At 40.8% G+C, this 144,179-nt stretch overlaps 7 protein-coding genes across 15 annotated transcripts; 5 read left to right on the top strand and 2 right to left on the bottom strand.

Moving 5' to 3' along the window:
• Positions 1 to 1,900: 1,900 nt before the first annotated feature.
• On the bottom strand, positions 1,901 to 11,437 carry cdca4 (cell division cycle associated 4). 3 transcript variants are annotated; one of them, XM_061744509.1, is made up of 3 exons: positions 11,308 to 11,437; positions 5,194 to 5,331; positions 1,901 to 4,508 (listed from the first exon to the last, which is right to left on the bottom strand). In XM_061744509.1, the coding sequence occupies exon 3, from the start codon at positions 4,494 to 4,496 to the stop codon at positions 3,540 to 3,542; it is 957 nt and encodes a 318-aa protein (XP_061600493.1). In that variant the 5' UTR covers positions 4,497 to 4,508; positions 5,194 to 5,331; positions 11,308 to 11,437; the 3' UTR covers positions 1,901 to 3,539. The 3 variants fall into 3 exon arrangements, with proteins under 3 accessions (XP_061600493.1, XP_061600491.1, XP_061600492.1); XM_061744507.1 differs by lacking the exon at positions 5,194 to 5,331; XM_061744508.1 differs by lacking the exon at positions 5,194 to 5,331 and having other exon boundaries at positions 1,901 to 4,505; positions 11,308 to 11,436.
• Positions 11,438 to 20,411: 8,974 nt separating this feature from the next.
• ahsa1a (AHA1, activator of heat shock protein ATPase homolog 1a) lies at positions 20,412 to 27,172 on the top strand. Its single transcript, XM_061743798.1, has 9 exons — positions 20,412 to 20,626; positions 22,248 to 22,438; positions 22,609 to 22,691; positions 22,774 to 22,891; positions 24,283 to 24,374; positions 24,837 to 24,965; positions 25,115 to 25,216; positions 25,322 to 25,373; positions 26,325 to 27,172. Exons 1-9 carry the CDS (start codon positions 20,547 to 20,549, stop codon positions 26,495 to 26,497), a joined length of 1,020 nt encoding a protein of 339 aa, XP_061599782.1. The 5' UTR covers positions 20,412 to 20,546; the 3' UTR covers positions 26,498 to 27,172.
• Positions 27,173 to 27,895: 723 nt separating this feature from the next.
• LOC133462829 (dr1-associated corepressor) lies at positions 27,896 to 31,847 on the bottom strand. Its single transcript, XM_061744279.1, has 6 exons — positions 31,730 to 31,847; positions 31,310 to 31,382; positions 30,082 to 30,175; positions 29,216 to 29,332; positions 28,282 to 28,381; positions 27,896 to 27,925 (listed from the first exon to the last, which is right to left on the bottom strand). Exons 1-6 carry the CDS (start codon positions 31,769 to 31,771, stop codon positions 27,896 to 27,898), a joined length of 456 nt encoding a protein of 151 aa, XP_061600263.1. The 5' UTR covers positions 31,772 to 31,847.
• Positions 31,848 to 34,173: 2,326 nt separating this feature from the next.
• On the top strand, positions 34,174 to 39,699 carry LOC133462830 (uncharacterized). The gene is made up of 13 exons (XM_061744280.1): positions 34,174 to 34,185; positions 34,285 to 34,554; positions 34,993 to 35,245; positions 35,367 to 35,698; positions 35,835 to 35,919; positions 36,011 to 36,145; positions 36,242 to 36,399; positions 36,523 to 36,631; positions 36,908 to 37,151; positions 37,267 to 37,423; positions 39,215 to 39,351; positions 39,485 to 39,569; positions 39,682 to 39,699. Exons 1-13 carry the CDS (start codon positions 34,174 to 34,176, stop codon positions 39,697 to 39,699), a joined length of 1,995 nt encoding a protein of 664 aa, XP_061600264.1.
• Positions 39,700 to 54,212: 14,513 nt separating this feature from the next.
• Positions 54,213 to 100,071, top strand: larp1b (La ribonucleoprotein 1B). 6 transcript variants are annotated; one of them, XM_061744316.1, is made up of 20 exons: positions 54,213 to 55,078; positions 61,194 to 61,255; positions 64,913 to 64,969; positions 67,934 to 68,165; positions 70,387 to 70,563; positions 72,023 to 72,139; positions 72,912 to 73,080; positions 75,648 to 75,792; positions 75,867 to 76,044; positions 78,499 to 78,680; positions 78,927 to 79,004; positions 80,588 to 80,947; positions 85,660 to 85,774; positions 87,194 to 87,363; positions 90,171 to 90,277; positions 91,461 to 91,621; positions 91,743 to 91,887; positions 94,530 to 94,639; positions 96,269 to 96,396; positions 98,649 to 100,071. In XM_061744316.1, the coding sequence occupies exons 1-20, from the start codon at positions 54,727 to 54,729 to the stop codon at positions 98,919 to 98,921; spliced, it is 3,318 nt and encodes a 1,105-aa protein (XP_061600300.1). In that variant the 5' UTR covers positions 54,213 to 54,726; the 3' UTR covers positions 98,922 to 100,071. The 6 variants fall into 6 exon arrangements, with proteins under 6 accessions (XP_061600300.1, XP_061600301.1, XP_061600302.1 ...); XM_061744317.1 differs by having other exon boundaries at positions 85,663 to 85,774; XM_061744318.1 differs by having other exon boundaries at positions 67,934 to 68,159.
• A 3,833-nt stretch (positions 100,072 to 103,904) lies between these two features.
• Positions 103,905 to 115,866, top strand: pgrmc2 (progesterone receptor membrane component 2). Of its 2 annotated transcripts, none has more exons than XM_061743379.1 (3): positions 103,905 to 104,275; positions 109,938 to 110,093; positions 114,172 to 115,866. In XM_061743379.1, the coding sequence occupies exons 1-3, from the start codon at positions 103,939 to 103,941 to the stop codon at positions 114,267 to 114,269; spliced, it is 591 nt and encodes a 196-aa protein (XP_061599363.1). In that variant the 5' UTR covers positions 103,905 to 103,938; the 3' UTR covers positions 114,270 to 115,866. The 2 variants fall into 2 exon arrangements, with proteins under 2 accessions (XP_061599363.1, XP_061599361.1); XM_061743377.1 differs by having other exon boundaries at positions 103,906 to 104,281.
• A 6,341-nt stretch (positions 115,867 to 122,207) lies between these two features.
• asmt2 (acetylserotonin O-methyltransferase 2) lies at positions 122,208 to 133,673 on the top strand. Its single transcript, XM_061743380.1, has 9 exons — positions 122,208 to 122,330; positions 123,301 to 123,475; positions 124,468 to 124,592; positions 127,159 to 127,162; positions 129,685 to 129,754; positions 129,827 to 129,945; positions 130,015 to 130,152; positions 131,790 to 131,912; positions 132,860 to 133,673. Exons 1-9 carry the CDS (start codon positions 122,250 to 122,252, stop codon positions 133,069 to 133,071), a joined length of 1,047 nt encoding a protein of 348 aa, XP_061599364.1. The 5' UTR covers positions 122,208 to 122,249; the 3' UTR covers positions 133,072 to 133,673.
• Positions 133,674 to 144,179: the final 10,506 nt, after the last annotated feature.

Below are 144,179 nucleotides of genomic sequence, written 5' to 3' on the forward strand. Positions count from 1 at the left end.
AATGTTTTCATTGCCATCTGAACAACTCAGTGATCTATGTTTGGGATGAAAGGGTCAAAGTAAAAATGGCAATGCCGGGAAAGAAGGGGGAAACCGCAACATAAAGAGGAACAAGTCTAACTTTACTTTTCTTTTTTTATTAAATGAGACTCATTGGAAAATGGAGAAACACGTTGAATTTTAAATCAACTTGGGTTCTTGTAAAACATTAAATTGTGAACAAAGTCAGCTTTATCAAACTTGAAAGAAGCGATACCTGCTGACACTGACTAACTTATAAGAGATACTTGTTTTTAGAGGAAATGAAACTCTCTGACAGCAGACGGCACTCTTACGAGTAGAATATAGTCGGGTACATTAAAAGCCAGGTTACTTCCAGATATATCTTCTCAACAACACATGCTGCAAGATGTTATAATCCACTGCATGAATTTCCGCCTCACGTTTGTTTTCTCATCTTGTGCGGCGTTTTAGACACCGGCTTCTCTGCGATGAGTTGGTTTTTCCTGAGGCTCCCATTTCTGCTGACTCACTGGGAGGCCATTAATCTTTAACTACAATCTAACCAGCTCTAGGCAGCAGGCCAGTCTGCAAAGTAAGCTATAATTTTATGAACAAATACCTGTTGTCAGTGTCAAACAAGCGGTTGATTGAAACTTCCTTTGAGACATGCAGCTTTATTTAACATGAAAAGTTGCACTGAAACCCGCTGGAACAGATCAGCTGTCCGTTAGATGCATCCATTTAATCGTGCTTATCTGAGGTAGAATCTCTCAGTCCAGTGTGATGATGATGAGCACGCGAGGGCAAAGGTCCATCTGGAGGCAAAGTGCAGGTTTGAAATGATTCAATCTTACAACTCTTAACAAAGCCCTTTCAAAAAGCCCAGGTGGAATCCGTTCCTCTACGACGGAGTATTAGGGCCAAACTAAGGCAAAAGAAAATTGGAAATTAAGAGAATAAAGTCGTAAAATTACGAGAATAAAGTCGTAACATTACGCGAAAAGTCATAACATTACAAGAATAAGGTCGTAACATTACGAATATAAAGTCGTAACATTACGCGAATAAAGTGGTAACATTACGAGAATAAATTCGTAACATTACGCGAATAAAGTGGTAACATTACGAGAATAAATTCGTAACATTACGCGAATAAAGTGGTAACATTACGAGAAAAAAGTCGTAACTTTACGAGAATAAAGTGGTAATATTAGGTGAATAAAGTGGTAACATTACGAGAAAAAAGTCGTAACTTTACGAGAATAAAGTCGTAATATTATGAGAATAAAGTGGTAATTTATGAGAACTCTAACAGGAAGAGCTTCTTCTCCTTGTGTTAAAATGAGGAATATTGTACCTTGTGAGGTTATATTTTGGTATCGGTTTCACAAATAAGGAAATACTTAATCTTTTGGCACATCAGCATCGAATTATTATCAGTATAAGGACTTTAAAACGATTGTGAAAACGACTGCGTCTATTTCGAAGAAGGAACCACAGACTTGGAAGAAATTGCGTCTTTTGTGGAAGAAGAAAATCTTTATGATCGTCCTCATTGTTTCCTGAGAAACAACAAAACCTCTTTGAATGGAAGCAGATGGAACCACCGCTAGCCTCGCAGTCACCACTACTATACTATACCAGACAGCTCCTCTTACACAAAAGACTGATGTGCTCTTCCTGTTAGTTCTCATAAATTACGCCTTTACTCTCATAATTTTACGACTTTATTCTCGCAATTTCCAATTTTTTTTGGTCTTAGTTTGGCCCTAATACTCCATCATAGTTCCTCTGCAGAGATTCTGGACTTCATAAACATTTGACTCCAGTTTAATGTTTCTAAAAGAAAAAGATGACACCTGCATAAAAATAAGTGAAACATTCACATCAAAAAATGAATAGTTACACCTTTTATTATAAAAAATATTTACAAAGATGCTACAATGTTTTTAATATAAAAAATGCATACATTTTACAACGATAATTAGTCTTTGAAGTTCTAGCTCCCATTCAGACTAGAGTGACATCCTTCAGGAGTGTTGTGGTAAGGTATTAAGCATGTCGTAATACTGTATTTAAGTCAATACATTTTGTTTGCCTGAGTAAATCTCTTCATTCTGATACCTAACAATTTTGAAAAATGCATTTGATTTTCCCACATATTTAGAACAAAGGCAACTGTTTGCATAAAGAAATTTAAGGACATTTGAGCTGTATACAGTCATTTTGAAAGATGTATGATAGAGCTGCATAGTAATTTGAATATTAACCCGGATATTATTGTAATTTTTACTTTTAAAATAAAGAAAGAAAGAGAAAGGGGAAAAAAAAGGAATAAATAGGTACTGCATTGAAAACTCAGGGCAAAATTTGGATAAATATATTTTTTTACCGGGCCGTATGTTTGAATTTTTAAGTCAATATGGCATGTCTGTACCTAGATAAAATAAATACAATAAATAAAAACAATAAATTAGATGGGTTAACACAGAATTCTATTTGTAGTAACAAATGAGAGAAAGAAATATGGCTTCTTGATGCAGTTATCACCCTGGGATTTCTCCCGATGCTATACTGTCTTATTGGATCTGTATTTGAAGTAGAGCAGGAAAATTGAGTAATTTCTCAAGTCCATACTGCAGAATTACCAGAAGCTGACGAATCTTTACCCACATTTGGTTGCTCGGAAGTAATTTCCCTGCTCTGCGTAAAGCTTTTTCAGAGAAAGAAGAACAGCGCCTTTGAACACGACGATGCCAGTCCTGACATCGCTTACAGCCGACTTGTTATACCAAACCATGGGAAGACACTGTCTCGAGTCTGGCTACATTAAAAATTTAAAAACCGCGTAGGAGGGAAAAATAATATCAAATGATGCTTTCAAAATCCCCCGACCGTATAATGCAAAAAATATATTTCTATATACACATACATACATATACATATATTCCATTCATAGTTGCTCAAATCTCTAGGAAAATATGCATTGATTCATAGATTTGGATTTACAATTTGTTCTGATTTCTGATGCATGTAGTGTGGTGAATTGTTCCTCGGTCCATGTAACAATAAATAGAACTGGACATAAAGACAGAGTATAACCAGAAGGAGCACGTATGACAGAATAAATGACGGACAAAAACATGGAAAGTAGGTGAATAAAAATTGCATCATGGTATAGGCAATTATCGTTGCCTTCTCACAGATATTGAGTTTAAGATTTCACCAACAAGGTAGGAAACTAACTGCTTTGTTCTTAGGCCAGGAAAGCTCGTGAAAGCCCCAAATTCATTATTTTGACCATCTTAACTTTTACAACCGATAAAAGGGGTGACGGATCCTGAAAAGGCCGTTAAAAAGACCAACTACATTTGTAACAGCCAATCGGAATATCTGTTCATTTTATCCCAAAGTTTCCCACGTTGTCCCAAAATCCTCCCAACAATCTCTGCGTAACACCACCACAAACAGCGCACATTTACTGTGCATAGTCGGAAAAGAGTCAGTGGGATCGGTACGAGCTCTCTGAGCGTCTTTCAAGATCCCACGATGATCTCCATGATGTGGTCCAGTTCGTTCAGGTCTGACCTGCAGCTGGAGCTGGAGGTGAGCGCCGTGGGCCCGTGGGAGCTCAGGCTCTCCAGCAGATCATAAGGCCCCATTTTTGGAGAGCTCTGCATTCCCGTCAGCACCGTATCAAGGTCATAGTAGGAAGGGTCGACGTCGGAAAACAGCTCTTCCAGTGCCGGGTCGGGGGGCGGCGCCGGGTGTTTGATCTCAAAAGTCCCAAAAACCTGCTCCCCTGTCCTGGAGTCTGCACTTAGGTGGTCCCGGTCCCCCTCCTCTCCCTCCGACGCACACTCCTCGCTGTCCTCCTCTTCGTCTTCTTCACAGTCGCCGTCCTCCTCCTCTTCCTCCTCCTCCTCGTCTTCCTCCTCCTCCTCTTCCCAGCAGGGCCCGATGCCGAAGGGGCCGGCGAGATACGAGGCCGAGGACAGCTGAGGGGAGACGGGTGCCAAACTGGACATTCTGACGTCCGTCTCCACGTCTCCCTCCATCACCACCTCCTCGGCGTGGTAGCCCTCCTCCAGCCCGGCCACCGAGAAGGGCTTGGGGCTCTGGCCGGCCTGGGCCGCCGGGTCGGTCTGCCGGCACAGCACCTCGGTGGCCACTAGCCGGTCGGCGGGGCACTGGGACGCCGCCAGGGCCTGGGTCATGATCTGCCAGGTGCCGTCCTGGGTCATCTCCTCCTGGATCTGCCGCACCGTGTTGGCGATGAGCACCGAGCGGCACAGGTTGGGCTCCACCAGCATGTGGCAGAGCTGCAGCTTGATCAGCGACATGTCGAGCAGCGACTGCCGCTGCAGGCTGTACGAGGACGAGAGTGTCCGAACGGCTGCAGACGTCGACGACGTCGCCGGGACCTGGTCACCGCTGGGGACGGCCTCCTCTCCGGAGTCGGAGAACTTGCGCTTGGTGCCCTTTGGGAACATGTTGTCTCTCTGCTATGGTGATGAGAAGAAAGAAAGAAAAAAAAGAAAGTAAGACTCACATTCGAAAAAGTGATCAACAAATTCATTACACACACAAAATGTTCTGAGTTTCACTAGGTAATATCTTGAAAACAGTAAATGTTGTGTAATTATTTATGTGAATGTGTGATAATGAAGCTATGTGGTGCATTATTTGTGTGGACATGAGGGAGCTAGGGCTACAATCTGCTCAACAGCAGCTATGAGTTTACAAGTAACAGGGTTAATCTCTGAACTACAGGACTGTCTCAGAAAATTAGAATATTGTGATAAAGTTCTTTATTTTCTGTTATGCAATTAAAAAAAACAAAAATTTCACACATTCTGGATTCATTACAAATCAACTGAAATATTGCAAGCCTTTTATTATTTTAATATTGCTAATTATGGCTTACATTTTAAGATTAAGATTCCCAGAATATTCTAATTTTTTGAGATAGGATATTTGAGTTTTCTTAAGCTGTAAGCCATGATCAGCAATATTAAAATAAAAGGCTTGCAATATTTCAGTTGATTTGTAATGAATCCAGAATGTATGACATTTTTGTTTTTGTAATTGCATTACAGAAAATCACAATATTCTAATTTTCTGAGACAGTCCTGTATAGTAAACAGTAAATGGTTTGTTGTAGTTGCTTTTTCTTAAAGTTTGCTATACCTTTCCTGTTGAGAGGCACAGGCAATAGCAATGCAGCTTGGTCCCGGCTGCAACGCTTCAAGTACTTTTGTACGAGCGACAAGCAGCTTTTGTTCAGCACCAGTTCTGCCCATTTTAGGCCAGTCTGAAGCAAGACTCCTGCTGGGCGGAACAACCACACTTTTAACAGACCACTGTGCCACCAAAAATAGCATGGTTACCAGCTAAATGCAGAAGCTGCATCAAAAAAAAATAAATCAAAATTAAGAGAGGGGAAAAAAAGCACAGACTAGAGACCTTTGTCAGAAAACAAAAACAGCACTCAGGTTACATAATCTGTGCACTTATATTTTTACCCACAGCCACCTGTGATAAAAGAAAAACAAATGACCAAAAGGATATTCTAATTAATAAGGTGCCTTTAAGGGTGAAAGTAATATGAGAAGTGATGACATTTTGTAAGTCACAGTAAAACATACAACCATGAACCACTAATATTGACAAGAGGGTGTCAGGTTTCCACGTCTACACACGCGACACTTCAGAAACTAGTAGTACAAGATTTTTTACTTTCTCTTCACTGAAGGGAGGGGGAAAAAGCAGTGTCAACTTCCTTCTTATACACCACTTCAACAAACATGTCTTACATGAACAAAACAGCACTCGTGCCGACATTAAAAGCCATCGGAGTCACCTACATAATGAATGAATGAATCACACGAGACTGAGCTCTGAACGGCAGCATGTGGCGTTTCATTTTCCTCCAGACAGAAAAAGCATGTGCTGTGTCCAGCTGTGTCTCCTCTGTCAAACCTGTAGGCAGGGGGTTTGGGTCAAGGGTTGCACTTGCTTCAAACCTCAATTTGGGAGTCTTTTTATGATATAAAAAAAAAATGAAAAATACAAAAAGTGTTACAATAATATATAATTGACGGGAAAGCACAGCACTGGGCATTGCAAAACAGAAATCAGACAAAAATTCAGCGGTCATTTTTACAGAAACTGCTATGAAGAAGCCGAGATGAAACTGCTCGAGACACTGCGGTACCTGTCACACTTGTTAAAACTCTTCTCTGCACCAACAAAGAACTTCTTTTTCCTTTTAAACTTTGTTAGGAAAACCCATATCCAAAAAATGTAATAAAAAAATAATACCTTATGATCATATACAAAAATCAATCTAACCTCCGCACCCCGATGAGACTGTGAAACATGTTTTACCTTTCCCTGATCCAGCGGATTGGAAAGCTAAATCAACACAACTTTCAATAAAACAATAATCCACCAACAGCAATGGCTCTAAAGTACATCAAGAGTGTGGAGTCCTTCAGTCGCATACAATAAACATTTCCTGACAGTGGACAGAATAGAAGTGGGGGGAAAAAAGTCATTTAAGAAGGTGTCCAGAGATCTAAAATACAAAGAATGAGAAAACAATTATAGACATGAATTGTCTTCTTGTGTTGTGCGTTTGTGCTGGCTCCTGTTAAACAAGAAACACTACAGAGCGCTTACTCCACCGAAGGAAAACAACTGCAATAAGTAGAAATGTAATCAGAGGGGAAGGACAACCAGGAAGGCCTACAAACTGAGAAAAGTTCACACAGGGAAAGAAATAGTTTTGGACATTACAGATTTTCTTCTTTTAAACATTGAGCACCCCCCCACCCCCCCTCCAAAAAAAATAAAAAAAACACCATAACACCATTTCAGAATTAAATGTCAACAAGAGGATAAAACTGATTTTACAATCAGTCATCGGTAGCAGAAAAACTGACACATTCACACGATAAACTCCGATTTGGTAGATATGTGATTGGGTGGTTCACATTCATAACTACAAATGGCACGCGTGTGCCCCAGATACCTGTTAGCATGTGCCAGCTGTATCAACAAAAGAAAATGTCATGTTTGTGAGACCGGACCAGAGTGGGAGACTTGATCGAGACAGGACACAAAAAGTGCAGAAAGGAAGGGATCACATGTGTTGATTGTGATATTTACATATCCAGAGGACTGGAAGGAGCTGCCAGGCTAAATGTGAAGAGATCATGTAGGTGAAGACTGAGTTTTGCAACAGAATTTTACACGCTGCAGCAAAACACTGCTAAAACAAAAGCCTTGGGACAATGAAAGGTCAGTAAAACACTTGCCCGCCTGCCTGAAATGCTCTCAAAGAACATCAGACAGTTAACCCGTGGCTTTGAAGCATTAAACATGATTTATGGTTCTACTCACGCAGCCCACATGAGACCTACGTTGTTGTTAGCGTTTATATTCGTCTATAGTCGTTTGTGACGCCCTGTAATTACACCACTGAACGTTAGATGGCACTGTGGCTTCTCTTCTGCAGTGATGAGCTTCCGTTTGCTTACTTCCTTTAGGCACCTCGGACATAGCGACAGAGAAGATAAAAAGCATATCTTATGTGAGTTGGAGATGATAAATGTTGAGATAGAACAATGTCTACCGCATTTACCTTTCTTATCTTTCCTTCCACACAGAAAATGGCAAAAATCCAACAACGTAGTAACAGGAAATACATAGAAGGTGGAGCGCACCGATTACATCTGTAGTGGTCGGCAGCAACACGAAGAGTCAGAAACATAGACTGCATTAATCCGTGGACAAATTCGGTCACGTGGCCCATTGGTTTCTGAAGACCCGTTTTGAAGTCAGTTTTTTTTTGTACCGAGCGCGGCCATGTTTCTCTGGACGCTGGCGGGATACACCGTTTAACACGTTGACTCGACGGTGAAATAAAAGAAAATGACATCACATTTACCTGAGGCTGGGTTACTAAAAACGGCTGGGGACTTCGTTAAGTGATTACGGATGCGGAAGTGATACCGGCTAGCCATCGGCTGAACGGACTGTCAATAAATCAGAGTAGAAATAAAAGTAATGCAACCCCCCCCACCCCACAGAGTTGTCATGGATGTGAAAAGGACTGAGACCAAAACGTACCAAGCTGTAAATATGTTTATTTTTGCTCTTTAAAGTTGGACATTTTAACATGGGAGTCAACAGAGATAGACCCATTTTTTGAGCCAGCCTCTAGTGGCCAGTCGAGGAACTGCAGAAAAACACATTTCCACATGAGCCTCAGCTCGGAAGTAAGACGGTTGACGCTTGGTTGTAACATTTATTCTGAGAAGCACATCAGGTGACGGTGGAGGTTCAGTCATCAGTTCAACGTAGAAACATAAATGATGCTGTATTACGCCCTGTTCATTTTGTTTTAGATTCAGACAATCCGGGGGGTGCAATTTTCTGAAGGCATGCAGAACTCAACATGACACCCGTTAGCTCAATGACAACAAAGCACAGCACATGCATGTGAGGAAAAAAAGCAGCATGAAATGTAATGTCAACTTTTTAGTCATGTGTGGCCCATGTGTTGGATATACAGCCGATCTAGCAACACAAAAGGTAATAAAACAGTTCTTGACATTGGGATCTCTCTGCACACTCAGAGGAGGAATATCAATGGGGAATTTTTATATATATATATATATATATGATAAAGAGGACTTTTTATGAAAAAACATTAAAAAGTAGTGATTTTAGTAAACGTTGTTTACAAGGTGATTAGATGTTGACATGGCTATCACTCATGGATGATCAGGTGTTTCAGCTTCTGACAGCGATGGGAAGAAAGGAAGTACAAATACTTTTTATACTCTACTTAAATAGACTTCAGGTATCTGTACTTTACTTGAGTATTTACTTCTCTGAAGACTTTTAAAAAACACAAAAATCTGTACTTTCTACTCCTTACATTCTCAAAAACAGACCACTAGAGATGAAGACATGACATGAAAGACTACTAACTAGAGAGGGAAGTCAAGTGGGTGAACAGGTTGTGATAAGAGAGAATATTTCCCAGGTAACATGGAGGAAGTAAAGGGTACAGGGATGTTGTTGAGTAAGACACCTTACAGCAGATTTGAAAAAGGAAGACATTCCCCATCAATGCCCATATTATAAAAAACTGATTGATGTTGGCTCCACGAATGATTCACGGCGAATGCCGTGTGTCTTTTGCAAACCTAAAACCCACAAACTTCTGGTGTACAAGAATTTGCCATCCCATCTGAAAAAAACACAATGTTAAGTGTATTTTCAGTTGTTCTTATTAGCTTATTTATCGTTTTGTGTTAGTTGTTTTACAACCTTATCAATGTTATGGGACGTCTGGTCAGCTCAGTCTTGATATTTCTAACTTGCAGGAAACTGACTGTCTAGTGATCTTGTTCCTCGTAAAAGCACCGTACATGTTAATAAAATAATTTCCTGCTTTTTGTTTCAGATTTTTTTCCCCTCCCAAGTTATCAAAGGATGTGTTTGACGACACATGTTTTGTTTTTCACTGAAGCACATTTAAGATGCTGTACTTCCTTAATTTCACTTGAGTAAAGAAGGTGAATCAGTACTTCCACATTCACCAGTCTTTTTTCCACACAAGTATCTGCACTTCTTGCGAAAGAATATGAGTGCTTTTGCCACCTCTGGCCTCTGAAGACACAACCTGCATGTCACAAAATATTTACAATGTGCTAAGACACAAATTAAATGTCCAGGAAGATTGTTTGTCCATTTCTTTTTTCTTTTTCATGGTTAAAGACCACAGCTACTATTTCTTACCAGAAGTACTGCATAAAGAGATGGTCAATCCTTGTGGTTTCGGAAGAGATGTTTTGAGGCTTTATTTTTTAAATTTCAGTTTGTAATATTCATTTTGAATTTAAATTCACCCAACGTGATGACTGGAATGTAAATGAACCTCTGAAAATGTGAAATAGGCCACTTTAGAATACACGTAAATCCAAAAATTAGCAAATATATTTAAACCAGGGTTCCTACACATTTTTCAAGGTCAAATTCAAGCACTTTCAAGGGTCATTTTCTTCAAGCACCTTATGGCCGGGTTAAAATATCTACAGGAATATACTCATTTTTTCCGCTTTTTATCACAATTATGTACATTGTATCGTGCTGTAAACATCTAGTTATGTTTCATCTTACTGATTTTATTTCTCCTTGTAATAACTAAACTATACAGTCTGATCCCAATTTTGTTAAAGGCAGAGTTATAATTTCAAGCACTTTAACTAAAATTCAAGCACTTTTCAGGCCTTGAAATTCAAGCACTTTCAAGGTTTTCAAGCACCCGTAGGAACCCTGTTAAATTTTGTAATATTTAACTTTGTTGGATGTGTGTTATTTTTTAATCTTGGTGGTAGTTTATCCTCATGATGTCTGCTACAGAGGCTTCATTGTTAATTAAATCTAGATAATTGAATAAAATACCTGAGGGCTAAATTAATAATAGCAGTTCCATTAATTTTTACGAATTTTTTGACACATATTGTGCCAAAAAAACAACAACAAAACAGCAGCAGCTGTGTATGAGCTCCCAGGAAATGGGCAGAAAGTCCCCAACTCTCAGCCCCGGTCCTAACGGGGCTGTGACCGGGGCCAGGGCCCGGTGAAGCCCCGGTGCTGGCCGGCTGGACGTCAACAATGACCCGGTTGTTGCAGGCTGGCTGCCCGCCCTCCGTCCGTCCGTCCCCGGCTCCAGCGGCCCATCCCCCACCCCGGAGACACCGAGCTGGGCCTGGTTCATAAATACAAATTACGGCTCGGTAAACTCGGTCCCTGTTGTTTCCCCCCGGACTCCAGCGGAGCACCGGCAGCCCCTGGGCCGCGGGCTGGGAGACCCCGGGCCAACCCCGGGCCGCCGCGGGGTCTACCTGCCCGCGGCCCAGGGGCTCGCTGGCCGCCGCGTGCTTTGTCTCTCCGCGGCGGAGCCTCCATTTTGGAGCTAGCGGCTAAGCTAACGGAGCTAACCGAGCCCCAACACGACTTCTCCCCCGCCGCAGTGCTGCGGGGAGCGGGCTGACCAGCACGGCCCCCTCGGTGGAGACGCGGGGCCGGTCCTACTTTAGCGAGGTGCTTTCCACCGGGAGAAGGGAGAATCGGTGGAGCGGGGGAGCTGGCGGCTAAAACCACCACCCACCACCGTCCTCCCCGCAAGTTTCTCCAGCTAAGTTGGGTAAAACAAACGCGGTTTGGCGGGCGTGAGACGGCCCCGTCGCGGCGGGAGCGGGGGCTGCTGCCCTTCGAGCTCACCTCGTATTTGTCTGCTTTTCTTCCCGTCTGGGTCATAGGATCGACGGCGGAGAGCGCGGAGATCAGGTCGAGATGAGATCATTCATGCCACGGCTTCAAAACTGAAGCGGCTCGGCGGCGCTGCTGCTGCGGAGGGAGGGTGGGGGAGGGACGGGGGGGCAGCCATATGCTGGGACTCCAGAGGCTGGTTTATGCTTCCGCGTTAAAGCGACGCAGAGCCTACGGCGTAGGGTACGCGGCGACGCGCACAGTACCGCGTAACGTACGCCGTCGACTTAACGCGGATCCATAAATCAGCTTTAATGGTTTCTCCCTGCTGCTCTCCCCCACCAACGCTCTGTTCAAGGAAAGAAATAACACATCGCAGGCTGTTTTTATCTTTAACAATATTAATAATAATATTAATTTTTCACTTTTACAAAAATACACTTAAATCCCAAAAATAGCAAAAATATTTAAATCAGGGTTCTAATATATATACTCATTATTTGTTCTGCTTTTTATCACAATTATGTACATTGTATCATGCTGTAAACATCTAGTTATGTTTCATCTTACTGATTTTATTTCTCCTTGTAATAACTAAACTATACAGTCTGATCCCAATTTTGTGAAAGACACAATATTTATAATTTCAAGCACTTAAACTAAAATTCAAGCACTTCAGACCTTCAAAACACAACAGAGAATAATATTAATTTTTCACTTTTACAAGTAAAGAATGTATACGTAATATGATCCACAGAAATCACAAGCAAAACAGGCAAACAAATAAACAGAACAAAAAAACAGCTAAAAAAAAACAAAACACCAGCTCAGATCCATATAAATAATACCATGGGTTACAATACACATGTACAGTATGACCAGTCAAGAAAATCCCTGCAACATGATATTAGAGACACCCGGCTCTACATAGTTTTTCACTTTTACAAGTAAAAAATGTATACGTAATATGATCCATAGAAATCACAAGTAAAACAGGCAAATAAATAAACAGAATAAAACAAAAAACACAAAAAAAACCTCCATCTCCCAATTCTCCTTTTTATATTTAGAGAAAATTAAATATGGTATTAGGGGTTGCTCTGATAAGTTTTATAATATTTGGGAACCTATTTTTTCTCTTGTTAATTCTTTGGCATCCTCCATCTATCCATTATCTATACCCGCTTTATCCTTTGCAGGGTCACGGGGGTCTGCTGGAGTCTATCCCAGCTCATTACAGGTGAGAGGCAGGGGTTCACCCTGGACAGGTCACCAGTCCATCACAGGGCCACATATAAACACACAAACCATGTACACTCACGCTCACACCTACAGGCAATTTAGAATCACCAATATGCATGTTTTTGGACTGTGGGAGGAAGCCGGAGTACCCGGAGAAAACCCACGCAAGCACGGGGAGAACATGCAAACTCCACACAGAAAGGCCCCTGCCGGGCCTGGGAGTCGAACCGGGGACCTTCTTGCTGTGAGGCAACAGTGCTAACCACTAAGTGCTGTCTTTGGAATCCTTGGAAGATGAATTTAATTTGATTTAATTTAATTATAGGGAAGTATGATATTGCTAACCATTTCTATTTTATTTTTATTTAGGGTTCCTCTTATGTCTGTTTATTTTATTTTGTATTATTTTATTTCATTTTATTTTATTATTATTTTGGTTGTTGTTTTGTGTGTCCTTTATTTTATTTTATAACTTTATTTTTCCTATTATTGTCTTCAGTCAGAGTTTGATTGGTAATTGGTACTTACTTTGGGACTTGTTTATAATTATGTATTTTATAGTGTGTGTGTTTTGGGGGGTTTGTTATGTTAAGTTTTGTGTCTTTATTTATTTACTTTTTTTGTGTGTGTGTGTGGTAAAATATAAAACGGGGTAATTTGTCGAATCCTTTTAAAAATGTTTATTGTGTAATATGCATTACATCGACTACCCAATAAAAAAACACCAGCTCAGATCCATATAAATAATACCGTGGGTTACAATAAAAATGTACAGTATGACCAGTCAAGAAAATCTCTGCAACATGATATTAGAGACACCCGGCTCTACATAGTTCTAGTAGAACTCCCAAACAGCACTCTTTGCCAGCCTTTACCAGTTGGTACTTTTTCATTGATCCACTGCAATAAAATATTCTTCCTCGCTGCATAAGTAAGAATACAATACAGCCTCCGATTATATTTTGATATTCAGTGTTGCCTTGGGAGGCCCAATACAAGAGATACGGGTCCATCTCCAGTTTTAAACCCAATATATTTTCTATTTCAGATGCACATTAGACCAATACACCTGCAGTTTACGACATGACCAAAAACAATGAGTTAGGGTACCAATTTCTATCTTGCATTTAAGGCACATGGGTGAGAGAGTAGGATTGAAGTGATGTCTACGGTTGGGGGATATGTGCATTCTGTGCATAATTTTGAACTGTATTGCTTGGGCGCGATTGCAAACTGAAATTGATTTAGCCTGTCTTCATACATCCTTCCATTCTTCATCATCAATTATGATGTTTAATCGCAGGCTGTTAATTGTGCACTTTATATCTATACCTCATTTGCAACTACTTTTTCCTTAATAATAATAATAATAATAATAATAATGAATTTAATTTATAATGCACTTTCCATTCAGTGAATCTCAAAGTGCTACAGCATTCACCTTCTTCACCAACTAAGAACAATTTAACGTGTTCACTCCAAAGTATTGTGTTATTACTGCTACATAAGGCCAGTTCAACCTTGACAAATATTTTACTTCTGACATTTATCTTTTCTGATAATTTCTAGTTCTTTTGCAATCTTGAAGACTGTACTAATGGATATGACCTTGTTTGTGGCCTCTTACTACACAGATTTATTAATAGCTCTACGAGAAGAGAAGTTGCCCTTAAATAGTTTTATTCAAATAATATGACTAACATTTTCATTTTTTCTATTTTTTTTCTATTTTCTAACATTTTACACTAATATATACGGTACTTCAACTTCTTTTCTTCTTTATTATTCATTCCACAATCCATCAATTATTTAAACCAACGTATTCCTTGTTAGGGTGACAGAGGTCTCTTCAGGTGAAATTCAGGGGTACACGGTGGATCTCAGCTCATCACAGCCACATAAACAAAAACAACCATTTACACCAATGTTCCTATGGGCAACTTATGGCGTTTTCCACCAGTACCTACTCAGCCCGACTCTACTCGCCTCGGTTTTGCGCTTTTCCACTAGGGGTCTAACGTGCCGAGTAGATACTTTTCTGTAACTACTCTGCTGAGGTTCTAATGGCCCTTTTCCACTAGTACCTACTCATCTCGCTTCTACGCCCCCGTCTTGCGCATTTCCACTACGGGTCGAGGCGGGTGGAGCCGTCTCAAGCAGATACTTTTTCTGTACCGAGGCTGCCGAGGTTCTAAGCGTGCTGAATCGGCCCTGGATCTGACGTCACCACCCTCCACGCCACCGATTGGTCGGGGGGCTGTCAGACATTTGAATCAGGAAGCGGGGAGTCAGCGGGAGAGCGACTCGCGGCGATTTTATTATACAGCGCAAAAGTCTGTTTGGTGATCCAACTCTGAGGGTCAGATGTTCATAAACCTGGTGGCTGAGGAGAGAATTAAAAAAGGGATGTAGACGGGCAATAAGGAACGACCAGATCTACCAGGAGCTCTGTCACTTCATAGCTGCTCACGGCTCTAGCTGATTTCTGATCAGCGCCGACACGAACAAAGGGGTTGTGCAATCGAGTACGTCACAGCAGCTTCACCTCAACCCGCCCACTTCTCACCTGGGTGTGGAAAAACAAACGAGGACAAAGCGGGTGGAGCCGGGACGATGCATGACGAGCCGTCCCGAGCCAGGGTGCGCTGAGTAGGTACTAGTGGAAAAGCGCCATAAGCTGCTGAGTCGGCTGTATCTGACATCATCACACTACAGGCCACCGATTGGTCGGGGGGTTGGAGTCAGACGTCTGAGTCATGATGTGGAAATCAGAGAAAGCAGCACAAAAGTCTGTTTCATGATCCAACTCTGAGGTGCAGATGTTCATAAACCTGGTGCTGAGGAGAGAATTAAAAAGGGATCTAGACGGACGATAAGAATGACCAGATCTACCAGGAGCTCTGTCTCTTCATAGCTGCTCACGGCTCCAGCTGACTTTTCAGCAGCGCCGAGACAAACAAAATTAAATTAAAAAAGCGTCACCGCTTGAAGCTTCTCTCACTCATTTTTTAACTTGATATGGAACACAAGCCACAGTCCCAGCAGCACATCTGTCATCTCCTCCAGGTTCTACATCTTTAGTGTTGTCTTCTTCGTTTAGATCACACAATCAAATACGTCACAGCAGCTTCACTCCAACCTCCTACTTCTGATCTGGGTATTGAAACGAAATGAGGGAAAGGCGAGTCGGGCTGAGTAGGTACTAGTGTAACAGCTCCATAACAGACTGGTGCAGACCTGGACGACACCCTGATGATGACCGTTACATTTAAATCATTTTTATTCATTTATTCATTTTGAATATTTGAATAGGAGTCTACAGACTTACAAGAGTACCACTTCCTTTCCATTTTACGTAGCTTTTGTTTCAGCATGCGGATATGTGAATTAAAAGAGTAAAGGAAAACCCTCCTTCTCAAAGGAGCGACTGCATCTAAAGCTGAATGCAACAAATCAGCAGTGTTACTAGCAAGGAAATCAACATCTGCAGAGGTAGAACCCAGGTCACCGGCCTCGACTACATCACATTTTCCACTGTCGTAAGATGAGCAATGGCCTCCCTAAATTTAACAATAGCTTCCTTGATCAAAAATTTGCTAAAATAATACCTCCTATTATGCAGTTTAACGTTGACAATGCTAAATTCAAACATTATGAATAGTGGTTGGATAAGAGGGAGTTTACAGGCGACACCAACAGATTATCGGGTTCGACACCGTAGGCGAGAACGAGATCGATGGTATGATTAATAAAAGCTAAATTAAGATTATCGCTGTCAACATCCATATGAATGTTAAAGTCACCCACTATGATGAATTTAACTTTACAGATCAATAAACCAGATAGGAAATCTGAACATTCACGCAGAAACTCTAGATAAGCACCAGCAGGGGGCCGGTACACTACCACTAACAAAACTGGCTTCTCTGATTTCCAGCTCAGGAGTTTAAGCGTGAGGCTTTCGAATGTATTATAATCGCATTTAGGTACATTTTATTTGGACTGGAGTTATAGATCGTGCTACTCCTCCGCCTCTGCTTCGGGGAATATGATGATTAAAGTAGCCGAGCGGAGTCGATTCATTTAAACTAACATACTCTTCCTCCTGTAGCCACGTTTCTGTTAAACAGAAAATATCATTCCTAGTCTCTGTAGTTAGATCGTTTACTAATAGAGACTTGGAACTTAAAGATTATATATTTACTAGTCCGCTTCTAACTTTTCAGTCTTTAATTGGCACTAAATCATGTCTCTATCACGCCGTGCTTGGTGAACTTTTGGAGGGCGGGGAATCGACACCAACTATATTTTGCTTGGCACCTTGTTAGAATCACTAATTACATAATGCATTCCTATATTTACCCAATTTCAAGATGTGATAGGGACCAGATTATTTATATACTATGAACTAGGGGAGTGGTAGTCTAGTGGTTACAGAGGGGGCTTGGGTCTGGAGAATGGCAACCACGATGAACCACCTTGGACCCCTGAGCAAGGCTCTTAACTCTAATTGCTTCCTGGGCGAATTGGTGTGTTTGTTCTCTCAGATCTGAATCACGACTTACTACTACTCCTAAATGACAGTAGTAATACTAATACATAAAGAGGCCATGGTACACTTTATTTTCACTGCTTTATATGTACTTGTTATGTTTTCTATCTAGCTCTCATACTAAATAGGTTTTTTAATTCAAAGAATGTGAAAAAAATGTCTGTATTTACCACTTCCTCACTGCTAACTTGTCTGAGCTCACACTGCTTGTTTAATTGTCCCCTTCACTACTACAGCATGGCCTCATACTGCTGTTTTGAAGTTAAGTTAAGTTAGTTTTTTTCACTGGAACTACATATTACATTTGTAGTGTGTACCACTATGCAGTTCAAAGCGTATACTGCATTGTAGGTACGCTACATAGTGTACAGTTTTGAAAGTGGTCACATATCCCTCATCTTGTTTTCTGAATTTGTACATCTTGGATTCTTCTGCAGGCTGCAGAAAAATGCAGGGTCTATGGTTTCTCTCAACCAATAACAGATGGGACAGATTCCAGCCCTACAGGATGAAAGGGGTAAAAAATGAAGAAAAAACATTTGATAATAGAAAAAAATGGATGGATTCCTCTTTTCAGAACTTACCATCTTAGTCCTGCTAACTAGAGACGTAAGTGGGGGAGGGGTAACATGCATTTCAAGAGAATAAGACGTTGTTTGTCAGTTGTCATTTTAAATCAATTAAACAGCATATGACAGCTCTTATTATCTAACCATTGTTTTTCAGCCTAGAAATGTATTATCACTGTTATATCTGTTTCTATTACAGTATAAATGTTTACTTTGATTTCAATTTACCGCAAGACATTATCATGTCCTGCTCCCTTTAGGCATCTTGGATGCATAGAAGATTTATTCCACCACAAAAAGAATTAAAAATGACTGTGTTAGCTTTATTAATGTTTTTAGAGGAGATATATAGAGAGTGACAGGGATAAATCAGTTTGGAAATACCTTCATCTTTAGATAGGATGGTTCTGTCAAAAATATTAAGGTCTCTGGTTAACCAGTGGCTAAGTGATTTCTTCATATCCATGATGCGGTTAGAGATATTAGTGTCTTCTCTTCTAATTAAGTTTTAATATGTCGACAGCCCTAGATATTTAACTTCAGATTCAGCAATAAAGGAGTCAGGGCTTGGATGAATCGGGAGTCCTTCACATTTTTGGATATTAAGAGATAAACCAGATGCTTTATAGAAGATTGAGATAATACGTGTTTTTCTACCATTGATTTCTTTTTCAAAAAGATAGCATTATCATCAGCAAACTGACTTATTTTAAAGTCTTTATTGAACATTGATATCCTTGTATGTCATTGGAATTATTGTTTAGTATGTTTAGTAAAGCTTTGGGGAAACCCTGCGTAGCACTTTGAATCCAGGAGTCCTTCCTGGGTTCATAGAGACCGTGCTACTGATGTCAGTGTAAAGCATTACAACCATGGTGCAGAATTTACTTCCGAAGCCTAAGAATTGTAACGATTTTAACTAAAAAGGATGTTCAATTGTGTCAAACGCCTTGAAGAAGTCTAAAAACAACACATAACTGTCAGTTGTGATATATTCTCTGTAATCTAATAGTTCAAAAATCAGTCTAGTATGGTTTCACAAAGGCTGAGTGGCACTCGTCCACTGGTGACCCCGTATCCAGGCTATGAGAGTATATATGAGCTAGCAACATGTAGTCATTACATAATAATGTAATTGTCCTCCAATTATCCAACAACAGTTTGTCCTTATTGGGTTTAGGATTAGTGTGATAACACCCCTTTCCATGGTGGAGGACAGATGACCAGATGAATTGCATCCCCACTGTTGATCCATCCGGTCCTGGTGACTTTCCCTTTGACATACGCCGAGTTGCTATGTCTTAGCTCTTCAATTCTAAGGTTATCTTCCATGTGTTGCCTAAAAGAGTCATCCATTTGGTTTAGAAATCTTGCCTCCCTTCCTGCGGTGAGTCCGAAATGCCATACTAAACAGTATATACTCAAAAAGTATACTTAAGTTCGGCACACTTTTGAGTAAATATCAGTAGTGTGCTAGTTAATTTGGACGTACTCAGAGCCACACGGCACTTCCTACTGTTGGGAGGGGGAGCTCCTGTCACAGCGGCAGTAGCAGCACCGCTCCACTCTTTCCTGTTTATCCTGGCCCAAACAAGATGACATTATATAATATTATTATATACCAATATTATAATATTAATATTATATAATAATATTATTATACTTAATATTATTATATAATATTAGTTTCTGCTTAGCTAGTGTCCATCAATCCATACTAATACATTTCTCTAGAATGAGTATGGATAGCGCATACTATTGAGTACATACTGTTTCGGACGCACTAAAAAATCTCACTTACTGTTTTTGTTACTCATTAGGGTGGAAGTGTGGGATTTCTTCTTCTTCTTCTCTGTTTTATTGTCGGATCGCAAACAACTTTATACCGCCACCTACTGTACAAGAGTGTGTAAAATCATTTCATTTAGCCTGTTTTTAAATTCTATTTATCAGCCTAGTGTATTTTAAGAAATGAATTAGTGCCTTTCTGGTGATTTCAACCCCCTCTCCCTCTGTTCCCACTCATATTCCACTCACGTCCTGCCTCTCTGACTTTTTCCTGTAGCCTTTCTCTTTCTATTTCATATCTGTTGCAAGACATCGGAATATGTTCACTTTTCTTTTATTCCACAGTTCTCACACTTATCACTGTCCCTTTAAGTATGTGATTTCGGACGCAGCCATCCTTTTTTTTTATAAACTTTATTTAAAAGAATTATCACAGAATAGTATACATTACATGTGCCAGGGGTGATGTTCGTTATTCAAGAAGATTATAAATATTACACAAGTCTACGGTTTTAATAGCCTTTTGTTGATGTAGTGATTAGTTTTAAGTAAAGTTCCATTTCTTTCTGGAAAACATAAAAGCAAGGGGGTTTCTTTGAAAATGTACTCTTATGAATATGAAATTTGGCAAGAAATAAGAACAGATTTATCAAAAAGTAACATTTTCCTTCTTTCTTAGGGAAACAATGGAAACCAAAAACAACATTTTCCCAATGTAAATTAAAATCTATAGTGAAAGAGTCAATAATACATTTGCTAATATCTGCCCATAGTTTTTTCGAATGAGAGCAAAGCCAGAATAAATGAACAACTGTTTCTGGATGTAAATTACAGAAGCGGACGCAGCCATCCTTTTGTTTCACAAAATCTCGCCTCTCTTCCTGGTTTGCGGGTTGACGGTGCGCGTCGGAGAATCCCTTCCGGGCAGGGGGGGGGAACTATTGAGTCCGTGTGGAGGGTTCCGGCCCCGCAGGTTGAGGCCGGCGGAGTGAGCGCGGGCACCGCGGAGGTTTCTAGAAGCAGCATCGTGCCGCGCGGCTCCCTGCTCCCCCGGTTCCCAGCACTGCTCTGCACGACCTGTCCGCCTGCCCTCCGCACACATGGCCAAGTGGGGAGAAGGAGACCCTCGCTGGATCGTGGAGGAGAGGGCGGATGCGACGAACGTCAACAACTGGCACTGGTGAGGCTGCGGGGACAGCGCTAGCCGCGCAGGCTAGGCGCATGGGCGCTCCGCTCCATTCACACCAAGCTGTTGCTGTTTTGGTATTGTTTTCAACACTAGTGCAAGTGTCAAATATTACTGTGAAAAGTCACCTTAGCAGATCAGAATAAGGCTATTTCGGATGTAGTGTAACCGCGTGCCCGCTGCTGGTAACCCCTAACAACGCCGAGGCATCACTAAAGCCTGATTTATGGTTCCGCGTTACATCAACGCCTTAGCCGACGGCGTAGGGTCTGCGTCGGTGTGACGCGGAACCATAAATCAGCCTTAATATGTCTGTAATGACTGACTACTAGTCTCTAAACAAGGACCCCGCTGCAGGACACGTGACATCACCTCTGTCACACTGTATTTCATAACTGAGTTGCAGAAGATACATGTATTAGAAATGAATTAATTATGAATAATCAGGCTTCCTACGGGGGCTTGAAATCCATGAAAGTGCTTGAATTTCAATGTTGTGTTTTCAAGGTCTGAAAAGTGCTTGAATTTTAGTTTAGGTGCTTGAAATTATAACTCTTGTCTTTCACAAAATTGGGATCAGACTGTACAGGACTGTCTCAGAAAATTTGAATATTGTGATAAAATCCTTTATTTTCTGTAATGCAAAAATGTCATACATTCTGGATTCATTACAAATCAACTGAAATATTGCAAGGCTTTTATTATTTTAATATTGCTGATCATGGTTTACAGCTTAAGAAAACTCAAATATCCTATCTCAAAAAATTAGAATATTCTGGGAATCTTGAACTGTAAGCCATAATCAGCAATAGTAAAATAATAAAAGGCTTGCAACATTTCAGTTGATTTGTAATGAATCCAGAATGTATGACATTTTTGTTTTTTTAATTGCATTACAGAAAATAAAGAACTTTATCACAATATTCTAATTTTCTGAGACAGTCCTGTAGTTTAGTTATTACAAGGAGAAATAAAATCAGTAAGATGAAACATAACTAGATGTTTACAGCTTGATAGAATGTATATAATTGTGATAAAAAGCGGAAAAAAAGAATTATGTGTATACTCCTGTAAATATTTTACCGCAGCGATAAGGTGTTTGAGGATTTTGAAAATGACCCTTGAAACTGCTTGAAAAGTGCTTGAATTTGACCTTGAAAAATGTGTAGGAACCCTGGTAATGTTATTTTCATAGTTAATCTCATCTCGTAATGAGTAATTGATAGTGCTTTTCTTAGGTTACCAATGTCACCCCCTTGGTGTCACGCACATAATTCATTTTCCTGCCTAATTTAACGGGCTGTCCAGATTTAAATGAGGTCGTGTTATCTGTAAATCTGGTGAAATGTTCCTCCTACTTTACGTGCAGAGATCTGGAAATGCCCTGAGTGTTGCCCCATGCCATCCTGGGCCACCTCAAAAACAAATGACACACACAATTAAATAAATAACTCCCACAAAAGAAGTAATTGCTGCTTTTGAGCTGACCATTGTCATCCAGATATTTGCTTTTGATGATAATTGATGATTGACAGGGTAAAGAAAGGATTACAGTACACCATGCTTCATGTTCATTGGATGCCCATTAAGCTGTGGTCTCTCCTGGATTGCACAGGACTGAAAGAGATGCAACAAACTGGTCGTCAGAGAAACTCAAGGCCCTTCTTCTCGGCCTGAGCGTGGAGAACGAAGACGGCAAGTGTGAGGTGACAGAAGTCAGCAAGCTGGAAGGAGAGGCTTCGATTAACAACCGCAAAGGGAAACTCATCTTCTTTTATGAATGGAACCTGAAAGCCACTTGGACCGGTATGTAAGGTGTTGGAACAGAGCCACTTGTGCCTTTTCGGGAGCTGTTTCACTTGTCCGGCCAAACTTTAAAATTAAAAAGCAAACTGAGCTATTAAAGAAAATAGGAGCTGATGAAAAGAAGATGGGCAGAACGTTTTGCTGACGTTATTCTCCTTTTTGTTAACCAGGAAAGTCGAAAACAGGAATCGAATTCAAAGGAACGGTCGAAGTCCCAAACTTGTCGGATGAAAACGACATGGAGGATCTTGCTGTGAGTTTGATAACAAGCTTGTATATCGTTATTCTGACTGCAGCAGCCTTGTACTGATGTTTGCGCTGTCACCGGTTTCTAGATTTCTGTAATGCTGAACAAAGACGAGCCTGAGACACCACTGATGAAACTGATGAAAACAGAAGGAGCAGAGAAAGTCCGCCAAGTGCTGGGAAGTTATGTCGACTACTTGAAAACTGGTAAGTTATATGTAGAGCTATTATTATTGTTGCTGCTATATGGCTTAAAAGCTTTTAGATTCAGAAATGTGGCTAATAGGAAGTGATAGTGTGGGTAAGGTCCCTACAGATGGTCCCAGATCATTCTAACCTATGTAAATGGATCTGACCGCTGCTGTATTGTTAAGTCTTTCTATGCTGAATAGCGCTAACATGCAAACGACTGTCAGCAGATGCAAATGGGGATCCAAATACTGATAACCAGATATCGGTTAGTTTTCAGTCTGGAGGGTTCTCCCTTCCTGGGAGCCACATGGCCTACAGTGATGCTTCGCTCCTGCTTTCATGCTGCTGTCCAGACTGTGTGTGTGTGTGTGTTTGTGAGAGAGACAAACACTCATTTGGCCACATGTGTTGTTGACCTGCCTGTTTGGGTGTCGCACTCTTTCAGCGAGGGTCTGCGTCACACAAGCTTCAGACATTAGTTGTAATCTTCTGCCGAAGCTCCAGAGCTCATAAAACGGCTTCGGGGACACCCCTAGATACACAAGGATATAGAGAATAGAAAAGGATAGAATTAGAACAGTATTTATATATCCTAAGGTTTCTTTTTTCCAGACAAAGTTCTGACTTCTTACCTTCCGTTCTGACAGTTTCGGCGGGAGTACTGCCGAAACTGTCAGAATGGAAGGTAAGAAGTCGGAACTTTGTCTGGAAAAAAGAAACCTTAGATCTGAAGACATAATGAACACAATACAACTATTATTTATATAGTTATGAGAAAATAACAGGATTATTAGCAGTAAAGGTCATAAACTATTACACTTGTGTCTATTGGCAGTATTGTGTGCGGCATCTGTTGTCGACCTGCACAGACTTATAACAAGATAGGTACCGGGCGGAGAACCGCTCGTACAAGCAGTTCTTTCTATAAGAGTTAAGATGACCCAAGCTGCACTCATCAAGTATAATAACATTTCTGAGTCTGAGGCCTAAAATGGCATTTTATGTTGAAATGGATCGACGGTCCCCAGGACTGGCTTTGATCTCCACTTTTCTCCCTCAGTTTACATTGTTTTGGTCTCTCGTGAATGTTTACACTCGCGACCGTGTAACAACAGCGCTGCGGTTGTTTTAACACCGTAATGTTCCTGCAGTTGTAGCCACCAGAGGTAAAGGTGCAGCACAGATTCAAGATAAGGGACTCACATACCAGAGACATTTTATTAATGTGCTGTTTTGATTCTTCTATGATCTTCAACATTGCTGAAAATGAATTAGATTATTTATGTCGTAACAGTTCTCAGCCATGAGAGTGATGGAGATGGATTTGTGCTCAAGTATTTACCATATTTACATAACGTATAACCTGGCCTCATCCAGCCATTTTTTTTTATTTAATTTTATTGCAGAATTCACACAGGGGATGATTCTGCCGACGGCCAACGGCGTGTCCAAGACCTCGTCTAATTCTCAGTCCAAAGCCAAGTGTGATAAAACCCAGGTTGGTGCTGACGCTCCCAAGATGGTTTCCATGTGGAAAGTACAGGACTGTCTTAGAAAATTAGAATATTGTGATTTTGTGTAATGCAATTACAAAAACAAAAATGTCATACATTCTTGATTCATTACAAATCAACTGAAATATTTCAAGCCTTTTATTATTTTAATATTGCTGATCATGGTTTACAGCTTAAGAAAACTCAAATATCCTATCTCAAAAAATTAGAATATTCTGGGAATCTTAATCAGCAATATTAAATATTAAAATAATATAAGGCGTGCAATATTTCAGTTGATTTGTAATGAATCCAGAATGTATGACATTTTTTGTTTTTTTAATTGCATTACAGAAAATAAAGAACTTTATCACAATATTCTAATTTTCTGAGACAGTCCTGTAAGTCTTTGTGGTGGTCTTCCCCCGAGTCTTTGCTAATGAGACGTCTGTGGCTTTGTGGAACAGATCTCGTCTTCAAGCAGCTCAGCTCCACCGGCCAACACCGGAGTGAAGATCCCCACCTGTAAATTCACCCTGAGGGACACGTTCCTCACCTCCCCGCCGGAGCTCTACAGAGTCTTCGTTAACCAGGACGTGAGTTTTCCACAAAACTAAAGTTCACGACGCAGGTTCCCGTACGCACACGACCAGGTTTAAAACATGTCGTTGGGCTTCATCCGTCCAGTTGCAGTGTTTTTGAACGTTAGCCGTCCGATGAAAGCTGCTGTTTTGTCGCCGTGCAGATGGTCCAGGCGTTCATGCACAGCCCCGCCGTCGTGGAAGGAGAGCGGGGAGGAAAGTTTCGCATGCTAGACGGGAAGGTTTCTGGAGAATTCACGGAGCTGGTGAGACGGCCGTTTTTATCCTTCAGTCACACAATAACAGCTCTGAATTCTTCTTTACATTTAAGAGAGGTGAATTTTAATGATAAATCCTCTTTCTGCTTTCAGGTACCTGATGAGAAGATCGTTATGAAGTGGAGGTGTAACAACTGGCCCTGTGGTGGGTGTTGTTTAAACGTGGCTCTGTGGTTACAGCTTAGTTTGATCTAAATGTGAATTTGAAGTTAATTTGGTGATTCAAATGAAAGGAAACGGACTGATTTACATTTAAATGCTGAATGAATGAACCCCACATTTCCCATTGGTTACGTTCAGTACTCGAGTTCACCGGGGATGAGGGGGGATGAGGGGGGATGGCATCCCCCCCCTGAAATAAAAACGGTCCAAATCACCCCCCTGTAAAACTGCCATCCCCCCTTTCCATCCCTTATGTCATTTCATCAATGAATGTGGTTTTACTGCTATTTCAACATTTAGAGTCATCACCAGAAACATAACTTATTTGACAATTTTCACCTGTTTCAAGTAAATTTTCACTCGAAATAAGTAGGAAAATCTGCCAGTGGGACAAGATTTATCTTCTCATTACAAGCAAAAAAATCTTGTTTTTTCTACTTATTTCAAGTGAAAATCTACTTGAAACAGGTGAAAATTGTTGTTTTTTCCAGTGATGAGTCTTGTTTTAAGTGTAATGAGATTTTTACACTAAAATTAGACATTTTAACTAGAAATAAGACAAATATTCTTATTAAGATTTTGAGTTTTTGCAGTGATCCATTTTACTTATTCAGTTCAACAAGATAAAGTTCATAAAACTGTTTTTTATTGTTGTGTTTTGATGTATTTGATGTAAGCCCAGTGGATATTTAAAGCTTACAGAAGGCTGCATTTAACTGCTGCTATGTCATTCCTGCAGTATTTCTGCAGGTGTTTTGGTCAGTGCTATTATTTGTAATATATTATATTATTTGTAATCAGCACAAATTATCTGTCCCCATATGATAAAATCCACCACCCCCCCTGATTTTTATTTTTTTTTTACAACTCGAGTACTGGTTACATTGTGGGGTCGTCACAGGAAAGTTAAACCGTTTTTTTTTCTGCATCACAGAGCATTACGCAACGATAACACTGACCCTAATGGACCGGAGCAACGAGACGGAGCTGAAGGTGGAGTGCCGGGGCGTCCCCGACAGCGAGGAGGAGCAGACTAAAGAAGGCTGGAAGCGATACTACTTTGAAGCCATCAAACAGACTTTTGGCTACGGAGCACGACTATTCTGAAGATGCTGAACTGTAATCTTGTTTTGTCCTGCAGTCTCAGCCACGAAGCGTCCAGTCGTACATAAATTCATAGGACAAGTTGATGAAAGAGGAACTAAGAGAAGCAAAGCGGTCACTGTTTTTGTGTTTTAAGTTTCAATTCCTAAACGTATTTAAATCAGTTTTCTCCAACATTTGGGTCGGTTGATGCGAGCGACGGTGCCTTTGGGCTTTGCTTTAACATGGGTTAAATAAAGTAAAGAGTGCTGAACCACTGATGAAAACTGGCCTCCACCTCTATAAATATGTAATTATTGCAGGAGTTTGAACTTTTTTCTTTTTTTGGGGGGGAAAAAAAAAATCTTGCTTTGAGAATAATTGTTTATTTTCTACTTGTTTTACCGAGTAACTGTAGTGAAGAAGCTTTCAGCTGGGATGCATGTGTCATTAAACCTGCCGGGGGGTCTGCTGCTGGTCCGAGCTCGCAGGGCTCCGGGGTTCTGCGTCCCGGGCCCGGCACTCGTCAGGGCCGCGACTCGGCTCCCACTTCAAACCGGAGCTCTGCTCCAAACGTCGGCGTCGGAACCGTGTCGGCTCCGCTCGCAGGTGATCCGCGTCGCAACTGAAAAGAGACATTTTGCTGTATTTGGCTTTGAAATGTAAATATCAAGTAAAAAGCTTTCACAACAGACTAAATCTATTTATTCTTCACCTTGTCACCATGTAAAAATATTAGTTTCTTGGAATAAACAGATTCCTCCGAGTGCTTGATAGTTTTTATTTGATTTAACTTCACGCATCTGACGAGGTTTTAACAGATGTATCTGCACGGTGTGGTTTGCAGTGGTGTCTTTGGAAAATTAATTTACAAGCACTAAGAAACGAGCCACAAAGGCTGTTTTTAAAATAAGCACTCGGTTTTTAAGAACGCTGCAAGTCATGATTGGTGCTTTACCAGACAAAAACGTCACAAAGATGGCAAAAACAACAGAGGGAGGTTTCCAGGCTTCATTCATTTCACAAAGTAAAGAGAGCAGAAATAAAAATCTAAAAGTTGCCCAACAAATCTAAACTTGCTGTTTAATGTGCAATACATGTAAAAGTAAAGAAAAACTTCCTACGTAGCTACAGTTCTCTGCTGTGAACAAATAGGTTCAGAGCCTGGTTAAATGATGACATTTTTACCTAAAAGAAAGAAAAAAAAAACCTTAATTAGCTACGTGTTTTAGCTGAAAAAGCTCTGACATTGTACAAAACTTCCTCCACATTTCCCAAAACAGTATGATTTTGATGTCGGTCGTCATTTCTCAACAGCAAACATCACTCATTTCCTCAGCCGGGCGGCAACGCGGCTCAAAGACACGAGCAGAAGAGAAGTGAGGAAATGATATCCTCCTGCAGGTTGGCAGCCGTTTCCGCTCACAAGCAGATGTAGAGCTGCTCCGACTCCTGAAAGAGGGAGAGGAAAGTGAGTCACTGGTCCAAACATGCAGGAATGTCATCTTGCTCCAACCCAACACTTCTGAGTTTACATTCATGAATTTCCAATAACTGAGGCAAAGAAGCAAAGAACAGTTGGTGGTGGTTTGGTTTCGCTCACGTGGCCTGATGCAATTTTCTCTAAACCCTGCAGTGAAAGAGCTACATAATGTTCTGTTCACTTCACTTTCAGGCAAAGCTTTTCTTTCCTGCGATGTAACTGGCATTGCAGCCTCTAGAGGGCGCTGCTACAACTGATCACCTGTATCCTCCCCACAACTGCTGCTGTCATCTGATGAATGGCTTGTTAGTGAAAGGTTACATACGCTGGAGCTTGAGTCGTTCTCACGTGGGTTATGACTCCTCTGTGGCACCGTCTCTTCTGGCTCAGGTGGTTTTCTGACAGGAGCGTCCAGCATTTTGTTCCTTTGAAAGAGAGAGCCATCAACCAGCTGGATTCGATCAGATATTGATTTGGGTTAGTGTTTTTTGAGCTGTTGCATGGATTATATGACTGTGTAGTTATGCAACATATTGATACTAGTATTATATTGAGATTCAACAGCAAGTATTGGCAGCTAATGATGCTGTAAGGACCAATCACATCCCAGAATGCTGATAGAACTTCTTTCAGAAACATCGTGTGGGGCAGAATTACCAAACAGATCCAGGGCAGCAAACAGAGACGGATGAAATTGGTTTTATTTTTTCACACATTCCGTTTTAATTTTTTCCATTTTCGGTCTATTTCGGTTTTTCATTTTTGAGAATTTGGTTTTTAGCATTTTATGCAAATGTAACCCTAAGACAGTATATAAAGTATTGAAATATAGACAATTTATGCAATTATAACTGAAAACTTTAATGTTTTCATACCTTTAAACATATTTAAAGGCAAAAACATGGCACTAGTTATTCTCATGTCCAACAAAACATTCCTTTTTTGGGCGTAAACAAATAAAAAAAGTTGTAATGTAATGATGAAAAAAAAAAATCAATCTTTAGACATATGAATCGATTTTTAGGAATTTATATGAGAATTGATTTAGAATCAGAAAACCAATTTTTTCAACACAGCCCTATGACTGAGCATGCAGTCTGCTCGATCCAAAGAAGAAGAAAAAGCATAGCGGTGACGTCGTCTCGGAGCGAGTCTGGAACGGCACCATTACCCGTGGTGCACAGACGCAACTGCCGCTCTGAAAACAACTGTGTTTGACATCCAACACTCAACGTAACATTTAACATTCCAGTATCTACCTGTATAAAGGCCACATACTCATGCCTTGGTTGTCCTTCTGGGCTGCCGTAGCTGTGGCTCCCTCCACCATGTCTTTGAGGAAGTGGAACAACCTTTCTGACTCTATGCACTGCCTCCTACAGAATAAAGTATACATAGATATATATAAATGATGACATTTATTTATTTAATTATCTATATTACTTCAATCAATATTAAGTATTTATTCCCCAGTATTTTTTAGGTTCTGAAAAGTTGGGGATTGGGTTGGAGCGTCCCATCTCCAATTGTAACTCATTTTCAAAGGCATGTTACAGGAAGCTACGGAAGCGTATAGCATTCAACAGACAAGAGTATCTCCCAATGTTTCAAACCAAAAGCAAAATAAAACTGGATTAACCTGGACAGGAACATGTTTGCTTCCATGAAATCCAGCTCTCAAGTGAATGACAGCTTCTTGCAAGTTGTGAGGTATCTGGTTAATTCAGAAAAACAGAGCAGATTTTTTTTTTTCATTAAAACTTTTCTCGGAATTCTGAGATAATTATCTCGTTAATTTAGAAAAAGAGCAGAATCATTTTTTTAATTAAAACTTTAATTCAGAAAAACAGAGCAGATTTTTCTTTTCTCAAGGGAATGCAATACGCTTCCGTCGGAAGCAGTTGGAAAATATTTGATATGAAGTCAAGTCTTTCCATTATTGAGGGTTTTAAGTTATCCAATAAAGTTTATCAGCCCATTGTGTGTTCGTGTAAACTAAAAATATAAAAATTGCAATGGTTCATTAAATAGCAGCCTCAAAGTTGTAGATTGGTTTGGCAGACAGAAGGTAAATTATCTCATCTCAGAACAGCTGTAACGGTTGTGTGGCGGCGGAACAACTTACATGTGATTCACGGACACCGTGCCGCTGAGCTTTGACTCAGTTATCAGGCAGGTTTTACTGAGAAGAGAAACCAGGAACATCTCCAAAGCCCGAGCTGATCATCTGCAGATGAGGAATTCACAGCACCACTGGATTTTGCTTTAACGAATCTCAAAAACATCCGGGATAAAATTACATGTGTGCCAAACAAAACCGATTGTGCATCCTTTGAAAATCTACTGAAGTGAATAGTTGATTAATGCTTTTTTATTTTAATAAAACCTTCACTGCAAAGTGATCAGGTGACTGTTAAAGTTATTCAGGAACACATATGACCAGGTTGTAAGGACTTTTCCAAGAAGTGTACACCATTTAAAAAAAAAAAAAAAAAAATATATATATATATATATATATATATATATATATAATATACATACATACATACATACATACATACATACATACATACATACATACATACATACATACAGGACTGGATCAGAAAATTTGAATATTGTGATAAAGTCCCTTATTTTCTGTAATGCAAAAAAAAATTATTTAATATTGATGATCATGGTTTACAGCTTAAGAAAACTCAAATATCCTATCTCAAAAGCTGACAATATTCTGGGAATCTTAATCTTAAACTGTAAGCCATAATCAGCAATATTAAAATAATAAAAGGCTTGCAATATTTCAGTTGATTTGTAATGAATCCAGAATGTATGACATTTTTGTTTTTTTAATTGCATTACAGAAAATAAAGAACTTTAACACAATATTCTAATTTTCTGAGACAGTCCTGTGTGTGTGTATATATATATATATATATATATATATATATATATATATATATATATATATATATATATATATATATATATATATAAATAATTTAAACAGAGGAAAATAATTATGTATGCTGTGATTTTATATCTTCTGTCAAAATATACCAGACCTAAATTAATTAATTGAATGTAAATTTAAACCATTTATAAATGCCAATAATCTGGAGAAAGGCCAACAAAAACAAACGCCTTTTACCTTATTAGATAGGTAAGTGTAAAAGAAAAACACATTGGGGGGGAAGAAAAAAAACCGGGGCGGAAAAATGAACTACAACTCCCATGATGCTCATCATGATGCTGGGAAAAAGATGCTGTTCGCGGACAGTCGGAAATTAAAGAGAACCAACACTACCACTATGGCACATTTACTTGTTACACGTATGACAACATGTAAAGGATACAGATGATCACAGGAACAGACATCGCCATCCTTCCCACCTCCGGGTCCTTCTGCATAATCTTTTTGATGCGACTCTGTAAACAATAACATTTTTAGGTGGAGCCTGTAGCCAACGTTTGACTCCCTCTTTCAACTGATTTTATTAAGACTTTATTCAGTTCACCTGAACTAGCAACCAAATAAAGACGTTCATTTTTTTCACCAAAACTAGTTAATACTTTGTTCAAAATAAGAGTAAAATAAATAAATAAATAAATACATCTTTACCGTCGCAACATTTTGTCGGGCGGAGAAGAGGTACCAGATTTTCCGAGCTTCCTGAACGCACCATGAGCTCGTGTGCTAACCGAGTTAGCCGTTTAGCTCGCTTGATATGAGTTTTAAAAGTTTTATTTCTCACTGAACTCAAGTTTATACTCACAGGAGGGAACCGTACGTTATATTTTCTTTTCTTTCCAGGCATTTTCTTTGCTTTATTTGGCTCATATTTTGAATGTTTTTACCGCAAATCACCGTGGGATCCATTTGTTTACTTTCACCTGAAAAAGATGAAAAAAGAAAAAAAAACGGACCCCGTCTGACCCCAACAGTGACGTCACGATACCCATGTATTCGTAATAAAAACCTCTGGAATATCAAAGAGATTGATCAATTGCTTTATAACTTTATTTGGAATTACAAATTCATTATATTAAACAAGTCCCAATGAATAACTATAAGTTAGTGGCCTGAATTTCCTTGACCTTCAATCAATCAATCAATCAATCAATCAAATTTTATTTGTATAGCACTTTTCATCCAGGTACCTGAAATACAAAGTGCTTTGACATTTTGACTCAAAAATAAGCATAATAAAAACAAAAATAAAAACTGTGAGACTAATGAACACTGACATACAATATAGGCCCGGTGGGGCCTTTCTGTGTGGAGTTTGCATGTTCTTCCCGTGCTTGCATGGGTTCCCTCCGGTTACTCCGGCTTCCTCCCACAGTCCAAAAACATGCACAGTGTGCAACGTTGTGTGTTTATATGTGGCCCTGCAATGGACTGGTGACCTGCCTTTCACCTGAAAATGAGCTGGGATAGGCTCCATTACAAGATATAGATAAATAAAGTTACCTCTAATACCTTTAAAAAATGTTAAACACTATAAAATTTGATGCTACATAAAAGCCAGACCAAAGGGATGAGTTTTTAGTCTACGTTTAAAAATTTCACATTTCCACATTTCCAGCTCCTCTCAGATCCTTAGTCTAAACTTCATTCAAGGTTAATTGGATTAAACATTATTTAAAAGAACCTACTTCTGTTTGGAATATATATATATATATATATATATATATATATATATATATATATATATATATATATATATATATATATATATATATATATATATATTTATATATATATATATATATATTTATTTATATATATATATATATATATATATATATATATATATATATATATATATATATATATTTTCTTATTTGGGTGATCTGAACTGAAGTTTCTTCTACTTTGCAACTATAATATTGATCGGCCTGGTCTCTCATTTATAAGCAAAAGAAAAGAAAAGCAAAAGAAACCCCTTATTTTTTGACAGTTGGTTTAGGAATGGCATTGTACAGATCAATCAGCTTTTTATTGAGCAAGGAAATGAATTACCAGGAATTTCCTTTTATATATATATATATATATATATATATATATATATCAAAGCTCTCAAGTCTCACGCATTGAGCGTGAGACACACGCATTTCAACCAGTTCACACGCTCACACGCCACACCTGACATTTCTCACGCTGAGAGGTGATAAAGTCGAGCGCACAGAAATTAATACTGAACGGGCGGGGCGGAGGAGGATTTCTCCGCTGAGTTTACAGCGGTCCCGCGTCAGCGACCTACCAGCCAATCAGAAAATAGTATGTCTTGTTGCTGGGCAGTTTTTTTTTCCCGCTGCGTGCTCGTTCCGTGGATGCGCGTGCACGCACAGGTTGCAGACGAGTTGGAAAAGCAAAGCAAGGTATACGGTAGGTAACTACTTCATTTATTATCATTCACTAAGTTAGTCATTGGCAAACTGTAAGTCTTCACTTATTGGGTCTCCTAATGTTGGTTTTATTAATTCAGCGGCGGTTTTGTAGTCTGGCCTTCACTGATGCTTTGTTTATTGACCAAAAAAAGAATAGGGGAAGCTAGTGCACCTGTTTTGTATGGAAACCTAATGATGCAAATCAAATTAAAATGAGTCACACTACCAAATAAACCACAATTTATGTGTGTTCTATTTGAAATAAATCCAAAAGTTGAGTTCATAAAGTAACTTTCTTTGCATTCATTTGATTCCCAATCAACATACACTGGTAGGAGTTGCTTTACATTGTTAATATGGTCTTAAAAACTGTTGTGAAATGCAAAATAATAGAATTTTATACATGCAAATATGTGATTAATTACTGAAATTCAGCCATTAATCACGATTAAAGAAAAATTCATCGCTTGACAGCCCTAGAAAAAAGTAATCATGTATTCTTCCAATCCTCATATGTGAGTTTGTCTACCCAAATAGCCCACAATTGTGTATAACATTATTTGAGCTTGGAGAGCAGCTCTCCCCTATTCTAAGCCAGTGCTTTCTCCACAAACCATAAGGAAACAGAGCTACATGTCTGTGGATTAAGCTACAGCCACACAGTCAACTAAATGTTAAGTAAATAAGGTGCTTATACTTGTTCTAATGCAAGCCGGCAATATGTATAAACTCAGATAAGTCTAACAATAGGTAAACTAAAGTATTATTAAAGACACCATATTTTTTCATTATTTTGATAATAGTTAGGCCTTCAGAGAAGGTCTAGATGGCCCTGACGGTCCGCCACTGGATTATAGTTTTAGTCTGAAGAGTAAAGAGTAAACGATGAACAGAAAGTGTGCCTATTTTTTACTGTTTGCCTTTGTCTATTTCAAAGATGTCAGGGAAGAAGCAAAAGAGCATTCGGTCATTCTGGGCAGCAAAGATTCAGCCCCCTAAAAAGGTTGCCAGGTCAGAGGAGATGGTGGAAGAGACAATGGAGAAGACGGAAAGGGAGACTGTAGGGGAGATAGTGACAGCGGAGACTACAGAGGAGGAGAGAGTGGAGAAGACAGTTGAGGAGACAGTGGAGGAGATGGTGGAGGAGATGGTGGAGGAGAGAATGAAGGAGACGGCGGAGGAGACAGCAGAGGAGACAGCAGAAACGGTGAAAAAGCGGCCATTAAGTGGAGCTGCCACCTATAGGTGCACTTTTAAAAGTGAATGGTCAGCAAAATGGCCATTCATCACCGTAGGCACCACCAGCTCCTACTACTGGTGCTCTGTCTGCAGACAGGAAAACTCCTGTGCCCATCAAGGTGTAACAGACGTGCACAGACATATTAAAAGCAAAGGACATCAGGCTAAAGAGCAGGCTATCCAGTCCACAAGCGGCATTACTACTTTTTTTGCCCCAGCTTCTGTGTGTGGCATAACAGCACAAGAGGCCAAGGTACATATGAAAAGTAAAAAGCTTGTGATAACGTTCGTTTGCATTTTTCGTAACATTGTAGGTTATATTAATAATAAAAAAGTAACAAAACACTTAATACTGCATGGAATGTTTATATGATTTGGTGCTTAAATTCATCCCTTTCTGTTGCAGACAAGGAGAGCTGAAGTAAAAGTGGCTGTGGCAATGGTGCAGCATAATGTGCCATTTGCTGTCTCTGACCATTTCAGCCCATTATTAAAGGAGTGCTTCAGAGATTCCACCACAGCACAAAATTTCAAATGTGCCAGCACGAAAACAACGTGCATAATAAATGAAGCAGTGGCACCTCATTTTAAGAACAAATTGGTCATGAAGATGAGGGACAATCCATTCACCTTGATCACTGATGGGTCAAATGATACAGGTATTGTTTTGATAGCCATTGTATACATTTGCTTGTTTTCCACACTTTCCAGTACCTATTTCTTCACAGAACATTTTAGTGTGGTGTGTAATCTTGTAAAACATGTAACTCATCATTGCAGGACAAGAGAAGATGAACCCGCTCACTGTGCGAGTTTTTGACAGTGATTCTGGAAAAGTTGTCCATAGATTTTTGGATATGTGCACAACAAGTGGGCGTAGCTGTGGCACAGCGGAAGTAATCTTCCAAAAAATGAACGAGGTCTTACAGAAACACGCCATACCTTGGGGAAATTGTGTTAGCTTATCAATTGACAACGCACCTGTGAATACAGGAGCAAGAAATTCCATTGCATCCAGGATTCTGAATGAAAATGCCAACACATACATCCATGGGTGCCCCTGCCACATTATCCACAATACCGCCAAAGAAGCTGGACTGAGATTTTTGGAAGTAAGTTTGATCATCTATGCTTTCAGTGACCTATCAGTTGAGCCTAATCCCAGGTTAAATAGTTTGTTAAGCTGTGGTGTAATGAATCTGTGATGTGATTGAATCTAATGTCATTATAAAACATCATGTATTGCAGGTGACTGGATTTGATCCAGAGGATCTGGCTGTGGATGTTGGATACTGGTTTAAGGGTAGCACCAACCGTAAGGGTTACCTGTCAGGTTTGTGATTTAAACAGCACCAGTGTAGTACAAATGACATGAAGAAGACTTTAATTAGACTGAAATGTAGGATGTTACATTCTTGTCACAGAATTCTGTGAGTTCCATGGAAGCGAGTACATGGAAATACTTCAACACATTTCCATTCGTTGGCTGAGCCTGGAGAGATGTTTGACTCGCCTTCTGCAGCAGTATGAGCCACTCACCAGCTACTTCAAGTCATTAAGTAAGCTGCATATTTCACTGACATAAATGCAAGATTACTACAAGACTGAAATGAAAACATATTTGGTATGCACAACCTATACTTTTGTATTTACAGATGAGAAACAACCAAGGTTTAGAAGGCTGGTGGATGCATTTTCTAACCCGCTAACAGAGGTGTACCTCCTCTTCTACCAGGCAACATTGCCAGCCTTCTCCACCTTAAACCTCCTACTCCAGAGAGAGAAGTCCTCAATCTTCCTTCTACATGAAGAGGTAAAATGGAAGGGTTGAGCTATGCTTCTGCAAATAATGTGCTGTACTTGGTCATTTTTTCATTTGCTCATACATATTGTTCAAATGTCATTTGAAAATCTTTTCTGAATTACAACTTTGTAGATGACAAAGTTCATCCGCAAGTTGTGTGCAAAGTTTCTGAAGCTTGCAGCACTGCAGAACCAAGATGTTCATGAAATCCAATACAAGGACCCATCAAACCAACTGCCAGGTAATATTCCCAAGTTTCTCATAGGCAGATACACATACAATGTCCACCCACTGACCACAAATAGACTGTTTGTGAGAGGACTGCTCATTCAGTTATATGAGACTGATGTCCTTGATGTCATGGGATATACATTTACGAGGGTTATGCAGATTAGCAGTTGTGGTTGTTCTTTGTTGCTAATGAACTCTGTTAAGGAAACATATAGAAAACAACTATTATTGTGAACTTACCTGTTCCTAAGGGTAAAGTCTCTTGTTTACTCTATCTCTCTGGTAGGAGAAAAGCTGAACATTGGATTCATTACTCGAGCTACGCTCAACAGGCTCCTTGATGCGGGAGACATTACACCACAGCAAGTGGAGAGGTTCCAGCAGGCTGCGCTGGCATTTCTGTTAAGGGCTGTGGAGTACGCCATGAATAAGCTACCCCTGAGAGAGACCCTGCTCAAACATGCTAAGTTTGTTGATGTCCAGCAGAGGACAGAGTGTGGAGTGGAAGATGCTCTGTACTTTGTTGAAAGGTAAGGGTTTCACATTTTGAATAGATTGTGAAGTTTGATGATCACATCTGAAAAACAAACCTTGTTGTTTCTCCTACTGTAGCTTTATCAATTCAGTACACATTGTGTTCTTTAGGTTTCCTGAACTGCTTCCATTCCACGGACCCCAAGAGCATGATCAGCTCAGTGAGGAGTTCCTGGACTATCAACTGATGGACATCCCTATGCCCCAAGACCCAGCCACGTTTGACACTGAGGCTTTCTGGGGGAACATGTCATCACTGAAGAACAGGGTAAGAAATATTCTGCACCATCTGACATACACATTTACTTTATCAACTTTATAAATGCAAATATGAGTGTAATAAGGCCTCCTTGGTACATTTTTTCAAAGGTGACTGGTTTGAGCAGATTTGGACGGCTGTCTGAGATTGCCAAACTGGTGTTAGTGCTTTCACACTCAAATGCAGATGCGGAGAGAGTGTTCTCCATGGTGGGACTGAACAAAACCAAAACAAGAAACAGTTTGGCCCTGGATGGAACGCTCTCATCCATTATGACTGTGAAAATGGCTGGCCTTGAGCCACAGTGCTTTAAATGGGAGCCCCCTAGCTCTGTCATCAAGGCATCAAAATCTGCTGCAAACACTTACAACACACAACACCATTCATAAGCTGAAATACACACACACACACACACACACACACACAAAAAAAATGTTGAGCACTGCTGTTGTGAAAAGTGTCTTACTTATTATCCATTTGTTGTTGGTTTTTTTCTTAAATGTATTAATAAAACAATTTATTTTATTTAGCTGGATTTGTCTTATTGGATTAACCCATTCTTTTAATTTTTATTTATGCTGGTCAATTATAAAACAGTATGTAAACTTGAACTGGTTTTTAAGTAGCAAAAATAATTGGGAGTCTAGATTGGGCCGAGGGGCCGCTGCGGCCAAAACGCACAGAATTTCAAGTCGCACCAGCCCTAATAGATGTAATCTCACTCCAAACTTTTCATGAAACTTGAGAGCCCTGATATATATATATATATATATATATATATATATTATTTTTGACTTCTTTGCACCATACTGTTTTTTTCGGGTTTTTTTTACAATTACGTCTGGTGTATGTTTGTATTCCATGTTTGTCCATTTTATTTGTCCATTCGTCTTGTGTTAAGTATTGTATATTACTTGCTTTAGATAAAGGTTGTTTTTTTAAACTATGCAAATATTTTATTGCATCCCTAAACTCAGAAATGTAAAGAAATGTCAAATTATACTTCTGCAAGTTATGATAAAGGTGCAACAAACTACGATTAATTATATACATTTAAAAAAATATATAATTTGTGTACACATAATATTTTAAAATATTATTTCTTTCTTATTTTCCTAAAGATAAACATTAGAGGTGGAAGTAAATAAATAAGATTATTTCTATCGTTGCAGATTTTTTAAAACATAAATAATGTTTATTTTGACTTTAGTTTAACTTTGAAACTAAAGTGAAACAAAACAACCGGAAACACAGTACAACAACAAATGAGACATACTTCAGTGTTTGTGTTTTAAGGACAAAATAAGACAAAATTTCAGCTGCAAATGTTTGTTGTACTTGCAGTGATCATTTCTGAGGTTTGACCAAACGGGAGGTGATTAAATATTCCAACTGTATATTTGAAAGTAAGTTCTTGTTAAATAATTGTTAACGTTCAGAAACAGGAACACATCTTCTGAGATTTGCATCATTGTAATAAAACTTTGACAAATCGCCAAAACAACTGGAGACACAGTTCTAGAAAGTAAGCACAACATATAAAACAAATGAGACATACTTCAGTGTTTGTGTTTTATTTAAGGACAAAACAAGACAAAATTTCAGCTGCAAATGTTTGTTGTACTTGCAGTGATCATTTCTGAGGTTTGACCAGACGTCTGCTGATGACTGTGAGGAAAATAGATTGTTTTACTTCCCCAAACGGTGAAAAGGTGAGTTTGTAGGAGGGATAGACTTTGTATTTTTGTTTTATTCAAATTAAAATGGTAATAACACAATATCTTTCATGTGTATTGACAGTCTTTAAGAGGTCAGCACACTCTTTTTAACCGGAGCACCCGGAGAAAAGCCAAACGAACCACGATCTTGCTTCTGCACGTGGGAAAGGTGGAGGTTCTGAAGTTAGGGTGGGTGAAGGAAAAAGGAGTAGGGGGAAGGTGTGGAAGGACGATGATGGAGGGAGGGAGGTTTTGTGAGGGAAGGAGGTTATTTAAAGAGCTGGAGGAATCTTGCCCAGAGAGATTTCTTTTTAGTTTTCTCTGTTTTCTCCGTCTCTACCTGCTCTTCCAGATTCTTTATTCTGTCCATCCTCTCCTTGGTGGATGTTTCCCTCTCCTCCTCCTTCTGCCCCAGAGTCTTCTTCATGGTGGATATGGTTTGTAGGTGGAAAGCCTTTTCTACGTACCACAGCAGCTGCTTATTCCCCAGGACCTTCTAATTCTCCACTACCTCTGCATTCATGTCTGTTTCTGTCTTTACTTTCTCAGCCAGGAACCGGGACTTGACACAAGCTTTAGATAATAAGTATTAGTTTTTATTTATTCAATGCATCTAGTAAACCATGGCATTTAAACTGATCAATCAAATTGTTAATAATAGATACATTAGCTTATATATAGCTTATATAATACATATATAATAATAGATCATAAATACATTTATCCCACTGAGGGACTGATAAAGGATTCATTTATCATATTAAGAGACAGGAACAAATAAGAAGAATACAGAATATGATACAGGAGTTAATAACCGTAATAATAACAAAAATCAATAACAAAATCAAAGAGGCTTATTATTCATAAGGGGTGTTGTGGCAGGGTGGAGAGGTTGACGGGACACGCACCTGTGTCCCATCCACCTGAGTGGCTGCCGCTCTCCACCCTGCCTGCCTTTATAAGGCAGAGCTGGACAGCAGCAAAGGGGTTCGGAGGAGCTGCGGGTATGCTTGTGCACATGTTGGCGGTGATGAGTGAGAAATAAAGGGTTCTGCACGAAACAGCCGTGTCTCTCCATCCTTCGGTCGGCCCCGGTAGCACTCGCCCTGCTACAGGTGTTGTTTGGGTTGTTGTTGAAATAGTAAGGGCTGTGGTGGGGTGGGATGGGGTGGCACGCTTGGGTGGGAGGGTGAAAAACCTGGTTGCTGTCCCAATTTAAAATTGTGTTCAACAGTTGTATTTTAAGCTGGCCCTTGTTGCTTCTTACTGCTTTGAACTCTGGCAGTAAACTCAACAAAAACATTTCATCTGGATCATCATGTTGAACAGGTGTCTTCAAAATGTCAACCAGGTGTTCGGCAGAGGGTGTCTGTGGTGGGTTTGATCGCCTCCTTCTTTTTGAGCTGTAGAAGTGGGCCCTCTCTCTCTCATCTCTCTGCTCTCTCACCTGTCTCTCCTCCCTTCCATTTCCTCTCACCTCCCTCTCCCTCTCACGGTCTGCTCTCTCCTCACTTTCCATATCTACCCTCCTCTCATCCTCATCTTCATCTTCCACGTCTCCAGACCGTTCTCCTCCTCCGTCCTCCTCCTCCTCCACCTCTGTCCTCACTACATCTCCCTGGTCAAGGCTGCTTTTAGAACTGAAAATAGACAAATACTGTATTGTTAGACTGTGGTATTGCTACTTTTACTTGAGTAAAAGATTGTAATACTTCTTCCACCGCTGCATACACTGTCACGCAGAGAATTCCACTTGTTCCTGCATTGCTCAGGATCTGTTAAGAAAAGGAAAGAACATTATTATTCAAAAGCAAAGACCATATAACTAAACCCAGGTCTCTCTTTTGCAGATACATGGCATCAGGCGACTCCATGCACTCAATGGCCTATGATTAAAAATCCAGCTCAAAACGGCGCGCCGCGTCGCGCTGCGCCGCTCGCAACCAGTTTGGACAGTGCAATAAAAAATAAAGCAATGGAATTGTTTTTGTCGCTGACGCTCGCTCGCGTCGCATGCAGTTAGGACACGATGTAAGGCTGCTTGTTGCTGCTGAAGCTCGGAGATCTTCTTGTCCTCTTCACCCGAGGGTTCATGCAGCTCGTACTCTGATGTCGGGGTTTCTTGGGTGAGGTTAATGTTCTCGGAGCCAGCAGAGGTGTTTCTTTCAGCAGCCTGGGGATTTGTATCTGTGTCCAGAGCATTTTCTTCAGCAGATTTCATGTCTGGAGCTTCAACAGGAAGTTCAGATACTGTGGCTGGCGTCGGAGGGATCCGCTCAGGTTGTGGCACGGCGCTGCAGGAGGAGTTTTCTTGGTTTCTGCTGTGTGTGTTTTTGTCAGCACGGTGGGCATTTTGGAGGCTGAGACCTTTGGCCGGACAGTCGTGGCCAGCATCGGTGCGTTCTCTGGGGATCGTTTGTCTGATTTGGGAGTGTCTGTGGCTCCGGCTGGTGACTCTGTTTTACAGTAAAATGATCTTCTCCAGGAGGGAAGTTGTTAAAATCATCTTTCTTTTTCAAAGCTATTTTTTCCCTGCTTTGCTGGGGGCCGTTAACAACCACAGATGACCTGACGTTGTCGGTAACACTGAGATTACTGGTCATGGTGGTGACATTTTTGTTTGTTTTTCCTCTTTGTCTACGATTTTTCATGGTGAAACGGTTGGTCTTTTCTTTTAATTTAGTTGTTAGTTTAGTTGTTTTCTGATTACCAGACTAATATGTGTGTTATTTAAGTCTAATGACTAAAATAACAGAGAGAAGTTGGCTAGTACTTACCTAGTCAGTGAAATGAAGAGATGTGAATGGTCTTCAAGGGTGATTGATGTCATAAAGACATGAGTTAGGCTCCGCCCCTAGCGACAAGTTCTGCGTGACATCAACGTTTTGTTGAATGCAACAGAGAATGTTTAGGCTCTGCCCACAATCAGTCAGAGTTCTGTGATATTGACTCAAACGGGAGGTGGTTAAATATTCCAACTGTATATTTGAAAGTAAGTTCTTGTTAAATAATTGTTAACGTTCAGAAACAGGAACACATCTTCTGAGATTTGCATCATTGTAATAAAACTTTGACAAATTGCCAAAACAACCGGAAACACAGTTCTAGAAAGTAAGCACAACATATAAAACAAATGAGATATACTTCAGTGTTTGCGTTCTAAGGACAAAACAAGACAAAATTTCAGCTGCAAATGTTTGTTGTACTTGCAGTGATCATTTCTGAGGTTTGACCAGACGTTTGCTGATGTCTGTGAGGAAAATAGATTGTTTTACTTCCCCAAACGGTGAAAAGATGAGTTTGTAGGAGGGATAGACTTTGTATTTTTGTTTTATTCAAATTAAAATGGTAATAACACAATATATTTCATGTGTATTGACAGTCTTTAAGAGGTCAACACACTCAAACTCAAAGTTTTTTTTAACCGGAGCACCCGGAGAAAACCCAAACAAACCATGATCTTGCTTCTGCACGTGGGAAAGGTGGAGGTTCTGAAGTTAGAGTGGGTGAAGGAAAAAGGAGTAGGGGGAAGGTGTGGAAGGACAATGTTGGAGGGAGGGAGGTTTTGTGAGGGAAGGAGGTTATTTAAAGAGCTGGAGGAATCTTGCCCAGAGAGATTTCTTTTTAGTTTTCTCTCTTTTCTCCGTCTCTACCTGCTCTTCCAGATTCTTTATTCTGTCCATCCTCTCCTTGGTGGATGTTTCCCTCTCCACCTCCTTCTCCACCAGAGTCTTCTTCATGGTGGATATGGTTTGTAGGTGGAAAGCCTTTTCTACGTACCACAGCAGCTGCTTATTCCCCAGGACCTTCTGAATCTCCGCTACCTCTGCATTCAAGTCTGTTTCTGTCTTTACTTTCTCAGCCAGGAACCGGGACTTGTCCTGTTCCCACCGGCGCTCCTGATCCTGCATAAACTCTATTAAAGATGCATATTTTTAATGTTCACAGTATAATGCATCATATAATAATAATGATGATAATAATAAATTATTATTACCATTATTACTTTCTTGTTCCTAGTAATCTTTTGAAGAATAAGATGCTATTTTTCAATAAATCAAGATATTATGACGCACTTGCAGACTTATAACTGAGTGAGTGGGATCTAACTGCTTTTTAGGGGTTTTCTACTAATGGCGTTTTTACACCAGTACCTACTCGGCTCTACTCATCTCAGCTCGGCTCGACTCAACTTTGCCAAGTTTTTTTTCCATAACAATTAAATACAGCACCTGGAGTAGAAGTAGGAGGTTGGAGTGAAGCTGCTGTGACGAATTTGATTGTGTATCTAAACGAATAAGACAACAACACTAAAGATGTAGAACATGGAGGAGATGATAGATGTGCTGCTGGGTCTGTGGCTTGTGTTCCATATCAATTTAAAAAATGAGAGTGAAAGAAGCTTCAAGCGGTGACGCTTTTCAATTTTTTTTAGTTTGTCTCGGTGCTGCTGAAAAGTCAGCTGGAGCCGTGAGCAGCTATGAAGAGACAGAGCTCCTGGTGGATCTGGTCGTTCCTTATCTCCGTCTAGATCCCTTTTTAATTCTCTCCTCAGCCACCAGGTTTATGAACATCTGACCCTCAGCGTTGGATCACCAAACAGACTTTTGCGCTGCCATTGCCTGTCGAATAAAATGAACAAGAAGCCGCCATCAGTCGCTCTTTCGCTGATTTCCTCCTCCTGACTCGGATGTCTGACTCCAACCCCCCGACCAATCGGTGGCCTGCAGTGTGATGATGTCAGAGTAGTTACAGAAAAAGTATTGACTCGCCAAACCGAGGGGAGGCGAGTCAAGTCGGGCTGACAGGGTACTAGTGTAAAAGCGTCATAAATGACCCAAGCCAAGCCATCAACACACCTGATTCTAGTCAATGGTCATCACTACCAGGCCTGCACAACTCTGTTGGTGACACAGTCACGTGTAACAGGGTGTGTTGAAGCAGGGAAACATCTAAAACATGCAGGACAGCGGCTCTCTAGGACCAGGGATGAAGACCGCTGCCTTAGCACCTTTTAGACCGTTTAGAGAAAAATTAGATGTTGTTTTCTTTTCCGATTTAAATTACCTTTTCTGGGGGATGTTTCTTTTCTTTCTAATCTTTAAGCACAATACATCAAACCCACTGATGTTACACAAATCACAGCACTGAGAGTCGCCATGGTGATGAACCACAGAGACAGCTGGGAATGTCTTTAAATCAATGAGAAATAATTTCTAAATCTACTGGTTCATTTTTTATATTAGAACATTTTTTGTCACTTACGTTTTTCAAGTAGTCTTTTTCCACAAATCTTCCACTAGAAGTCAGTTTTGTTATTTATATACTTTACTACAGTAACAATGAGAAGCGGAGCATCACTGAGTAACTTCAAGAAATCAATTAAATGTGATGTTTTAATCTGGGAATAATCGACTTGTATTCAATCACAGCGTTGTATTTGTGATTGCAATAACCATTTCTGTTAATTACGTCAAAATGTGAAACATGTTTCCTCTCATTAAGGAAATTAACTGCGGTTCTACTTTGTGACGAAGCCCCCATGTTGCATTGAAACTGCAGTTCTGATGGACAATCATAAAATAGATTCAAGTATGTTATTTCCCACATATAAAGGGACAAAAACACTCTTTCCCAGGTGTTTTCTTGTGTATTCAGAATAAAAGACTTGGAGATTCTGTTACTTAAGTATTTGCGTGCTTTGTTGCGGAATAATTAAGCCTTCACACATCTGTCAATGTTTATCAGTCAGAAAAATTACCATAAATTATTCCACAAACAGAATAGGAAGCAAACACTACAGGCATAATTAAGGGACCTTTCAAACCCTTGATTATGACGTGTCCTGTAGATGTTTGTGTTTCCATGTGGAGCAGTGAGTCACAGGCTGTTTTAAGTCTGGGTGGTTCTGTTGTCACCGCCTCATGAAGCTGTCCTGCAGTCGTTCCAGCTCGGATCCTCCGGTGTTTCCTCCATCGCTGTTGTATTGATACGTGGAACATTGATGCAGTGATGGCGGCGGCTGTGGCGCCTGACCAGAACTTCCTTGATGTTCAGAGACACAATATAACAGGTTCAATTACAGAGTGGAATATTTTTAGCCAGATTCTTACAGGTAGGATTTTTTCATGGCTTAAAAAGCCCTTCTTCCTTTGTCTCTGAGGTCATTAATGGCCAGATTAAAATTTCCTGTGGAGCTAATTTTGAGTCCCAAATATGTGTAGTTGTGTGTGTGCTGTATGTCTTTAGAGTCCAGGAGAAACCTGTGTTGGTTCTTCTGACACTTTCGGTTCTGGAAGACCATTACTTTGGTCTTTTCCAGGTTAACAGTCAGGGCCCAGGTCTGACAGAACATCTGCAGGTGATCCAGCTGCTTCTGCAGAGCCTCCTTAGATGGAGCAAGCAATATTAGGTCATCTGCAAAAAGTAAGCACTTTACTTCTGTGTCAGACAGGGTGAGACCAGGTATATCCGACTCCTCCAGAGATTTGGCCAAATCATCAATATAAATATTGAACAGGGTGAGACTGCAGCCCTGCTTCACACCTCTACTTTGGGGAAAGAAGTCCGTCTCCATGGTTCCAATTTTTACACAGCATTGATTATTTATGTACATTGTCTTAATAATGTAGTAGATTTTTCCACCAATACCCTTTTCCAGTCATTTCAGAAACAGGCCATGATGCCAAATTGAGTCAAATGTTTTTTTGAAATCTACAAAACAAGAGAAGATTGTGTTTTAGTTGTGGTGGACGTGTTTCTGAATGAATGTGTGGAGGGTGTAGATGTGGTCAGTGGTTCTGTGTTGTGGTGTAAATCCAATCTGACTCTTGCTCAGGACATTATGCTCACTGAGGAAGTCTTGCAGACGGCTGTTTAAGATGCTGCAGAATAACTTTCCCAGGTTGCTGCTGACACATATACCTCTGTAAATGTCAGGCTCATATTTGTTTCCACTTTTATAGATTGGCGTGATAATCCCTTGGCTCCGTGTCAGGAAAATGTCCAATGTTTGAAATTAGATTGAATAATTTCAATATGGCATTCTTGATTTTATGACTGCTAAACTTGAGCATTTCATTTAAGATGCGATCAGGGCCACTGGCCTTCCTTGGCTGCAGGGCCTGGATCTTCAGTAGCAGCCCCCCCCACTGATTTCATAATCTAAAGGATTTTGGTTGTCTTTAACGACTGATTCCAAGATTTCAAGTTTGTTGAGCAGATTATTTTGGGCTGAATCCAGTGTGATTGAATAGTACAGATTTTCAAAGTGTCTCTTCCAAATTTCACCATTTTGAATAGCCAATTCTTCCTTGTTTGGGTTGTTGAATGAACGAGTCGATGGACTTTTCAATTTCTTCAAGTTGGTGTTGTTCATGTTGCTTCTTTTTAGTGCTCAGTGTTTTCCTATATAACTTTAGTGTTTCCCAATACTGGAGGCGGAGCTCATGGTTGTCAGGGTGCCGGTGTTTTTCATTAGAGAGTTTTCAGACTGTTTTTCTCAGACACCTGCAGTCAGAGTCAAACCACTTTTCATTAGCTGATTGGTTTGAATTGTGATGCTGCGATTTGTTCAGATATGATAAAAATACTGTGTTATCGAATATGTCATTAATATCCTCAACAGCCTGATTGATGCCGTCGTTACTGTGGGGATAAGTGGTGGAGAGAAAATGGTCTAACTTAATTTGGATTGTTGGATGCCCAATTGCTTTCTGGTAGTTATCTTTGCTATTACTTGTCCATCTATAGGGTTGTTTAGAGCGGTTGAGTTTATTGGGCTCTGCTACATTGGGGTCTGTTGGGGCCTTACTAATGTACAGGGTGATTTTGCTGTGATCAGATAGAGGTGTTAGGGGGCTGACAGTGAATGCTTTTAGATACAGGGGGTCTAGGTCTGTGATACTATAGTCCACTGTGCTGTTACCAAGAGGAGAGCTGTGTGTGTAGAGACCAAAGGAGTCCCCTCCAAGCCGACCGTTGACTGTACAGACCCAGCCCAGCCCAACTTCTCTCTCTCTCTCTCTTTCTCCCAAGCGTTCTTCTCCTTTAGCCCTGTCCACTGTACCATGGAGTCCTCTGTGAGCTATGAATAAGCCACAGCTCGTATTTTAGCATGAAGAGCTACTAGCTATGGGCCGGCCTTCTCCATTATCGTGCCTGAAGAAGCGTCTGGTTGCCTTGGAATGGCAACCACAGTCTGCAGCGCTGCAACGAGTGACCCGCAATGAGAGGGTGTATTAGCTTAAGTGTGTTTGTTTATTTTGTCGTTTGTCTACTGTTGCATCCACTTTGCTGGATCTTGATGACATGTTCTTCCACAACAGAAAACAAAGCCCTTCCTCATTTCCCGGTTGAATATCCAGAGCGCGTGTGACGTTAGTTTCACATTGGTGTGTCTCAGAAAAGCTTGGTTTTCTGGTGGTGAGAAGTTATTCTAGTGTCTTGGGTTTTACTTTTCTCCTCTCCTACTAACCCCCACACACACGCACATTCTTATCTTGGCCATAAAGCCTCCGAGTTTGTTTTTCACTGGATGAGACGAAATCTCGTTCGCCGTTTTGAATCCACGTGACTTTGTGAGCCATCTTTATTTTCATGTGTATGAACAGCCATCATGGCACACACACACACACACACACACACACACACACACACACACACACACACACACACACACACACACACACACACACACACACACACACACACACACACACACACACAATCAAACACGTATATAATCTGAAGTTTGTGTTATTGTTTAGTTAGTTGTAGTTTATGTGTAGTTTATGCATCAGAATTAATCCCAAGTGTTGTTTCATTATCTTTAAACACAGGTAAATAAATTCAGATTAATTTGAATGAGATAAGTTGTTTGTGTTTATTTTATACATATTTGTCACAGCTGCTGGTTACAAAGGTCTGAGCTCAGACTCCTTCCTTCACCGTTATTCTGTAACGCCACTCCTGGCAACAGGCTGGCAGGTATGGAGTAACAGTTACCTTGAGACTGATTTTGCTGTTTAGTTATTATTTTCCTGATAAAGTCATCCTGATAAGTAATCTTCTTTATTAATCATTAATAATTATCGTAAGACACCCTCTTTGTGGCACAACAGCTGCGTCTCTGGGTTGGAAACATCAGAAGAGCTTGGTTTTCTGGTGGTGAGAAGTCATTCTAGTGTCTTGGGTTCTACTTTATTCTCTATTTCTCTCATCCTCTCCCACTAACCCCTGCACACACACACACACACACACACACACACACACACACACACACACACACACACACACACACACACACACACACACACACACACACTCTCTTATCTTGGCCATAAAGCCACTGAGTTATTTCAGTTACCACTGGATGAGCCGAAATCTCGCGAGACACGAGACTCAGTCACCACGTGACTTTGTGAGCCATCCATCTTTCTTTTCGTGTATGAACAGCCATCGTGACACACACACACACACACACACACACACACACACACACACACACACACACACACACTCTCTTATCTTGGCCATAAAGCCACTGAGTTATTTCAGTTACCACTGGATGAGCCGAAATCTCGCGAGACACGAGACTCAGTCACCACGTGACTTTGTGAGCCATCCATCTTTCTTTTCGTGTATGAACAGCCATCGTGACACACACACACACACACACACACACACACACACACACACACACACACACACACGTAGATGATGAAGTTTGTGGTGGCACGTATAGAATAACAGCTACTTTGAGACTGATTTTGCTGTTTAGTTATTATTTTCCTGATAAAGTCAGGTGATGCCCCGTTTTGATTGATTCATTTTGATCATTAATTTTTATAAGGTAAGGTAAGGTAGACTTTATTCATCCCCGAGGGGAAATTCATTTGTCACAGCAGCACAACACAGAACAGAAATAAACAGGACAGATGAATAATAAATAAATTACATAAAAAACATAGAAAGACTGTACTCTGCTTGCTGGATAAAAAAACATTAAAAAAATGCCCAGTCAAAAAAAAAAAAGGATATAAAAACAGTAAAAGTGCTTTTTTTTTCAGTAATGTCATGCGACTGTCACCCGATAATGACAACGACAACAACACCAGTAAAAACTACATGGAACTGTTAAAAAGTCTGACTGACGTTGGGATAAAAGACTTCCGTAAACGCTCTGTGTTGCACTGGGGTGTTTCAGTCTGCCACTGCGGGAGCTTATCAGGGCTCTCCGTCACATGCAGGGGGTGGGAGGAGTTGTCCATTTAGTCCAGGGGCCAGAGCCCAAAATGTCACTTGTCAGCACCACCCAAGGGGACAAAACTTAATTATGATTTTTGAAAAGATCCGTGTCTATAGATAATATTCTGGTATGATAACCTTCCTGAGTGGCAGCTGGATCATAGTTATCAGCTCATGAAGTTACCCACCCCTTCAGAAAATGACATTTTAGATGCTGCTGCATATCCTGGTTTAGACTCATGTACAGGAAATCTGTCAATGTGTCACTATATTGTCTTTGGTATCATTTTAAAGGGGACCTTTTAAGCATTCATTCAAGCTAAGATGTGAATCTTTCTGACCAACATAAAGTTCACTGCAGCTCTTTAAACTATAAACAACACACTTACACAATTTTCGCCTAAATGATATACTATCTTTTAGCCCTGTGTCAACTAGGAACAACAGAGACACAAAATACAAAAACTGGAATATTCAGGATGCAGGATGGATGGATGGATGGATGGATGGATGGATGGATGGCCATTTCAAATACTTTTGGTTTATGATGAGGAAAAAATTGTCCAAACCATTATACCTTATTATTGCATCTTGGGTGTCAAGTGGACTAAATGTAGAAGTACTGCCGTTGCACGTTGTCCACCTCACTTACCTATTGACCAGTGTGACATATGTGAAGTGAACACCATGTTAATGTATTTGCAGTTGTACCATGTCTATTTCAGATACCTTTAGACCAATAAAAAGTTATTTAATTGGACGTTGTGTTCAAGTATTTGCAGTGTACAATATCCACTTCACGTACATTTTACCAGTGTAAAGATATATGTAAAACAGTGCACCTTATTTTTGTGCCTTGAGTCTGTGCAGTGGACACAATATAACCTTATTGCAATTGTACACTGTTTTAGATGTCTCCTTGCATCAACACACATTGATTCTAATTAATAGTCATCATCAGGACGTCATCACGTGCTGCACAACGCTGTTGATGACAGTCACTGGTATCAGGGTGTGATGAACCAGAGACCCTTCTAAAACCTGCAGGGCCCGGGTCCTGCAGGACCAGGGGGGCCCAGCCCCGGTTTAGAGCACCTACAACTGCAAAGTCCACAGGACAGCCGGCTCCACTCTCAAGGACGCCCGCCCATGTGGGCCGTTCACACGTTTACACTTTTAAACACTTCTACGGTCAGACCTGGGGTGCCGCGGCGTGAAATGGAGAATTTCTAGACCAAAAAAGCTTTGTGTCCCACTGCCACCAAACAGAAGCCAGGAGTTTATAATCATGGACTACCTCACTCAGTTGCTGTTGTTTACTCGCACACCCCTTTGTTGACTATTGCCAGTACTGGAGTTGAGGGGGATGAGGGGGGATGGCATCCCCCTTGAAATAAAAACGGTCCAAATCATCCCCCGTGTAAAACTGTCATCCCCCTTTCCATCCATTATGTCATTTCATCAATGAATGTAGTATTGCTGCCATTTCAACATTTAGAGTCATCACCAGAAAAATAACACCATGAATAACTTATTTGACAATTTTCACCAGTTTTAAGTAAATTTTCACTTGAAATAAGTAGGAAAAGATTTATCTTCTCATTACAAGCAAAAAAATCTTGTTCCACTGGCAGATTTTTCCACTTATTTCAAGTGAAAATCTACTTGAAACAGGTGAAAATTGTTGTTTTTTCCAGTGATGAGTCTTGTTTTAAGTGTAATAAGATTTTTTTTTACTAAAATTAGACATTTTAACTAGAAATAGGACAAATATTCTTGTTAAGATTTTGAGTTTTTGCAGTGATCCATTTTACTTACCCTGTGAAGGACAGAGTCATATTGATAAGTTCAGAAAACTGTTCTTTATTTTTGTGTTCTGATGTATTTGATGTAAGATGCTGCATTTAACTGCTGCTATGTCATTCCTGCAGAATTTCTGCAGGTGTTTTGGTCTGTGCTATTATTTGTAATATATTATATTATTTGTAATCAGCACAAATTATCTGTCCACATATGATAAAATCCACCATCCCCCCTGATTTTTTTTTTTACAACTCGAGTACTGACTATTGCACACTGAACTTATGAGTTAATTAACATTTGGACTGGAGAAGCAGGACTGAGACATAGATACATGCAAGTCAGAGACTATTGTAATAAAACAAATCAAGGTGGAGGAGGAATACAATTTAATTTCTGTGTTTCATGAGGCATGTAAAAAGAAAGAAAATAAAAAGTTGGTCTCAAGAATGTATGGAAGTATACAAGCCTCTAAAAATCCCTCAACGTTATCCATGAAACAAATATGGGAGGAGTCAGACACACAAATATCAGAAGAGACATGGATAGAAATATGTGAGACACAAGCGACGGCCGTAAATTCAAGATCTTTAAGAGAGTTCAGCAGGAAAAATGTGGTTAGATTATTTATAACTCCTAAATTAACATCTCTGCAAACAGGCACACAGAGCCGAGGCTTCTGCTGGAGACCATGTGGATGGCTAACCAACCAGTTATTCTGGAGGGAGGTGTCTCTGAGATAAGTAAAATGACAGGGGTGGATTTAGATTTTTCTCTTGTTACTGTTGAAGATTATTTTGGCTGGTGGTAAGAAAACCATATCTAAAAAGGTGGTTGCAACGAGACCCTCCAACAGTGGATCATTCAAGACATTTGCTGTATGGAGAGACTTATTTTTATTTTAAGACTTCAGTTGGAAATTGAACGCTGGGAAATAGTGTGACATTAGGCTAGGATGTGTGTGTAAAACATTTTTTGCATTTCACCTGTAGCACCCATGATGATTCCATGTTCTTTGTACATGTAAATAAATAAAAAGATAAATAAAAATAAACAAAAAATATTAAGAACTGATATTGCACACCAATTTACCAAACTTGTACAAATTTTAGTTTATTTGCAGTTCCATTTCTGTCTGCATTTTCATAATTCTGCTTAGTTTATATTTCATATTGTTTTACATGTATTTTTTTATTTTTTCACATTAATGAGGATTTACATGTCAACATTCATAGAGAAAAGAAAAGACAAAACCAGGAACTACTGAAAAAATATATAAATGAATAAAGGAAAATTCAATAAAATAAAAAATAAAATAAAATAAATAAATAGAAAGAAAATATATATATAAAACCCTGCGTTTCCTATAGAGCTGATGTGTTGAATATTACATTTTCTTTATACACTTCCTGATTGGTGACTTTCGAGATATTTAATAAAATGTCCCCATAACTTAAAGAAACTCTGTATTTTCCCCTTGGTGGCGTAGGTTAACTTCTCCATGGCTAGAACGTTGGAAAGACTGTTAAACCAATGTTTAATTATGGGAGGTTCAGTGCCATTCCAGGAAGTTGCTATACAGTGTTTAGCCTGAAGTGAGCACAGAATGACAAAAAATAAATACACTTATAAATAAATAAATGCATAAATAAATAAATACAAAAAACAAATACACATAAATGTATAGATAACTAAATGTTTTGCCCATGAAAAAGGCTAATTCTTTTTTTTAACTTGCATTTGTCTATTTTTGTATTTACAGGACTGTCTCAGAAAATTAGAATATTGTGATAAAGTTCTTTATTTTCTGTAATGCAATTAAAAAAAAAACTGTCATACATTCTGGATTCATTACAAATCAACTGAAATATTGCAAGCCTTTTATTATTTTAATATTGCTGATTATGGCTTACAGTTTAATATTAAGATTCCCAGAATATTCTAATTTTTTGAGATAGGATATTTGAGTTTTCTTAAGCTGTAAGCCATGATCAGCAATATTAAAATAATAAAAGGCTTGCAATATTTCAGTTGATTTGTAATGAATCCAGAATGTATGACATTTTTGTTTTTGTAATTGCATTACAGAAAATCACAATATTCTAAATTTCTGAGACAGTCCTGTAGTTTTAAGACTCTACACCGTTTGGTTTTCATAGTGGGAAAATGATCATCCAGTACCTATGTATGAGGGACCAAAAATTACAAAACAGATAAATATAAAATAAATACACTTATAAATAAATGCATAAATAAATAAATAGAAAAACAAATACACATATAAATGTATAGATAAATAAATGAATACATAAATATGTATGTTTTGCCCATGAAAAAGGCTAATTCTTTTTTTAACTTGCATTTGTCTATTTTTGTATTTATTTTTGTATTTATATGTGTATTTCTTTGTTTTTATTTGTTGTTTACAGGACTGTCTCAGAAAATTAGAATATTGTGATTTTCTGTAATGCAATTACAAAAACAAAAATGTCATACATTCTGGATTCATTACAAATCAACTGAAATATTGCAAGCCTTTTATTATTTTAATATTGCTGATCATGGCTTACAGTTTAAGAAAACTCAAATATCCTATCTCAAAAAATTAGAATATTCTGGGAATCTTAATCTTAAACTGTAAACCATAATCAGCAATATTAAAATAATAAAAGGCTTGCAATATTTCAGTTGATTTGTAATGAATCCAGGATATATGACATTTTAGATTTTTTAATTGCATTACAGAAGAACTTTATCACAATATTCTAATTTTCTGAGACAGTCCTGTAGTCATTTTTCGTCCCTCTTCCCTGTCTGGGTGTGTATGTATTTATAGTAGGAGTCGGTGTGGCTGCAGTGCGGTGGGTGTCCGCCGGGGGCAGCAGAGTCGCTGTTTACAGCATGAAGGCTGATTTATGGTTCCGCGTTAAACCAACGCAGGGCCTACGGCGTAGGTTACGCGATGACGCGTACCCTATGCTGTAGGCTCTGCGTCGCTTTAACGCAGAAGCATAAATCAGCCATGAGGCAGCAGGTCGCACACGAGCTGCTGGCAGCGTGGACCTGGAACCGGAGACTCCGACGAGAGGTCGCTACTCCAGCCTTTACTTTACCTTCCTTTTTTACTCACTTGGAACTTACCGGAGAACCAGATAACCGTGTGTCATCTTGGCGTTCACTCTTTTTTTCGGATCGGAGGTAACTATTTGTTGATATGAAGCAGTTAACGAGGGCGGAAAGAAACTTTTAGGTCCGTGCTCCTGCACGCTGCTGGCGAGCTAACCGTTAGCTGCAGGAGCTAACTGTGTGGCTAACTGGTGCTCCAGGAACCTGGTCCCCCCTAGAACTGGTCCCCCCCAGACCCTGGTCCCCCCAGACCCTGGTAGCCCAGACCCTGGTCCCCCCCCAGACCCTGGTAGCCCAGACCCTGGTCCAGAGCCTGGTCAGACCCTGGTCCCCCCAGGTGTGGATGTGCTGAGCCCCGGGCTCTGCCAGCGGGAGCAGCGGAGCCACACTGGACCTGACAGCAGCGAGGAAAGCAGCAGCATGTCCACCGAGGTGGAGCCGGGGCTGACGGCGGCCAGCTCCGCCGGAGAGCCGCAGGGCAGCCCCGGCCAGCCCGGGGGGGGAGCCCTGCACACAGACCCGCAGGACCGGGACAAGGACAGGGGGCAGGACGGGGCAGACAAGGCGGACAAGAAGTGCAAAGACCAGGACAAGGAGAACGAGGGCGGCAGCAGCAACGCGGAGCCGGCGGGGGGAGCGGGTAAGGAGGCGGTGGTGGAGGCTCCTCCACCCAGAGTCAACCCCTGGACCAAGAGGACCACGGGGAGGGTCCCGCTGCCCTCCATCACCCCCATCACCTCCAGCTCCATCACCTCCAGCTCCCAGGAGAAAGGTGAGGAAAACTCTGTTCCAACATGTCCCACCCCCCCAACAACATATCTCCCAACATGTCCCGGCCCCCAACAACATATCTCCCAACATGTCCCGGCCCCCCCAACAACATATCACCCAACATGTCCCAGCCCCCCCAACAACATATCACCCAACATGTCCCGGCCCCCAACAACATATCTCCCAACATGTCCCGGCCCCCCCAACAACATATCACCCAACATGTCCCAGCCCCCCAACAACATATCTCCCAACATGTCCTGGCCCCCCAACGACATATGTCCCGGCCCCCCAACGACATATGTCCCGGCCCCCCAACGACATATGTCCCAACATGTCCCAGCCCCCCAACAACATATCTCCCAACATGTCCCAGCCCCCCCAACAACATATCACCCAACATGTCCCAGCCCCCCCAACAACATATCACCCAACATGTCCCAGCCCCCCAACAACATATCTCCCAACATGTCCTGGCCCCCCAACGACATATGTCCCGGCCCCCCAACGACATATGTCCCGGCCCCCCAACGACATATGTCCCAACATGTCCCAGCCCCCCAACAACATATCACCCAACATGTCCCAGCCCCCCCAACAACATATCACCCAACATGTCCCGGCCCCCAACAACATATCTCCCAACATGTCCCAGCCCCCCCAACAACACATCTCCCAACATGTCCCGGCCCCCAACAACATATCTCCCAACATGTCCCGGCCCCCAACAACATATCTCCCAACATGTCCCGGCCCCCCCAACAACATATCACCCAACATGTCCCGGCCCCCCCAACAACATATCACCCAACATGTCCCAGCCCCCCAACAACATATCACCCAACATGTCCCAGCCCCCCAACAACATATCTCCCAACATGTCCTGGCCCCCCAACGACATATGTCCCGGCCCCCCAACGACATATGTCCCGGCCCCCCAACGACATATGTCCCAACATGTCCCAGCCCCCCAACAACATATCTCCCAACATGTCCCAGCCCCCCCAACAACATATCACCCAACATGTCCCAGCCCCCCCAACAACATATCACCCAACATGTCCCAGCCCCCCCAACAACATATCACCCAACATGTCCCAGCCCCCCAACAACATATCACCAAACATGTCCCAGCCCCCCCAACAACATATCACCCAACATGTCCCAGCCCCCCAACAACATATCTCCCAACATGTCCCGGCCCCCCCAACAACATATCTCCCAACATGTCCCGGCCCCCCCAACAACATATCACCCAACATGTCCCGGCCCCCCCCAACAACATATCACCCAACATGTGCCGGCCCCCCAACATGTCCCAACCCCCCCACAACATATCACCCAACAACAATTCCCAGCCCCCCCACAACATATCACCCAACATGTCCCAGCCCCCCCAACAACATTTCACCCAACATGTCCCGGCCCCCCAACAACATATCGCCCAACATGTCCCGGCCCCCCCAACAACATATCGCCCAACAGCAATTCCCGGCCCCCCCAACAACATATCGCCCAACAGCAATTCCCGGCCCCCCCAACAACATATCGCCCAACAGCAATTCCCGGCCCCCCAACAACATATCTCCCGACATGTCCCAGCCCCCCCAACAACATATCAACCAACAGCAATTCCCAGCCCCCCCCCAACAACATATCACCCAACAGCAATTCCCAGCCCCCCCCCAACAACATATCAACCAACAGCAATTCCCAGCCCCCCCCCAACAACATATCACCCAACAGCAATTCCCAGCCCCCCCCCAACAACGTATCACCCAACAGCAATTCCCAGCCCCCCCCCCAACAACATATCACCCAACAGCAATTCCCAGCCCCCCCCCCAACAACGTATCACCCAACAGCAATTCCCAGCCCCCCCCAACAACGTATCGCCCAACAGCAATTCCCAGCCCCCCCAACAACATATCGCCCAACAGCAATTCCCAGCCCCCCCCCCCCAACAACATATCACCCAACAGCAATTCCCAGCCCCCCCCCCAACAACATATCACCCAACAGCAATTCCCAGCCCCCCCCCAACAACATATCACCCAACAGCAATTCCCAGCCCCCCCCAACAACATATCACCCAACAGCAATTCCCAGCCCCCCCCCAACAACATATCACCCAACAGCAATTCCCAGCCCCCCCCCAACAACATATCACCCAACAGCAATTCCCAGCCCCCCCCCAACAACATATCACCCAACAGCAATTCCCAGCCCCCCCACCCAACAACATATCGCCCAACAGCAATTCCTAGCCCCCCCCCCCCCCAACAACGTATCACCCAACAGCAATTCCCAGCCCCCCCCCCCCAACAACATATCACCCAACAACAATTCCCAACCCCCCCAACAACATATCTCCCGACATGTCCCAGCCCCCCCCAACAACATATCACCCAACAGCAATTCCCAGCCCCCCCCAACAACGTATCGCCCAACAACAATTCCCAACCCCCCCAACAACATATTTCCCGACATGTCCCAGCCCCCCCAACAACATATCACCCAACAGCAATTCCCAGCCCCCCCCCCAACAACATATCACCCAACAACAATTCCCAACCCCCCCACAACATATCTCCCGACATGTCCCAGCCCCCCCCCAGCACTGCTCGGTCCAGTTGATGCTGCCTTTTGACAGCAAGGCAGGTTTATTTGTAGCACAATTCAACACAAGGTAATTCAAAGTGATTTACATCAACATTAAAAGCAGCGAGACACAATTGAACAGTAAAAAACAAATAATGTGAAATGCAGCTTCATAACTTCCCCTGCACGGCTGCTCCCCACCTAATTTGGGCATATTCTGAGTTGAATAAAAGGCATAAAGTGGCGTGTGTGCTCAGAGCGGGGGCTGCCCCCTCCCCCCCCTGCTCGGGTTGCTCCTGAGCACCACGTGTTGATTGCTGACAACTGCTACTGCTGTAGCTACTCCCGTAACCAGCAGCAGCTACCCCCGGCGGCCAGGCGTGAGACCCGACCGGCCGGGTCTCGGGGCTGGGGTCGGGCCGAGGGCTCGGGGGCTCGGGGGTCGGGGCGTGCACGGCTCTGGGGCGCGGGTGTGAGGCTAGCCCAGCTAACTGCTGCGTTGTGCTGTGTAAAGGCACGTTTTGCATGTCCAATGGCCTGAACGCCTGCGGTTCCTCCCACCAGCAGCTCCTGTCATCACTACAAGCACACGTCAGGCACAGGGTGGCTGGCTGCGTGGAAGAACCTATAATTATTTGGATTAATGGCATTTTTGATTTTAGAGTGTACCGTTTAATCATTTACTCTAAAAGATAATGAACCGTAATAAAATAAAGGCACTTCAAAAGCCTTGATTGCTTTGTTGGGCAATTAAACTGTAAAAACCTCCTCATGTTTGTGGGCTACAGTCAAAAGTTTAAATCAAAACCTTTGAATGGAAACTTTATATGCATACTATTTGTATAGTGAATAATTGGTTTCAGTTTCAATCACACTTTTTCCTCTCTGTCACTTTGACTTGTCAGGGTTTCAAGCAAAAATACACATCGTTCATTAGTTCCTCCTTTGGTAGTAAAATATCCCTCTCTTTTATCCAGTGTACCTTTTTAAAAAGTTCAAATAATACTATACTTAATTTCTGATATTGGATACTGCACATTTGGAGCTGGAAATATAACACATATGTGTCCTTTCTAAGTAACTTAAAACCTTTTTCAGAGCCAGTTCTCCTTTTGATTTCCTTTGAGAACGTCCAGCGTTGAGCTGCATTATGATGTGGATGTCTAGTAACTAATCTGGATGGGCCTTTCTTAGCCTTATAGTTGTCATTTCTGTGAATATGTGGCTGTAATGTTCAGATCAGGACTTCTATTGTGGAGCTGTTTAACCTGTTCCTATATGGACGCTTTAAAAAACATTAAACAGGTTCTAGATGTGTCACCAACCTCTGCACTGTAGAAGCCTTGGAAAGGTTAAGACATCAGGAGGAACTTATTTTCTAAGGGTGCACTTTACAGCCTCATTTGTGCAAGAGATTGTCTATTATAATTCACATTTATTGTTAAAGCCTGAACTTCAGCGTTTGGATGCAGAGATTAAAAGATGTATGCACTGCTAAGTGGTTAGTTCTTATATAGTGGCTTTTTTACTTTGTCTAGCTTTGTCTCTAGATTATGGTTTACAGTTTAAGATTCCCCGAATATTCACATTTTTTGAGATAGGATATTTGAGTTTTCTTAAGCTGTAAACCATGATCAGCAATATTAAAATAATAAAAGCCTTGCAATATTTCAGTTGATTTGTAATGAATCCAGAATGTATGACATTTATGTTTTTGTAATTGCATTACAGAAAATCACAATATTCTAATTTTTTGAGACAGTTCTGTAACTTGTATTCATCAGGATTGTTACGCAGCAATGATTCTGGTGAATAGTTAAAGGAGCTTGAGGCCGGATTGTGGCAAGATTTATGAAAAAAATCTGTATACATTTTAAGTTTTCTAGTAATAATGTCAGATGAAGCGTTCCAAATCAAAAAGAATGAGCCCTCTAGTGTATCTCTCCTTTGCCTTGAACAGGCTGTGTGCTGCAAAATGTGCTGCAATTCGGTCCCGAATTTCCCGCGCTGTCCTGCGGATGTGACGTCACATGACGCTGCATGCGCGTTCTCCCCGTTCTCCCGTGCCGGCTTCACTGTTGGCTGCAGTACCCCCGATGGCCGTCGTGGTGAAGGGTGTCGCTAGAGAGTCTCATTTCTTAAAAGGAGCCTCAAGCTCCTTTTAATGTAGCATATACTTTTCTGCTGGTCTTTAATTTAGAGGCCACGCCCCCACATGGACCTGTTGAGAGTAAATAACATACAGGACTGTCTGAGAAAATTAGAATATTGTGGTTTTCTGTAATGCAATTACAAAAACAAAAATGTCATACATTCTGGATTCATTACAAATCAACTGAAATATTGCAAGCCTTTTATTATTTTAATATTGCTGATCATGGTTTACAGCTTAAGAAAACTCAAATATCCTATCTCAAAAAATTAGAATATTCTGGGAATCCTAATCTTAAACTATAAGCCATAATCAGCAATATTAAAATAATAAAAGGCTTGCAATATTTCAGTTGATTTGTAATGAATGTATGACTTTTTTTTTTTTTTTTTAATTGAATTACAGAAAATAAAGAACTTTATCACAATATTCTAATTTTCTGAGACAGTCCTGTAATTGGTGTGTTGGGTTTACTCCTCCTTTTCTGGCTTGGAGCTGTCGTGAGCATCTTTGAGTCTTTGTATTATTCGCACATAAGGACTGAGTGCCGGCGTGTGTGGGTGACTGGGGACTGCTGGCCTATGTGCCCCCCCCCCCCCCCCCACCACCACCACCACCACCGCCAGTCTGCAAGCTCAGCAACTTGTAAACTGGGCTTAAAGTTGCTCGGAGTAAAACCAACCTCAGAGTCTTGGGAAAACTTGGCTGCATCAAGTTTAAGAATCACACAGGAAAAAGTCACATCTTAGTGGATGATGGGAAGTATTTTTGAAAGTGTAGCAGTTTGAGCTCAGACTGACTTTCAACTCTAGGGACTAATGGTCTAAACTGCTCTGCTAAATGTGAGCTGTGAATGTGTGTCAGAGCACCGAGCAACCCGGGGGGAGCTATATTTGAAGCGCACAACTCTGGCACAGGCATCGTTTTACAGGGTTGCTCCACAAGCAGCTCCATGGGTGGACGTCTGCATACTCACCGAGGCATTACCCCCATTCATGAGGACGCCACGGCACGGCCCGGCACGTCTTATCAGTCCCACCATCCTCTGCTGGGCGATAGGGACCGTCCAACTACAGCGGCCACTCCCAGCCTGCACATACACACTGTACACAAAACACTCTCAATAAGATCAGTAGTTCAGTCCCTCGGGGAGTATATTTGTTCATTTGTGTGACGGCAGAAATTCCCAATGCTGCTCTAACGCGGATGAGCAGAGTGTGCAATAGCTGGTGTTGAGCAACCATTGTTAACCGACGGCCTGCTCACAGTTAAATTCTGACTGTCCAATCAGTCTGTTGTTTGATTTCGGCCTCTGCACGCTGTAATGTTACGATGATTTCACTGATTGATTGTGTGTCTGCAGATCAACAAAACGCTCTGAAAGTCGTCCGAGCCAGCAAGCCGAGAACGAGAAAATCCAGCAAGGTAATGTTCCTCACTTCTCTCTCTTGCGTTTCCCTAAGCTCCTGGCAACATAGGTTTAGCATAATTCACCCATTAGGAGCTGATGGGACATAAGAGTTGATGTACTTATCAAGCCTGGAACTATAACATAAAAAATACATTGATATATTTGCAGGTATGTCTCAGTAATTTATGATAAAGGGGGAAAAGGTGTAGCCTCTAAAATGTTTCTTAAAAGACTAAGAGATCTTGTTTTTCCTGTGTTTGGCCCTTTTGGAGTCGTCACAGGTTCAGTTTTTATCCGTGCTGCTGACGACACACTGGGAAATCCACATCTGTTTTCAAGCGTTAGTAACTATCCTGCGGTTGTGTTTGTTTTTCCAACTTTTCCACTCATCTTTTACACCAGCGTTGGCGGTCTTTAACGTGTAGGGTTTTTATCGAAGGTGTAAGTACCCCCCTTGTCCCAGAATTCGACCAGCTGACAGTCATATTTTATAGTTGGCAGGCTGCACGCACACGGAGGGAATTTCACATGTATTCATTTCCATTCACGTTGGCAACATACTGTGTTATTTCTGGCTAAATAACAAAAGTAAATGGAATAGTTTTATTGTCATACACGAGCCCTTTATTTTTTTTATGTGCATAGATATAATACCCTTTTTGTTATTATGGATAAGAATAGATTGCTCAGAATTTTGAAGAAAGGAAAGAAGTCCCCGCTGCACATTTTAATTCACTGTAAACAAACTCCATAGCACGTAAATGAGAGGTCTTTAACATAAAGTCAGGCTTTAATTCTTTCTTACTTATTGCTGTTTTATACATAAATTAGTTTAAATGCTGTTTAATTGGTGTTGATTTTAAATTGAACACAGAAAATAAATGAGCAGCTAAGCTCGGGTTACTGTGGTCTGCTAACGAGAGTTAGCCCTTTTTAATGCAGAACATTGTTATATGTAGTTGCATATTGGCAGGGCTGTTGGGACGAGTTAGTTTTTCTTAGTGGTTTTCATATAAATTGTCACAAGTAATGATTTAATTGTGTCTGACCACTATTACGCCATGTCTGCTAAAAACGTTTGTGCAGTTTAGGAATATTATAGCCATCAAAGTCTTTTTAGACATGTAACATCAATAAGTTCATAACTTAGTTACATTAGTAAAGTTTCTCATGATTGGAAATTGGATAATTAGGGGGGGGGGTATAGATCATTTGGTAAGTATTTTTAAACCTCTGTAAAAGTGTCATCATCCACATTAGAAAAATGTGATCCTTTACTTCACCTTTAACCTTTCCTCCGTCACAGCAGTTTGTCATATGAAAGCAGCACAGAGAAGCGCAACATAGCCCCCCCTTTAGTAAAGTCGCCTCAATAGCAGGTTGCTTGGCCATGAAAGTTCTTCTCAAGCCAACAAGCCCGTTGCATTTTGTAAAAAGAAAAAGTTGGATTTCTCAGAACAGCTGATCATCAGCCTCCTCGGCCCTCTGCTGCTGCGGCGTGTCTCGTCTATTAATGTGTCTGCAGAAGTTCAAACCTGAGTTGAAAGTGATACAGATATGCTACGAGATCTGACCCGACGGGCTGCTGCAGAATATTGCCTAAAAATCGCCAAGTGATGGTTGTCGGGGGGAGGGAGGGACATGAGTTGTATTGTATGTCTTACAGGGGCTTCAGTGAGTTTACTTTATCAGAGAATTGAAAACATGTATGACATTTCTGTCAATTTACTGCAGTTTTTAATGCAGATGAATAGAAACTATTGCATAAAACTACTATTGTAATTTCAGATAATAGTAATGGTATAATCATGCACTATTTTGATTGCCCTAGCAAGAATGAGGTCATCTGTAATGGCGTCTTGGGCTGTCTTTGGATATCTGATTCGAGCTAGAGCACAAACTTTTGCACATCACTCAGATTATTTAAAAGATAAATTAAACACTAAATTTTGTTGACTTCTGTATCTAAGTAAAAAAAAAAAAAACTACAACTCCCTTTTAGGATCAGTTTTAATTTTCCTGCTCAGCGTGTAATCAGTCTACTTATCTTAATTAAAAAAATAATAATAATTAAAAAAAATAAAAATAATAAATAATTACAAGTAAAACAGTAATTGGTGAAAAAACTACTCAAGTACTGAGTAACTTTTGAGTAACGTCTGAAAAAAACAAACATTTTTCCCATAGAATCACCCAGTGATGTCATGGGATTGGTGCGTATATGGATAAAAGGGATAAAAGAAAAGTAACAGCTCAACGTAGCCTAATGTAGCGGAGTAAGAGTAAGGTTTCTTCTTCACAAATCTACTCAAGTAAAAGTAGTATAGTGATTCAAAACTACTCCTAAAAGTACAAAATTTCCCAAAAGTTACTCAAGTAAATGTAACTCGTTACTACCAAACTCTGTGTGTGTGTGTGTGTATGTATGTATGTGTATATATATATATATTTATATGTGTGTGTGTGTGTGTGTGTGTGTGTGTGTGTGTGTATGTATGTATGTATGTATGTATGTATGTATGTATGTATGTATGTATGTATGTATGTATATATATATATATATATATATATATATATATATATATATATATATATATATATATATATATATATATATATATGTGTGTGTGTGTGTATATGTATGTATGTATGTATGTATGTGTGTATATATATATATATATATATATATATATATATACACATACATACGCATGCATACACATAGGTCCAAATCCTCCATGGCAGGACCCTTCCATACCGCATTGTCACCGACAAAGACGCACAATCACGCACCGCATTATTATAATAAAGCCCAGGAGAGCCACAAAAAAATTATATATATATATATATATATATATATATATATACACCTTATATATATATATATATATATATATATATATATATATATATATATATATATATATATATATATATATATATATATATATATATATATATATATATATATAGGGGCGGCAGTAGCTCAGGTGGTAGAGCGGGTCGTCCAATGATCGGAAGGTCGGCGGTTCGAATCCCGCTCTGTCCCAGTTGGCTGTCGTAGTGTCCCTGGGCAAGACACCTTACCCACATTGCCCCGTTTGAATGTGTATGAATGTTGGTGTTGGCATTATTATATATATATATATATATATATATATATATATTATAAAAAAAATGATGTGTGTGTGTGTGTATATATATACACACACACACACACACACACACACACACATATCATTTTTTTTTTTTTTTTTTTTTTGTGGCTCTGCTGGGCTTTATTTTGAAAGTGTCCAGACAGGAAACGTGGGTAAAGACGGGGGGAAGATGTGCAGCAGTGAGCCCCAGGCCGGGACTGGAGCCTGCCCCTGTAAATGCCCAGTCCACCAGCTGAGCGCTGCGGGGCCCCGCTCCTTGTCTACTTAACCTTGATCTCATATCAGTTTTTCCAAATGTACAACATCCACAGCGGTGGATGTTTATCGTTGTTGTTTGCAGTTTCCTCACAGACGGAGCACTGACCTCCCTTTTTCCTCCCAACCGGTTTCTACCTGGTCGACCGCATCGCGGTCAATGTTGAAATGATTTGCGGTAACGGTGCATCTTTTTGAATGCTGAAATTTTGACATAACCATTGATTGATTTATCTTATTTGTGTCTTGGTTTCACAGTCGAGTGATTTCAGCGATATCACAAACTGGCCTACACCTGGAGAACTGGCCAAAGAGGTACAACACATGGTTGGATGATTGATTGAGTGAGCGAGACGGCAAAAATCATTGATACAAGAATAAGTTGCGCTTGTTTTTCCCCACTTTTACTGATGGTTCAATAACAGAGAAGCTTTTCTGATTTTGTCCAGTAGGGTGTAGCTCTGCTGATGACCTCGGCAGTGAGAGGGCAGAAAATACACCGTTACTGACAGTGCAAATGAAATTAATCTAATTTTAAGACTTTAAAATACCTTAAAGGTGAAGTTTTGAAATGTTAACATGTTTTTAGGCTTCAGTGTTTTTTTGTTGTTAATTCCTTTATCTGCAAAAAAGCATGTTTTAAATTGGACAGCTTACGGTGACTAAAAAAAAATCACTTAAGTCCCTAAATTACAACTGTATATAAATGAAAGTAAACTTCTTTGAGTTATATGGTTTTGTGTATCGTGGCATAGTGAAAAGATCTGGTTCTAAATGCGTCTTAAAACGAGGTAAATGAGTCCTCAGATGAACAATAACGTGGCATGTCATGCTTTTTTATTAATTTTAATCGTAAAAGCTTATATGTACATTTAAATCTGAAATATCATATATTACGTGACATTTCCTTCTTAAACCCACTGTTAAAGCAACTGACATGAATGAAGAAAAATCCCCTTTAGTGACCATCATCAAACACTTCAGACATAGAAGTGAGACCCTGTGTCCTCAAAATAATAGTAAATTGTTCTGTGTGACGTGGCAACGAGTCGTTCCGTTTTATAGTGGGATGTGGTATTTCCTGTCCTCCTCCCATCTCAGCACCTCTGCTGTTTTACTGCTATCCAGTTCCCCTAATCTCCTCCCCCATACCTCAGTCAACCTCTCCCTCCATCACCAGAATCTAATCACCTACGGGTGCCATTTTTGCAACATTATTTCACGATTTCTGGTCAAATTTATTTAAAAGCAACATGATTGACTAATGATCTTACTGGTATGCGGATGTGCAGGGGTTCTGACGGATATGAGGGTGCCATTCCATTTAAAACTTTTAAAAGTCAATAGTAAAATCTTCAAATCAATCCGGGGTTGGATGGGGAGCCAGTGGAGGGCGGCCAAGACTGGAGTTATATGATCAGGCTTCTTGGTGCCAACTGAAGGTCGAGCTGCTGCGTCCTGAACCAATGGCAGGCGTCGCAGAGGAGATTGATCTCAACCAACATACAGCATGTTACAAATGTAACGCACGCATGAATGACCTTTTCTAGATCTTGTGCAGGAAGATAGGGCTTCACCTTAGCCGTGACCTGTAGGTGGAAAAAACTGGATTTTTACCAGCTCATTAATCTTTCCAACTTAAAAGAGCCGTCAAAAATCACACCCAGATTCCTGACAGCAGAGCGACTACATGAGTTCAAAGGATCAGAAAGTCACGTTTCATTCAAGTTCTTAGGTCTTTCAGTCTAACAAAGGCTGCAGTGAAGTGTTGCTGTCTGATCTAATGGGCATATAAACCAGGATGTCATCAGCAAAACAATGAAAGTTAATATGCTTTCTAAATATGGACCAATGAAAACAACATGGGGCCCAAAATAGAGCCTTGGGGAACCCCATAAGTTAAGGGAACTGAGGAAGAAAAGCATTCACCAATGTGAACCGAAAAGCTTCTCTCTGATGGGTACGACGAAGTTGTGATATCAAAATATTGTGGTCCGCTGTATCAAATGCTCCACACAGGTCCAAACAGCAGATTTACCAGTCGATACTTAGTAAAAGGTCATTGACGACTCTAAAAAGCAGATTCTGTGCTGTGGTGTGATTTTTAAAACCAGGCTGAAACTTTTTACAATTGTCATTGTTGTGCAAAAAAGCCTCGAGCTGATTAAAAGCAAATTTCAGGAGGACAGACTGTAGATGAAACCACCCGCTGGGTGATGTCTCGTCCTCAATCCCAGCCGCGGCCACAAAATCACAGGAAAAAATTAATATGTTGTAAACTCAAATTTGAGTCTTCTGTATCTGGAATGAATGTATTCTTGAGTCTATAAGGTAACAATTATATAATAATAAGATAACCTTGTTTGAATTGTAAAATGGGTTTGGCTAAATACAATCTTTGACTAAAACTAGACTAAAATGGTCCTGGACAATTCTGACTAAAATAAGACTAAAATGCTCAGACTTTTAGTTGACTGAAACTTGACACAACTAAAAGGAGAATGAACATGACTAAAACTAATAAAAAATAAAATGATAGCTTGACCCAAAGACTTGAGTTAAACTAAAATTGAAACAGGCTGACAGAAACAAAACTAGTGAATAATCTTTCTTACTACTCTTACTGTTCTTACTCCAAATTATCTGAAAACAAATCCTATTATCCTCCAGCTGCTTGTCTGTGATCCTTGCTGATGCCTTTCCTCCTTGGCATTGTGTTAACAGATCTTAGTGCTCCAGTCCAGCAAGTTGTCGATATTACAGTATTTCTGTTGTAGAGCTGCTCACACTGATCAATTAATCGGGTACATTTGATAGGCAGCGAGTGCGTTCTACTCGCCTCCTTCGTTTTTTGAGGCAGTAAGGCTTGTTTGACACACTTTTTATGCATGTTTAGCATGTTCCGTGTTAAAGAATATGTCATATATTGTTCATGTGAGGTTGTATGTACTCAATTTGAAGACCTGCTCAGATTTTTTTTCTTTACAATTATGCCTGGATACATAAAACTTAAAACTGAAGTGACTTTGTTTGCTGTTGATTCAAAATATATATATATATATATATATATATATATATATATATATATATATATATATATATATATATATATATATATATATCCATCCACAAAACATTCAATTTAATCCGTTACTTAAACATCACACAAGCTGCACTTAATATTCTAATTTTTTAATAAAAGAAGCTGCTTCAACATCAAAGAAAGAGGTCGCATTAAATCGTCTTCTAGTTTTCTAAATGTCGTTCCCTTTATTTCAGCAACAGCAAAATAACCTCAACAATAACGGAAAAAAGGCTCCCTCCTCTCACAAGGAGCGGGAGAAGAGAAGAGAGAGACCCGAGAGAAAGTCAGAGAGCAGTCATGATGGAGGTGAGAGTAAAGAGAACCAGGAGGCTCATCCGGACCCGCTGGGTGAGCTGCCAAAAGACGGAGGCTCAAAAGCAGGACAGGACGCCAAGACTGGCAACCTGAAGAAGAGAGGAGGTGAGGGTGAGGAGTCCTTTTGTTTTTTCCCCTTTTTTGAACCCTGGGCTGGTCAACAGCTTATAATTGTGCCTGAAACCCAGCTGACACGCTTCGCTGAAGAACAGTGTTTTTCTAGCATTCATGTGAATGTCGTCATTCAACCAAGTTTGAAGATGCACGTTTGTCAGCTGATTCCTGTGGTTTGTATACCTGACCGCTGCATATAAGCATGAGAAAGAGTGATCACTGCTGGGTTCTGGTGGTTGGTGCACGTGAGTGCATGATCTGCAGGGATTATTCTGATGATTTGCTCTCCTCTCAATTCAATCATCTTTAGATGTGGAAACAGAAGTTGGACACGGCGCCTGATTTGAGTCATGGTGTCTCAACCACTCGTGAAGAGTCTTGTTCTAAGATGTCTTTAAATCTGTTTATGTGAAACACGGACACGTAGATATAAATGGGTAAAGACTGAGTATAGTGTTGAAATGATGTTTTTCCACTAGTACCTACTCAGCCCGACTCCACTCGGTTTTGCGCTTTTCCACTAGGCGTCTAACGTGCCGAGTAGATACTTTTCTGTAACTATTCTGCCGACGTTCTCAGCGGCTGAGTCGGCTGTATCTGACATCATCACACTACAGGCCACCGATTGGTCGGGGGGTTGGAGTCAGACGTCTTGAGTCAGGAGGAGGAAATCAGAGAAAGAGACTCTGACGGATTCTTGTTAATTTTATTCAACAACCAATAGCAGCGCAAAAGTCTGTTTCATGATCCAACTCTGAGGTGCAGATGTTCATAAACCTGGTGCTGAGGAGAGAATTAAAAAGGGATCTAGACGGGCGATAAGGAACGACCAGATCTACCAGGAGCTCTGTCTCTTCATAGCTGCTCACGACTCCAGCTGACTTTTCAGCAGCATAGAGACAAACAAAGAAAAAAAAAAAAGCGTTGCCTCTTGAAGCTTCTCTCACTCTCATTTTTTAAATTGATATCAAACACAAGCCACAGACCAGAAGCACATCTATCATCTCCTCCAGGTTCTACATCTTTAGTGTTGTTGTCTTCTTCCTTTAGATCAAAAATATCATAAAAATTATCGAAAATAAGCAAGGACGAGGCGTGTCGAGTCGGGCTGAGTAGGTACTAGTGTAAAAGTGCAATAAGAAAATACCACTAGAGAAACCTCCAGAGAAATCCAACTGGACTGACTTCTGACCTGGAAGAAGCGGGATTCCAGTTGGTGCAGCACAAACCTCTGCGGGGTAAAGAAGAGTAGAGGGCGCCAGAGAGCCTGCAGAAATGCGCTGATGCACAAAAACTGCAGAAAAAAGACAGCGAGGCGACAAAAGGAGTCAGTTCTGTCAGCCAGGACAAGTTTTCCAGAGAGAGAGAGAAACGGGCCTCTGCAAGAACAAGTGGATCAGGAGCTGAAAATGACTGACTGCAGAGGTTCATCCCCTCTCTGAGGATCTGGGTCTGTTTATTAGTCTAGTTGTTGAGTGAATGTAGTCAGCACATTGATCACTAATAAATCAGTTGTACCGCTAATGAATTTATCTAGAAAACTGTTAGAATAAAAGTTCTCCACCGACATTGAGACAAATACTGACCTGATCACAAGACCAGCAGCGGCGGGTGGGAGGAGACCGCTTTGAAACAGTTTTTTGTTAACAGTAGTTTGTTTAACAGATCGAGGGGCTTTAAATTTGATATTGATAGATTTTTGTTTCCTTGAGTCGGAGTGAAGTGCCGTTTTCAGTCTCAGCTGTTGGACCGAGTCAACTATCTGTTACTATTAGATGGTGGTTTTCTTTTCATCTTCACATAGTCAAAAACAGTCTGAGGACGGAACTGTGCTCCCCGGAGGACCTGGGAACATTTACACACGTATAATCTTAATAACACATTAAATGCAGCGTCTGAGAACTTTTTTTGCTTGTTCTCACGTCCTGAAGGATTGAATACAGAGTTTTCAGATTGGAATTTTGATGCTTGAGTATTATTTACCTTTTTAAATTGAAATGTTTTAAGACTTATTGTGATTCAGTTGTTAAATCCTTCCCCATGAGGAGTCCCTGTCGGAGGTGCGTGAGGCGTGTCAGTGTTGCTTTTTATCTTAAACTCTCTGAAACTGTCCCAAACTGGACTTTTTCTTTTCTTTTTCTTTTTTTTTTTTTTGTCCTGGTTAGCGTTTTCAGAACAAAACTCTTCAAGCTCTATTTCGGTGTGCAATCATGGCTAGGTAACAAACGTAAGTGGGTTTCTCTGCCGCTGGAAGAGGTGTCCCGGGACCAGGTGGACAAGCTGCCGAGTGGGGGGCCGGCTCGCTCGGACTCGGAGCCCATCGGCGACCCGTCTGACCCCGCCGGGTCGCCCGCTCAAACGTTGGGTAGTAACAGAGCGCATGAAAGCAGCCGGAGTAAGTGGCCAGCAGCCTCCGTCTCCCCTCTCCTCTCTCTCACCGCCGGCCCCTGTTCTGATCCCTGTTGGCTGATTGCTGTTTGAGCTTTCCCCCCCCGATACGCTGCATGTTCGCTCACCGACCTCCTCCAGCTGCCGTCTGTCTTTCCACAGCTTTACCCCCCCCCATAAAGCATGAAAGCATCATCTCTTTCTCACCCACACTCTTTGAATTTTCTATCCTTCACTGTTGGTTGAACAGTTATGAAGACGTCACCTAAAACCTTGAGGTTATGACAGATGTTTGTGTTTTGGAGCAGTTGTTGATCAATTTTAGAAATACAGTAATCCCTCGTTTGTCGCGGGTGTTACGTTTTTTACAATTGTTATACAAGGCTTCAAATTGCGGAGATCAGCCCCACGCGACCCGAGTAATTGGATTTGAACGGGAGAAAATGAAAAATGATTATGATAAAAAAAATACACTAAGTACAGCAGGACAAATTGTGACTGGCGTGTATTTCCTTGCTCTTCTGATGCTGCTGCATCCTGACTCTGTAGCGTCTTTTTCTTCTAAAGCCGTGGTGCAGGTGGGTTTTTTCCAGAGAAGAAAATACAGGACCGTCTCAGAAAATTAGAATATTGTGATAAAGTTCTTTATTTTCTGTAATGCAATTAAAAAAAAAAAAAAAAAAAAAAAACAAAAAAAAAAAAAAAAAAAAAAACAAATGTCATACATTCTGGATTCATTAAAAATCAACTGAAATATTGCAAGCCTTTTATTATTTTAGTATTGCTGATTATTGTTTACAGTTTAAGATTAAGATTCTAATTTTTTGAGATAGGATATTTTAGTTTTCTTAAGCTGTAAGCCATGATCAGCAATATTAAAATAATAAAAGGCTTGCAATATTTCAGTTGATTTGTAATGAATCCAGAATGTATGACATTTTTGTTTTGGTAATTGCATTACAGAAAAATCACAATATTCAAATTTTCTGAGACAGTCCTGTAGTTATGGGTCGTTGTTGTTGCTCTTTTTTTCTTCTGGGTAAAAAGATTCTTCTAAACCGCCACCATGGATTATATCTGAGACTGTAATGAACGATTCATCAAAGGTCCCGTTCTTGAGCTGCTGCTGAAGCTCATTGGCCGTTCTCAGCTTGTTGCTAAGCAACCAATGTTATTGACAGGAAGTGAAGAAGCGGGGAGACTGTTTAGCCAATCAGAATGCAGAGCACAATGCAAATCCGTGAAGCAGCGAGACGTGAAAGGTGAACCGCGTTATAGCGAGGGATTACTGTAATGAGTAGTCGAGGCTTTACCTTTGGTAAAAAAAAAAAAAAAAGTAGGTAAAAACCAATACAGAAGGAAATGGTGTCATTTAATGAGCTTTCATGTCATTTCATAGCTCATGTTGTTACGGGTCCTTTAGCAAGAACCTCCAGCTAAATGAAGGATCGTGTCCTTGTGGACAGGTTGGAGAGGGGAGCGGGACTTCGGGGACGACGGCGTCCGGAGCGATGGCGGCGGAGTTCGAGGAGGAATCCGAGGCCGGGGGAAAGGCCGTGGACGCGGCAGAGGTCGCGGACGAGGTGCAGTTTGACTCTTGCCTCAGACACCCTTTTGTTTTAACTTTATTTTAGTTTTTACAGTAACACAAATATAACACAGATGTACATGCTGATGAACATATGAACAGACAGGATACCATGGTTGGCACAATACAGTTAGTCTTTTCTGTGTTCATTTCTTGTTTTCTGGGTTACTTTTCCAACATTTCCACCGATAGTAAAGGTGACAGGAGCTTCAATAGGGCCAGCGTGTGGTTTGAATTCAGTCCATATTACTCTTCAGCACATAGAGAATTTATCTTTATCTGATAAATAGGTGACAAAGAAATAATAATAATAATAATGAGGTGCATGTTGTAGTAATTGTTAAAGGAAAGAAAGAAAATGTTAACATAGAAGGTCTTCTTTTACAACATTCATGTGCATCACCCATTTGTACCAATACTTGTCAAATGTATTGATTTATTCTGAGTCTGAGGGAAAATGTCGGCCTTTCCATGACAAACATCTCCTTTACAATTGTTACCCACTCTCTTTTTGTTGGTGGTTCTTTGTTTAGCCATTTCCTCGCTATTGTTTTCTTGGAAGCTACTAGTAATATTTTAAGGAAGTATTTGTCTGAGGTATTTAGTTTAGTTGGTACATTTCAGAGACCCTTTTTAAAAGCACTTCAGTTTTCTGTCCCATTGTGAAAAGTAAATCTTGTTTATTAAAGTTGACTTTTTTCCTAGTTGTTTCAGTTTGTGTTGTGTCTGCCACCACCTTGACTTCTCTTCTGTTTTTCCTGCCTCAGGTCGGTATGAATACTCCGTGAACTTCCGAGACGCTCGCTCGTCAGACGGCTCAGCTCAGGGCCCCACAGAGTTCGGTAACAACATGGTTTACTACTACGACGACGGCAGCAAGGTCCAGATGTACACGGTGGACGAGAAGCTCCTCAAGGAGTACATCAAAAGGCAAATGTGAGTAACTCAGGTTTGGATTTCTTGTGCATGAAGCTGTCCTGAGAGCCGAGCGCTCATCTTCTTCTAACATGTTCATGCTTTTATCATTTAAATGTTGTTTTATCATTTTCTTTTGAAAAATGTGTGACATGTAATGTAGTACAATTTTATATTTATTCATGTTTTCTTTTTTTGGAGGATTCTAGCTATTACATGACTGTCTCAGAAAATTAGAATATCGGGATTTTCTGTAATGCAATTACAAAACCAAAAATGTCATACATTCTGGATTCATTACAAATCAACTGAAATATTGCAAGCCTTTTATTATTTTAATATTACTGATCATGGCTTACAGCTTAAGAAAACTCAAATATCCTATCTCAAAAAATTTGAATATTCTGGGAATCTTAAACTGTAAGCCATAATCAGCAATATTAAAATAATAAAAGGCTTGCAATATTTCAGTTGATTTGTAATGAATCCAGAATGTATGACATGTTTGTTTTTTTAATTGCATTACAGAAAATAAAGAACTTCATCACAATATTCAAATTTTCTGAGACAGTCCTGTATATTACCTCCATTCAGTCTAAAATAACTAGCAGATCAAAAAATAATGACAAAATCTGTGCAACGTGTTTGACTCTAAAAACAAAAGTAAAATCTGTCGCTTTAATGGCGATAAAAGCAAAATTAGAACCAGGAATACAACCATTTGAAAAAGAAAAAAGTCTCCCCCCTTTCAGTTATAAAGTGTTATGAATCCAAACATCGTAAGTATTATCTGGTCTGTAATAGACATCAGAATGATGGTGAACCGCAATCACAAGAACTCGCCAACAAAAAATTATAGTGTCTTCTGTTTTGCATTTCATTTCGAGTGCATTCACATATTCCCCTTAAAACTTACCATTGTGCCAAAAAAATCAAAAACACGACCGTATGTTAACCTTGTTCAGAGGTCGTGTTAAATCCTCTGGGATGGACCAGGTGCGTTGGACAGACGTGCAGCTTTTTACGGTTCATGTATTCAGTTTTTGGTTTCACCAGAGTCCTCCGGCACTGAAAGGTAGACGGCAGACGGGTGCGTTTTCCCTTGAGAAGTTTAAACCACAGGGAAACGAGTTTATATACGGGGCACTTGACAAAGTTAGCCCTTTGCTGAATCAGTTTACACAACATGAACTGATATCTGGAAAGAGCAGTGTTTCAGGGCCGCGCGTCGGCCGCCGCTGCAGAGTAAAACCTGCACACACGAGGTCTGAAGTGCAGCTGTGTCACTGAAGTGCTGATAAGCCTGAACCGAGTTCCTGCCGCGGACTGTGATCCGGCCTGCAGGGGGCAGCGTGCTCTCTGCTGTCTGCCAGACAGCCTTGGCCTCATTAAAGATCATACTCCAACCAGTGGAGGGGCGGGGGTGGGGGGGGATTCCTAAATATAGACTGGGTTTTTTTGAGAGGACAGGCACTGAATTATGTACAGGCCTGAGCAAGGACATGCTACAAAAAAGAAAGGAAGAAAAAAAACGCACGGGAGGGGGGATTTTGTTGGGGGTTTTTTCTTCCTCCATTTTCCTAGTCTCCCTCGCTGTCATTTAGGCTGCTCGCTCAGCCGACCTCGCAACATGAAATAACTACTTACTGCCTGCAGGCTGAGCTTGACGTTTCCAGGGAGAGACGGAGGGAGAGGGAGTGTGTGCCAAGCCATGCTTGGTGACTTAAAGTGGTGTGACAGGCAGGAGAGTGGGTCCTGCAGGCGACACTCCATTCTTGTGGTTTCTTCAGAATATTGCTGATTTACTGAGTAATATAAAAACATTACAGGAAATTCAAAAATCTGTACAGTAAAACATTTCTGTTCATTTTTTTCCTCAGTATTTATTTATTTAGTGTATTTGTTATATAAGTTATCAAATTATGCTGATATTAACTGATATGGCAGGTATTAATTTTGTATCTTTTTATATCAAATTAAGCCTGTATATACTTTTATATATTCTTTGATTATAAAGAGCTATGTTTAAACTTAATTTTACATAGTTTAAACATGTTTATGATCATACAGGACCTGTCATGTCATACATTCTGGATTCATTACAAATCTACTGAAATATTGCAAGCCTTTTATTATTTTAATATTGCTGATTATGGCTTACAGTTTAAGATTAAGATCAGCCATGATCAGCAATATTAAAATAATAAAAGGCTTTCAATATTTCAGTTAATTTGTAATGAATCCAGAATGTATGACATTTTTGCATTACATAAAATAAAGGACTTTATCACAATATTCTAATTTTCTGAGACAGTCCTGTAAAAGTAACTTTCAAGTAAAGTATTGACCAAACCACGACTCGTGTGTTAAATATTCCAATGAAAACTCCAACATTTGTTATCGTGAGTCTGAGAACTTGGAGCGGCGTGTCTCTAATGTGTAACAGACCCTGTTATTGCAAGTTCAACTTGATGGAGCCCAGCAGGGTCCCTTGTGTGTTCTTCTCTTTGTTGATGGATAGATATTGTTCCGTTTGTTAGAAATGGCCTCTAATTACATCAAATGGAACTGTTATTCTCCTCCTCCAGTGAATACTACTTCAGCAGCCACAACTTGGAGCGCGACTTCTTCCTGAGGAGAAAGATGGACGTCCAGGGCTTCCTCCCGATCTCCCTCATCGCCGGCTTCCATCGAGTGCAGGCTCTCACCACCGACGTCAGCCTCATCGTGGAGGTAACGTCCCGCCGCTGGCGGCTCGTCACTTTCCACCAGTGCCGTCTGACAGCAGAGGTGTCTTTGCTCCCCAGGCTCTTAAAAACAGCACAGAAGTGGAGCTGACCGACAACAAGATCCGCTGTAAAACTGATCCCGAGCGCTGGCCCATCCCCGTCCCGGCCCTCGTGGGTTCCCCTCGCACCGACTTCTCGCAGTTCATCAACTGTCCCGAGTTTGTTCCTCGGCAGAACATCAGCTCCACCAACTCCGGTCAGTGTTCAATCAGGTGTCGGGGGTTTGTTTCCATCATTAACTGACATTGACAAAAAAAAGTATTCTCTCCAACGTTACTTGGTGAGACTTAACGTGTTAAGAAGTATTTCGTGTCTGCACACTAAAAATTACACACAAAAAAGGAAAACTTTTGTCTTATATCATCGTCAGTACAGTATATATCTAAAAGGATGACGTTGTTTAACATGTTTCAGTTATCGTTGTTTATGCTGTTATTACATTAGAAGCAGGAGAATTGTCTGAATTTGTCAGGAAAGATTTATGTGGACCGTTTTTAAAAATCCCAAACTGCATGCAACACGTAGAAAGTAGATAACAGTACACAACAGTACAGTACACAGCCGGGTCCCTTGGGACCCAACACAAATCTCTCGGGAGTGGGCGGTTTGAACTTTGCTGCGGGCGGCTAAAAAAATACTGCGGGATCGGGATGTAGTCTAGCGACAAGATGGAAATCAATGACGTGGAAAAGAACTTCAAATAAGGTCTTTACAAAAACAAAGCAAGGCAGGTCAGATATTTGGAGAAACTGTGTTTAGTATCTGTGGAGCATCTTGGAAGAGAGACGAGGGATTGGAACCTCAGTCGGTCAGCAGAATTCTCTCCCTCCACAGATATGTAATGGCCAAGTGATTCATTCGTGAAATTAATTAGTTCCATTCGTTAAGTTTGTTTATTTCATGTTATTTATTAGTGTTATTTGAGCCACTCACTGCTACTCTCGTTGCTCTAACCTCAATCACATAATTGATGCGTGTACAAAAGGTGAAATAGCTTGTGCAATGATGACAATGATGCATCTAACTGTCGGTCAGGTGACCTATGAACTGTCAATCATCCATCTAGCTCCACAATTATCATGTTTACATTAAATCAGATTTGTCCAGGACATTTCTCTTGCGGGACGGGAGAAAACACAAAATCAGATGGTCAGAAATGCAGCGGGATGAAGAAAACAGTCCCACAGGGCTCTACTGCTCTACTGCTCTACTGCAAACTCCACCCGTCTACACTAGACTACACTACAGCACACGGTCACTCCGACCAGGTCCCGCTGTAGCGGTGCATTGCAAACTTTACGTTCTGCCAGAAGTAGCAAACCGCCCGGGTACTTCTTGCATACCACAGATACAGATGTTCACATATTTTTGAAAAATAGTTGCACACTAACACGCGACTTGGTCGTCACATTTGGAGTTTAACTATATCGGGATCACTGCTGCAACGCACCGACAGAGAATCTTCTCTTCTCAGGGTTTGAAGCAGACGTCACTGTGGATTCTGAGGAATTTAAATTCATGTAAATAGGCATCAATGTAAAAGGAGTTTCAGTGAAAAACTGAGACAGAGATTGAGTTTATAAGAATACAGGGTCTGCATGGTAGGAAATAGCTTGGTGCTGGACCTTGCAGTGTTTTATCCAAACGGTCACATGTTGAGCTTCAGCTCCCCCAGAGCCGCAGCACCACAGCTGGCAAGCAGCAATTATCATGATCACTCAGGAATTTGAAAATTATTGTTTTCATGCGTTAGATGCGCTGTAAGTAGCTCTAAAAGAGTATAAAGTTCAACAATAATTCCCAGAATCGCTAGATTTACCGGTAAGCAGATTTTGATTGTAAGACACATTTATAGTAGGCCTGTGTTGAAAAGATCGATTTTCCGATTCTGAATCGATTCTCATTTTAATTCCTAAAAATCGATTTCATATGTCTAAAGATCGATTTTTATTTATTTTTATTTATTTTTTCCCCACATTACAACTTTTGGTATTTTTTTGTTTATGCCCAAAAAAGGAATGTTTTGTTGGATACGAGAACAACTGGTGCCATGTTCCTTTAAATATGTTTAAAGTTATGAAAACATTAAAGTTTTCAGTTATAATTGCATAAATTGTCTATATTTCTTTGCTTTATGTACTGTCTTGGGGTTACATTTGCATGAAATGCTAAAAAAATTAAAATAAAACTGATTTCATCCGTCTCTGTTTCCTCCCTGGATCTGTTTGGTAATTCTGACCCACATGATGTTTCTGAAAACAGTTCTATCAGCATTCTGGGAGCTGATTGGTCCTTACAACATCATTAGCTGCAATACTTGCTGTTGAATCTCAATATAATACTAGTATTAATGTTGCAGAACTACAGTCATATAATTCATGCAACAGCTCAAAAAAACAGTTACATAACACTAACCCAAATCAATATCGGAATCAAATCGGACCGAATCAAATCTTGATAATCGATTTTGAATCTTAAGAATCAGAATCTAATCAATTCTTTACATTTGAATTGATCCCCAGCCCTAGTTTATAGTAAGATTTGCTGCTGTTGTGAAGATAATGTTCAATAATCTGATCGTTTTTTTCTCTTGGGAGTGGGCAGCTGGAGGAAGGTTTGTAAACCTCTGCTCTCTCATTGGTCCGTGCAGCTTCGTCTCCTGCAAAGGGGTCTCCTCTGGAGCCGGGGGACTCTAAGGAGTCGGCTGGACCCAGCTCCACGGGCCAGGACTCGCTCCCAGCCACGGACCAGTCCAAAGACGCCCCCAAGCCCGACCCGGACGCCTGGATCCAGGTGGAGAAACGCCACAGACAGGCCTCTGGGAAAATCAAGGTACGGAGAGAAAAAGATCACAGAAAACTCTGGAAAAAGGTTGCTATGTGCTACCAGGAGGTTCCACCTCCTGGTTCTGGTGGAGAAGCCCAACGTTGTAAGACGCTGAAGACACAAGATGCATGACACCAGACTAGCTGTCACCTTTCATCATTCTTTCATCATTCCTGTCCCTCACCGCCTGTTTTCCTGTCATTCATTTCCTGTCATTTCCTGTCATTTCCTCCTGCTCCTCCGGGCCAGCAGCATGTCAGCGGTGAGGCTGGTGCTGCTGGTGTCCCTCCTCCCCCCCCACCGCTCCAGCCTGACAACCTCCCCTCCGCAGTTGAGTACCCTCTCCTCTAACTCATCCTCCTCTCCTCTAACTCATCCTCCTCTCTTCTAACTCATCCACCTCTCCTCTAACTCATCCCCCTCTCCTCTAACTCCTCCACCTCTCCTCTAACTCCTCCACCTCTCCTCTAACTCATCCTCCTCTCCTCTAACTCCTCCACCTCTCCTCTAACTCATCCCCCTCTCCTCTAACTCATCCTCCTCTCCTCTAACTCATCCACCTCTCCTCTAAAGCCTGAATTATGGTTCTGCGTCAAACCAACGCCGTGCCTACGCCGTCGTGAACCTTCGGACTTCTCCGTCACTCCATTTCTCCGTGGTGCAGTACCCCCCGTGACCGCTAGTTAGCGATCTTTTCCTGAATGGTTTATCCGACTTTTTCCAGTCACAGTGAATCAAAGAGATAAGGACAACTATTGTGCAAAAAACCAAAACAAAAAAAACACACATAGACGAAGAAAAGAGCACTGAAAGTCCACGACTGCTTCAAACCGGAAAACGGAAATGCGTTTCGTCCAAGTGAACCAATCACAGCCCTCTCCGTCTGCGTGTGGTCTGCGTCGCCTCCAGGCGTCGACGCAAACCACACGCCGTGGGCACGGCGCCGTTTTGACGCAGAAACATAACTCAAGCTTTACTCATCCACCTCTCCTCCTCTCCTCCTCCATCTTACTGAAGTCTCTCAGACTCTGACGTTGCTGGTTGGGTAACACTTGAATCTCTTGGTACTGGTTTGTTTTGGTAACGTCCCGGTCTAGTTATGGCGCTTTTCCACTAGCACCTACTCAGCCCGACTCCACTGACTCGCCCTCGTTTCTTTTCAACACCGAAATCAGAAGTAAGAGGTTGGAGAGAAGCTGCTGTGACGTATTTGACTGTGTATCTAAACGAAGAAGACAACAACACTAAAGATGTAGAACCTGGAGGAGATGATAGATGTGCTGCTGGATCTGTGGCTTGTGTTTGATACCAAGTTAAAAAATGAGAGAGAGAGAAGCTTCAAGTGGCGATGCTTTTAAAAAGAATTTAGTTTGTCTCGGCGCTGCTGAAAAGTCAGCTGGAGCCGTGAGCAGCTATGAAGAGACAGAGCTCCTGGTAGATCTGTTCATTCTTATCGTCCGTCTAGATCCCTTTTTAATTCTCTCCTCAGCACCAGGTTTATGAACATCTGACCCTCAGAGTTGGATCAGCAAACAGACTTTTGCTGCCATTGCTGTCGAATAAAATTAACAAGAATCCGTCAGAGTCTCTTTCTCTGATTTCCTCCTCCTGACTCAGACGTCTGACTCCAACCCCCCGACCAATCGGTGGCCTGGAGTGTGATGATGTCAGATACAGCCGACTCAGCCGCTTAGAACCTCGGCAGAATAGATACAGAAAAGTATCTACTCAGCACGTTGGACCCCTAGTGGAAAAGCGCAGAGTCGAGCTGAGTAGGTACTAGTGGAAAAGCACCATTATAGTATATTTAAGACACTGAAAACCTACTAATGTGAATCCCCCTTTCTTCTATCACCCACTCCTGCAGTTACATGCTCATCTCTTAGCAGCCGTGTGTTCATTCTGTCACCCAGGGCGTTGCTAAGACCCCCCCGCCCAGCCAGCAGGCCCCCCCTCCAGCCGAGCCGGACCAGGAGGAGCTGGACTTCATGTTTGACGAGGAGATGGAGCAGATGGCGCCCAGGAAGAACAAGTTCACAGACTGGTCCGACGACGACGACTCGGACTACGAGCTGGACGACCAGGACGTGGACAAGATCCTCATCGTCACCCAGACGCCCCCCTACCTTCGCAAGCACCCCGGGGGCGACCGCACGGGGAACCACGAGTCCCGGGCCCGGCTCACCGCCGACCTGGCCAAGGCCATCAACGACGGGCTGTACTACTACGAGCAGGACCTGTGGAAGGAGGAGGACCAGGTGGAGGTCATCAAGGTGAGACGAGCACCCAGGGGTCCAGTTCCTCCAGTCTGTCTCCACGGGTCACTACGTTTCCATGCATCAATAACCCTTTTAAAACCCGAATATTAGCAATAAACCGGTTTTGCACGGCCATGTAAACACCAATAACCCCTTTGAATACCGTATTTTCGTGACCATTCGGCGCACCGTGTGGAAAGGCGCACCCTCATTTTTGTGTGTCATTTTTAGATTTAAAACATACATATGGCGCACCGACCCAAAAGGCGCAGTCTACAGAGCAGAGCTGCACACACGCGTGCCGCAAAACACGCCGGCCGGAAAACACACACACCCGCTGCAGAACGCACACACATGCAGAACGCACACACAAGCACACAAGCGCTTATTTAAAAAATAGAGCAGGAGCAAAACCTCTGTTTCTGCATTAAAGAGCTCCACTAATTCAGCTGCGCCAGTCCGAATTTCCTCGGTGTCAGACACTTTCTGCACAACAGTAAATAAACTTTTCATACCCCGTTGTGCGGATCCTCCACCGCGCAGAGCCCGTCTCTCCCCAGCGGGGTGGAGCAGCGCGCGTCACAGCGGCTTTAACCGGGAATGTGACCTGTTCGGACCGGCTGGGACCGAAGCCACCCACCTGTATGGGAGCAGGGGATCCCGGGGAAAGACCAGCGGCATTTCGGCCGGATCTGCCCCGGGGATGGTGCGCCCTGGCCCGGCAAACCCGCGGCGGGAGCCTGGCGGCTCCTGAGCGCATCCTCTGCATCTTGGTTACCGGAGATCAAACCGACAGATTTGCCTGAAAATCTCGCAGGGTGAAGTTGATCCGACCTGGGACAGACCCCTGAAATCCCTGCTCCTAAAGCGGGTGGGAACCAGGAGAATTTGATCTGATCCCGCTTTGGGAACCTGGAAGTCGGGTTGCAGCAGTGCGCGTCACACGCGCTGCAGAACACAGAACACACACGCACGTGTGCTTATACCATGGGTGCTTCACACCCCCCACCTTCCCCCTTTAACGTCTGTGGCTGGTGTCATTCACGTCCGCAGCTCCCCCGGGCTTCACCCAAAGCATAGATATGGCGCACCGTTTCATAAGGCGACCGGCACATTTTAAAGAAAAAAAAAAAAAAAAAAAAAAAAAAGGGCGCCTTATGGTCGCGAAATTACGGTAACCAGAATTTGCTGATATTCCGGTTTTTAAAAACCCGAATATGAGCCCTGGGTTACTCCTTTTCTAACCTGAATATTCTGTCATGTAAACACCAAACGGAATATCCCCATCAAACGGAACAGGAATTTGAAAGTACCGGGATAGAAGATTTACAAGAAGGTGAGAGAAAAAGTTGCGCGAATCAGGATTTGTTTTGAATTTGGATACAGGAAGAAGAAACGGAAATGCAACAAGCTGAGAACGGCCAATGAGCTTCAGCAGCAGCTCAAGAACGGGACCTTTGATGAATCGTTCATTACAGTCTCAGATATAATCCATGGTGGCATGTCGGTTTAGAAGAATCTTTTTACCCAGAAGAAAAAAAGAGCAACAACGACCCATAACTACAGGACTGTCTCAGAAAATTAGAATATTGTGATTTTCTGTAATGCAATTACCAAAACAGAAATGTCATACATTCTTGATTCATTACAAATCAGCTGAAATATTACAAGCCTTTTATTATTTTAATATTGTTGATTATGCCTTACAGTTTAAGATTAAGATTCCCAGAATATTCTAATTTTTTGAGATAGGATATTTGAGTTTTCTTAAGCTGTAAACCATGATCAGCAATATTAAAATAATAAAAGGCTTGCAATATTTCAGATGATTTGTAATGAATCCAGAATGTATGACATTTTTGTTTCTGTAATTGCATTACAGAAAATCACAATATTCTAATTTTCTGAGACAGTCCTGTATACAGGGATAACCCTGTTTGCTCACGCATGTAAACGGAATATTCCTAATGTTTCAGTAACCGGAATATTAGCAATAACCCAAATTTTGACTGCATGTAAACGTAGTCACTGAACACCTGCAGCCTGGTTGAAGAATGAAACGGAAGGTTCTGGTCTCCATGGGTAGATGTACGGGGGACGACTTCTTATGTACCTGATTAGTTGAAAATATGTGAAGGAAATGGAACTGTGTTATTTCACATAGTTCAGCAACTAAAAATACTGGTTAAAAAAGGCGCCAAAGGATTAAAACGGGAGGATATTGATGATGTGTTAAAATCAGATCCAACATGTAGTTTGGGAATAAGCGGTGACATTGTTATTAGTTATATTAATACCTTTTATATTTTCATGTACGGTTATTTACACTCTTTCCAGAGCAGAATAATACCTTAATTTTCCTGTTTCTAAATCACGGCCTTGGCGTAGCTGCTTCTTGTTCTGTCAGAGACGCTACGGGCAGATTATCACGACGCTCGTCTTGACACTCGCAGCACGGGGGGCCGTCTCCCTCTAAAACTGATTAAAATCTGCTCAGAAAGCTGTAACTTTTAGTTTACTTTGAACTCTCCTGCAGTATCATTGACTCAACCAAGAAAATTTGAGAAAATAGGAAAACTGAGAAAATAATTAAAAGCCAGATTTTCCCAACAAGGTGAACGTTTGAAATAGCAAATGCTGAACGGTATTTACATTTAAATAGGTTTATCCTGTGTTCAGCGTGTAACATCCCACTTTTAATCCATCAATGTTCACAGTGGAAAAAAACTTAAATACAGAAAATCTGAATATACAGGACTGTTTCCGAAAATTAGAATATTGTGATAAAGTTCTTTATTTTCTGTAATGCAATTTAAAAAAAAAAACAAATGTCATACATTCTGGATTCATTAAAAATCAACTGAAATATTGCAAGCCTTTTATTGTTTTAATATTGATGATTATGGTTTACAGTTTAAGATTAAAATTCCCAGAATATTCAAATTTTTAGAGATAGGATATTTGAGTTTTCTTAAACTGTAAGCCATTATCAGCAATATTAAAATAATAAAAGGCTTGCAATATTTCAGTTGATTTGTAATGAATCCAGAATGTATGACATTTTTGTTTTTGTAATTGCATTACAGAAAATCACAATATTCTAATTTTCTGAGACAGTCCTGTAGAGTCAACTAAACAGAATAATAGAAACTCTTACAAATGTAGTTAACACGTCTCTGTCCTCGGTGTGAGACGTTTAGAGCAACGTCAGCTTATTCTGGGTTCAAAGGTTGTCAGAGTCACCACACGTGGGAAATGCTATGCCTGAACACACACACACACACACACACACACACACACACAGACCACCTGTATTTTTTTTTTTTTACTTTTCTCCATCTGATACTGACGTGTAGTTTAAATTCCAGTCCACATCTGTTGTGAGTCACACCAGGTCTGAGCTGCAGGGCCGCAGCCGCAGGCCGCAGCGAGTGTTTATACCAGCGTGTCACACGGTTATCAGTTCAAACAGCCTGGCAGGCCCTCGGGGGGGTCAGTCCGTTACGCTGCCATGTCTGCACAAGACGCCATGACTGTTAATGTGCATCATTGTCCCACTGAACAGCGGTGCAGTCTTTAGATTAAAGATGTCGTCGCATAACTGCAGTGTCTCAAGGCTGTCAAACGATTAATCGCATGTTGCCCATAGTCAACTCGCGATTAATCGCATATTAATCACACATTTAGTCACACATTTTTTGCTGTTCTAAATTACCTTTTAGGTATTTTTTTATGTTTTTAATACTGTTAACAACATGAGAAAGGGCAAATATGCTGCTTTATGCCAATGTTTATTCAACTTTCCACAAAAAAAAGCTTTTGACCTGAATGTAACATTCCTTTATAAATACAAACACAATGTACCGGTAATCCCCAACTTTACCCTTGTAGAGAGACTAACTTAAGATTCCTTGTTTTTTTAAGCAGCACAATGTAAAACAATGAACCATATGCATCACACACATTGTACAACAAGTGCATTGGTCAGTTAAATTTTCCGTTTTAATTATGTCTAACCTCATATGGAGGAAAATAAAAGGCTAAAAAAATATCCCCTTCTCATAAGTGGGATCAAAACATTCAGGGTGATACAAAACATAAATGACAAACAAATAAAGTGCACATGTAACAGCAGGAGGGGGGCGCTCTCTGCATCGGCCGTGTGTTTGGCTGCAAGTGTTATTTGAGACTCGACGTGCTTCGATGGTAATTCATTTCAAATTGACATGCAAATAACTTAAGTCTTGTCCAGCGAACCATCTGCATCTTTTTGAAAGTGAACTTGCCGTTCAAAAGTCCCTTTAATTTTCCATCTTTCCTCGCTTTTCAAAAAAGTTCATGCAGTAGTCCACCATACTTTTCCTCAAGCTACGGTGCCGTCGACCGCCAGAAATTATATAATGCGCGTTAAGCGTTAAGAGGACATCAAGTTAACGCGTTAACTTTGGGAAATGGGGGTAGGATTAAATAAGTTTACACTTCTTCCTACTCCTTTTTTGCACATGTAAATTAATTTATCAAGTGCTAAAGGATGAAATTCTTTGTTTTGTTGTTTTGTTTTCTTAATCAAATCAACTTTGACATCCCTACTTTGAAGGGATTTCAGTTCAAAGTTACATCATTAATTGGACGTTTTTACGCCCGTAAAGAAAGACCAGTGAGGTTTTAGTTGATGAATTTCCCCCCTGCTGTGGTTCTGACCACCGACATGTTTTCCTGCCCCCCAGCAGGACGTGGAGAACTTCAAGAAGCTGAATCTCATCAGTAAAGATGAGTTCGACACCCTGGCCCCCAAGGCCCCCGTGGACCCGGGGCAGGACGTCCCCGCCCCTCCCATACCAGGTGGGTTAGTGCAGCTAACGTCTGTCTCCTGCAGGCGTCCCGCGCTCCGCCGGACAAATCTGACTACAAACACATGTTTTATGTAGGATTTTTGTTTACAAGCCTCTGTACAAAAATATGATAGATTTCCTCCACACACAGAGGTTTTATACGTTTGCCGTAATCCAGGGAAGTTGATGTTTGTTAAACAGCGCTGACATATCTCAGGAACTCATCGGGGCCCGTTAGGAAGACTTGACATGTAGTCCATGTTCCAGACCAGATATCAGCACCACTCAAGGTGGCACAACTTGCTTATCATTTTTGAAAATATCCATGTCTATAGATGATATTTTGGTATGATAACCTTCCTGAGTGGCAGCTGGATCATAGTTATCAGCTCAGAAAGTTCAGAAAATTACATTTTAGATGCTGCTGCATATCCTGGTTTATACTCATGTACAGGAAATCTGTCAATGTTTCACTATATTGTCTTTGGTATCATTTTAAAGGAGACCTTTTAATCATTCATTGAAGCTAAGATGTGAATCTTTCTGACCAACATCGAGGTCACTGCAGCTCTTTAAACTATAAACAACACACATTTTTAAACAATTTTCGCCTAAATGATATACTATCTTTTAGCCCTGTGTCAACTAGGAACAACAGAGACACAAAATACAAAAACTGGAATACTCAGGACAATAAGGATTCATGTATCACAATCTTAGCTTGAATGAATGCTTTAAAGGTCCTCTTTAAAATGATACCAAAGACAATATTGTGAAATATTGCCAGATATTCTGTACATGCACTGCAAAAACTCAAAATCTTACCAGAATATTTGTCTTATTTATAGTTAAAATGTCTAATTTCTAGTCAAGAAATCTCATTACACTTAAAACAAGAGTTGTTACCAGAAAAAATAACTTATTTGACAATTTTCACCTGTTTTGGTAAATTTTCACTTGAAATAAGTAGAAAAAACTGCCAGTGGAACAAGATTTATCTTGTTATCTTGTTGTTTTTTCCAGTGATGAGACTTGTTTTAGGTGTAATGAGATTTTATATTACTAGAAATTAGACATTTTAACTAGAAATATGACAAATATTATTGTTAAGATTTTGAGTTTTTGCAGTGAGTCTAAACCAGGATATGCACCATCATCTAAAATGTAATTTTCTGAAGGGGGTGGTAACTTAATGAGCTGATGAACTATGATACAGCGGCCACTTGGGAAGGTTATCATACCAAAATATCATCTACAGACGTGGATCTTTTCAAAAAATTATAAGCAGGTTTTGTCACCTTGAGTGGTGCTGACAAGTGAAATTTTGTACTCTGGACTAATGTGTTTGTCATGGAAACGCATGAAGTTTGACATCATAGGAAATAACGGAGGTGCTGCAAGTAGAAATGACCCCGAGTTGTGTTCTCAGTGGACAGCGCAGCAGAACTGGCCCGCTCTCTTCCTGCGACGGTCCCAGAGTCGCCCGGCTCCCAACAGCCTCGGACCCCCAAGACGCCGCGCACGCCTGGACGCCAGGACCCCAACAAGACTCCACGCTTCTACCCCGTCATGAAGGAGAGCGGAGCCCTGGATGGACAGGTGAGCCCCCGTCTCTGCTGGCACAAAGAAAAACCAAAACCTTGATAATGATCCTTGAACAGTTTTGTCTTCTGGGTCAAGCTGCTTGTTTTGTAAGACATTCTTCAGTTTTCAGAAAGTCTTTGATCTGTGTGAAATGTGCTCAGACCCCTGCAGTAGAGCCCTGCGCACAACTGTTTTCTTCCTCCCGCTGAATTTCTGACCATTACCGCCCGCTCCCGCAACGTGTGTGTTACACTTCCACTCGCATCTGTTTATATCCACTCCCGCCTGCTCCCGCAAAACTCTGAGAATTCATGCCACACAATAATAGAGATGCATTGATTTTTGTTTCTTCTCCTGTCCCGCAAGAATAATGTTGTCAAATCTATCTCAACTCAACTCAAAAGTACTTTATTTTTCCGTTAGGAACTTTGTTGCGGGAGGACAAAAGTGCAAGTGCAAAAATCACAGTCCACGCATCCTTTCATGCAGTACAATAATAAAAACAAATTCCTACATAAGCACAAGTACTCGTAGCAAGGGTTAAAAACAATCACATAGGCTACAGGATAAAAAAGTACCGTATTTTCGCGACCATTCGGCGCACCGTGTGGAAAGGCGCACCCTCATTTTTGTGTGTCATTTTTAGATTTAAAACATACATATGGCGCACCGACCCAAAAGGCGCAGTCTACAGAGCAGAGCTGCACACACGCGTGCCGCAAAACACGCCGGCCGGAAAACACACACACCCGCTGCAGAACGCACACACAAGCACACAGGCGCTTATTTAAAAAATAGAGCGGGAGCAAAACCTCTGTTTCTGCATTAAAGAGCTCCACTAATTCAGCTGCGCCAGTCCGAATTTCCTCGGTGTCAGTCACTTTCTGCACAACAGTAAATAAACTTTTCATACCCCGTTGTGCGGATCCTCCACCGCGCAGAGCCCGTCTCTCCCCAGCGGGGTGGAGCAGCGCGCGTCACAGCGGCTTTAACCGGGAATGTGACCTGTTCGGACCGGCTGGGACCGAAGCCACCCACCTGTATGGGAGTAGGGGCTCCCGGGGAAAGACCAGCGGCATTTCGGCCGGATCTGCCCCGGGGATGGTGCGCCCTGGCCCGGCAAACCCGCGGCGGGAGCCTGGCGGCTCCTGAGCGCATCCTCTGCATCTTGGTTACCGGAGATCAAACCGACAGATTTGCCTGAAAATCTCGCAGGGTGAAGTTGATCCGACCTGGGACAGACCCCTGAAATCTCTGCTCGCAAAGCGGCCGGGAACCAGGAAGTCGGCTGCAGCAGTGCCCATCACCGCGCTGCTCCAGCCGCTGCTTTAACCGGGGAATGTGGACGGTTCCGACCGGCCGGGACCGGAGGAGCCCGCCTGCACTGTTGTAGGGGCTCCCAGGGAAAGAGCACCGGAATTTCAGCCGGATCTGCCCCGGGGAACCGGCGATCGGACCCGCAAACCCACGGCAGGTGCTTCCTCGGTTCCCGACATGCAAAACACACGTGCGCTGCAGAACAAGTGTGCTTATTTAAATAGAGCGGAAGCAAAACTTAGTTTGATTGTATTTTATTTCACTTTACACATCAAGCAAATCCTTAAACGTTTTCATCATCTGTTTCGCATTAATCAGCTCAGTGGAGTCTCATTCACGTCGCAACTCACAGGGGTTTCACCCGCCCCCTTCTCTTTTTACCATTCACATGGTGGCCGGCCTCACATTACCGTAATTCAGGTAATAGACACGGTGCACCGTTTCTTAAGGCGCCCGGCACATTTGAAAAAAAAAAAAAAAAAAAAGTTGCGCCTTATGGTCACGAAAATACGGTAAATAAAATACTAAATAAAAAAAAGAAACAGGTCTATAGAAAAAGGAAAAATATAGAAAAAGGAAAAACGGGTTAGGTGTTTAAAAGTCGGATTGAGGTGGGGATATCTGATTTAATGTTAACATGATAATTGTGGAGCTTGATGGATAATTGACAGTTAATAGTTCACCTGACCGAAAATTAGATGCACATCCATCATTGTCATCATCGCACAAGCTATTTCACCTTTAGCGCACGTATCAATTATGTGATTGTGTTTATAGCAATGAGAGTAGCTGTGAGCGGCTCAAATAACACTAATAACATAAAATAAACAAAGTTAATGAATTAGTTCAACAAATGAATCACTTGGCCGTTACATAGCTGGAGGAAGAGAATGTTGCTGACTGACTCCCGTCCCAATCCCATGTCTCTCTTCCAAGATGCTCCACAGACACTAAACACAGTTTCTCCAAATATCTGACTGGCCTTGCTTTGTCTTTGTTTTGTAAAGACTTTGTTTGAGGTCACTGATTTCCATCTTGTCGCTAGACTACGTCCCGATCCCGCAGTGTTTTTTTTAGCCGCCCGCAGCAAAGTTCAAACTCTTCCCTCTACCCTGGAGTCTCATGGTCTTGTGACGGCGGTTTGTGTTACAGCTGAACTGCTTGTTTCTCGTTGTGTGGTGTCGCTTGTTTGGTTTGTCCAGTTGTACATGTCCAGGTCTGGAAACACCTTTGCATACGGTGTTCCAGTATGAGCTGGAGTTACAACACTAGCTCCCTGTTACCTGCTTTACATTTGTGTTTAGGAAGGTTGCGTTTGCAGATACCTCTCCGTGCCGTGTTTCCCCGTGACGTGTACAGAGTCGGGCTCATTAGATCCACATTACGTATAAAAGCCTGTCATTTCTCCTATTTGATGATAGGCTTAATCAGCTCAGGGGTTTGACTGTTTTATGACGCCTTTAACTGCAGAAGTGTCGTTTTTAAACCGCTGGCGTTTGTTCCAGATGCCGAGAAAGAAGAAAACCCGCCACAGCGCCAACCCTCCGCAGGAGGCCCACATCGGCTGGGTGATGGACTCCCGCGAGCACCGGCCGCGCTCCACATCCATCAGGTCTGACCGCCTCTCAAACTAACGCTCCTTCTCCTGTTTTACAAGAAAAATTTGACACTTTTTCAAGCATCATCCTCCTCGGTGCAGACTAGTTGATAGACTGGCTTTTTAGTAGGGGTGTAACGATACTCTAATCTCACGATACGGTACGATACACGATATCGAGGTCACGATAACGATACGATATTATAGCAGTATTTTTTTAACAACCTTGAATGAGGAACATATGACTGGAAAAAATTGTCTTTTTCTTGAAAGACACAAAATACAAAACAATACTGTACGTTTGCCCTATTGTTACAGTTTGTAATGCTTTATAACTTTAAGTTTTAAAGAGAAAGCCAGGCCAACCATTTTCCACAAACTGAACTAAAAGTAAATGTCAGGTTTGCATTATACAGAATACGCTACTTCTTCTTTAACAGATAGAAGTAGAAGCAGATTTCAAACAGATAAATAGATAAATAAATACCGGTTATTTTCTCTTGGTTCTGTCCCGTTTTAATCAGCAAAGTTGCTGCCGTGTTAAAAGACACTGTTAGGAAAGGATCTATTTAGGTACAAACATGTACATCATTTACAGTTCAAAATCCTTCTGTACATGTAGTAAATATCTAATCTAACAACAGAAATATCTGCGGCTTGCATATCTTTTTTTGTTAAATAGAGCGGATGCGGCTTATATACAGGTGCGGCTTGTATATCTTTTTTTTATTATTTTTTAAAAAATAGAGCGGGTGCGGCTTATATACAGGTGCAGCTTATAGTCCAGAAAATACGGTAATTTAATAAGGTAAGGCTTAACTCTACACCAGCCTTACATAAGTAAAAGTTCAGAGCTCAAAACCCTGCAAGAGTCCCGTGATCGGGACCAAAACGGTACTAGTTTCTTCTGAGCGGAGGAAGATTTTGGTCCACGGGTCGAGGCGTTACTAGTCAACACAATAGATTAATATTAATAACCCAATATCGCGATACAGTTTGTCACCTCCACGACACGTATTGTGACGTTTTTGTATTGTGAAATTTCGTGGCACGATATATTGTTACACTCCTACTCTTTAGTGAAGGATCATGGGTATTCAGCCAGCACAGGCACAGCTGCAGTGGTGCTCCCACAAGCCTGCCCTGTTTCGGTCGGTTGCCTCGTCGCTCACACTTGTTCTCCTCCGTCATCTGACAGCAGCTCCAACGCCTCTCCATCAGAAGGAGCTCCGCTGACGGGGAGCTACGGCTGCACCCCCCAGTCGCTGCCCAAGTTCTGGCACCCTTCCCACGAGCTGCTGAGGGACAACGGCTTCACCCAGCAGGGATATCACAAGTACCGCCGACGGTGCCTTAACGGTGCGGACGCCACACCCCCACGACACACGCCACAACCTCGCCGCTGCTTCAGCTTCACAAGCTTTTATTTACCGCCTGTGTGTTGACAAAGCTCTTCTTGCTTTGTTTGAAATGTCTGCAGAGAGGAAACGGTTGGGGATCGGCATGTCTCAGGAGATGAACACGCTGTTCAGGTTCTGGTCCTTCTTCCTCAGGGACAACTTCAACAGGAAGATGTACGAAGAATTCAAACAGTTAGCGATCGAAGACGCCAAAGACAATTACAGGTAGGAGAACGTGCTCATTCACATGTGCTCCTTCCATCGCAGAAACCAGCAGATTTGTGTCACTTTTCTGCAAAACCTGATGTGTATTTTTCTTCTCACTGACTGTCGGCAGTGATGTCAGCAGCTCTCATGGCGTAGGGACATTATTGTGATTTTATTACAGGACTGTCTCAGAAAATTAGAATATTGTGATTTTCTGTATTGCAATTACAAAAATGTCATACAATTGATTTGTAATGAATCCAGAATGTATTACATTTTTGTTTTTTTAATCGCATTACAGAAAATAAAGAACTTTATCACAATATTCTAATTTTCTGAGACAGTCCTGTACATGAATGTGGAAGAATTCGGTCATCATACGTACTGGTTCTTAGTCATGATTAGGCCAGTGTTAAAAAAAAAATCGATTTTCTTATTCTAAATCAATTCTCATATTAATTCCTAAAAATCAATTCGTTTGTCTAAAGATCGATTAATAATTTATTTTTATTTTTTTCATCATTACATTACAACTTTTGGTATTTTTGTTTATGCCCAAAAAAGGAATGTTTTGTTGGACACAATGTTTTTGCCTTTTAATATCTTTAAAGGTATGAAAACATTAAAGTTTTCAGTTATAATTGCATAAATTGTCTATATTTCATTATTTATATATAGTGTCTTGGGATTACATTTGCATAAAATGCTAAAAACCAAATTCTCAAAATTTAAAAACCGAAATAGACTGAAAATGGAAAAAATAAAACCGATTTCATCCGTCTCTGTTTCCTCCCTGGATCTGTTTGGTAATTCTACACGATGTTTTCTGAAAGCAGTTATATCAGCATTCTGGGAGCTGATTGGTCCTTACAGCATCATTAGCTGCAATACTTACTGTTGAATCTCAATATAATACTAGTATTAATATGTTGCAGAACTACAGTCATAATTCATGCAACAGCTCAAAAAACTGTTTTAATAACACTAACCCAAATCAATATCGGAATTGAATCGGATCAAATCTTGATAATCGATTCTGAATCTTAAGAATCGGAATCGAATCGATTCTTGACATTTGAATGGATCCCCAGCCCTGGTCATGATCTGTTGAAACTTTTTAAATGTCTGTAAACTCCTGCGAAGGCAAGTTTCTTCTCTCTTCTTTCTGAAGCCATGAAGCTGTTTAGACGGACGGCCCCGTCCGCCGCTGAGCTCCTACAGGTTTCCATGATCCCTGATTTTATTCGAATTTATTAAAGGATAGCCCCTTGAGATGTAACATCTCATTTTCAAGGGGGTCCCATAAAACATACAACATTACAATATATCACATTACAGTACAGACATACATGACATAAAACAAACACAGACATATTGCTCACCCCCTCCCACACACAACCCCTACCCACATAAGTCTAGTTACAAAGTAGACTAATTGAATAACCGGAACAATGAGATAAATATAACATAACAGAAAAAAAAATTAAAAAAAATAAAAATAAATAGAAAAAAGGACAAAAAATACATAAATAAAAAACATAGGCAATTTGCAATATTGAGAATATAATGACAACTTAAAACAATGAAAAGAGGTAATAGAAGGTGATAGAAAGCTTCCCGAGGTGCTGGGTTGTTTGGGTGTTTATTTGCAGGAAGCTGCAGCTCGGGGGTGGACTCTCAGCAGCGTAGCTGCACCGGTGTGAGGCGGGGGAACCTTCTCACACCTGCCAAACCGGGTCACAGCAACAGAAACATCTGTTTCAGCGAGGGCCGGGGCTTCAGGAGGTAGCGAGGTCGTCGGCTGTTGGGGCCGCGGCTCACGTGAACCTCAGGATCCAGGATGGGCCTGCTGGTCCGGCTGGTTCTCTGTCGCTTCCACCAGGGTCGTCCATGATCCGCGCTGTGGGAGCCATTAGAGAAGCTGCTGCGTTGTGTGGTCCATGGGATCTACTGTAATCCCTGGCTATAACACGGTTCACCTTTCACGTCTCGCTGCTTCATGGATTTGCATTGTGCATCGTGTTCTGCATTCTGATTGGCTAAACAGTCTCCCGCTTCTTCACTTCCTGTGTCAATAACGTTGGTTGCTTAGCAACAAGCTGAGAACGGCCAATGAGCTTCAGCAGCAGCTCAAGAACGGGACCTTTGATGAATCGTTCATTACAGTCTCAGATATAATCCATGGTGTCTGTTTATAAGAATCTTTTTACCCAGAAGAAAAAAGAGCGACAACAACGACCCATAACCATGTTCTTCTCTGGAAAAAAAAACCCTGCACCGCAGCTTTAGGAGAAAAAGACGCTACAGAGTCAGGATGCAGCAGCATCAGAAGAGCAGGGAAATACACACCAGTCACAATCTGTCCTACTGTACTTATTGTAATTTTTTTTCATAATCATTTTTCATTTTCTCCTCTTCAAATCCAATTAATCGTGTCACGGTGGGGCGGGGCTGATCTCCGCTATTTGGAGCCTTGTATAATAATTATTAAAAAAAAATTAAAAAAAAGGTTACCACCTCGCAGATTTTTACCTATCACGGGTTCTTTTTTGAACAAAACCCCCGTGAAAAACCAGGGATTACTGTACTGGTGTCCACGCTGGGGTTTGCAGCAGTGTTGTTAACTGTAGAGTGATGTACGCGTTTCTTTCCCTCTGCAGGTATGGACTGGAGTGTCTCTTCCGATACTTCAGCTACGGTTTGGAGAAGAGATTCAGGATAGATCTCTTCAAGGACTTTCAAGAGGAGACGCTCCGAGACTTTGAGAGAGGTAATGAGGGAGAAGGATGTGTCAGACCTCACGGATGCAGCTGGTCGTTCTCCTTACTATTGATTTTTATAGAAACGTGTCAGCCATGCCAAACCAAAAACACATTCAGCATCTTGTTTCCCACATGTGCTCGATCGTCTGCTGTGCTTCATCTCTTCTGGAAGGAAAAAAAACAACATTTTAACTGGTTTGAAAAATTAGTTTTCCAGCAAATTACAAACCAGCGGACAGGTTGTTAATAGTGCTAGTGGGATCATAAACCATCATTTAAACCTTTACTAGGCCCCGTGGGGACTTGCATGTCCGCTACATCCATGACCGGACCATTAATTAATCGCCTTCAGTTTGATCTCCGGACAAAATTAGAATATTGTGATAAAGTTCTTTATTTTCTGTAATGCAATTTAAAAAAAAAAAAAAACAATGTCATACATTCTGGATTCATTACAAATCAACTGAAATATTGTAAGCCTTTTATTATTGTAATATTGCTGATCATGGCTTACAGTTTAAGATTAAGATTCCCAGAATATTCAAATTTTTTGAGATAGGATGTTTGAGTTTTCTTAAACTGTAAGCCATGATCAGCAATATTAAAATAATAAAAGGCTTGCAATATTTCAGTTGATTTGTAATGAATCCAGAATGTATGACGTTTTTGTAATTGCATTACAGAAAATCACAATATTCTAATTCTCTGAGACAGTCCTGTATTATTTGATTGTGTGAAGATTTTCGACCAGCAACTCGTGTTCAGACTTGCTTCTGGGCTTCGGTAGCTTCACACCCTAAAGTGCGTCGGTAGTGAACAGAATCACCTGAGGTGGTGGTTTTTGAGGAAACGGAGGTCTCTCCCTCTAATCTCCGCGGTGCTGCTGTGAGAAAAGAGGATTAAAGTGGATTTCTCAAGCTGTTTCAACACAAGTGTGACTCAGCGGAGCCGAGCGGAGGGCTGCCAGTAGACGCTGAGCCCCTCACATCCAGCTGACGCATTTCTGTGCCCAGTTAAACGTCTCTGACGCGGAGCCTCCGTCACCGGAGCTGGAGCAGCGCTGCGTGTTGAGGGATTTTACTTTGAAAATCTGTTTTGCTTTTACGTAACCATAATAAGTCTATATTTGCGCAAGTTACAAACCAATATTCCCCATTTTCAAGTATCTCTAAAATTTAGAGTTCATTAGGAATTAACACCAATGTTTAAAACTTAAATAAAAAATTCTGACAATTGAGATATACGGACGGAAGAGTATGTGTATTTCATTATGCACTTCATGAAAAAAGTCGAAATGTCGAGATTAATGTTGAAGTACAATTTCGAGAAAAAAGTTGAAATGTCAAGAAAAAAGGCGAAATTTCACAAATTTTTTACTTTATTCTCGAAATTGTATTTCAACATTAATCTCGACATTTCGACTTTTTTCGTGCACAATAAAAAAAATCTTCCTCTCTCAAACATTTTTTTCTCCTGCATGGCCCTAATACTCTTCTGTATGTATGTTTATAAAATGAAATTAAACCAAAAAATATACGTTGGGAGAGCCGTGCAGGTCTTTCTGAGGGCCAAAGAAATGATTTAGCTCAGAATCCACTGGTACTTTTCCCCTAACCCCTGCCCTGCTCTTCCTCCAGGTCAGCTGTATGGACTGGAGAAGTTCTGGGCCTTCCTGAAGTATTCCAGGATCAAGAACCAGCCCATTGACCCCAAACTACAGGAGCACCTCTCTCAGTTCAAGAACCTGGAGGACTTCAGGGTGGTGGTGAGTCCGCTGGGGGGGACTATGAAAGGGGGGATTAGGAGTTACTACCTCTGAACCTTTTTATGTACGGTAGTTGTCTTTTTTTTTTTATATATGTGAATGACTTTGACAGTCTAAATCAGGGTTCGGCAATCCGCGGCTCTTTATTGCCACCCTAGTGGCTCTCTGGAGCTTTTTCAAAAATGTTTGACTTTTTTTTCCTTTTTTTTATTCTTTTTTTTCTTGTTTTCCTTTTTGTCTATCTTTTTCCTTTTTTTCTCTTTTTCTTTTTTTTCTTTTTTCTTTTTTCCTTTCCTTTTTAATCTCAACATTTCGACTTTTTTCTCGACATTTCACCTTTTCACGAAATTTTTACTATTTCCTCGACATTTCGACTTTCTTGACATTTTGACTTTTTTCTCTACATTTCTACTTTTTTCTCGAAGTGCATAATGAAAACAAAATCTCCCCCAGTTCTAACTAATATAGAAACATACAGCATGTGTTGCCCTCATTCTAAGGCTTCTACAAGACTTTTCATTTTTTGCGGCTCCAGACATATTTGTTTTTTGTGTTTTCGGTCCAATATGGCTCTAAAACATTTTGGGTTGCCGACCCCTGGTTTAAAAGCATTTTAGCAGCTTAGGAACGTTTCTCTTTCTCTGGACGCATCCACACTGGAAGATGCTTCCCCATAGTTTATATTCATCTGTTAATAAGATGAAGCCACTCCAGAGACGGAGGTGTGTTATTTTTTATTTTTATTTTTATCCTTTATTTGGAAAAGCCTGGATTTCACATATGCAGATTTACATAGCGTCAAAATCACTTCAAGTAAGTTAACATAACATTGGCATGACATTTTGTAAAACTTTTGATGTTCCAATGCCTCCTGGCTCTTCCCAGAATTTTCTTTGTAAAATATTTACATGGAACATGGAAAGCTTCTCATCTTAAATATTACATACAGAAAATGACACACAAAGCAGAATGAGTAAAGATCGGGCTGTAGATTATATCAATTTATACCACGGTCTGTGTGAATTCTCCATTCTGATTGGCTGGCAGGTGTAGGTTAAAAGTGATAACCTACACCTAGAAAACAAGTTCAGTCAAATTGCCTGATAACTTTAATATCATTGCACTGGATCAACTGCCAGGTGGTAACCATGGCAACAGAGATTCAGAGAAGAAGCCGTAACCAAGGAAACTTCTGTTCTGGCTTGTTAAAAAACGTTACTTACCAGGCTCCAACGGCTTCAGACGAGAGATTAAATAGTTGCTCAGCCGCTCAGCTGTGGCTTGTTATAAAACTAATGATTTCAACTGAAAACACATTAAAGCATGAATAACTGATTTAAAGGGGACCTATTATTTAAACAGGCCTTGAATGTCTTAAAAACAAGCTTTTGATTGTTTTTGCTAAATAAATTAGAAATTCAGCCTCTGAGCCATGTCTTTATCTTCCCATTCTCTAACCTCATTATCTATGCAGGATTCTGAGTGGGCGGGGCTATGATAATGAGGCACTGTGCTGATTGGCTGCCTGAATGACACAATACACCGCTACGAAAAAATTGAGGAAGCTCCGGCCGGTGGAGTTAGTTGTGGCCGTGGTTTCACGCATCGGAGGCCAAACTATGTGAATCGCTCCTGTCGTTACGTAACGACGGGAGCAGAATCTTATTGGCTCGTAGATCCACATCACACTGGACGGCTCATCCGGGCGGCTGTACAGACACTGCAGAATCTGGTTCCTTTCCTCCTTCTCTGAGTTGGCAGGCTGAGGGGAGACCACTTTATATATGTTAAAGCCAGAAAAAACATGTTTTTCATAATAGGTCCCTTTTAATGTTTGTTTTTTGTTAAGTGACTGGTATAAGCGGGATAATGCCCTTCGAGGTGTAAATTATCATAAATATATGGACTTCACGCCCTCCCGTCACCCATATATTTCTGATAATGTCCACCTCGTCGGGCATTATCCCTTACATATCATATTACAAAACACATTTTGATCCCACTCCTTATTTTAGCGAAAGTCAGACCTAAAGGTTTTATGTACTCAGTCCACTTAGACACATCTGGTAACATTTCTCCTTCTCCATTTTTAGAGAGAATGACAACTTTTCCATTCCATATATTATTCCTATCCATTCAACTCTAGTGGGGGATTCAGGTTTTAACACCTCCTTGTAGCAGCTTTTTTGCTCGCTGCCAGGAGTATGTATCAGTTTCTTGTGTGTGTTCTAACGAGTGACCTGTGTCTCCAGCCACCGATGGGAGAAGAGGGAGGCAGGAGGAGACGCCACTCGTCCTCGGCCGGGGACGAAGGGCGGCGTCGCCGCCATCCTTCCAACACTACCTCAAAGCCCGCGCAGGCCGCTAAACCATCCACCGCGGCCTCTCAGGCCGGCCCCGCGGCCGCCGCCTCCTCCTCCACGCAGGCCACGCCCAGCGACAACACCGGGAAAGCGCCAGCGTCCCACAGGAAGAAGGCCGAGCCCAGAGCGGGGAAGAAGGAAAGCGACGCGCCGACTAAATGAAGCTCCTCTCTGCTGGTGCGGCTTTGAGCGGAAGGAGCAGAGCCGAGGCTGACGCCCCCTCAGCTCGGCGGGAAACCTGAGGCCCAGCGGGGCTGATTTAATTTGATTGTTTTCATCTGTGCATTTCATTTTCAAGCAAGCATAGGCAGTGAGAATGAATCTGTTCGCCTAACAGCTCATAACGTTTACAAAACCAAAAAAAAAAATGCATTCCCTGCATTTTGCCTTTTCTCTCTCAGATGCCAGACTCTTTCAGTACATTGATCGCTGTAAACCGCTATTATCTGTACAGAGCTGTGGAACTCTGACTCTAGTTTGCCTGGATAACAGATGCTACAGATAGTCTCGTGTGCCTTAATCTCTCTCATCGTGACGTCGCGCGTTCGTTTCCGCAGCAGCAATGTCCGACATCGGCTCTTCGAAGTCTTCCTCATTAATTCTTGGGGGATTGAACACGTTTTAAAAGTGACGCCAAACGCAGGTTGTTTTTTTTTTTGTTCGCTTACGCATCTTCCGTTGTCATGGTGACGGTCAGCTGGAAAGCTGCGGTCGCAAGTTTGTGAAGGACTGACCCCACGAGGCGGCTCCTCCACCTGGAGATGTTTCTCGGCCCCAAACTTCAGTGTTGGTTTTTAATTCAAATCATGCAAAAATTATTTAGGGTTTTTTTTTTTCTCTTCTTTTCTGGGAAGCTTTACTTTTAGTCCCATTCTACGCCCAGACAAAGTTTAATTTATTCTTTTATTTTTATCTTTCCATTTATTTGGTTGATAGAATAGGCTTAGGGAATCATTGCAGTTTTAAGCAGCTTTTTATTGAATTTGGTAAAAAATGAGATGTTTTTGCTGGAATTATGGGTGTGACTAGCCTACAACTACAGTATACTTTAGCTTGAAGTTGACTTCATATTATGTTTGAGGCTTGGTGCTCTAGAGCACTTTAATCATTAATTTTACTTTTCTTCAGTGGATTGAGGTTTTAGAGTTGCATAAAAAGAAAAAAATGTAAATACTATAAAAAATCATTTGCTATTCAATTATTCATTTGATTTTAAGAAGTGATTTGTTTTATCGACGGTGTGTTTTTGAGTGTATTAGGATGAATCTTTGCATGTTAATGAATTGTAAAATGCAAAAAAATATAAAATAATAGCAGATTGTATGAAGTTGTTTGTGTGATTTGTTCCTCTCATTCTTTCACCGCTTCATGATTTAAGGTGTTGCTGGGACGGGTCGTCCAGCCGGACCAGCAGGTTTTTGTTCCCAGCAAAAGTCAAGTTGAAATGAATCAACAGTTGTCACCAAACTAAAATGCAGTCTGAGATAGAAGTCTGCAGATAGAAAAAAAGAAAAATACCAACTTTGTATAACGAGACGGCCAGTGGTGATAAAACCCAATAAAACATGGTCAAACGGTGTGAAGGAGCATAAAAGACAATGTGCTGCTGCAAAAATTGACCTCATGCAATTCCACATACTAGATAAACGTCTTGATTTAATAGTTTAAAGAAGAATGAATCAGAATCACGTTTAATTGGTCGGGTCAGACAAGACATGGAATTTGATTTGGTTATTTTCGCTCACTACAGTAAATAAGGTAAATGGGTAATAGACAAATGACAGCTTTTATTAACATATATACAATTTTTAAAAAGTGAAAGCTGCAGCAGAATTAGGTAGACATGATTATTATTATTGTTGCAGCATATGATTGTGTTATAATTACTGTTATTATTATTATTGCACGGTGATTGATTACTCAGCGTTCATCAGAGCAACAGCTTGGGGGAAGAAACTTTCTCTGTGTCTGAGTATTCTCAGTATTTCATCATCAGTGCTTTTTTCCCCTCTCCTCATTTAAGGTTTGGTTTTTCTACATTTGGACCAAAATCAAGGAACATCAACGGCCAATTTCAATGTCGTTTGGTAGCTGCCTTCAAGGTTTTTCTGACAGCCTTGTTCCCGTCTGGGACAAATATCAAATATCTTCAGTTTAGATTTCAGATTCAGTTAAGATTTGGTTATGGCGCCCAGGTTTGTTTCTATCCAGGGTTTTATGCTTTATTCGTCTTACATCTTGATGGGTGAGTCGGGTCTCCAGCAAATATCACAGGAGAGTGTGGAGCCTGGTGGCCGGTGCATCTGTGGAGAAACAGGTCCCATGTTCTGCTCACCACTCCTTTACAGGTGGAAACAACCTCACAATTGTCATGTTGGATTAAGTCCAAGCTGTCACGGGGAGATCAACAGATCTGTTGCTGGAGAAACCTGATTATTCAGTACACTCAGGTTGTCAGCTGGCTTCATTTTGGGGGGGGTGAATTGTTGCTGAACTAAGATTTTGATTTGATTTGATTAGATTTTTATTTGTCTCAAACATGCACAAGCATAAAACAAACGATATATATAATAATATTTAAGAAATGGCACATTACGATAAGTTTATCAAGTTCAGCCCCCCCTTATATTGTCAAATAGTATATAATACAATTATATATAAAATACAATTTTATATACAGGTATGTATATATATATATATATATATATATATATATATATATATACACAAATAAAGACACACATTCATACAAAATTCTATTCCATAAGAATATTCATAATCCATAAATCAATGCAATCTAAAAAATTAAGAACATTTAAATTTTATATGAATAAATATAAATAAAACCCACATTACAAACATGCTAACTAAATAAAATCCTGTCTAAAAATAATAAAATTAGCTGTCCAGTACTTTGTAGCTGGCCAAGAGTGTTTGTTTATTATGTTAAAGCACATTTTCATGTCCTCATCTAGTTTGTTCCACAATCATACACCACAGACAGATATGCAAATATTTTGTAAAGTGATTTTATATGTATTCCCCCATACCTCAACAGAATAGGACAGACATGGATCAATAAGTGCATAGTACAATATTTGAAGAGATTTCTGATCTAAAACATGTTTTGCTTTTTCCCCAATATTGCAATACTTCTGGATCATTTTGAGCACAAATATTTGACATGAGATGTGACCAGCTAAAGCAGATTGTAATGCTGCCCCTGGGCACACGGATGGATGAGCCATCACTCTGGATCAGGATCAATCACCACAACACAAGCTCCCATCAGTCCACAGACCAATCTAAATTCTTCCTTCCCCCTTTTTTGTATTATTATTTTCATGAGTAATATTGTCTAATAAGTGCCTTTCTTGATGATACTCCTGATTAGTCTCAATAGCTGTAGCTCACATTGTATGTGCTGAAATGCCCATACATTCAGAATTAAACATTGAAATTAGTTCTGCTGTTGGTTTTCTTCAGTTAGATTTAAGTGATCTCTCATCACCATATTATTATTATTATTATTATTACTTTTTTTCTGCCCAGATTCGATGACGGAGATGATAATTTCAGCCATTCCTCACCGCGGTTGAATTGGTTTGATATTGGATATTGGATATTATGAATTCAACACCCATAAAACTTGTGATACATACCACTGATTTTGGTCATATTGCTTGTGATGTGTTCATGGTCATCTAGACTATATATCACAAGAGAGTAATTATTATAAAATCATATTATAGGCCGATTTAATGAGGTTTAATGAAAACAATCGGTGTTATGTATCACACGTTTTATTGATGTTGAATTCATTAAACCACATTAAATCAGCCCATATATATGATTTTTAAATCAGCCCATATATATGCCCATATATATGATTTTTTAATAATTACTGTTTTGTGATATATAGTCTAGATGACCATGAACACATCACAAGTGGTTTGACCAAAATCAGTGGTATGTATCACAGGTTTTATGGGTGTTGAATTCATAATATCCAATATCCAATATCAAACCAATTCAACCGCGGTCCATTCCTCCAGGTTTTAAGGCACTGGATAGCTCTTATCATTTTCAGTAATCTCATTTATTTTGTTTACTTGATGGGAGATTATTATTTATTATACGATTAGTAACCAAAACTAAAATACCCTTTCTTGTCATTTTAATGGTTTTACGTCTTTACACCTCCAGAAAGTTTTTTGATGAAACATTTTATCCAACTAATTTTCCTGGCTGTCGGTGTTTGTCTGATCCACCTGTCATGTTGCCTATTAGTTTGTCTAGTTACACTGTTGCTTTTTGTGCATGGATTTTTATTCTGTGTGTAGTGCTTTTGTCTTGTTAGTTTTTGGCCTGTTAGTGTGTTACTGTGTCTCCTGTTATTAATGTTGATGTTACTGTTGCTGCTTCATGTTGTTTCTGTTTTCATTTGTAGCAATTGTCTATTGTTGAGCTTATGTTAACCTGTGTTTGTATGTATTTTAGCTTAGTCTCTTACCTTTTAATCTTTATTCTGATGTAGCCTTCTTATTTGGAAATGTTTTATTGATTATATCTTAATAATTTTTCTTTTATGTTGACTATTTTACACCAGTCCAGGGACAGCAAATTCTGCATTATTTTACATTTGTTTGAATGTATTATTAATGTGCATTGTCCCTGATAACTAAACCTTTAAATAAAATAAATAAATAAGAATCCATCATTGTGGATGCGTCTGTGTCTTTGTATTCATTTTGATCCCTTACAGTTTAAGGCTGAATTATGGTCTGCGGTAAATCGACGCAGAGCCTACGGCGTAGGTTACGCGGGGACAGGCACCGTACGGTGCGCGTCGCCGCGTATCCTACGCCGTAGGTCTGCGTCGATTTAACGCAGAACCATAAATCAGCTTTTACTCGTCTCATCTTGGCTGTGTTCAGTGACCCGCGTCATAAATAGCACACATGTTTTTATTTGACTACTGGAATAAAATCAAGAGCCGAGACTATTCAGACCCCGGGGGAAATGCCCCGAAATGAGCGTTCACGTCTGTCCGCGGCCGTCCGTCTTTTTCCAAGTGGATAGTACAGAACACACCGAGCGTTTATCCGACTGGTCTCTGCCGTTTCCGACGGGACGTGAACGCAGCTTTGCCAGGGGCGGGTAGCGCTAACAGTGCAGCATGGCGGACGATGGAGACACTTCGAGCGCTCCGGTGGACACAAGCGGCGGCCACGGGCCATCGGAGGGGTCGGGCGGGCTCAGCTTGGGCGCGATGTTGCTGAATCTCGCCGTTTTGGCCGTGGTAGCGGCGGTGTGTCTGGCGGCGTACCGGCGGTGGGGCAGGCGGCTCGTCGCCGGCGCGGCCCACGGCGACGCGGCCTCGGCGCTGCCCAAGATGAGGAGACGGGACTTCACTCTGGAGCAGCTGCACGAGTACGACGGGCTGCAGAACCCCCGCATCCTCATGGCCGTCAACATGAAAGTTTTCGATGTGACCACTGGCAAAAATTTTTACGGTAAAGGTGAGTGGACAATAGACGGGGCGTCACTTGCGAAACGAAGGGCGCGCGGCGGAGTGACACGTCCCTTCCCGCGGCGGCGTCGCCCGGGACCGGGGGGGGTCGCTCCCGCTCTGGTTCCCGCTCCGGCCCCGCCGCCCTTTGGTCCGGGCTCCTCAATGGGGCTTTAAGGTCGTTGCTGCTGCAGCGGTTACTACTCAAAAACACTTGTGCACTGGAAACTTGGGACAGTCTGTGGCTGAAGTTATCCAGTAATGTATCCTGGACTGTTATTAGCAGTACTCGAGTTGTGAAAAAAAAAAAAATCAGGGGGATGGTGGATTTTTATCATATGGGGACAGATAATTTGTGCTGATTAAAAATAATCTAATATATTACAAATAATAGCAGTGACCAAAACACCTGCAGAAATACTGCAGGAATGACATAGCAGCAGTTAAATGCAGCCTTCTGTAAGCTTTAAATATCCACTGGGCTTACATCAAATACATCAAAACACAACAATAAAAAACACTTTTCTGAACTTATCAATATGACTCTGTCCTTCACAGGATAAGTAAAATAGATCACTGCAAAAACTCAAAATCTTAACAAGAATATTTGTCTTATTTCTAGTTAAAATGTCTAATTTTAGTAAAAACAAAATCTCATTACACTTAAAACAAGACTCATCACTGGAAAAAACAACAATTTTCACCTGTTTCAAGTACATTTTCACTTAAAATAAGTAGAAAAATCTGCCAGTGGAACAAGATTTTTTTTCTTGTAATGAGAAGATAAATCTTGTCCCACTGACAGATTTTTTTATTATTATTATTTATGTTTATTTGATATGGACATAGCAATTACATTGGACAAACCACATGCATTGTTTAAGTGTTTTAGCACAAGTGCTAATTCGCAACACTTGTTCATAGGCAGCTTTTGAAAAGAATACAGAGCAATAAAATATTAAGATAACAAGCATGTGGAAAAAATAAAAATAATAAAATAAATGAAAAAAACAATTGGAACGGAAATCAAAGAAATACAAACAATTTTCAATTAGAAACATAAAAAGACAACAAAGCAAGCAGTCAACAAGTTAAGAACTATTCATGTTTCATTTTTCTCATTTTTCTACTTATTTCAAGTGAAAATTTACTTGAAACAGGTGAAAATTGTCAAATAAGTTATTTTTCTGGTGTTATTTTTCTGGTGATGACTCTAAATGTTGAAATAGCAGTAAAACCACATTCATTGATGAAATGACATAAGGGATGGAAAGGGGGGATGGCAGTTTTACAGGGGGGTGATTTGGACCGTTTTTATTTTTTCAGGGGGGGATGCCATCCCCCCTCATCCCCCCTCATCCCCCCTCATCCCCCCTCATCCCCCCTCATCTCCAGTACTGGTCATTAGTCTCCTGTGCAGGCGTTAGCCTGTTGAAATGCAGACAGAGCAGCTCGTCTGTCTGTCTGTCTGTCTGTCCTGCAGCTGCTGCTCTGCCTTACAGGGACACACTTCCATGCTGGAAAAGTTTGCAATAACATTTGCAGTAACATGCAGAGACTGAGCTCAGACTCATACTTGATTAACTTTAGCAAACACATCTCAGGCCTCTTAGCTCTCTTAGAATAGAATAGAATGTCTTTATTGTCATTTGTTACAGGTACAACGAAATTGGATGCAATCTTCTTTAAGGTGCATGGTTTAAAAAAAATAGATATATTAAAACAACAACAACTATAAAAATAAATAATCTCTAAAAGGACACAAACAGGAAGACAACATACAGTATTCACATTTGGCAGGTATTGCTCGGTTCGGTCAGTATTGCTCATGGAGAAAGTCAGTTTGAGTATTTAGCAGTATTGAGTGTGGTTATGGCTCTGGCATAGAAACTGTTCTTGAGTCTGTTTGTGCGTGATTTCAGTGTCCTGAAACGCTGATTATTGTTTGGGCCGTGGTGACGACCCTCTGGAGTGCCTTCTTATTTGCCACTGTGCAGCTGGAGAACCACACACATAAGTGAGGATGCTCTCTATGGAGCAGCGATGAAAGGACACCAGCAGCTGTTGATTTAGAGGATGGTTCAGAGCCCTGAAGAGGCCAGCAGGGTCTGGACCTCAGCAGGGTCTGGACCTCAGCAGGGTCTGGACCTCAGCAGGGTCTGGACCTCAGCAGAGTCTGGACCTCAGCAGGACCTCTGCAGAGAGAAACTCCCCCGTCTACTGTTTTAAACTATAATTATTCCCACACATTTCCAGCAGTGTCATGTGTCAGGCTGCTACCTGGATCTGGATCTGGATCTGGATCTGGACCTGGACCTGCACCTGGACCTGGATCTGGATCTGTCTCAGGGCCACCTAGGGTCACAACTTGATCTGTAGACTGAGACAGACGGTGATTGAACAATTGAGTTTTCTGCTTCATTATGATGTCCAGACAGGACGAGGCAGCTGTCGTAGGTTTTGATATTTAATTGACAAATGATTTGATCAGAAATGAAAATAAGGCAGTTGTCGTAGGTTTTGATATTTAATTGACAAATGATTTGATCAGAAATGAAAATAAATCATTTGAATGTGGGGGGAGTCCAGTGGAGCTGTCATTTATAGCTGACAATTTGAAGTACTTGAGATAAAGTTTAACCCAAGTCAGACGTTTCCAAAAATAGACACAACAAGAGAAATATAAAGTGTGTTGCCCTGCTGTTGCACCGCCGACTCCTCGCCTAAGTGGAGTTTGTAGTTTTATCTGTAAAATGCTTGCCGTGTTTGGTGCCAGGTAAGAGCACATCTAATCTTGCAGATGATAAGGTGCTTTGCTTCGTGGTCTCCTTAACAGAGCGCTTGCTGGGTTTAGTGTTTGTTTTCCTGCCTTTTTAGTTGGAAATATTAAAGAAATGAAGCCGCAGACCTGCAGGGTTTTCACATGCTGGTCAGATGATTCTCACACAAAAACCTGCATCCGCTGGGAAACTTTACAATGCTATATCTTAGCTCTGTGCACACAATAAAGTCTGATATAAATCAGATAATTGCAAATTTCTCAACATGGCACACACCATTTAGACACCGTGTCCTTTGTAATGACTATATCAGAAGAAACATAAAATCATAAAGCGGTGTAAACCGTTTCCAGATGCGTCTCCCTTCATTTACATTAGTTTAAGGCATTTTGCATGAGACATCGGGATGATGTTCTATTATTAACATAAATCTGTTTAAACAGTGAAATGCAGTCGTGGTTATTGCCTCCAGCTTAAGCGAATGCATTCAGACGGCTATTTAGATGAGTTCAGAATCCAGAGATGATCATTTTAATCTCGTTTTTTGTGAGGTAAAAAGCAGTTTACAGGACTGTCTCAGAAAATTAGAATATTATTATTTTATGTAATGCAATTTAAAAAAAAAAAAAAAAAGTCATACATTCTGGATTCATTACAAATCAACTGAAATATTGCAAGCCTTTTATTATTTTAATATTGCTGATTATGGTTTACAGTTTAAGATTAAGATTCCCAGAATATTCAAATTTTTTGAGATAGGATATTTGAGTTTTCTTAAACTGTAAGCCATGATCAGCAATATTAAAATAATAAAAGACTTGCAATATTTCAGTTGATTTGTAATGAATCCAGAATGTATGACATTTTTGTTTTTGTAATTGTATTACAGAAAATCACAATATTTTAATTTTCTGAGACAGTCCTGTATAAAAGATATATTGAAATATATATGATATATATTATATATTAAACATGCATATATGCCTTAGGTTTTTACCAACTTGGTATTAACCATTAATATATATATGCAGACAGAAAAAAAAAACTAATTAGATTCTTCAAGACAACTTCAGAGTTTTTGTAAGTCAATTACAAAAAAAAATGTCATACATTCTGGATTCATTACAAATCAACTGAAATATTGCAAGCCTTTTATTATTGTAATATTGCTGATCATGGCTTACAGCTTAAGAAAACTCAAATATCCTATCTCAAAAAATTAGAATATTCTGGGAATCTTAAACTGTAAGCCATAATCAGTAATAAAATAATAAAAGGCTTGCAATATTTCAGTTGATTTGTAATGAATCCAGAATGTATGACATTTCTGTTTTTGTAATTGCATTACAGAAAATCACAATATTCTAATTTTCTGAGACAGTCCTGTAGATGAGTTCAGAATCCAGAGATGATCATTTTAATCTCGTTTGCGAGGTAAAAAGCAGTTTGTGTCCGTGAATGACGGGTTTACACGTTGATTGAAAAGTGCGACTCAAAGCACGCGATCTTCAGATGATTGATTGATTTTATTATTGACAAAGCATTTCAGCTGGAGTTCAGCTCGAGTCCAGCTCTTAAAATAATTAAATGCACTCCTGTAATTCCCATGCACAATATTGATTTTAAAGTGCTGCTATTGGTTTCATGTGAATTAATTTTCCAGCTCTGATAATGGCATCGTTTGAGAGAGGAGAAACTGCTTAGTCACAGTCGGTAATATTTCTTTCAGAAAAGACAGTGTGGTTTGTGTGGAGCCAGATGTCACTGGCAGAGCAGAGTCATGCATGTTGGCAGCGTTGGACGCTTTTAATGTGATGTAGCAGCTGTAGTCACTGATGTAGGTCAGCGGCTATCGCACAGTCAACCTGTTGCTCTGCTGTAACCACATTTATATTCTTAATACCACCTCTTTTTCCACCCTTTATTTGAAGCCGTGTGAAATCTTAAACGGTGAGTAACTTGGTTAGTTAGTGGATAGAAAGAATCTCCTCTCTTTCAGTTGGTACTCATTAGGAATGGGTGATATTTTACCGTTCACCATATACCGTCAAAAAAATTCCTCACGGTAAGAATTTGTCATCGCACGGTAAAAAGGATAAATTCCCGTTGATGATGTTTTTGTGTAACAAACATGGCGGAAGGCGGATCTGAGAGCGAGGAGCTCGTTGTTAAACGAGGCTCCAGCTCCGTTATCTGGAACTGGTTTGGATTTAAAAAGAGAGACGAGGAGCAAACATCATCTATTATGTGCAGAGTTTGCAAAAACAGAAGGAAATGGTTGTTACATTTTGATATAACGTTTGACTATTACGAAAACAAATTGCAATAGTATCTAATTTGTGGCATGTTCCAACCACAGGTTAATCTGCACATTTTATTTATATTAGAAGAGGTCATCACTGATAGGGTTTTATTGTCAGTGAACTTTTATTTATTTGTCCTGTTTCTTTATTTATCAGGTTGTATTTATTTCTACTTTATGATTTTATAAGCTAAGAAAACTTGAAGGACAAGGTACTTTTGCATTTTGCACTGTTATCCCACTGTTTAAGCCATACAGTTTAATAAATGTTGAATCTGTTCTTACATTTCAAACTTGTTTCATTTGAGTCATTCCAGTTTTGCAGTACAGGTGGACTAATTTAATTGGTTTTTATTAATTCAATTTAATATGTGTAGTTTAGTAGCATTTAGTATCTTTTAGAGCAGTGTTTTGGGGGCTCCAAAGACTGAATGTGGTGATAGATTTATAGTTACAAAGATGGAGTTGAATTGGTATTTTTTTTATCGTTATCAGGATAAATGCCAGAAATGATGGTGGTAAATGTTTTAGTCCATACCCCCCATCCCTAGTCCTCATCCAGATCCTTGTGTTTTCCTCCCCAGACGGGCCCTATGGGATCTTCGCGGGCCGGGACGCGTCCCGGGGCCTGGCCACCTTCTGCCTGGAGAAAGACGCCCTGCGGGACGAGTACGACGACCTGTCGGACCTCAACGCTGTACAGATGGAGAGCGTCCGGGAGTGGGAGATGCAGTTCATGGGTAGGCTTTTAAAAGAAGAGGCTCCTGATAGCAGTTTAGGATCCAGTATACGAGTGCAGGAACATCGAGTTGTAATCCACATGTTGTGGTTCTTGTTCTGTTTTTGGAGGGTTGAGTCGAGTCGTTATTAGGGCTGGAGATCCATTCAAATGTCAAGTATAGATTCCGATTCTTAAGATTCAGAATCAATTGTCACGTTTTGATTCGATTTGATTCCGATATTGATTTGTGTTAGTGTTATTAAAACTGTTTTTTGAGCTGTTACATGAATTATATGACTGTAGTTCTGCAACATATTAATACTAGTATTATATTGAGATTCAACAGCAAGTATTGCAGCTAATGATGCTGTAAGGACCAATCAGCTCCCAGAATGCTGATAGAACTGAAACAGAAACATCGTGGGTCAGAATTACCAAACAGAGACGGATGAAATCAGTTTTATTTTTTCCCACATTCCGTTTTTATTTTTTCCATTTTCGGTCTATTTCGGTTTTTAATGTTTGAGAATTTGGTTTTTAGCATTTTATGCAAATGTAACCCCAAGGACAGTATATAAAGTAATGAAATATAGACAATTTATGCAATTATAACTGAAAACTTTAATGTTTTCATACCTTTTAAACATATTTAAAGGCAAAAACATGGCACCAGTTATTCTCATGTCCAACAAAACATTACTTTTTTGGACATAAACAAAAAAATACCAGTTCTCAGTTCAGAAAATCAAACAAACATCCTCCCAAGAGGAGGATCGACACACAAATGTGGGGGAACGATGGTCTTCCATGTTTGAGCTGGAGCCATGCATCAATATTTACTGTCTCCTTTAAAATGAACCTGTAATGTAGTTTCTCAGGTCCCGCTTTGGAGTTGTAAGATCTTGTGTTTGACTTCAGTTTAAAAGGGCTGAAGTTGTCTTGAAGAATCTAATTAGTTTGTTTTTTTGTCTGCATATATATTAATGGTTAATAATACCAAGTTGGTAAAAACCTGAGGCATTTATGCATTTTTAATATATAATATCATATATATTTAGTTTATTAATTACTGGCCGTGTCTGAAGTGGAACCCAAGCTTTGAGTGCACTTAAGACAGAAGTGCAATAAAGTTCAACTAAAAGCAGCTCACCCACATGTGGAGAAGAAAACGGGTAGGACAGGAAACGGTGTAAACTGGAGCCAAACAAAGGCCTTCTTCTGTTCATGTTTGTCCTAATCCCAGGATTACTGAGCACTCGTCTACGTTAGGTTGGGCCTCACGCTGTTCTTCAACTTTCCTCACGTCATGTACCTCAAACTGAGAGTATTAGTGTGTGGTTTTGGACCAGAACCGGTGATCCCTCTGGTACCAGAACGCTGGAGTGATTAACCAGCAGCTCAAAGGAACTTTTGCCTCCTACGCATGGTGGTTAAATGGTTTTTACGGCCGAGTAAATCTATGGTGTTTTTCTCTTCTAACTTAGTCCAGTCTGGTAGTTTCTGTGCTTGGGCAGCAGCTCTGAGCGGTACCGGCACCATGGACCGGGGGCAGCAGGAGCTTCTGCTGACAGAGGGGCAGCGCTTTTAGGGCCAATCCCAATCCCCCCACTACTCCTACTTTTCTTCACTACCCCTAAATTTTGCGAGTTCCCGTGAGGGTAGTGGTGTCCCAATACCTCTTTGCATCTAGGGCTAGTGGACATATCGAGGGGTAGGGGGTATGAATCTAGCCCTTCACAGCGAGGGATTTCAGATACTGACTCACCGACTGAGCGCAAGAGAAAATTTCCCAGAATGCTTTATGTCATCATTTGCAGACTTGAATCAAACAAAAAACATGGCGGACATTTCTAATTTTTAGTGAATAAAATCAATATTTTGAGTTAGTTTCTGCATAAAAATGCGTTTTGATTACATTTCTAGCGAGAAATATATATTTTACTTTCATAACTCAGTGAATGTACATAATCACTCGCTTGCTCGTTGTTGCGAAGTCTTTTCAGATCTCGCCAGAATAAATGCTGATTTATGGTTCCGCGTTACAGCAACGCAGAGCCTACGGTGTAGGTTACGTGGCGACGCGCGCCGTACACCGTAACCTACGCCGTAGGCTCTGCATCGTTTTAACGCGGAACCATAAATCGCCGGCGGCTCTTTTCATCCCCCGAAAACATCGGAGCAAACAGGCGTTATTTGGATAAACTGAGCCCAGGTTGGGGATCTTAACGGTTACTTTTAAATATTAAAACTTAATAAAGTGGCATATTAACAGCGCTACAGCAGAAATTAAAACAGCTTTTATCTCTGGGCTTCCTGATATGGTGTGACGTATGTGCAACCGTAACTACGCAGTCGCTTACGTACCCGAACGTAAACCACGCAGTGACGTAGCAAGTGGTGTCCCAATCCCTAGGGAACATTACAAGGACCCTACGCCTGTGGCTTCATTGTTAGGGCTAGTGGTAGAAAGTAGGGGGTGTGGCCCTAGGTCTTCCTCACCAGGTCTTCCTCACCAGCTGCTGTTTCATCTTGAGATCAGGATTTAACCACAAGCGCCGCTTGTCCCTGGAGCGAAGTGCGGCTCCTTGTGCTGACGACGAGGGCTGGCAAACCGGAACACTTACAAAACACACAGCACAAGCAGTCTTTTCTTTTCTTCTTTTTAATGCCCTTTTGTTTACCCCGTGAACAAAAAGTCCCATGGGCGGAAAAGGGAGGTGATCAGACCTTACACTTTCAGAAAAGGCCAGTATGTCGGGGCCTACGGTAACGTCAGCCCCCTGTCCGGTCTCGTGCGGGGGAACTACAGATCAGGTGACGGGAGCAGGTTGGAGACGCACCTCCATGTCTGCAGGAGAACCATCGTGTGCCATTGTGCTGTTTTAAAAACCATTATTATTCGCCTACAAACCCACTGTTTATTGACCTCAAATCCTTAAAATTAATTGATATAGTTGAATTAAACACTGCACTCCTAATGTATAAGGCACACAACCATCTCCTTCCATCCTGTATCCAGAGTCTGTTCCAGGCTAGAGAGACTGCCGTATATAATATAACCAAAACTAGCATAAATACTAAAGAAAGATGCATATCGGTTACAGGAGTTAAACTATGGAACAGCCTAAATAATGAATTAAAAAACTGTAGTTCAATAAATACATTTAATACAATGTATAAATCCGATATAATCGAAAGATACAGAACATCAGTGTGATACAAAACTATAAATACAGGACTGTCTCAGAAAATTAGAATATTGTGATTTTCTGTATTGCAATTACAAAAACAAAAATGTCATACATTCTGAATTCATTGCAAATAAACTGAAATATTGCAAGCCTTTTATTATTTTAATATTGCTGATCATGGCTTACAGCTTAAGAAAACTCAAATATCCTATCTCAAAAAATTAGAATATTCTGGGAATCTTAATCTTAAACTTTAAGACATAATCAGCAATATTAAAATAATAAAAGGCTTGCAATATTTCAGTTGATTTGTAATGAATCCAGAATGTATGACATTTTAGTTTTTTTAATTGCATTAGAGAAAATAAAGAACTTTATCACAATATTCTAATTTTCTGAGACAGTCCTGTGTATATATACATATATATATTATGTTCCATACTATATGAAACGATTACAATACTAGGAATAATTGTTGTTGTAATAATAATATTTATATACCAAAAAATGTAATGATTGGTCTTTGGGTTCCTTTTGTTTTCACTCTTCTAGAGATTGTTTTTTTCTGAGATCCGTCTTCTGTTTGTTTTTTACTTGTTTTTTACTTGTTTTTTCTGTCATATTTACGTTTTTCTTCCTTCTTGTTTTCCATGTGTGTTTACTTTGCTGTTTTTTGTTGTTGTAGATTGTTTTTCCTGATGTTTTAGTATCAACTATGAAGTAAAGAAAGTTAAAAAGGGAAGGCACAATAATCTTAGCCTACACCTTTTGGTCGGTTTATTCCTTCTTTTTTTATTATTTCTTTCCTACGAAAGGAAATGAAATGCAATGTATTGTATCAAATGAAACTGATCGACCACATAAATTACTACTAAATTAAAGTAACTAATAACTTGTGTTTTCCAGAAAAATACGACTACGTGGGGAGGTTGCTGAAGCCGGGAGACGAGCCGTCGGAGTACACAGACGAGGAGGACATCAAAGACCACCTGAAACACGACTGAGCCGCTCCATCACTCCCACCAAAGCCGGAGGCCCCGAACAGCCGCGCCAGAGCGCCCCAGACTCCGAGCCTCTCCCCCGTCTCCCGCCACCCCCCCAAAGCCTCCCCCGCACCGACTCCGAGTGCCACCGCAGCCGATTCTCCGAGGCCGGGACTCCAGACCTCCCTCCCTTTCTCCTCATCCTACGAAGATCAGCACCACCTGAACGCAATCATCGCCTGCGATGAGGAGTCCGTTCCACCGTTCGGCGGTTACCGCGTCTGGGGGCGGAGATGGCTGATGCCTTTTTAGACGTATTTGAATCCCAAACCCTAAAAACGTGTTAGTGTGCGGTCCCGGCGGTCCCGGCGGGGGAGGGCGTGGTCGCTGGAGCGTTGGGAGCAGTCGGTGGGGAGCACTGGTCTGAAAACCATCGCCGGACTGGGTTGGGGAAACGCATTTCTCTCTTTTAGCTTTGGTTTAGTCACATCGCAAAACTGAAATCGCTTCAGCCTCGGACAACGGATCAGTCGGTCAATCATTTGTGTTTCTGTTCGGATCATTCCCACCCACCCCCCCCCCCGTTGGGAGGGCAGTGCCGTGGCCCAACCAAAGGCAGTTGGCAGACGTTTGCATTTTCCTGTTGTGTTTGTAGTGTATGCACTACTTAGTTTTCTTTGTTTGTCACCATGTGATTGTATTGTTGAGTAGCATCGAGGGAGGGCGCTGCGGGAGGGATTTATTACCTTTCCTTTCCTCTTTTTTTCTTTTTTTTTTCTCTTTTTTTATACTTTTCCACATGGGGTTGTGGGAGTCAAAGGTCCTTGCCACGCGAAAATCTGTTTTGCATCTCTCATCAGATGGACTAAATCACTGATCGGGAAAACAAAAGGGAAAGGCGACAAGGCAGTCCTAATCAATCGACTCAATTGTTTACATGCCTCAAAGCCAGCTGCAAGTCTGTAGATTCCCCCGGAAAATGGTCCAAGTATTAACTGTGCCTTATTTAGTTTGTCGTATCAGTGCTGAGCGGTCTAGCGGCGGGTGGAGGAGGGGATGACGGAGTTGGCTGCTCCCAGATTGGGTCCCCCAGACGTTCAAGAAGGCATATGTTGTCAGTCGACCACGCACAGACTGTCATGTTCCCCCCACTTTACAAACTCTGTACATAGACCCCCTGAAATACTCAGTGTTACTGCCATATTTATGTAGTGGATGAAGTCCATATACGTATATTGCTATGTCGTGATGGCCAAACCCCCACCACCCCCCCAAAAACCCTGTCGTCTGTGTATTTTTTTCCCCCCCTTCATTTCTTTTTAAATGTAAGTGAATTTCCAAAAGAAAAATAAAAAGGTGCGTTGCAAAAGTGCTACAGGGCGGGACCGGGAGCTGTTCTTGCAAATTTTGTTCGTAGACATTGCTTATCCTGTAAATATATCTATCATTTTATTAAAGCATGTGCAACAACAAAGTGAGCTATGGCGAAATTCCACCACATCCTGTATTTAAATGTTGGGTGTGTGTGTGGTTGTGTGTGTGTGTATGAATGAGTGTGTGAGTGTGTGTGACGGGCAGGAAGGGATTTGTTCATGCATAATAAATCAGTTTGGTTAATAATGGAAGATGTCTGGATTTTATTTGCTTTGAGATGCGATTAGTTTACCTGCAGAGGATCATGGGAAAGTCTCACATACAGGACTGTCTCAGAAAATTAGAATATTGTGATAAAGTCCTTTTATTTTCTGTAATGCAAAAATGTCATACATTGTGGATTCATTACAAATCAACTGAAATATTGCTAGTCTTTTATTATTTTAATATTGCTGATCATGGCTTACAGTTTAAGAAAACTCAAATATCCTATCTCAAAAAATTAGAATATTCTGGGAATCTTAAACTGTAAACCATAATCAGCAATATTAAAATAATAAAAGGCTTGCAATATTTCAGTTGATTTGTAATGAATCCAGAATGTATGACGTTTTTGTTTTTTTTAATTGCATTACAGAAAATAAAGAACTTTATCACAATATTCTAATTTTCTGAGACAGTCCTGTATGTCACATAAGTGAATATTTTATATTGTTTATGATCAATGAGTGGTTTGTAGTTTTCTCTGGCTTTAGCTGTAACTAAGCTCAACTATTAACGGTGATCCCGGTGTACACGCACACACTAGTACATTTTTATCTGAGAAAGCCTGTAAAATGACAGAATTAAAGGAAAGAACTAGTTTTAATTACCAAGGAGATATCCGTTATAGATTCTGGATGTCAGTTTTGATTGATTACCCGTCGCTAACTTCTGGGTCATTCAGGGAACACCAACGACTCAAACTGATCACACTCATTTATTAGTTATCTCAGAGGGTTTATTAACTAAATAAATGAATGAAACCACTGATCTGAAGGATGTTGTAAATTACTTATGTAAAAAGTGTGAAACGTGGACCATATTTTATTCCAAATCCTTGAACTAAAGATGCCTCGATTGCAGTTTTCCAGCTCTAATTCCTGATTTTCTTGGAAGTTCAGATCTGATGATACTGATTAATTTATTAGAACCACAGTCAGCTGTATGTTTTAACTTTAAACAACTATAAAAGCAGCAGATGCTGCAGTTTGTGTCATCTAGTTGCTTTTTTAAAAAGTCTTCCAGCCTTTGTTTGCCTCCTAACATGGAGCCTGTTCTGCAGTGATGCTGTTTTAGCAGTTGGATGAAGGATGTTTTCATAGATGAGTTGGTTGATGTTTCTCACCTGTTTTTACTACACGTGTCGCTGGAATTGAATTAAATTGAATTGAATTGAAGATTTTATTTCGAACATGCATGATAAAAAAGAGTACCAAAAAGTAAAAAAAAAATGTATACAACTGTATATATATATATATATATATATATATATATATATATATATATATATATATATATATATATATGTGTGTGTACAGCAACATGTTTGAAACAGAGTAGGATTGAAGTAAACACTCCAGTCCTACCCCTGAATCTGACATACATTCTTACATATAACAAGACGAGTTTCAATAAGCTTACTTGTAAAACACACATACCTACTTTAATAACTATTCAATACAGTGATATAATACTCAATTATATCTATATATAAATATAGTCAAAATCAAAACAAATCAAAGCAAACAAAAGAAAATAAAATAAAACAAATGCCCAGCATTTAGTTGTGCTACTATGTATATATGTAATAATAGAAGTAATTATAATGTATAATATTACATTATCATTACTTTACTATAATACTACAATATAATAGAGAACAATAGACAGCAATGATGTAACAATATACTTGAATAACTATATAAGAGTAGATATGCTATATATATTGGTTCATATATTTACCTCCAATTATATACATAAAAATTACTATAAATCTATATATCTATATATCCACATATAACTATAAATCAATATATATTAATAGAGATATAGATATATAAATACTGTACCTATAATATAACTCAATATATCCATATACATACCTACATCTAACATATCTATATCCATAATATACATCTATATATCTACATATATTAATAAATGTACATTTCTACATGTTCATTCACATCTTTATTTTGAATAGAAAATTTCTTTGTATCTTTTTTTAAATTGTGATATGTTTTGACTTTGTTTTAGCTCCGTGTTCAGGCTGTTCCACAATTTCACAATTACTAACTTTCCTCTTCTGAACTTGAAGTTAGTTCGTCCTCCATTTCCAGACTGATCCGGTGCTGCATCTTCCTGCCAAACATGTCCGGTGTGGATGAGATCAGACTGAAAAAGAGAGGTGGCAGACAGGTATGTGAAGTAAAGGGTTGCTCTCTCCAGGGGGTTATTAATTACCTGCCAGTCTCACAACAGCCCTTTACACCTGTTTAAACCGCAACAATCATGATTTATGAACAGACATTCAGTCTCTGGCTGGTTCCACCAGAGATGGATGTGTCAGGTGTCAGGAGAGTTCAGCAGCTCCGCTGTGATCCAGAGCTGTTTCCTTGTTGTTCCTCCTCCAGATCTGTGGAGGAACAGGTTTCAGTTCCTTGAGAGAGTTCATGTGAACGGGGACTGTAGCACCCTATAATGTAATAATTTCTTGAAAATGTAATAACGCCTGAAAATGTAATAAAATTTGCACTTAACTCAATCGAAAAATGTAATAAAATCCAATAATGTAATAACTTCACCAATAATGTAATAAAATATCCTGACTGATATTGTAATAACATTTTTACCGATAATGTAATACCTTATTACATTATTGGGAATGTATTACATTTTCAGGTGGGTCTTTTTTTTTTTTTTTTTACAAAACTGATAATGTAATACTTGACAAATAATGTAATATATATGTTCATTTTCAGTTCAGAGTTCTACATTTTGTGTTTTAAGTATCTAAGAATGTTACATACACTGGATTTGAAACACCAGAATGACTATTGGGTTAAATCGCAGACTTTGATTACCATGTAATAAATTCCCAATAATGTAATAAGGTATTACATTATTGGTAAAAATGTTATTACAATATCCATCAGGATATTTTATTACATTATTGGTGAAGTTATTACATTATTGGGTTTTATTACATTTTCGATTGAGTTAAGTGCAAATTTTATTACATTTTCAGGAAATTATTACATTATAGGGTGCTACAGGGACTCAATTCAATTTATATCAAAATGTGGTCAAGAGACTCGTAATACAAGTCATTTCAAGAATAAATTCAGTTTATTATACTAATCCCTAATTGGAAGAAAAAACATGGCCTTAATTATAAAAGCAGGAATTAGTTTTACTTGTCTTAGATCACACCCAGTCAGATGGAAAATGATTTTTCTTGTTCTTTTACTTTTTTCTTTAATGTTTACAATTTGTTTCTTCAAATAAAAAAATATTTTTTCAAAAATGACATGTAGGGATATTTTACTTTATAATAATAAACGGGTTTAGTATGGTGAAATAAAAACATATGTTGAATGTGAAAAAGTACAGATATTGAGACATAATAGTAACAACAGTAGTAAAATGACTGGATGGCAGTAAAGTAAAGTAAAATACTATGTATTGATGTAAAAAAAAAGAAAAAAGAAAGGTTCAGCCTCTTAATTTTTGGGTTTTGGGTATAGCTGTTTTCTTGTAACTTTTTTTTAAACATTATATATTGAAAAATATACACGTTAAATTCCCTATTACTTGAGGGCCTTTAACATGAGGCGATACATGACGGTCACATACACCTTCCTGTGACCCGCCATAACATGTCAGGTCATTAAAAAAATCTAATTTTTTTCTGACAAAAAGAATTACCCTAATTAAGTGGTAATCCATAAACAAAATGCTTTTTTTTTCAACATTATCTTTATTTGGTTTTCAAAAATAAGAGTGCTCTTACATAAAAGGAAACATTAAGGACAGCTTAATTATTCAGTCAGGTATTTATGAGATATCATAAAGAAACACTCAGTTTAGTTTTATATGAGAAAGAGAAAGAGAAAAAACAAAGAAAGAAAAAAGAAATATAAATAAATAAAACCCCAAACAAAACAAGAAAGTATCGAACAATCAAAACAACAAAGGTTTATCTATTTTTCAAGGGTTAGCCCAAATTATTTCACCATTGTGCCTAGTTCAGAAATACAAACTCAAATGTACAATTCACACAGAATAAAGAAATCAACTATCAAAAGAAAGGAAATGATTTCAGAACCCTGCAGAGGATCACTGGTAGCTACGCTTAATCCGCCCCACTCCCCAGAATAAACTTTATTAATGAACTTTATTAAGTCACATGTATTTTCTGTTGTTATAAACAGCAGCTCAACAGCGCCCCCCTCCGCCGCTGCGGTTCAACCCGGAACTACACCGACTATGACTGAATGTGTTTTATCATCGTTACTGCTGCTGGGGATATATATGTATCTTACATATATCTCATATCTGGAAAGACTTCCCGTCACTAACGGAGCAACGTTTACAGCCACGGTTATCTAGTGTAGTAGCAGAAAACCTTTTAAGATATTTCTGCACGTCCCACTTTTGGCTGTGAAAGTTTGATCCAGCGGTGCATTTTGTCAGTCGAGTAATACCGATAATACTTGCAGTATACTGTAATAGTAACCTACTTAAGAAGTGTGTTAAGGTGCCAAAAAAAAGAAAGAAAAGTGTGAAAACACGCCGCGGTTTGGGTTTAGAGGTCTGAAACTGCGGTCCAGCCGTCATTGGTCAAATCAGACGCTCCTACATTTCATGTGCGCTCCTATTTCAGTCTTTACGGCAAATGAATGCTGTTCAAAAACAGAAAGATATGAAGTTCTGAGTTTGGGATAATGCAGATATGTTTTTCATATATTTCTTTCATTACCTTGATTACACCCATACTTCCACCGTAATATTTACACACTCTTACTATAAAAGAAAAGGATGAAACACCTTTTTATTTATTTGTTTACTTCATGTTCTGTTTTGCAGAGACTATAAAATGATGATGATAATGATGATGATGATGATGATGATGATGATGATGATGATGATGATGATGATGATAAAAATGAATCCTTCCATAATTTCACCAATTACCTCACATAGCCCTCTTCACAACTACAATCATTACAAGCAGACTGAATTTCAAACAATTTAACTGTAGAAAACTTTAAATATCAAGGTGTAAACTTCAAGTAATTTCCTTTTCTACAAAGGTCAGTCGCCTTTTTTGCTTCAGGTTCTGTTGTTGCAGAGACTGTTAAAATTAATTCGTCCATAATTCCGCCTAATACGTCACACACCCTTCATCAGGACTACAATCACTACAAGTATACTGAATTTCAAACGATTTAACTGTAGAAAAATTGAAATATTAAGATTTAAACTTCAAATATTTTACTTTTTTATAAAGGTCAATCGCCTTTTTTTATTTCAGGTTCTGTATTGCAGAGACTGTAAAAACTAATTTCACCTTGTTTAGTTTAGTTTATTGCTTTGCACGGTTTTAAAAATATACAGGAAATATCAAATATAAATACTATAGGTGCAGGAAGAGGCAAAAAACCCAATGGGCTTATTTGAAGCCTCCACCAAAGTTATTAAAATTTCATGTGTTATAAAGAACACAAGATTAACATACAAAAACAAAAAGTATAACTACACAAAAGTGATGGCAAACTAATAATGCAATATATAAATAATAAAGAATAAAGACAAAAAAATAAGTGTGTGTGAGTGTGCATGGGATATTGTTTTTACAACTTATATTACTTATATTGACTCCTGATCAAATAAGACGGTACATGTATTAACATCTAAACTTCATATATTTTACTCTTCTACAAAGGTCAGTCACCTTTTTTGCTTCAGGTTCTGTATTGCAGAGACTGTAAAAATTAATTATTCCATAATTTCTCCTAATACCTCATATGATATGAGTCATATCTTCATATTTTATCTCAAACTCAGCACTTCATATCTTTCTGTTTCTGAGCTGCATTCATTCATTTACCGTAAAGACTGAAATAGGAGCGCCCATGAAATGTGCACATGTGCTGATTTGACCACGTCAGTCTGAATGACGGCTGATTGACCGCAGTCAGGAGGAGGAAGGGTCTCCCTCTGCAGGTGGGAGCCGGGGACTAAGTACAGGCAGGTTTCTGCAGTCCGGGGCTCCATCCTTTACTTCCTGAAGCCTCGGCGCTGGTTCTCTGCTCGGGGTCAGAAATGCACCGCGTGACCCAGAAGGACCGGAGCCCGTCCTCTCTCCGATAGATCCCGGGCAGGAGGAGAGAGACATCTCCACACTTTCCCCGACCCCTGATTGGAAAGAGCGACGCACGGAGGAGCCTGATCGCGGCGCCGCTGCGGCTGCAGAAGGACCGGAGCAGCGGGCATCTCTCCCGGCTCAGACCGGACCGGTTCAGCCTGCATCTCTCCATCTCTCCCGGCTGCTGGGCTCCAGCCCCGGGGGAACAGACCGCCATGGCCGAGCATCTCTCCCAGAGCGAGCTGGACTACCCGTTCAGGCTGCTGGAGTACGTGCATGGATTCCAGCTGTCCCAGGTACCAGAACCACCTGCCCTGGTACTGGGGCTGAAACTAAAATACATGCATGTTATTGGCAGTGGTGGTTAGTGTTGTGCATGAACGAGTTTAATGAACGCGTTCATTAAACACGTTCATTTCTGTGAGACCGTTGAACTGAACTGCACATGCAGGACCCGTGTCCTGAATGTGGGTCAATATATATAGGCTATAGCCATATATATATATATATGTATATTCTGAAAAACAGATTTTTTTTCAATTCAAAAAAGGTTTAAATGGATAAGAAAATGCCATTATATGACATACCTGTCCCACATATGGACTCACTTGAATTTTACAAAAAAAATACTAGTTATTTGGGATTTTGTTGTTGTTTTAAGCATCAAAATGTCATGTGGTGCGACCATCTGACCATGACTATTGTTTTGAAATCACTCTAAATGTTTTTAAATCAATCCTCTGCCATATCTGGTATGATTTCCGAAGTATCTTGTAGTGTGTAAGATTGCAACACATTTGTATTTATATTTCCATCATAATATACAAACAAAGTTTGATGTCCATTTTATGAAATATCATGTGGTGCGACCATTAAAAAAACAACCCTTTTTGTATAATACTGAAAACTTGTAAAAAAAAAGATGTCAAGATGTTAAGGAAATTAATTTATTTTAATATGAATCATGGTTGCACCACATGACCTTTTTTAAGGCTAGTGACAATTCATCTTGACAAAAAACTCTGAAATCACTTAATTTAACATTTTTCTATGAATTTATGAACTACTGCAATAGATATTCTTTTTTTGATTATTTTAAAATTGACCTGTTGAAGATCCTTATTGGTCATTGATCCATGTGCATCATCACACCTGATTCTAATGAATGTCCATCATCAGTTTATCATCCAGGTCTGCACAAGACTGCTCATTTGTATCAGTGTGCTGAAGCAGGGAACTAGTTCAAACTAGTCTCTCTGTCTCCAGGTGATCTTCTCCGCCTGTGAGCTGGGGGTGTTTGACCTGCTGCTGGGGGCCCCGGGGCCCCTCAGCGCCCAGCACGTCTCCCAGGAACTGGGGACCAGCCTGGACGGGACGGAGAGGCTGCTGGACGCCCTGGTGGGCATCCACATCCTGGACGTGGAGAAGACGGGCGGGGCAGGTGAGCAGGTCCAGGGGACGGTGCAGGTCCAGGGGACGGGGCAGGTGAGCAGGTCCAGGGGACGGTGCAGGTGAGCAGGTCCAGGAGACGGGGCAGGTCCAGGGGACGGGGCAGGTGAGCAGGTCCAGGGGACGGGGCAGGTCCAGGGGACGGGGCAGGTGAGCAGGTCCAGGGGACGGGGCAGGTGAGCAGGTCCAGGGGACAGGGCAGGTCCAGGGGACGGGGCAGGTGAGCAGGTCCAGGGGACGGGGCAGGTGAGCAGGTCCAGGGGACAGGGCAGGTGAGCAGGTCCAGGAGACGGGGCAGGTGAGCAGGTCCAGGGGACAGGGCAGGTGAGCAGGTCCAGGAGACGGGGCAGGTCCAGGGGACGGGGCAGGTGAGCAGGTCCAGGGGACGGGGCAGGTCCAGGGGACGGGGCAGGTCCAGGGGACGGGGCAGGTCCAGGGGACGGGGCAGGCATGAGGAACCTGTCCTGCACCTGCATCCCTCTGGAGCTGTTGTTCAGATGCTTTTATCTGCCTGTAGTTGGGAACGTGGAGTTATGTTGCACTTATTTATCTGTAAAAACGTGTTTTGGGGAAGATTAAGGAGGTTAAAGGGGGAATTCCTGTTTTTTGAAGGATTTCAGAACAAAAAATTGTATTTTACTTTAAAATTGACATGAAAATCTACTTCTTAAAGATGTGGCTGCTGTTAGTGCTATTAGATATCTGCGTATGGGCTAATAACATATATTTAAAGGCATCTAAAGTGACATAAGAACCATACAACAAGCTAGATTTAGTTGCTGTGCTTCATTGGTCGGGTTATGTCCCAGACAAAACCTGCAGAGTTGTGATTCACATTGGGAAAACCTTTCAGGCTGAGCTGCGTTTGACCTTTAACCCCACCTGATGTGTGTGACAGGAAAAGCCAGAGGAAAGTATGAGTGTGGCTAAATTAAACCCCTGGTTCCCTCTGGTGTTGTGTTTGGCTCCTCCCTGTCTGTCCAGCCGTGTACAGCAGCACCGAGGTGGCCAACCTGTACCTGGCCCGGGGCAGCGCCAAGTCCCTGCATGCCATGATCCTGTACCAGGCCCAGACCATCTACCCGCTGTGGAGCAACATGCCGGACGCCGTCAGGTGGGACCCCAGATCAGTATACTCAAAAAGTATACTTTAGTTCGGCAAACTTTTGAGTAAATATCTGTAGTATCAAAGATACTCTATACAGAAGATAACGCATTACCGTTTCTGCCAATGGTATGAAATGGTATCCACTTCCTGTCTCCTAAGTGGGCGTGGCCGCCCCTCTCCCCACATCGTTTTGGAAGTGTTGTGAACGTGTGTGCGCTTTACTGATGGACTATTGTCTATGCATGTCCAAACAATACAACATACTGTACAACACTAGATACAGTACAACTTTAATATTTGCACCTTATTTTGCCACTCGTTTTTTTTTATCTGCTACCTTAATGTCTGATATCAACCCAGTATAAGATCATCGGATCAGTCTAATATTCTTTTTTTCCCTTCCAAAAAGACTTCAATAATAACAATAACAGTATTGTTAAGCAAAGAAGCAAGTTTTATTTTAGTTTTAAAGTTTATCCGATGGGAAAACAACGTTGACAGTTCTGCAGTGACCAATGACTCTGAATCAGCACCATAGACATGTATACGTATATATATATATATATATATATATATATATATATATAAATATATATATATATATATATATATATATATATATATATAGTAACAACAAAAAACCTTGGATTACCAAGGGTTTACAAAATGCTTGCAAAAAAAAAAATACACTGTATAGAGATTTTATTAAGTTTAGAACTTATGATGCAGAAAATAAGTACAAGAGGTATAAAAATAAGTTAACAACGATAATGAGACAGGCCAAAAAGGAGTATTATAATAAAATATTAAACGAAAATAAAGATAATTTGAAAGGTTCATGGAGGATCTTGAATGAGGTAATGGGGAATAAATCAACTCCAACAGTCATGCCAAATTATTTTGTTAATGACAATCAAGAAATTAAAGACATGAACCAAATTGCCAATGAATTCAACTCTTACTTTGTAAATATTGGACCAAATCTAACTAAAACTATCTCAACACAAAAGCAACACCAAGAGGGTAAAAAGAGAATGGGGAGCAAAGTGTTACAATCGATGTACTTAGGTGGGGTGAGTGAGAATGAAATAATATCCATCATAGCCAAAACAAAGAATAAGACATCAACAGATAGTGATGGGATAGATATGTGTATAGTGAAACAAACTATTGACTGTATAATTAAACCTTTAAGTTATATATTTAATCTTTCTTTCAGTACAGGTGTTTTTCCAGAAAGGATGAAAATGGCAAAAGTTATTCCTTTGTTTAAGTCTGAGGACAAGCACGAATTTAATAACTACAGACCAGTATCAGTACTCTCACAATTTTCTAAAGTCCTTGAAAAATGATTTGTACAGAAGTTAGATTTATTTTTGGAAAAGAATCACTTGCTGAATGAGAGTCAGTATGGGTTTCGAACTAACCGATCCACAGCAATGGCACTAACGAAAATAATGGAAGAAATAACAACAGCATTTGATAACAAAAAATATACAATTGGGGTTTTTATCGATTTAAAAAAGGCGTTTGATACAATAAATCATGACATTTTAATTTCAAAACTACATAATTATGGTGTGAGAGGAATTGCTTTGGATTGGTTAAGTAGTTATTTACAAAATAGAAAACAATATGTTCAGCTGGAGGGTTCTAAATCTGAATGTCTGAGGACAGTATGTGGAGTCCCACAAGGATCCGTTTTGGGACCTAAACTTTTTATTTTATACATTAATGATATTTGTGAAGTTTCAAAAACTCTACAGTTTGTTTTATTTGCAGATGATACGAATTTTTTTTGTTCTGGGGATGATTTGGGGCTTATCGCTGAAAATATCACCAATGAAATGGTTAAACTTAAAAGTTGGTTTGATAAAAATAAGCTTTTGTTAAATCTGAAAAAAACTAAATTTATGGTTTTTACAAATCGAAAAAAGGATGACATTTCACTTTCATTTGCAGGAGAGAGCATTGAGAGAGTGTCCGTGTTTAGGTTTTTGGGTATTATTTTAGACGACAAGCTGACATGGAAAAACCATATAGCATATGTAAAAGCCAAGGTGGCGAAGAGTATATATATTTTGAATAAGGTTAAGTTTATTTTGAATACTAACACACTAAGAACTCTGTATTGTACATTTATTTTGCCATATCTAAATGATTGTGTGGAAGTGTGGGGTAATACCTATGCAAGTAACATCTCTCCTCTGTTTGTGCCACAGAAAAGAGCAGTGAGAGTCATTCACAGGGTCGGCTTCAGAGAACCATCAAACTGATTATTTATTTTGGCAGGTTTATTGAAAATAGTAGATATAGTTGAACTTCAAACCTTAAAAATAATGTTTAAAGCAAAAAAAAGATCATTACCAGAACAGTTACAAAATTTGTTTAGATTGGAGGATGAGGATAACAGACATAAATTTGATTTCAAACATACTTTTGCAAGGCTAAACATAAAACAAATGTGTATTTCTGTTACAGGTGTAAAAATATGGCATAGACAAAGCAAGGAACTGAAAAGCTGCACAAGTTTGGGTCAGCTTAAGAAAATGTTTAAAAAGGAAAAGATAAGTGCCTACAAAAAAGAAGAAGGAGAAAGAGGAAAAAATAGATAGAAGAGTGGTATTTTTGTTTGTTTTCTTGTTTATATATGTATAGATAGATAGGTGTTCAGCAAGTAAATGTAATTGTATTTACAGAGAGGGGCAGGTAACATAAGTTTTCTTCTTCCTGCTCCTTTTCGTCATGGTGATAATGTGTACTTCTTGGAATTATGTACAACATTGTAAGAAGATATACCATGAACGGAATAAATGAAATGAAATGAAATGAAATATATATATATATATATATATATATATATATATATTTCTACTATCAGCACTACCAGAGAGCAGAGCTATGTATTGCCAAATCTCACGAGAGTGTGTTGCTCAGACAGAGACAGGTCTCAAACAAAGTTCATTTTCTCCTAATCTGTCGGTCTGAAAATTGCCATTTTGGTGTCAGAATGTTCAGAAGGTTTGTGGCTTTTGAAAAATGTTACCCATATTTACTTAGGTTACTATGGGGCAAAGGAATTAGTAATAATCCGTGCTCATGTTCACTTTTCCCATAGGACTCAATAGACTCAGGAGCTGCTGTTAGTCTCCTAAAGGGGCGGGGCAGTGGGGAAACCCACACAGATACAGGAAACACAACCGGAGTGGGGGGGAGAGTTTATAAAAGTCTCTGGTAGTATGCATTAATTGGGACGTACTACTCAGAGCCACACGGCACTTCCTGCTGTTGGGAGGGGGAGTTGTTACCATGGTAACAACTCCTGTCACAGCAGCAGTAGCAGCACCGCTCTTTCCCCTTTATCCTGGCCCAAACAAGATGACATTTCTCCTGCGCTGTGTGGTTTTATTCTTACCTCTTCAACTTCTAACGAGAAACAGAAGAAGAATAAGAATGTGGTAAATGAACTCATCTGGTTAATATCTTATGGAAACCAAAGCTAAATCACACCTAATTCCTCACATTTGAATTGTAGCGTGATGCTGCTGCTGCTGCAGCTTTGCTTGGTACCGGTAACGTTATCCTCCATTTTTGTTGGTTGCTAAGTATCTGCAGCACTTAGCAACCAAACACTGCTGCATTGCATTGTGGGAAGTTTCTGCTTAGCTAGTGTCCATCAATCCATACTAATACATTTCTCCAGAATGAGTATGGATAGTACATACTATTGTGTACGTACTAAGGTTTCGGACGCACTAAAAAATCTCACTGTAGCACGGTGAGTGCCACGGGGGCCCGACCGACAGGATGGAGAGACACAGAGTTTAATGCAGACCCTCTTTATTTACCCACAAACACCACACACAGTGCAGAAGCACCTTCACAGCAGCTCCACAGCACCTTTCTGCTGTGCAGCTATGCCTTACGAAGGCTGGCAGAGTGGAGAGGCTGATTGGGCCCACCTGTGCCCTAATCAGCCTGAGTGGCTGCAGCTCCTCCACCCTGCCACACACCCCCAACGCCAAACTCGCGCCGGGGTCTGTCCGGCCGAGCCTACTCCCCCCCCGCCCTCTCGGAGCGGGAGAGGAAGCCCGGAACCCCCGGGCCTTTCTGGTCGGGGGGGTCGTCCCCGGCGTCGGCCCGCCCGCCGTGGAAGCTGCTCTCGGGGCCGGGCCCATGGTGGCCTCGGGCCACACGGTGCGTCCAGGACCACCTCCTCCTCCGTGACGCAGACCCGCGTCGGCCGCTGGTCCGCCTCCAGGACCGCCTCCTCCACGGCGCAGCCCTGGTCTGGAGCTGGCGTGTCCAGGACCGCCTCCTCCGTCACGCCGCCCTGCTGGTCAGCCTCCACCTCTGCCGCCGACTCCGACTCCGCCTCCGACTCCATCCCAGGAGCCGTCGCCTGGCGGCCTGCAGCGACTGCCTCACGGCCGGTCGGCTGCAGCGCCGCCAGCGCTGCCGCGGCGAACCTCAGACGGGGTGCAGGGATGGGTCGCTCCGTTGGCCATGCCGCCTCGGGAGCCGTCGCCTGGCGGCCCGCAGCTTCTGCCTCACGGCCTCTCAGCTGCGGCGCCGCCAGCTCCTCCCGCGCTGCTGCGGCGAACCTCCGGCGTGGCGCAGGGGTGGGTCGGTCCGCGGGCATCAGCGCCGCCAACACAGCGAGCTGATGCCCGCCCTGGTCCCGGCGCAGGGCGGCCAGGTCCGCAATGGCCTGGGCGAGTGCGTCCAGGGCCCGCTCCATGCCTCTCCTCCCATCGGGCCCCACGTTGGGTGCCAGTGTAGCACGGTGAGTGCCACGGGGGCCCGACCGACAGGATGGAGAGACACAGAGTTTAATGCAGACCCTCTTTATTTACCCACAAACACCACACACAGTGCAGAAGCACCTTCACAGCAGCTCCACAGCACCTTTCTGCTGTGCAGCTATGCCTTATGAAGGCTGGCAGAGTGGAGAGGCTGATTGGGCCCACCTGTGCCCTAATCAGCCTGAGTGGCTGCAGCTCCTCCACCCTGCCACACTCACATACTGTTTTTGCTACTCATTAGGGTGGGATTTCAGATGCAGACACTAACTCTTCTTCTCCACTGTGCAGGGAAAGGGAAGAATCAGAATGAAAAGACTTTTGGTCTTCCACCTGAGGAGATTTTTCAAGCTATTTACAGGTTGGCACTCACCTTTTCCATCTGAGTGTGACTGTGTTGATATCCAACCAACATCCCGGCTCCTCCCCGCAGGTCGGAGGAGGAGATGCTGAAGTTCATGGGGATGATGAACTCCTCGTGGGTCCTGGACGGACACGACATCGCCACGGCGTTCAACCTGTCTGGCTTTGAGAGGATCGTAGATCTGGGAGGTAAACCATCACTGTCCCCCCAGTACGCGTGTCTCCTGCTGGACGTGACCGTGCTCTCTCTGCTCCCAGGGTGCACCGGGGCTCTGGCCCGGGAGATGGCCAAGGCCTATCCCTCGTCGTCCGTCACGGTGTTTGACCTGCCGGAGGTCGTGGAGGCAGCAAAGAAACACTTCTCTCTGGAGGACGATGCCGTCGCTTTCCAGAGCGGTGAGACATGGTGGACATGGTGGACATGATGGACATGATGGACATGATGGACGCAGTACTGGAGTTGAGGGGGGATGAGGGGTGATGGCATCCCCCCCTGAAATAAAAAGGGTCCAAATCACCCCCCTGTAAAACTACCATCCCTCCTTTCCATCCCTTATGTCATTTCATCAATGAATGTGGTTTTACTGCTATTTCAACATTTAGAGTCACCACCAGAAAAATAACTTATTTAACAATTTTCACCTGTTTCAAGTAAATTTTCACTTGAAATAAGTAGAAAAATCTGCCAGTGGAACAAAATTTATCTTCTTATTACAAGCAAAAAAATCTTGTTCCACTGTTTTTCCAGTGATGAGTCTTGTTTCAAGTGTAATGAGATTTTTTTTATTAAAAAATGATACATTTCAACTAGAAATAAGACAAAGACAGAGATTATTCACGAGCGTCCAACATTCAGAACGTAGCCGCTCTCCCCGGGAGTGGATGTCCCAGCAGATTTAGATACAGGTCAGAGTTGTGCATAAAACACAGGAGCTACATCTGCCCCTTCAGGCCTCACTGAGCACGTTAAAAACCACAACAGCACAATTAGAAAAGACAGAACCAGTACGGTTTGTTTGGAAAGGTTGTCCGGGGAAAGCAAGGTCCATCTGGACCAGCCACATGTTTAATGGACACATGAGCCAACAGTGGGGTCACACTGCAAAAACTCAAAATCCTACCAGGAATATTTGTCTTATTTCTAGTTCTAGTTAAAATGTCTCATTTTTAGTTAAAAAACTTATTTGACAATTTTCACCTGTTTCAAGTAAATTTTCACTTGAAATAAGTAGAAAAATCTGCCAGTGGGACAAGATTTGTCTTCTTATTACAAGCAAAAAAATCTTGTTCCACTGGCAGATTTTTCTACTAATTTCAAATGAAAATTTACTTGAAACAGGTGAAAATTGTTGTTTTTTCCAGTGATGAGTCTTGTTTTAATTGTAATGAGATTTTTTTTACTAAAATGAGACATTTTAACTAGAAATAAGACAAATATTCTTGCTAAGATTTTGAGTTTTTGCAGTGATCCATGTTACTTATCCTGTGAAGGACAGAGTCATATTGATAAGTTCAGAAAAGTGTTTTTTATTGTTGTGTTTTGATGTATTTGATGTAAGCCCAGTGGATATTTAAAGCTTACAGAAGGCTGCATTTAACTGCTGCTATGTCATTCCTGCAGTATTTCTGCAGGTGTTTTGGTCACTGCTATTATTTGTAATATATTATATTATTTGTAATCAGCACAAATTATCTGTCCCATATGATAAAATCCACCATCCCCCCTGATTCTTTTTACAACTCGAGTACTGGATGGGCATGGTGAACATCAGTTGAATATCGTCAAATACAACTATGACTAGGTCCTGGGGAGCCGGCCGACGACAGTTAATGTTTTAATGGTCTGAAGCATTAAACTAATGTGTCTCTGTTATAGTTTGTTAATCGTCTGCAGTGACATTAAGATTCAATAGAACTCTTGATTGGTTTTCTCCCCAAACTGTTGACTGGTTGATTTTAGCTGACTGTGCTGCATTAAGTGGGTGCAGATGAATGCAGCTGGGACTTTGACGCGTGTCGCCGTCTGCCTGCAGGAGATTTCTTCAGCGGGGAGATTCCTGCTGCCGACTTGTTCGTCCTGGCCAGGATCATCCAGGACTGGACGGAGGAAAAGTGTCTGGCCCTGCTGAGGAAGATCTACCACCTCTGTAAGCCAGGTCAGTCCACAGGGGCTCTTCTCAATCTGGTGTTTTGGTGACAAACCAAATGAGATGTACCTGCTGTACTCTAATGCCCTTACTTTTTAACAACTTGTGCTTTTTATTATTTTACCTCTTTTCTTATCATTTTATTTCATTTTTTTTGTTATTTACTGTTTAATTGTGTCTTGCCGCTTTTAATGTTGATGCAAAGCACTTTGAATTACCTTGTGTTGAATTGTGCTAGATCAGGGGTCAGCAACCCGCGGTTCTAGAGCCGCATGCGGCTCTTTAGCGCCGCCCTAGTGGCTCCCTGGAGCTTTTTCAAAAATGTTTGACCTTTTTTTTCTTGTTTTTCTTCTTTTGTTTCTTTTTTCCCTCTTTTTTTCTTCTTTTTCTTCTTTTTTCCTTTTTTTCTTTTTTTTTCTTCCTTTTTCCTTTTTTTCTTTTTTTTTCTTCCTTTTTCCTTTCCTTTTTAATCTTTTTTCTCGACATTTCGACTTTTTTCTCGACATTGTACTTCAACATTAATCTCGACATTTCGACTTATTTCTCAACATTTCAACTTTTTTCTCAACATTTAGTCTTTTTTCTCGAGATTTCTACTTTTATCCCAACATTTCAACTTTTTTCTCGACATTTTGACTTTTTTCTCGAAGTGCATAATGAAAAAAAAAATGTTCCCCCAGTTCTAACTAATATAGAAACATGCAGCATGTGTTGTCTTCATTCTAAGGCTTTTACAAGACTTTTCATTTTTTGCGGCTCCAGACATATTTGTTTTTTGTGTTTTTGGTCCAATATGGCTCTTTCAACATTTTGGGTTGCCGACCCCTGTGTTATACAAATAAACTTGCCTTGCCTAAAACATGAAATATCTTGGGTTCCTACGATCTGCATGGATATGAAAGTAAGTTTAAAAGTGGCTGCGTTTTGAGCTCAGTGTCTTTGTCCTTCCCCGTCAGGTGGCGGCGTCCTGCTGGTGGAAGTGATGCTCTTTGAGAACAGGCGAGGACCATTCATGGCTCAGATCTCCTCCCTGAACATGCTGGTGCGGACGGCGGGCAGGGAACGCCCGCCCTCCCAGTACAGCCACATGCTCAACCAGGCCGGCTTCCACAACGTCCAGATCTGCAGGACTGGGAAGACCTACGACGCCATCCTGGCCACCAGATGAGCTCACGCAGACTTGCATCTGACCGTAAAAGTCCTAGATCACTTAGTATTTAGGGGTCGGAGTTAAACGTGAAACATACAGTCATGTGCAGAATAACCCTCATGTTCCCCCCTAAATTATCGGTTTTATGTGAAGACGTCATAAAAATCCCCGTATTGTAGCGGGACTTCATATTTGGGAAATGTATACGGAAGAGTATTAGGGCCAGGCAGGAGAAAAATAAAAATAATATTTTAGAGGAGGATGATTTTTTTTTCATTATGTACTTTGAGAAAAAAGTCAAAATGTTGAGAAAAAAGTCAAAATGGGTTTTATTATATTGATTTGAAACACATATCACACATATGCAGTTGCATAACTTCAGAAACGTACCCTTGACGTTCCACTCCAAGGATGTAAGTTAGTTAGATAGTTAGTTAGTTAGTTAGTTAGTTAGTTAGTTACGGCTGCTGCTGCAGAGCTGTCAGTCGCTCTAACTGGATTTGATGGAGGAGACATTTACACTTTATTCACCAAATTGTATTTCAACTTTATTCTCGAAATTTCAACTCTATTCTTGAAATTGTATTTCAACATTATTTTCGAAATTTTGACTTTTTTCTTACGACGGAGTAAGTCGTATTAGGGCCAAACTAAGACAAAAAAAATAATTGGAAATTACGAGAATAAAGTCATAATATTATGAGAATAAAGTCGTAAAATTACGAAAATAAAGTCATAATGTTGCGAGAATAAAGTCGTAATAGAATAAAGTCGTAATATTATGAGAATAAAGTCGTAATATTACGAGAATAAAGTCGTAACATTACGAGAATAAAGTCATAATATTACGAGAATAAAGTCGTAATATTATGAGAATATAATTTATATTTATATTAATTAATTAATTTATTATATTAATTTAACTCTAACAGGAAGAGCATCTTCTCCCTGTGTTAAAATGAGGAATATTGAGTGTCCTATGAAGTTATATTTATATATTTATAATATATTTAATATTACGACTTTATTCTCATAATATTCCGACTTTATTCTCAAAATATTCCGACTTTATTCTCAAAATATTACGACTTTATTCTCGTAATTTTACGACTTTATTCTCATATTATTATGACTTTATTCTCGTAATTTCCATTTTTTTTTGTATTAGTTTGGCCCTAATACTACGTCGTATTTTCTCGAAGTGCACAATTAAAAATAATCTTCCCCTCTCAAATATTTGTTCTCCTGCATGGCCCTAATACTCCTCCGTAAATGTAAACGACGACACAGAGTAAAACAAAAATCCCATGTCCCCAGATTTATTATCAGGTCTGCCAGCGTGTCTTTTTCGTGTTTCGCTGATCAGAGCACAGTCTGACCTTGAGGTGAACCTCTCTTTGACGGAGCTTTATTTTTAGGACACATGTCATCTTATTTGCCGGAGCCACATGATGCTCCGGGCCCCTCAGGGCTGCAAAACAACCCCGATCCTCCGCTCCCCGTTCGCTGGGCCTGACAGCGGTACGAGGTGTCACTGCCGAGATGCTGGACTTCATTTTTACCTTGGTGCAGGGCAGTAATGACTAGTGCACTGCAAAAACTCAACATCTTAACAAGAATATTTGTCTTATTTCTAGTTAAAATGTCTCATTTTTTCATAAAAAAAATCTCATTGCACTTAAAACAAGACTCATCACTGGAAAAAAACAACAATTTTCACCTGTTTCAAGTAGATTTTCACTTAAAATAAGTAGAAAAATCTGCCAGTGGAACAGGATTTCTTTGCTTGTAATGAGAAGATAAATCTTGTCCCACTGGCAGATTTTCCTACTTATTTCAAGTGAAAATTTACCTGAAACAGGTGAAAATTGTCAAATAACGAGTTATTTTTCTGGTAATGACTCTTGTTTTAAGTGTAATGAGATTTTTTGACTAAAAATGAGACATTTTAACTAGAAATAAGACAAATATTCCTGGTAGGATTTTGAGTTTTTGCAGTGTGACCCCACTGTTGGCTCATGTGTCCATTAAACATGTGGCTGGTCCAGATGCACCATGCTTTCCCCGGACAACCTTTCCAAACAAACCATACTGGTTCTGTCTTTTCTAATTGTGCAGTTGTGGTTTTTAACGTGCTCAGTGAGGCCTGAAGGGGCAGATGTAGCTCCTGTGTTTTATGCACAACTCTGACCTGTATCTAAATCTGCCGGGACATCCACTCCCGGGGAGAGCAGCTACGGTCTGAATGTTGGTGAATAATCTCTCTGTTTAACCGTGAGCTCCAAATGGTTTTATAACTTTTTGGAGATTGATCTGCAGCCATTGCTTTTGCCTTGCAACTAGGGATGGGAATTGATACGATTTTTCCAATTCCGATTCCATTTTCGATTCTGTTTGACGATTCGATTCTTTATCGATTCTCTTATCGATTTTCATTTGGATAACAGGAGAACAAACAGGTCGATTAGTATCAACTTTGCCTACAATTTAACACATTCACCTACTGAAAATCAGGGGCATCTACTGTGACAAATGGGTGCAAGCCTTTCACTACAAACTTAGTCCCTGCTCGGTGACATTCATCTGTTCTGGCCTAGGTCATACTCTTCCCTACCCTGATGAAAGGAGAAGCTAGCAGTAGACATACATTTCGTCGTGCTCATCGAAATGTAGTGCATGACAAGGGATTCATTTAACGTTAGTAGGTAGTATTATCAGGTTTTACAATAAGGCAAATGGTGCTAACATGATAGGGAGTGTTAGTTTGTTAGTTACGTGCAGTATTAACAGCCGAGGACTGGCTAACGTTGTCGCTGCTGTAGGTTGAGAAGATTCACTCTGGACTCGGAACAGATCAAACACGCAACATTAAAAGTTATTGCATGCTGTGTATGAAAATGCTTTTGCATGTTGCTAGTGTTTCCTCCCTTTGTTGAAATGTCCACATTGCAAGTATTGTAAGTCGCCCTGTTGTCATCCTTTTTTGGTAAAATGTAACCAAACTTTGGAGCGTTTATGCCACTTTGCCGCCATGTTTTCCTGCTGGGCGTGAATGCGGTGGTGACGTAATTCGCGCCCACTGGAATCGATAAGGGAATCGTTTGCAAAAAAGACAAACCATTCCAAGGATTTGAAACACTGGGAACCGGTTCTCAACAAGAACTGGTTTTTGATTCTTGCAGCACACCTGAACGCTGCTGACCAGCAAATGGCCAAAACACCTGCTTTCATAGAAGTCCAAACGCCTGCTGATGATCCGTTCAGGGGCTGATTAGCAGCATTTCACCCTCTTAAAAGCCGCTCCACCCAGTTGGGGGGGACCCTAGACTGGAAGGGGGTTTAAGAGTTGCTGCTGCAGACGGGCATTGAAAATAGGCTGGAACTTAACGGGTTAAATCATATGGAAGCATTAAGGGGGTACTTAGGCCGCGTTCAGACTGCAGGCAAATCAGATATATATCTGATTCCTTCTCATATCCGATTTTCAGGGCTGACTGTCCACACTGTTTTTAGCAAGTGTCCATATCGGATATGGCTCTGTTCAGACTGGGCCACATCATTGACTGATCTGACGGGTTGCCGTAGCAACGACGTCGGAGCGGAGGCGTCACCCAGCGCGTGTATTGTGTGAAGTCATGTATTTCTTTTATATATAAAAAATCCCAAAATATCTGTACCGTTTCTGATTGGGTCGGCACTGCGCATCATTTTTATACATAACAATGAACGCATACAGCAAAAGTTGTGTGATCGGCGGAGGAACCCGGCGTCCCAGCAAAATGAGAAACAGAGAAAGGTGTTCAGAACAAAACCATCAGCAAACTAACAAACCAACCAACAAAGCTCAGAGTTAACAAAACCAACCAGCAATGAATAACTGGCAGCCCCGCTCTGTAACCTCTCCTCCTAGGAGGAGAGGGGCTGACGAGCTGCAGGTTCAGGCTCACAGCGCGACTGAAGGCTGATTTATGGTTCTGCGTTACACCGACGCAGAGCCTACGGCGTAGGGTACGCGGCGACGCACACCGTACGTGGAAATGCGGTCTTTTTTTCTGCAATTAAAACATGATTTGTAATGTGAATTTGCAACACTCAAACTACAAATAATAGTTTTTGACGTGACATCAGAGATTGTACATGCTCTCTGTGAAAGGATGAGTAGCTCCACAACTGGAAATGGGCGGGTGGTTTGGAGCGTCTGGGACAGTCATATCCGATCTGAGTGTTTGGATGTTCAGACTGACACGCATCTGCCCAAATGCGATAATGATCGGATATGAAACTACCTCCCGGAGGTGGTTTCCATCTGGTTTGCAATCGGATCTCATGCGGTTTGGGACTGTTCAGACTTCAAAAGAGTCATCCAGTTTCAATCTGGATGGGCTAAAAATCGGATATTTGCCTGCAGTCTGAACGCGGCCTTAGCATTGCCACTTGTTTTTTTTCAATCCAATCCAATCCACTTTATTTATATAGCACATTTTAAAAAACAACAAAGTTACCAAAGTTCTGCACAATGAGTAAAGCAAGAGATAATAAAATAGTAAAAACTAAAAACAGAGTAAAATAGATAAGAGCACATAAAAGCACGAAATAAAAACACACCAAACAGACAACAACCAGTGATTCATAAACATAAAAGACAAAACAGAGACAGAGACCCACCTGTTGTTTGTTTGTTTTTTTTTGTTAGATATTTAATGGAAAAATGCAAAAAAGTTACATTTTTCTCTTTGTCAAACAAAAAAACAGGATTGAAAGATTAAAAGAGGGACCTGTGAATTTTGCACATAACTGTATCTCCGGTTTATTTAGTGTTTCCTGGATGTTATATTTAGGACCTGTTAAAGGCTAGCTGTCAGCTGTGTCGTGCTCCTCCAGCTCTCCGTCACCTCGGCTTCTTCCTTAAATCTGCACATGTGAGGATGAAGTGCTGTCGTCACGTCGGGGTCTGTTCCCGGTCTAAACTACGCTGGTTTATCCAGCTGCACGAGGGAGGCGTCTCTCTGCTCATCTATGCAACTTACTGCTAGAATGCAAAGTTTTTGTCAACTGTTCCTCATTAGCTCACTGCAAACAACCACTATCTTTAATGCACTTTAATTGTAGAAGCTTGCTTGGATGCAAGCTTTAAAACCCCAAAAAACCCTGAGCTTCTATGCAGCAACCATCCAACGTTCATGGTCCACTTTTTTACAAGTAAAAGATATTTTTACTGACTATTGGAGCATTTTTCCAAACACAATTAAAATTTGTAAATAACTTGTTAAATTACTTTTTTGACAAAAACAAAAAAGACTGTTAATTATGAACATTTTAATATGATTTTTGCCTGATTTTCTCATAATGTTGAGAAGTTTTCTTTCGTTTTATTTAAAGAAAGCAGAAAAGACTTCACCTTGAAATGCCACATTTCTCTCTGATGTGACTTGTTATTTTTTCCGTCGTAACCACCAGAGATGCACTTTCACATTTCTGAAACAAGTTTTTTATGCATCCCCCACTTGTTTGTTTTTGGATTCCTGTTTTTTAACAAATATCAAAAGTCAAATCAAGTCATATAATAAGCTCTAATATTAGCTTGCGTATGAAGAAGTTAAGGTGAATGAGACGGAAACCAACTACTGTAGCATTTGTTTTTCCCTCAGTAATGATCAGTATTATCCGCTTTATCTCATGATTATCTCCAGGTTTATGCTCGTTGTTGGTGAAACGTGTGTTGTGTGGGGTAAATGTTTCGGTAAGTCTTTCTGTCCCCTGCTCACTGTGAAGACTTCACGCCATCTCTCACTTTTGTGTGTTTTTGTGGGTTAAATGAAAATCACTGAAGTTGTTGTTGATGCATCTCCGTATGGAAGAGTATTAGGGCCATGCAGGAGAAAAAATATTTGAGAGGGCAAGATTTTTTTTTATTGTTCACTTCGAGAAAAAAGTTGAAATGTCGAGAAAAAAGTAGAAATTTCCAGATTAATGTTAAAATACAGTTTCGAGAAAAAAGTCGAAATGTCGATAAAAAAGTCGAAATGTCGAGATTAATGTTGAAATACAGTTTCGAGAAAAAAGTTGAAATTTCGCCTTTTTCTCAAAATTTCAACTTAATTCACGAAATTTTGACTTTTTTCCCAACATTTCGACTTTTTTCTCGACATTTCGATTTCTTTCTCGAAATTGTACTTCAACATTAATCTCGACATTTCGACTTTTTTCTCGACAATTCAACTTTTTTCTCAAAGTGCATAATGAAAAAAAAATCTTCCTCCTCTCCAATATTATTTTTATTTTTCTCCTGCCTGGCCCTAATACTCTTGCGTATCTCCGGCTCCATATCCTGTTTCATGTATTTTTTCATTGATGTTACGTAATAACACGTAAGCAGCTGTAATGAGAATAACTTGTGTTTTCATCTTAAATCAGTGTTTATTATCTCAGCACGAAGCGTCTGATAAAGATCCGCTCTGACTGCATGCTGGGTAACAGAGTTGTGTGGGTGATAGTGCAGATTTATTCCACTGATTATGTGAGTGAAAGATAAGATAGTTAAAGGAAATATTGTTTTCATCATTTGGTGCATGGTACTCTTGTCTTTTGTTTCCTCCTGATGTTTTACTACACATGCTGAAAGTGGTACTTAATCTGTTTATGAAGTCCCTTTGTTGTTTTTATTAAAAACCATACAGGAGTTACGTTTCTGAAGGCAAGTTTATTTATATGGCACAATTCAACAACAGCTGAGGTTCGGTTTTACAGCTTGCAAAAACAGGTAGGTAAAAAGCAAATAGTTTCAACCTAATATATAATTGTAAATAGTAGAAAGGAACCATATCAAATATTCAAACTGAAAAATACTTTTGTGTGTGTGTGGGTGGGTGTTTTAATTTCAATTGAACAGCAGCAACCTGTTCCCAAACAATCGGGGCAAGAGAGAGTTTTCCACGGTACGATTGGCCTCCTCTTTTACTAACCAACTATTCTGCTGTTGAGAAATCCCTGCTCTACTTCTGGACTTAGGCTGCTTGTTATATCATATTGCTCTAATTTTTTTGTTATAGTTTAACAAGTGTTTTCAGTGTTCAAACTAATACAAATATAAAGTTTAAATTTGAATGTAGTGATTGTATAAATCAGGGCTCGGCAACCCGCGGCTCTAGAGCCACATGCAGCTCTTTAGCGCCGCCCTAGTGGCTCCCTGGAGCTTTTTCTAAAATGTTTGACCTTTTTTGCCTTTCTTTCTTCTTTTCCCTTTTTTTTTCCTTTTTTTCTTCTTTTTTTCCTTTTTCCTTTCCTTTTTAATCTCGACATTTCGACTTTTTTTTCAACATTTTGACTTTTTTCACGAAATTTTTACTATTTCCTCAACATTTCGACTTTTTTATCGAAGTGCATAATGAAAAAAAAATCTTCCCCCAGTTCTAACTAATATAGATACAAGCAGCATGTGTTGCCTTCATTCTAAGGCTTAAACAAGAGTTTTCATTTTTTGCGGCTCCAGACATATTTGTTTTTTGTGTTTTTGGTCTAATATGGCTCTTTCAACATTTTGGGTTGTAGACCCCTGGTATAAATGTATGATTAAATGAATTGAATTTATTATAATAATGTTAGAATAATAAAAATATATAAATTATTTTAATTAGACAGGTCACTAATGAACAGCTATAGGTCCGTATCAAAACTCCTCTTTCTTGGAAAAATAATAGAATTTGGCTATTTTTCAACAGCTGTATAACCTCCTGACACTAAATGACTGTTCTGATGTAAAGGTCCTTAATGACGACCGCTCCAATACAGATAGTAGCAACATGTCAGTCTTGGTCAGTGCTACATTCGACACGGTCGACCAGAACATCTTGATAGAGCGGTTGAAGAACTGAGTGGGACCTTCTGGCACAGGACCTGCCTGGTTGGAGTCTTTAGGTAACTACAAATCGGAGCTAACAAAAATAATGTGGAGTTCCTCAAGGTTCAATTCTGGGGCCTCTGTTGTTTAACATCTATATGCTCCCACTTGCTCAAATTGTGGAAGAGAACAGAATGTGTTCCCCTTGTTGAACCGCCAACTTATTGTGGTGGAAGGGTTTGTGTTGCCCGAATGATCCTAGATGAACGAGTAAAGGCAGACAAGAGCCGTTTGGGTAAGTGTTTGGTAGCCAGAAGCAGAGCTATGAACCTGATGTGTACTACAACTGGAAGCCAGTGCAGAGGGATTAGCAGCGGAGTGACATGAGCTCTCTTGGGTTGGTGGAAGACCAGACGTGCTGCTGCATTCTGGGTCGTCTGAGGTTTAACTGAGCACGCAGGAAGGCCAACCAACAAGGAATTACAGTAGTCAATACGTGAAATTACCAGAGCCTGAACCAAGAGTTGTGCCGTATGTTCTGTCAGGGTCTGATTTTCCTGATGTTGTAAAGAGCGAATCGGCAAGACCAGGAAACAGAGGTAACATGGTCCTAAAGGTCAGGTCGGTGTCTTATATGACACCAAGATCCCTAGAAGAAGACCTGGGCACAAATCCAGCTGCTTATCTCAGGAGTTAAGGAATGACTGGCTGGACAAACAATGAGCTCAGTTTTGGACAGATTTAGCTGAAGGTGACGGTCCTTCATCTATGCAGAGATTTCAGAAAGACAGGCCGATAATCGCATTGAGACGGCAGTGTCACCAGGTGGGAAGGAAAGGAAGAGCTGGGTGTCATCAGCATAGCAGTGGTAGGAGAAGCCATGAGAGCTGATGATTTCTCCTAGTGAAGAGGTGTAAAGTGAAAAGAGAAGAGGGCCAAGCACCAATCCCTGTGGCACCACTGCTGCCAACTCATGCGATCCAGACACTCGTCCTTGCCATGATACTCTGAAGGATCCTCCTGTGTGGTAAGACATGAACCACACAAGGACAGATCCTGAAATGCCAGGCGTTGACAGTGAGGAGAGGAGGATGCGGTGGTTGACCGTCTCAAATGCAGCAGGCAGGTCAAGCAGCATGAGGACTGAGGACAGACCAGCAGATCTGGCAGCCCGTAGTGTCTCTGTGACTGACAGAAGAGCAGTTTCAGTTGAGTGACCCTGCCTAAAGCCAGACTGATGTGAATCATACAGGCAGTTGTCAAGAAGGAACTGTGAGACCTGACTGAAGACAGCTTGTTCTAGAAGTTTAGACATGAACGGGACAGTGTGGGTTATTGCAGGTTTGACGGTAAGTGAAATGCTCTGCAGGATGTCTGTAGGGACAGGATCGAGGGGACAGAACGTTGGTTTCGAGCCGACTAGAAGTTTAGAGACTTCGTCCTCATTTAGAGAAGAGCATAGAAAGGCACTAGTAGCAAGAGTGTCCTGAGATGGTCAGGCTCAGAGAATCGATTACTGATAGTAGCAACCTTTTCAGTAAAGTAGGAAGTAAACTTTTCTGCAGACAACCAAGTGGGTGGTTGAGCAGGGGTTTCTGAGAAAGAAGCAAAGAAGCAGAGACCTAGAAAGAATAACAGGTCAGTAATTACTGAGAATTTGAAACAATTTGAAGTAATTGAAGAACTCCCTGAACCGAAGGATGCTGTTATAAAAGAGGACTCCTAATCTCCTCCAGGCTCGACTACTGTAACAGCCTGCTCATCGGTATCCCCAACAAACACCTTTGGAAACTTCAATTCATTCAGAACTGTGCTGCCCGAACTCTGATTAAAACTCGCAAATACGACCATATCACCCCTATTCTTCAGAACCTACACTGGCTTCCCATAACCTCAAGAATCCAATACAAGATTTCCCTCATCACCCGCCTCTGCATCTACAGCAATGTCCCTCAATACCTCAAAGACCTCCTTACCGCTCACCAGTGTCGGGACCTACGCGTTATTTAGTAACGCATTACAGTAATGCTGTTAGTTTTGGCGGTAACTAATACTCTAACACATTACTTTTTTAATTCAGTAACGCAATTACGTTACCAAACGGTGCGTTACTCCGTAATTTCTGGCTACAGCGGAGCTTTTTTTCCCCACACGCGGAGACCAGAGGAAACGTAGTGTGTGTGCGTTCAAAAACATGAGTTGTCATGGCGAGCCAAGAGAGCAAGGACAGTTTAGCAACGTGGAGATATTGTCATTACAGTAATCCCTATTTAGCCAATCAGAATGCAGAACATGATGCACAATGCAAATCCATACAGTACCTGCTGAAATGAAGGCTAGAGGGGCATTAAATGGGAGCATTTAAAATATATATTTTTTTAAAGTTACTAAAAAGTTACTGTTCATAGTAACGCATTACCTTTTGGTCTAAGTAACTGAGTTACTGAGTTATTTTTTAATGAAGTAACTAGTAACAGTAACTAGTTACTATTTTTCAATAACTAGCACAACACTGCCCCTCACTCATCCACCCCCCACGACTCCGCTCCAAGGGAGGCCGAGCCTTCTGCTCCACTGCCCCCACATCTGGAACTCCCTCCCTGAACCCCTACGTCCACCCCAGTCTGGGGACACTTTTAAAAAGGGGCCGAAGACTTTTCTGTTCAGGAAGTGATCCACTGGGCGGTGCCTCTCACCCTTCTTCTTTTCCCCTCTCTTCTCCTCTTCCCTTCCTCTCTTCTCCTTTTCCATTTTTATTTATTATAAGTATCTCACAGCCATTATTTTTCTCCATCGTTCCTGTAGTTTCTTTTGCTGGCCCCCTTTTTTCTCTTTTGTGCATATTTGCAGGCTGGAGCTTCAGGAGCTGCGTGCTGGCCTGCGGTCCCCCCTCTGGTCATCCCGCTGCTGCTTCCACCTGCCTGCGGTCCCCCCTCTGGTCATCCCGCTGCTGCTTCCACCTGCCTGTGTGGATGTTTGCTGTGTGTTGCTGACGTCCCCGACCCCCCAGTCTGGCCTTCGGCAGGAGGGCCCCCCCTTATGAGCCTGGTCCTGCTCAAGGTTTCTTCCCTCCTAACCCTGCATTCACACTGAAAGCGTCACGGGCGTCATAAGCAGCCGGCTGCCATTCATTTTCTATGAAAACGCGCGTCGAGAGGCAGCGGGAGCAGCCGGAGCAGCCGGAGCAGCGCGTCAATTAGAAGTTGAAAAATCTGAACTTTAAGCAAATGAGCAGCGGCGCTGCTGAGGCAGCGTCCAATCACAGACCGGGATTCCCGAAGCAAGAAGC

The sequence above is a fragment of the Cololabis saira genome, chromosome 16 (genome assembly GCF_033807715.1).
Source record: "Cololabis saira isolate AMF1-May2022 chromosome 16, fColSai1.1, whole genome shotgun sequence".
Classification (NCBI taxonomy): domain Eukaryota; kingdom Metazoa; phylum Chordata; class Actinopteri; order Beloniformes; family Belonidae; genus Cololabis; species Cololabis saira.

Bases quoted from the DNA above. Each gene is read 5' to 3' on its own strand.
- cdca4 (XM_061744507.1), bottom strand. From the start codon at position 11,343: ATGACCCAGACGGGAAGAAAAGCAGACAAATACGAG. The intron at 4,509-11,307 runs GTGAGCTCGAAG...TCATCACCATAG, and splicing joins GAAAAGCAGACAAATACGAG to CAGAGAGACAACATGTTCCC.
- ahsa1a (XM_061743798.1), top strand. From the start codon at position 20,547: ATGGCCAAGTGGGGAGAAGGAGACCCTCGCTGGATCGTGGAGGAGAGG. The intron at 22,439-22,608 runs GTATGTAAGGTG...TTTGTTAACCAG, and splicing joins CCTGAAAGCCACTTGGACCG to GAAAGTCGAAAACAGGAATC. The intron at 25,374-26,324 runs GTGGGTGTTGTT...TCTGCATCACAG, and splicing joins GTGTAACAACTGGCCCTGTG to AGCATTACGCAACGATAACA.
- LOC133462829 (XM_061744279.1), bottom strand. From the start codon at position 31,771: ATGCCTGGAAAGAAAAGAAAATATAACGTACGGTTCCCTCCT. The intron at 31,383-31,729 runs GTGAGTATAAAC...TATTGTTTACAG, and splicing joins ATAACGTACGGTTCCCTCCT to AGTCGCATCAAAAAGATTAT. The intron at 28,382-29,215 runs GTAGATACTGGA...TCTCTTTCAAAG, and splicing joins AGTATGTGGCCTTTATACAG to GAACAAAATGCTGGACGCTC.
- LOC133462830 (XM_061744280.1), top strand. The intron at 36,632-36,907 runs GTAATATTCCCA...TCTCTCTGGTAG, and splicing joins CCCATCAAACCAACTGCCAG to GAGAAAAGCTGAACATTGGA. The intron at 39,352-39,484 runs GTGTGGAAGGAC...CTGCTCTTCCAG, and splicing joins GAAAAAGGAGTAGGGGGAAG to ATTCTTTATTCTGTCCATCC.
- larp1b (XM_061744316.1), top strand. From the start codon at position 54,727: ATGTCCACCGAGGTGGAGCCGGGGCTGACGGCGGCCAGCTCCGCCGGA. The intron at 55,079-61,193 runs GTGAGGAAAACT...GTGTGTCTGCAG, and splicing joins CTCCAGCTCCCAGGAGAAAG to ATCAACAAAACGCTCTGAAA. The intron at 85,775-87,193 runs GTGGGTTAGTGC...TTGTGTTCTCAG, and splicing joins CCCCGCCCCTCCCATACCAG to TGGACAGCGCAGCAGAACTG.
- pgrmc2 (XM_061743377.1), top strand. From the start codon at position 103,939: ATGGCGGACGATGGAGACACTTCGAGCGCTCCGGTGGACACAAGCGGC. The intron at 104,282-109,937 runs GTGAGTGGACAA...TTTCCTCCCCAG, and splicing joins CAAAAATTTTTACGGTAAAG to ACGGGCCCTATGGGATCTTC. The intron at 110,094-114,171 runs GTAGGCTTTTAA...TGTGTTTTCCAG, and splicing joins GTGGGAGATGCAGTTCATGG to AAAAATACGACTACGTGGGG.
- asmt2 (XM_061743380.1), top strand. From the start codon at position 122,250: ATGGCCGAGCATCTCTCCCAGAGCGAGCTGGACTACCCGTTCAGGCTG. The intron at 123,476-124,467 runs GTGAGCAGGTCC...CTGTCTGTCCAG, and splicing joins GGAGAAGACGGGCGGGGCAG to CCGTGTACAGCAGCACCGAG. The intron at 131,913-132,859 runs GTCAGTCCACAG...CTTCCCCGTCAG, and splicing joins CTACCACCTCTGTAAGCCAG to GTGGCGGCGTCCTGCTGGTG.